A 140,822-nucleotide genomic window follows, 5' to 3' on the forward strand; every position below is an offset into this window, starting at 1 on the left:
AGCTTTAGAGGTGACCCTCTCTTCATACAGATGTTGTAGGTTATTAAAAGGAACACCAGAGATCTTGCAGCACAACTTTCACCACCACTTTTTCCAACTTGTTCTTGTTTTTAAGGCTCAGATTACCAAACCAACAGACAATGTTAAAAGAAAGAGACTCCAAAACTCCTCAGCTTCCTTAAAAAGCATAGGCATTGGTTTGCCTTCTTACAAATGCTGTCAGTGTTCACGTCAAAATTCAACTTGTCATCTAAGACAGCGCCCAAATACTTATACTGCTGCACTACCGCCACCAGCTCCCCTTTGATGACACACTGGTTTACAGCATACAAAATCCCCATTGATTACCAACGGACCATTAGCATTACATCTTTGGATCATTTTTCAGTTTGATTTGTTTTTAATGTTAAAAAAATAAACTTTGTGTGTGTGTGTGTGTGTGTGTGTGTGTGTGTGTGTGTGTGTGTTTATGGGTGGGGGCGGGGTTCAGATGGAGCTCCCTGAAGCACAAACTTATCAGATCGGGACCACGACCATGACCTCATGTGTATCAAATAAGGGGTCCTTCACACAGAAACGGCTGAGAACCAGTTCTACAGCATATTATTGTCATCCTTTTGTGACCTGACTTTCTCATGAAGAGCTTGTCACAGTCCTGCAGGTTAAATCAGCTGAAATATACTCACTGTATTCACCACACGACTGTAGCCTACAAGACAATCTCATCTGGGCATAAAGTCAATGCAAATACTTATGGTGATTCTACACATGCTTTAATTTATCATCAGTGACAGATTTTGGCTCCTGATGGCTTCTTGGATCACCACACTGACTCTCCAGACCCAGTGCTCACCTCATGTAAATATTTTGAATGTATTGCTTAATGGCAGCACACCTGAAGAAGCCGCAGAGCAGGCCTGAATTCCAGTGTTACGACAGACAATGCAACCTTTACAGCGGGGGCAGGTGGGAGCGCGTGTGGCATGTGTCAGACTGGTTTACCCACATTGGGGAGTGGCATAGCATCACTATCGCACCACGCCCAGTCCTGACTAAAAACCCACAAGATAGAGAGATGCTCAACAGAGCTCAACCACCACCGGACCCTCTCCATCCTTTCCAGAGGTGAGATCTCCACCCGGCACCACCATGAGTCTGAGGAGCACGCGCACCATCCGCCAAGGACTACGCGTGAATCCAGGGAGCTTCAGTAGCCTGTCCACCGGGTCCTACTCCATTCCGAGGATCAGCAGCAGGGTTAACCATGCGACCTCAATTACACCTGTGACTGTCAACGAGAGCCTGCTTGCCCCACTGAAGGTAGACATTGACCCCACCGTCCAGCTTGATCGCACCAAGGAGAAAGAGCAGATCAAGACTCTCAACAACCGTTTTGCCTCATTCATTGATAAGGTAAGAGGAAATTTCACTAAAACCCTCCCTGGTGGGTGCTGAGTGTCAGACTCAATTCATTTGAACTGATATTTAATGACTTATTATCTCACACGGTTGGTGCGTCCTTCTCGTGCCACAGGTAAGATTCCTGGAGCAACAGAACAAAATGCTGGAGACCAAGTGGCAGCTGCTGCAGGCACAGACTGCCACCCCATCCAACATTGAAATCATGCTGAAGTCCTACATCACCAACCTGCAGAGGCAGCTGGAGTATCTCAACAATGCCAAACAATCACTTGACGTGGAGAACAATGCCATTCACAAAAATGTGGACGACTTCAAGACAAAGTAAGAAAGAGTTGTGGAAAAAAAACCTGAGCTACTATTAAAGTCTGGGAATGAGAGTGGTGGTTAAGGCATGTGGTAATTAAATGGAAACTGATAAGATCTGTGTGGGTAATCTGATATTTGTGGGGCTGTTTCAGGTATGAGATGGAGATCAGCAAGAGGAATGATATGGAGAATGAGTTTGTTACGCTCAAGAAGGTACGGTATGCACAGATGAATGGTGCGTTCTTTAAAGTAAAGAAAAGCCAGATTAAGATCTTTTGTATAGACACATTATATTTATGCTTGTTGGGCCACAAAACTCTCAAGTGTTGCTACAGTTATGATAAAATAATCTTCAAGCCGCACATTTTGAATGTGTCTGAAAAATGCAGAAGCTTAAACATTGAGAAAAGGTTTGTTTTTTGCTGCCTGCCTGCAGGATGTGGATGCAGGCTATTTGTCCAAGGTGGGTCTTGAGGACAAGGTCGCTGGAATCAGGGATGAATTTACCTTCCTCAAGGCTCTGTATGACGAGGTACATCACCAGACACCAAACATAAGAATAAATACATAGCTTGTGACCTTACATCCTGATTTCTGAATTCTTACTGTTGCTGTATCAAGGAGGTGCGTGAGCTGCAGGAGAGCTTGAAGCAGACCTCTGTGGTGGTGCAGATGGACAACTCCCGTGCCCTGAACATGGACCAGATCGTGGCTGATGTTAAGGCCCAGTATGAGGACATCGCTAGCCGCAGCCGTGAAGACGCCGAAAGCTGCTACAAGAACAAGGTAAAGAACTAAAATAAGAAATAACTAGAGACCATCAAGTCTTTAAACTGCTTTACATCTGCTGTCCCTGCTCGGATCACACCCATCTTGGAACTCGGCCTTCACTGTGATCTCAACTTCACACCTGCTGAGTATCATGACCCTGGGGCGTGAAGTGTGTATGTACAGCGGTGGAAAGAAACTGGCTACATTTACTCAAATACTGTACTTGAGTACAATTTTGAGGTACTTGTGCATGACTTTTGTATCTCCATTTTATGCTACATTATACTTCTACTCAACTACATTTTAGGGGTTAATGTCATAGTTTTTACTTCATAAGATTTATATGACAGCTTTAATTACTAGTTATAATTATATCTATTATTATACGTTAAGGTACCCAGCAGTATATAAAGTAATTCAAATTAGCTCCACCTTTACCGGCTGCAGCATCAATGTAGTCAACACATTAATGCATCAGTGATTACAATCCAGTACTATAATATATATTATTGTGTAACTGGCCATTTCACACAGAGAGCACTTTTACTCTTGGTACTTTAAGTGTATTTTGACACTAATACTTTTGTGCTTTTATTTAAATTAAGCTTTGAATGCAGAACTCATAACAACAGAGTGCGCAATGGCCCCTTTCCTACTTCCCACCCCCCTGCTTCCCACCCCCTTGCTCCAACCGCACACATCTTCAACCTTGGCCTTTATTTTAATCTCAACTACACACCTGTGAAGTGTTGTGACTGTATCTTGCATGGTTGCAACACACAGACAGACAGACAGACAGATAGACAGACATAAACACCTGACGAAATACTCAAAACAGCTTCTGTGGTAGTTCCCCCAACAATTAAGTGCCACCGAGACCACATTCATCCATGATGACACAAACAACAATACCAGCCATACCTATGTTGTTACAGCTGGTGATTACATGTCGCTGTGTATGTGATAAAATCTGTAGTAAAACAAGTTTCTCTTTAAAACTAGAAACATAAATTTACTGCAATACCCCGTCTTTATAACAGGAACCACCCTCGTCAAAGCTGATAACTACTAATCTCACATCTTGGTTTCTCTGTCTGATCTCTGCTGGTACCAGTTTGACCAGATGACTGCTGAGGCCAACCACTATGGCAATGAGCTGCATAGCACCAAGGGGGAAATATCTGAGCTCAACCGAATGATCGCCCGCCTGGAGAATGAGATCCAGGCTGTAAAGGCACAGGTGAGTAAAGTTTATAGAGCAACTGATATGTTGAAAGTTAAAGGTGTGGTTGTGTAAAAAATGTATAATAATTTTTTTTTTTGTTGTAGCGTAACAACCTTGAGAGTCAGATAGCTGAAGCAGAGCAGCGTGGGGAGGGGGCTGTGAACGACGCCAAAGCTCGCCTCAAGGACCTGGAGCTGGCTCTGCAGAGGGCCAAGCAGGACATGGCTCTGCAGCTCAAAGAGTACCAGGAGCTCATGAATGTCAAGCTGGCCTTGGACATAGAGATCTCCACCTACAGGAAACTGCTGGAGGGAGAGGAGCAAAGGTGAGTTGCAATGGTAGATCTTAGCAGTGTTAAGTTTAAATCACAAAACATCTCACTGATCGAAAGAGAATTTAGGCTTTTAAGGTGAAAAAAAGTCCAAGTTAGTCCATTTATTTTGATAATCATCAGTTTAAGGTCACAGCTTCAAACAGTTTCCCACCGGTTTAGCACCACGCTCCTACAACATTATCAGACACAACATGTGCAGTTAAAAAAAAGGTCAATATAGATGCAGCAGAACCACCATCCTCACATTCTTTTAACTTGTTAACCAAGGACACTATAAAAGTTGTAGTGTCCTTGGTTGAAACTTGGTGCCTACATTAACCACAATGCAATTCAGTGCCTGACATCTGGGTCAGAGATTCTGCCAGTTGTAATTGTTTGTAATTGAAAACTACTGAGCATGTGTTTGTAGATTACAATACATGCCCCTTCTTTTTGGTTTTACTTACAGAGGAACCTTTCAAACATTTTGAAAAAGATATCACACTAACAAAGATAGGTATATTATTCAATTTCTCAGCTAACGACAAATACATATTTTACCAAAATATTATAAACATAAAGTGATTTTGCTTAAAAGAGTACTCTTCTTTTATATTTTTAAAGATGCTGATTTTAAAACGTACTTGGCTACTTTTGAAATTAAAAATGTGCAAAAACTATTTAGACATTTCATTCGTTCAGTGGACCTAAAGGTTTTTGTTTTTGTTGTGTTGCTTTCTCGTCCCTGCATTTTTAAACTGTTTTTTATGATGAAAAATATTTTATGCAATGTCTATAATCAAAATCTGAAACACACTTTCTCCATGTAATAATTGCCTGGCCAACACTGATTGGGTATTGCGGAGCAAATTGGTCGCTGATGTTCAGATTTTTCAACTTTCGCGAATAAGCGAATGATGCAAATCGCGCTACTCACTTTATTCAGGCCACTCAATTAGTGCCATTCACATTGTGTCCATCACATCTATAGTGCTGCCCATTGAGAATTTGTGTCTATCCGTAATTTATTAGCGCAAATTGATTTATTTACGCCTGGTGTGAACACAACATAAGTCTTTTCTCTTGTAAAACTTGACATAAAGCAAAAATCTCACCCATTTCACTCATTCAAGTTAGCTCTCTTGTGACGAGTCGTCTTCGCATCAGCGGATGAGATTATATGGACATGAGTAACCAGTTTATGAGGCTAATCCGGTTATGATCATATTCGGGATATGGTACGTGAGCACAGAGAAATCAGGTGATTCACTTTCTGCAGATACATCCTTTCAGAGTACTCTATTCAGGTTTCTCATAAATGGAATACGGTGTTTACATGCTCAATCACATAAACGGGATACTCGAAAAACTGGATCACAAGCGTGTTATTTGTGTCCGTGTAAATGCACTCTTTGTGGGGTGCTGAACTGTAATGGGCTCATTGCTGCCCCCTGAGGCTGAAGGGCGAACAACAGTGTTTTTCCTCCAGCAGCCACAGGGGGCAACAATGAGCCCATTAAACACCACGCTCCACACTCAGGAACAAACATACACAAAGCCTGTGAACAGGCTTTGATGAGTAAAATAATTTGAGATGTTTTAACATTGCTAACACATCAATAATTACACTATCATGTATTTTAAATTAATTTCCTGCTCTCTCACCAACAGAATTGGACAGGACTCTGTTGTCAACATCCAAACAGTGCCCATCAAAAGTAAGTACTTTTAAAACTGAAGATAACCCAGTATTACCACTGGCTTTAGCATTGTTATTACAGCTTATAGTGTGTGTGATTTTTCTACTGTTGTCTCCACAACAGCTGTCCAGGTTCAAGTACAACGGCCACGAAGGCCAAGTGCAGTTCTCATCAAGACAGTGGAGACCCATGACACGTACACCTCTACTCAAAGCAGTGGAGCAACCCTAAAGACAACTGTCCAAAACTAAGCCAGAAAAACCACAGATTCACCTGCTGGATCACTCTGGCCCTTTAGCTTTAACTTTAATATTCATCTCTTTGTAATCTACAATAAGCCTACTGCACTGACAAGCCAAATGTGTGTTATTTGTTTATTTTTTTCTTCCTGTTGGATGTTACATTTATTAACTTCCTGTGTGTACAATAAAGATGTACTCAGCTGCATGATCATGTGTTCCTTTTGCTTGGGTAGTGATTAAGTTGGAACTGATTTCATGGTTCTCTGCTGGAAACTGTTGGATTGCTCCCTCTGGGTTGGGAGGGAGTTACTGCCCCAAGTGAAGGAGTTCAAGTATATCAGGGTGCTGCTCGGCGGTTTGGCGCAGCGTCTGTAGTGATGTGGGCACTGTGCCAGACCAACTAAGCTTTCAATTTACTGGTCCATCTACATCCCAACCCTCACCTATGGTCATGAGCTCTGGGTAGTGACAGAAAGAATGAGGTTTTGGATACATGCAGTTACAATGAGTGTCCTCCCTGGGGTGGCTGGACTCTAGGGTTGGGTACCGAAACTCGGTACTTTTTGTACTTGGTACCGATTCACATCAGTACTACCGAGTACCGATTCACTTAAAATGAATCAGTGCCAAATTTCGGTACCTGTGGTGGAGGCGGAGCGAGAGCGCATGACTCGCACCTCAGACTCAGCAACAATGGCGACAAAAAAAATGTGCAGACAAAAGTTAAAGTGCAGCACTGTTCCTAAATGCTCTCAATAAAATGTTGAAACTGAGAAGTTTAGACTTTAAAAAGTACCGAAATAAGGTACTGTTTGGTACCGGTACCTAATTCCAGATAACGGTACCATATCGGTTCAATTATGAACGGTACCCAACCCTACTGGACTCAACCTTACAGATAGGGTGAGGAGCTTGGACATCTGGAGGGGGCTCAGAGTAGAGCTGCTGCTCCTTTGCGTCGAAAGGGGTCAGTTGAGGTGGTTCAGGCATCTGACCAGGATGCCTCCTGGGCACCTCCCAGGCCATTTGTCACACACGAATTCAGATGTGTGCTATTTTTCTTTCCAGTGGCAGAGGGAGTGGTTAGATATTTTACTAAGGAAGAAGTAGAAATGCTACAGTGTAAAAATACTTCATGTTACAAGTAAAAGTCCTGCATTATCATCAGCTAAATGCACTGGAAAATGGCTCCCATTAGAATCACAATATACTCAAAGTACATATGCCAACCATTTTCTAATTTATAATGGAAAAAAATTAATTAAGTTTTTTTAAAAATGTATATTAGGGAAACATCAAATAGAGCTTGTTTATCCAAAAAAGGAGTGGAAGGGCAGAGAGGCACTCAGAACAGACTTTCTGCCTAGGCCCAAGGAAAGGAAGAGGACCCCAGAACACCGCCATACCTTCAAATATAAAACTGTAAATTGAAATTAAGTTTTGTTTGACTCAAGTGGTCCTAACTGAAGGACTTACCTACTTATGTTTACTGTAGTGAGTAAATGAGGGTGAGGGTCTCTGCACCCTAACCCTAACCCTGTGGATGCTTGTGGGGAGGGGTTCCAAGTAACTGATCACTGATGACTCTCACCTGTGTTCGGGGTGTGCAGAGGGGCACGCTGGCTCAAATGTTCGTGGCTGTAGCAGCAGGGCAGGAGGGTGCTGTTAGCAACTTTTTGCCGACAGCGAAGACAGCTAAGTAGGGGAATCGCTCCTTTGCTAGGGGGGAGGCTGGATGCCTCAGGTAACGAGGGACCGGGGTGTAAACGGTGCCCTTTGCCGGTGCTTTCCGGAGCTTCAACTATCCTGTTACAACACATTGCCTTACGCCGCCACACCCAACCTAAGTCAGATGTTACCTTAGCTTTAGGACTTGAAAATGACCCTTGCTTGTCTGTATTTGTGAAGCTCGATATAGAACAATTAAGAAAAAAGTGTTCCTGTGAGCACTTCCTGACTCCACGGGAAGCTTCCATATTCGCACCCCATAGGAGGTGTCGTCGGCAGGCCGGGCGAGATAAGTTCAAAAACTTTAATTCTTAATGTTATATCTCGTCCTGTAAGAGTTTTTGTTTTAGTCCCTCAGTAACTGATGTTTAAGGTAGCTTTTAATGACCCGACACCCTGCCAGGGGCCAATAAAGAGGCAATACGAGTGACTCGGTTAGCCCTCTGCCTCCCCCTTGTGGTTGGAATGGTTTTGACCCGCCTACAGTTTGGAGCGATCGTAACTGACACGAAAGGCTCCACATTTGCACACCACGATGGATATCGTCCAGACCGGGCGAGATAAGTTAAAAAAAAATAAATTTCATTCTTTGTTATATGTCGTCTTTTGACAGTTTTTGTTCTAGTCCCTCTTTGATTTGTTTTAAGGTAGCTTTTAATGATTCTACATCCTGCCAGGGGAGTAGGGACCATGGGTGCAGATCCCGGGGGGGATGGGGGGGACATGTCCCCCCCAAATTCTGAAAAACACAAATTGTCCCCCCCAATTTTAAATAGCTTAAATGATTGAAACTGAACAAATGTAATACAGTAGTCCTATATACTGGGAGAAAGGGAAGATGATGAGGAGAAATGGGAATCTGTGAGAGGCGAGAGATGAGAACGTGAGTGGACATAACATGCCTGAGACCCTGAAACTAGAAGTAGCATTAACTAACAGCAAAGCAGTGAAAAGGAGGGTGATGGCTGGTTTCATGTACTACTGGCTGTTTAAGAGAAATAAACAGTAAAGGTAAGCATATGATTCTCTTTGTAGTGCTTTTTGAATGACTTGGTGATGGTGATGAGCCTCTATGAAATCGTGAAATATGCTGGCAATCTCAAGCGCTCTGTGGGCATGATTTGCACGTGTGCAATTAAAAAAAAATCACAATCAGATTGTGTCCCCCCCAAACTTGTCATCAGATCTGCACCCATGGTAGGGACCCATAAAGGGGTAATACAAGTGACTCGGTCATTCCCAATGCCTCCCACTAGTGGTCGGAATGGTTCAGACCCACCCAGTGTTGTAGAATGTAACAATACTAATAATAATACCAGTTTGGAGCGGTCCTAACTGACACAGGAGGCTCCATATTCACATCCCATGGGGGATGTCGTCGCCAGGCCGGGCGAGATAAGTACAAAAAAATACTTACATTTTTAATGTTATATGTTGTCTTGGGAGAGTTTTTGTCCTAGTCCCTGTTTGATTTGTTTTATGGTAGCTTTCGACACGCAGCCAGGAGCCCATTACCAGGCATTACTAATGACTCGATAGCCCTCTGCCTCCCCCTAGTGGTTGGAATGGTTTGACCCACCTACAGTTTGGAGCGGTCCTTATTGATTTCTGTGTCTTTTTAGAGTTTTATAGTGATTGACCCTTGTGGGGCTTCTTATGTGGAGGTGTCCTTTAGTTTTTATGAATTTTCAGTAAAGGCTATTTTTGTATTATACACCTCTCTGTGTGGAGTGAATGTTCTCTTGCTTCTGACACCGGATAAGACCAGGTAAAAAGCGGTGGCAGCAGCTCTGAGCTACGATTAATCATTAACAACTACAATTGATTACAGTGGCAAACAATGGAAAAACTCAGGTAATGTTAAGTATAGTATTTCAGTGAATGTACAACTCTGATTTCCCTATCTATATCTTAATTAAGGCGCATATCATAATGGCTGGAAGGGGACATATTCAAACTATTATATTAGCATATTTAAAATCCTCGCGGGACACTTCCTGTCGTCTGTAAGGCAGCGTGCAGGGTTTAAAACCACACTGTACTTCCTGTTTTGTATTGCTCGAGGATTTAATTGGCTGGCTGCTCGTGTGTAGTGTTCACAGTGTAGGCGCCACCCCACCCATTAAAACTACAATCTGCCCGCTCTCTCTAAAGATACTGTTTTGTTTACGACACGTTGTCTAACTTACTTTGTTTTCCAGCAGCGCTGCATTCAAGGTAACAATACTACACTCCTGTTTTGAAAAATTACAATGTGCACTGTTATTGTATCTTGTAAGACATGCTGGTTAACTGCTTTGAAAGTAAAGTACAGTTAATTACTTGCAGACACCAAGGACATGTTGCCAGCAGACAGTCAGCTCTCTGAACTGTACTATATTTTTTGTATTCCCGCTACAGTGATCTTCACAATGGACAAAGGCTCTGTGCTGACTCACATCCTGAAATCAAATGACATGTCGACACTTCTTGGTGGAGAGCTGCCTGTCAGTGTCATCAGCAACAATAAGTACATATCCCCACTGACTGCTGAAGCTCAGGCGGCAGACAGAAATGGGGAAGAGGACCCGCCCTCCCTTGATTGTGCCATCCACACTGCTCTGTCTGGTGAAATCAAATCTGTGATACTGGTCGGTCCTGAAGGATCGGGCAAAACCACAGCTTTGGTGAAGCTTGTTATGGGCTGGGCGAAAGGAGAGCACCTTCAAAAGTTCTCATATGTTTTCCATTTCCGGTTCAGGGAGTTGAATTCTCTTGATGGAGCGCTCTCCTTGGAGACATTATTGCTGCACCATCAGAGCCATGCCCCCCCTGAGTCTGTGCCCCTACTTCTGCAGAAGCCTGAGGATGTGTTGTTTGTTTTTGATGATCTGGATCGGTACAAACACAGCCTGGATCCCTCCGTCCACACCCTCTGCTCTGACCCCACCCGGGCAGCCTCGGTGCCCTGTTTAGTGGCCAGCTTGCTCCATGGGTCGCTGATGAAAGGAGCTGCCTTTGTGGTGGCAACCAGGCCGACAAGTGGTCTGGAATTTCTGAGTGGCACCCGTGTGAAGGTGTTGGGGTTTCTGAAGCCACAAAGAGAGGCCTACTTCAGCGGGTTCTTCACAGACCCGGCTGTTGCCAAAAAAGCACTTATGCACATGGAAAGGACTTTAGGCTTCTATGATGTCTGTGCCTCCCCCAAATTTTGGACATGTCGACACTTCTTGGTGGAGAGCTGCCTGTCAGTGTCATCAGCAACAATAAGTACATATCCCCACTGACTGCTGAAGCTCAGGCGGCAGACAGAAATGGGGAAGAGGACCCTGCCCTGATTGTGCCATCCACACTGCTCTGTCTGGTGAAATCAAATCTGTGATACTGGTCGGTCCTGAAGGATCGGGCAAAACCACAGCTTTGGTGAAGCTTGTTATGGGCTGGGCGAAAGGAGAGCACCTTCAAAAGTTCTCATATGTTTTCCATTTCCGGTTCAGGGAGTTGAATTCTCTTGATGGAGCGCTTCCTTGGAGACATTATTGCTGCACCATCAGAGCCATGCCCCTGAGTCTGTGCTCCTACTTCTGCAGAAGCCTGAGGATGTGTTGTTTGATGATCTGATCGGACAAACACAGCCTGATCCTCCTCAGATTTCTTCATGTGCTCTGACCCCACCGCAGCCTCGTGCCCTGTTTAGTGGGCTATGGGGCTGATGAAAGCAGCTGCCTTTGTGGTGGCAACCAGGCCGACAAGTGGTTTCTGGACAGTTTGCTCTGTTTATAAGTCTCTGATGGATGCTGGAGCAAAACTTCCTGAAACACTATCTCAGCTGTGTGTAGACATCCTGGTCCACCTGATTCAGACGCTCTCGCTGAACAACGCCAGCAGCAGAGATCTAGTGTTGGCCCTCGGCAAGCTGGCATCTCATTGCTTTCTTAACCAGCATTCGAGCTGCACCAAAGAGGAAATGGATTCCTTTGGTTTCCAGCAGTTTCTTACCTCAGTTGGTGTTTTCTTGCATGTAGAAGGCGACCAATCAGATGTCTTCTCTTTCCGCTCCCAACTGATGCAGGAGTTCCTCTTGGCTGCGTCTTTCTTTTTGGATAAGTCACCATCTGAGGGTGTGGAGAAGATGTTGGAGAAGCACAAAGGCTGTGTCAAGTTTCTAGATTTCTTCATGTCAGGGCTCTCAGAGCCACTTCAGCGCCGACCCTTGGAGAACGTGCTGGGAGAGCTGAACTCGGATCGGATTGTGGATTTCAAAAGCTGGTTTAAAAGCAGCTCAGAAAAGACACTGAAAGAGTGCTACAAAGAAAGGCACCACCGCTGCTTCCATCTGCTTCATCAAGCTCAGAGTGAGAGTTTGGTGAAAGAGATCATCACCCCCTCAGCACCATCTGGCTTCAGCTCTCAGCAGAGGACTCACCAAGGAGCTGGATCTCTCTAACAGCCGCCTCGGGGATGAAAAGTTCAAAATTCTCTGTGCTGGACTCAGAGACTGCAAGCTGCACACATTGAAGTAAGATTAAAGCTAAAGGCATTCCTTTAAAGATAGTAGGATTTAGCGGCATCCAGCTGTGAGGTTGCAGAACTGAAACTTCTCCTGTGTGCTAAGCGTGCAATAGAAGAACTACAGCGGCTGATGCAAGGACATGACTGGCGCTTTCTAGAACCAGTAGTTCTTTTTACACAGAGATTGCACTTGTTGTTACTACCTCTGCTGCTGGCTTAAATGCGAGACAACACTGTCTCCCCATCCACGACTGTTATAAAGGACAGCAAGGCCAAGTAATGGCGTGAAATTCCCACCTTGAGCAGGCAGCGTAAAAGTGGCTAATGTTTAGTTAATCTCACGTTTCATATCTTTCTCTTTTAATGCAAATCAATATCCTTTATTATGCTTTACATTTTATTGCTATGTAAAGCACTTTGCGTGACGCTGGTGTATGAAATGTGCTATACAAAAGAAGCTGCCTTGCCTTGTCTGTTCTGGGCTACCGTAGAACAATACGGCAGACTCAACATAGATGCCCCTAAATCCCACGCACTTGACCTTTACATGTGCTTTTACGTCAACACGCATTTCTCTAAGGCGAATTAATAATTGCTTGATATTTTGCTTGTGATTTCCCCAGACTTCTAGTGTGCAGACTGACAGAGGGAATCTGTGAACATCTGGCGTCTGTCCTGACCTCAGCCACCTCTCAGCTGTCTGTGCTAGATATGAGGTGTAATCAGATTGGAGACCAGGGCTTCACCACAATGTGCAAAGCACTGCACAGTCCTCACTGCAAACTACAGGAGCTCATGTATGTACTTTATACAGAGCAGCATTGTATTAATAGGCTTGTTTTTTTGTCCATTTTGTTTGATCAATGAGCTTCTTTTGTTAATTTAAAGGCTACAAAACTGCGAGTTGACTGCAGCATCCATGGAGGCTTTATCAGCAGCTGTGTGTTCTGGCCAATCACAGTTGAGAAAGGTGGACTTGACACATAATGTGATTGGTGATAGAGGAGTGGAGACTTTGTGCAAGTCCCTGCAACACCCACTCTGTAAACTGCAGAGCCTCAAGTAAGTCTGTGTTACAAGATGATAAACTGCATAACAACATGTGAAAAAATTCCTCCCAAAATGCAGAATGTGTCAAAACATAATTTTTTACATTTTTTACCACAGTTTCTTTGACAGTGAGTTGACTGGTGCGTGCTGTCCTCATTTGATGGAGGCCTTGATGTCAGAGCACTGCTCTCTGACAGAGCTGGATCTGTCAGTGAATGATTTGGGCCAGGAGGGGGCGCTGCTGCTTTGCCAAGCCCTCAGTCGACCAGGATGTCCAATGGAAAAACTGGGGTATTGTCACCTTTATTAACACTTTTAACTTTTAAGTGATAAAGTACCACCTTACTCATATATTTGGTGTTTATTCTGTTCCACCCTGCAGCTTGAAACGATGCGAGTTAACCGAGGCAGTCTTTAAGGAGCTGAGCTCTGTGCTGAGGAGTGGCATGTCTCAACTGAAGTCCCTAATCGTTGGTATAAATGCAGTAGGAGACCAAGGGGTTAAACATCTCTGGGATGCTGTTGCACATCCAAACTGCCTGTTAGAGGAGCTGGAGTGAGTTGACAAAATTATTTAAAAAAAAACCCCACTCCATTGCAGTGTGCACTACTATTAAATCTGTCTCTCTTTTACGCCAGTGTTGAGATGACCGGTTTGACGGACGCCTGCGTTGAGGACATGTGTGCTGCAATAAGAGCCAGTAAAACTCTGAAGAGCCTGGAACTGAGGAACAACACTCTGACTGATGTTTCCGTCCCAGCCCTCGTCGAAGTCATGCAGGACAGCCCCAACATGAAGGAGATGAAGTAAGCCTGACTCACTGCAGTTATTTTTAAACTTGAGCCAGTGTATTTCACATTAAGTTTCTAAGCACGGGAAAACATTTCTAAAAAGCACCTCCTGCTTCCTGTCTCTTTCAGCCTGAAGTACAACGAATTCTCTGAGGAAGTTTTCGACATGTTGGACGAGTGTGATACAATAAGATACTAAAGTAGGCTGATCAGTCCATCGATCTCACATACAGTGCTGTGTGGATCAATCCAACTGCCCACACACGGAAAAATAACTTTTTTTGATAATCAGCTGTCATTTATCAAGCAGTTGCTCCATAAAGTTTTCATAGGCGTGGTCAGATGGTGCCACTGAAAATCTTGGGGTGGCACTTAAAAAACAAGAAACAAAGCCATAACTGAATTTCAGGAATCTGCTTATGCTGTGGAAGTATATAGAGTTAAGGAATCACATACCAATCGCATTCTTAATTTACAGCTTTTATTACTAATTATCTGAGCCCAGTTGTTTCAAAAAATTCAGTCTGGAGCAGAATGAACCAGATTCGGAAATGTCCCGTGTGTTGCTGTCCAAGATCAGCTAATCCATCTTACTTTTGTGCAGGTTTAACAAAGCAACATTGGAATGAATCACCTTGATCCAGATAAAAAAGTTTCAGCATGACCACTTTTTGCTGTAGAGGGGATTTTGACAGTTATTTGATAACTGAATGAATTTATTTCATGGGGACAACAACCTTTTTTCCCCTTGTGTTTTATCTAATGTCTGCTTTATCTACTTTACTTACTTTATCTACTTTATTAAATCAAGTGGAAAATACAAGTAATTGTGTGTTTATATTAGACCAATTTAAAAGTTTTATTTTGTTCCCTAAATCCACCCTGAATCCACCCTTGTTCTGATTCAGTCACACTAAAGTTTTGAACATATACTGAATCTTCGATCCAGATAAAAACCAAGACTGGATTATGTGATCTGATCCGAATTCAGAACCCCCTTTTTTCGTTTTTTAATAACCCATTTTCAGGATTTGATCCAATCCGATAGCCGGAATCTGATCAGATTACTTCTGAACAACTGGGCCCAGATGTGCAAAGATGAATAACGTTGCAGTTAACATTTTGAGTTCCATTACAGTCCTGCTTTAATGTGTTATGTATCTATACATATAAGGCAATTCATTGTTCTTCATATAATCTGCCTGTCCTTTTCTTTATGACAACTATACAACAAATATACAGCTTTAATTTAAAAGGAGTAAATTCATTGTAAGGGACAAACATTTACTGGGAACAAGCTTTCTCAAGTTTAGGGAAGACTCGGATACGCATAGAACCCATTTTCATTCAGGTATCTAGAGGTGAGGGTTCTAGGGACCCCTTAAGAAATGGCGATGCCAGTTATTCCTTAGCCAAAATTTGGCCTAAATTGGGAGCATTATTTAGCCCCTTTCCTGACAACCTATGTCGACATAGTTGGTACGATCACGCAATCTTAAAATATGAGCACACCACAGCCTTTAAAAAACAGTAATATAGGCCTTTCCATTAGTTTCAAGCTTTGGGGCACATTCACTGATTCAAGCTTCTCAAATGTGAAATTTTATTTTGGTTTCCCTTCTCCTGTGTGAAAGTAAATTAAGTATCTTAAAGGTTTGGACTGTTGGTCTGACAAAACAAGAAATGTGATCAGTTCACCTGAAGAAAATTGCACTTTATACTATTTGCTAGATCAAGTGATCAATCAAGAAAATTATAAGTGGACTGATCGATAATGCAAAATAATCACCAGATGTGTCCCTTCACATTATACAGTTAAGTGTGCATATATAACACAACACAGATCCTACACATTCATTGCTGAATTTGGTACAATAATGTTTAATTAGGAAATCTTTGGCATTTCAGAGATATTTAACTTACGACAGAGTAAGCAGCATATTCAGTTAGGCAGATTGCAGTGATTTGTTTTACAGCTGTAAAATATATTACCAATTTCACTAATAAAAATGTATTTACAAGTAGAAAATATGTTTTTACAATAGCAGTGTCCACATGCTCTGCAACAACTTCTAACTTGGAGAACACACACACACATATGCCCACACAGACACACACACTCACACAGCGAGGTGCAGACAGACCACACACATTTCTTTGTCTACTCCTTGTAAGCAAAAAGCAGGTGTAAACCTCACACAGTGTAAACCTGACTCAGTAAGACAGTGCTGAGTCTGTACGCCACACACAGAGCTGTATCCAAGTCCGTCCTCCGTTCGAACAGCTCAGCAAGTATTTCAAATAAAAAGTTTAATGTCTTTTCAGGAGGTCAAAGTGACAAGGTGGGTCACACAGGCACGCAGCAGGTGAATAAAAGCCACACTGGAGGTAAACATGCCCTCATGGTGCTCAGTGAGTTTCTCCACTGAGGTTACCATTGTGACTGTTCTCCTTTGGTTTTGGGGTCTGACTGGGATTTTTACCAGAACTGGAGTAAATCTCCTCGTCCGAGCTGCTCTCAATGTCACTGCGGTCATCTTTTGACACCTGTACAATGAAACACAACAAGGAACAACAGTTTTATTAACACTTACAAGTGAGCAAACAAAGTAAAAAGACTTGAGAGACTAAGAGGATATAAGAGTATAAGTTTACAGCCACGCTAGCAGCTCTGCTAACATCCTGATGTCAACCAGTCACCATCTTTGTGTAGCATGTTAGCATGACAACGTTTTCTAATTAGCACTTAACACAAATTTTAGTTCAGTTTGAAGTATCTGAACATAAAACAAAGCACTGGACAACTTAATTTTGACTAGATGATGCTAAATGCAAAGACAGAGGATCACCAAAGGTATTCAAATTTATCCAAAGAGGAACACAAACGTCTGAACCAAATTTAATGGTAATCCGTCTAATACCTGTGGAGTCATAACTAAAAAACACACACACGGGAAAAGGTAGGGGATCCCCAAAGTCAGTACGATTTAACATCTGGGAACAATATATATCTGTAAAAATGTTGTTGTATACAAATAGAGTGCTTTTAAACATTGTATTTCCTTTTATATTGCATCAGTTTTGCCTCAAGTTTAAGCATTGAATCACATTTGATGATCATTAATTGTTGTGGCTAAAAAATCATGTTAAAATCAATTTTTGTTGATGTGTTCAAGGTCTTTCAAAGTCTTTGTGTTTGTTCTTTTTTGTTTGCTTGTTTGTTTGTTTGTTTACTTTGTTGTCTGTTAGGTAGCCTTGTGTAACAGCTTGGCCATGGGACTACAGACGAAAAACAGCCTTTAGGCTAATTCTGGCATTTTTATACCATGTGTTAGAGTTTGCACTGTCCCTTCCTAAATGAGCTAAACTTAAACATATAGAGTGGTGCAGGGGTAACCTTATTTTTCAGGCCAACCCAGAAGTTACAGCCGCCCCGGTTCCCTCAACAAAAGCTGATGGTATTTTGGATTACTGCAGAAAATAAGCTCTGTGGCAAACACTTTGGTACTTACGCTATAATTGATTTACACCATGGTCACATGACTTCAACGTTTCCCCCATGACAAGGCTGTGAAGCCACAATCAACACTCTGTGGTCTCATTTAGCCACTAGCAACCACCTTTCTTAAAGACCTGTAAAAGCTTAAAAATTCTCGAGTGGGGTATTTACTGACTACTTTTATGACGTAAAACAAATGTCAGTCTCTTAAGCTTCTGTTAACCACGGACCTTATTTCAGGCATCTAACTAAAAACCCACTGACTTCAAGACGAAGGAACCAGGCGTGCAGAAATGCTAACTCAGTTCCTGGTTTTAGGACTCCCTCCTGCACCATTGTACTCAGAGCACATCTATGATTCAGAGACTGGATCAGGACACAGCACACAGCTCTCATCACGGAGGTGGCTGAGGTAGCAGCTAGCAGCTAATGGTGTGAGGTGAGACTGTGGTATCAGCTGTAATGTCCGTATGAGCGCAGTGCAGAGCGATGGTGATTAGCTAGCCAGTGAGATACACAGGGACTCACATGGACTAACATGCACCCGCTGCTGGACTGGCTACCACAACAAAGAACAGAGAAGCTCGGTTTACAACACACTATTTGTCACCTCACTTTGTGACAGCTTACCAGCTCCGAACTGTAGTTGAAGCACACTGGCTTATTTGCATTAATTTCACTTGGCTTGTTATTAGCTGGTGACTAGCTTCTAGCTGTCCGGACCACTCTGCTGAGGGAAGGATGGTGAGGCATTTGGGTGCCTTTAATGAACAATGGCTTTATTGCAGTCTTCACCACAAAGCCATAAACATGACCTTCTCATGAGGTTAAACAGTAGCCCTGAGCTTATCTATACACTTCCACTGCTATCATCTCTGTTTGCCACATGCAGCCGCCACCATGACACACCCGAGAAAGCTGCTTCTCTCCATTAGAACAAAGCACACGTAGCACTCACAGGTTACCCACAAGGCCACCATCCTTAATGTTGAAAAAGGGCGAGCTGGTAACATATTACTCCACGATATCTTTACATAGCAAATAGTGGTTTACTGCTATAATAATGCTCCCTATGTTGTATATAGCTCCTTTATGTACGTGTGGAGATAATCCATGTATAAGTGACAATTTTAACAAGTCAAGCTTTGCCCTCTGGGAATCATGAATATCTGCACAAAACATCATGGCTATCCATCCACTAATTGTTGAGACATTTTTTGAAGAAACGTCAACCTCATAGATGCACTAGACCAAACGTCTGAGGATGACCAAAGTCATTAGTAGTCACCATGACTTTCTTGACAATCCATCCAATAGTTGTTGAGGAATTTCAGTCTGGACCAAAATGATGGACCAACTGACATCTATAAAACAGATAGTCAAGACTGACCTTTCCCTTAAATATGGCTTTGATAGCAATGCGAGCAATGAGGTAGAACCAGATGATGTGAAGAGTCTGCAGCACCAACAGCAGGCCATTAAGCAACCACCAGGCCTGATATGGTCCGACGATCTCCCAGCTCTCAACCAGAACACTGTAAATAATCCTGCGACAAAAACACACATACAGAAGTTAGTGGAGTTCTTAATATATTATTTTAGTTCATTAAAGGGTAACTAATGTATTTTTCAACCTAGGCTGTATTTTCCCATGTTTCTTGTGTCTAAGTGACCAATGGGAACAACAATTTTTGTAAGTGGTCCAACATTGACAGAGAACAGCTGAACAGCTGCAACTTCACGTTCGCTGAAAGTTCTTATTTTTGCCACTGATAGGCTCAGATTATTATTTCAAGTGTCTGACAACATTACAGAGATTACAGATCCCTACAGAGATAGACCTTTTGTTAAAGAGTAAGGTTCTTTTTGCTTAACCAGAAACGTCCCCAACATCCCTGTTGGCAAACCCACCAGACTCCATTTGAATAAACAGTAATTTAAGCTTGTATAGAGCCAGCATGTTTTCACATCTAACCAGGTGAATTAAGGGTTTATTCAAACCAAACCAGAGTTGGTGATTGTTGGAACAGTGAAAACACGAACCACGAGGGCTTTTGTGAATTTCAATTTGTTTCTGTTAACTTGTAACAGAGTTTGTTGTATGATAACAAAATAACTGTTTATTTAAATGGAGACTGGTGGGTTTGGCGATGGCGATTTCAGGGCTGTTTCTCATTAAACAAAAAGGATATTAGTGTTTAACAAAAAGGTCCTTGTCTGTAGGGATCCTTTCTAAAATGCCATCAGACACTTATAATAATAATCTGAGCCTGTCAGTGGCAAAAACATGATTGCCATCAACATTACATTGCAGCCGGTTTTGCTATTGCTGCTTCAAGATACTAATTTAGTGTGACAGTGGCTTCTGATAGTTGAACATGTGACAAATAGGCAAAATTATGTAATTTGATTTGTAAATAAGCTCTCATTTGACTCACCAGAAAGGATAAATGACGAGTCGAGTGATGAAAAAGCTTATGCTGAACACGACAAACAGGCCATCACATAGCCTCTGGTACTTGGCATAGTTGGCGAGCTTGGCAGCCTTGGGGAATAAACAAGGCATTAATGATTCACAATATTAAAAAAAAAAAAATCACTTCAGTATCTCAGCAATGACAAGTTGTCAGTGAAACGCTTGTATAAGATGTGTTTTCTTTCTGACATGTAGCTCGGAGCAACTTTAACTACTGTTACGTGTACTGCTGCATTTCAGTGACATCACTTCACCGAAATACTAATAAGAGATGTGTCAGACAGGTAATACAAGTAGTTCACGGCAGAGTGGTTTCATTTCCATGCTCACATTGTTTCCAGCTGTGTTTGCCTACATTCTGTACAACGTGTGGCTTTGCCGAGTCAAACACAAACACAGTTTATCTTCTCAGAGCAGGTGCTGTAAGGAAACTTTACCACTGAGTCCTTTACCTCGAGGAAGATGTCAGACGCATCGTGCACACACATGACCAAGGTGCCAGCTCTTAGCATGTTGTTGGCATAGGAGAATGTGATGAGGAATATGGTGGCCAGGTGGTGGACAAGCATGATGACGAAATCCTGTCATCAGTGACACGATGAGAGACGACAGAAAAAGAGGAAGTGGTAAATGGTGGACGCTCGAACCACCTGAACTGTATTTATACGAGTACATAAAAACACTGCAGGTAATGAGAACAATGAGATGAAGACTGCCTGTCTTTGTGCATCCATCAAAGCCGTCTGCTGTGACACCAACTCAAAGACTTTGTGTAAATACCGGGATGACAGGCTGATGTGAAGCTATACATAAGAAGCAGTGCAGCATCACATTGTCTAACCTGTTCTGCCAGAGCACATTATCACAGTATAGGCTAAGACACTGGTGACATAAAGTGGTGTGACAGTTAAGCTCGCAAACACATGGGTATGATATGACAAACAATTCAGATACAAAGGGTGTGCAGTTTTCAGCACGGGTATCGAGAGGCAGCACAATAGTGCTAGTTAAGCTGTTGATGACTTACCTTACGTTTAATGTCTATGAACTGGGAAAACATCAGAGACCAATAGAAAGCCAACTCAGCTGCGTAGTGGTTGTACTGTTCAGGACTCAGAGGCTTTTGGAGGGAGTCAAACAAAAACACCTTTAACAAATATGTAGCCCCACTCGCCTGCCAACAATATGGTGCTGCACAGATTAGAGTCATAGTAAAGGCAGCTGAATATGAGGATTGTGCAGTTCATACAAAAACTACTAACCTGGAAAGGGTAGTTGTACCAACACTTTCTGGTGTCCCACATCCAAGGCGACTGACAGAAACCAATAAAATGTGCATATTAGAGCAACAAAAACACCTTTCAGTGCAACAGTTTCAGTATTGTGCAACAGCAATCAGCATGCAAATGCAACTCACCACCCACAAATGTCGAATGCCATAGATGAAAATCCCTAAGTAAAATGTAAATCGCCACCTAAAGTGGAAGGAAAGAGAATTGGGAAACAAAAAATGTAACTTGTTCTCTTCTTGAAAAACAGAGGTGTAGAGATATTTTACAGAACAAGTTAAAAACACTTGTTGACTTGTTGGCTGTGCTAGAGGTAAAGATGGGGTCACTGCAGTCAAAGTTTCATCATGAATGTCTGTATAAAATTTCACAGCAATCAATCCAGTAGTTGCTGAGATAGTTCAGCATGGACAGATTAACATTCACAGAGGCATACCACTGGGCAATACATCAATACTATGTTGAGATTGTGTATGAGACTAGATATGATCTTAGATTTTGGATATTGTAAGTGTTGACTTTTCCTGGTTTTAAAGGCTGCATTACAGTAAATAGATGTAATTTTCTGAGCTTACAGACTGTTTTAGCTGTTTTTATTATTTGCCTTTACTCACTTAATCATTATATCCACATTACTGATTACTACTTATCAAATATCTCACTGTGTAAATATTTTGTGAAAGCACCGATAGTCCACCCAGTGATATTGTTACAATATTGATATTGAGGTATTTGCTCATAAATATTGTGATATTTGATTTGCTTCATATTGTCCAACCCTAAAGAAGTGTATTGCATTCACTTGAGAACAAAATATTTGCCTTGTTTTTGTGAATCAACAAGATTACTATCTCAAAATTATGAGAAAAGTTGTAATGAAAAAAAAAGTCTGCTTGTCTTTCTGAATTAAAGGGATACTTTGCTGATTTTCAACCACCTTTGTGTCACAACAGCTGTGAGTAGTATGTGTAAATGAACTGGGGTAAACTTCCCTCTGTCTTACCAGCACTCAGAATTCCCTGCTCATCTCACAGCCTAAGTTTATGCTGGCTCTAGGGCTGTTGTATGAACTACTGATTGTGCTTCCACATTTTTATATGTCCGCCACCATGGACACAAAGAGTATAAAAGCAGATCGAGGGAGAGACCCGCCCCCCTTCTCCAAACTCAGACCAAACTGAGATTAAAACTAGGCAGCACTGATTAAATATGAACCAAGAGTCTGTTACTGTGTCGCCCATTTCTCACCTCAAATTTTCAGAAACACATCCATCTTTGCTTACTGTTAACCAGTAATTCAAGATCGCTTGCTATCAGTCAGCTGCCATATTGTTTCCTGCGTAAAGCTGCATTATGTCACCCATCAGCAAGAGAGCATTTAGAGAGATGATGTTTTTCTGTAGGCCGACACAGACGTTTGCATCACCCTGGTTCCCTTGTCAAAAAGCCAAATGTATTTCTCCACTGGATTTTGGATTATTGCAGAAAATAAGCTCTGTAGCAAACAAACATTTAGGATACTTTGAAGACTGAATGCAATCGCCAGGGGTGAAAAGCTTAAGTTGGGCCTTAAATGAACTACACCACAGTCACATGAATTAACATCCCTACCATGACGAAACTGTAAAGCCGTGTTCGTTGTGAAAACGGACTATAGTCTCATTTAGCAACTTCTTAGCAACCATCTTTTTAAAGATGCACAAAAAGTGTAAAATGACTATAAAAGTCTCAAACGTGAAAGTCTCTTAAACTTGTGTTAACCACAGACCTTACTTCAGGCATCTAATCAAAAATCTATTCAAAAAAATCCATTGACCAGGAGTGCAGAAATGCTGACTCATTCCTGGGTTTTAGGATTCATTCCTGGGACACTCAATTGGTCCGGTGCAGCATATTGCATTCTGGTAGTTGTAGGCTTTCTACCTCTTGAGCAATAGCTAATGCTGCAGCTCTTTTTCTCTGGTGATGTAGCACTAATTTCAAAGTGTTTGCATTGCACCTTTCTACTGCATGGACAGCCCACTTTTATGGAAAGACCACCTTTCCAGCAGTGAAATACTTCTTTAAAACAAAACAATAATCTCGTAAATTATTGTTTTTATTGTCTTGTTAATGCAGTATTTTTTAACGGATACATTCATCATAATTCTGAGATTGAGGTTTCACACTACACAGCAGTTTATTAAGAACATAAGTATGAACTTACATGCTCTCACAGAACTTTTTCTGCATGCTGGGCCTGTCTTGGTTGCGACGGACCCGAAACCATCTCTGTATTTTCCGTTCATCCCAGTCCAGCTGCTTAGTGAGTCCCTCCAGTTGCCTCGTGTCAGGACTCTAAAGTGGACAGCGCAGGATAAACAGAAATCATTTGCTTTTCATTGCAAAAGCACAACAGCAGCAGATATGACTGTCACACTGCTTTAATTATTATATTCCAGTGCAGTAATATTAGTGCTCTAATGTGCAGAGGAACATTTAATGGGACTACAGAACAAACATGGGCCTTATGTACCGTTTTGGACAGATACACCTTCTCCAGGACAGCATTAGGCTGAGCTTGCCGAGGCACTCCCGCCTGAATCTGAAGTATGTGGGCACAGGGTTTGGCCACTAGCCTGTATACACACAGACCGAAGCAAAAAAAGAGAGGGAGAGAGAGAGAGAGAGAGAGAGAGAGAGAGAGAGAGAGAGGAGGGTGCAGGGAGGGGGGGGCAGAGATGGTGAAGGAATAAGAGACACACACAGACACAGAGAGAGTCAGAGAAATAAGTTGAGCACGTTGTACAGGCCTTAGGACACAGATGAACCATTAGCTAGGACTGACTAAGAGCTTCATTCACCGACTTGAACTGTTGAGTTTGCAGTTTGCTCACAAAGTAATGTTTGACTTTGTCTTAGAGGGAGGGTGAGAGGAATAATAAAGGAGACACAGGCGAGCGTTAGGAGGAATCCTGAGGAATGTAGCACCTAGTCTAAACAGAGTGTGATGACCTGTCATGTGAGGGTGGGAGACACAGGGATGTGGAGGGCCGCCTCTAACCAAAACAATGATGTGTGTCACAAGATCATCTGAGTTGAGTTCATGCTCAAACCCAGCAATTTTTTACATCTCAATCTCACAGCACCCCACTTATCTGGAATAGTTTATCCGAACATGGAAGAACAGTGAATGAATAGGAGCACAGACTGGGTTTTGGGCCTGCCCTTTCACTGGAAATTGCTCTCTAAATGATGCAAGGGCTACTTCTACTTTAGCTGTACACTGCTGTAAAAGTTTTGACTTTCTGTTCTATAAAGATTTGGACTGAGGAAGGCTGATATATGCTACACAGACTGGTTTAAAGCCCATAACCCAGGCTCAGTTTCCAGTCATCACTAAAGCAATTCAAACTATCCTTTAAAAACTATCTTGCAAAGCAAACGTGTTTCAAGCCAGTGTAGTAATTTAGCTGTACTTTGCTGTAAAACTTTTGACCCTCTGTTCCATAAAGATTTGGGCTGAGAAAGACTGATACATACTACACAGACTGGTTTTTAAAGCCAGTAACCCAGGCTCAGTTTCCAGTCATCACAAAAGGATTCACACTATATGCCATGCCTGTTTTGTTATACCTAAACTATCCTTCGAAAACTATCTTGCTGAGCAAGGTAAATATGTGTTTCAAGCCAGTGGAGTAATTTGATGTGTCATCAGCTCAAAGGAATGCTAACAGTACTAATAAGAGGCTAAGGTAAAACCAACAACAGGAAAAGAGGCAGCCTGTAATTATGTGTCACATGGAGAGACAGAGACTGAAGCAGTCCCATCTTATGAAGTCAATTTGTTAAAAGAGATCTGTCTAATTTCACAACAACCAACTTTATGAGTGACAGCAACAGCTCAGGATTTTATATTTGCTGCTTCTCTTTGGTTTCCAGTTTGCGTGCATGATGAATGACTCACACGTACAAATTCTTGCAATGATTTTGGTGGGGTTTTTTTTTGTTTTGTTTTCCCCTTTTTTCCAGAGCAACTGCAAGTTGCCACATCGGCTGAAGCACGCAACTGTGCACGCGCACAGAGCACGCACCCACATGAAGAGCTGAAGAGCAGAAATTAACAAACAAGCACAAAGGTGTACTTTACCTTTCAAAAAGCAGTCTAAGTAGAAAAACTCCGACAGCCAGAGGCAGGGCGTATAGTATGTGTCTCATCTTGGGATACTCCGCACCAGGTGGTGGTCGCTCCAGGTCCGCCCATGTAACATTTTCGGGAAGCCAAAATCTCTCACTCCAAATCCAGGCTGAGATCGAGGAAGTCATCGGGGAGCAGAAAAACGCTCGAGATCAACAGCACGGGCGAAAAGATAAACCAGAAACCGTGGAAATCACTTGTCGAACATCTGGTGAGTTAAGTCAGCTAACTGAAAACCTTTGCAGTGATGTTTCCACCTCCTCCCTGAAAGTCTATCACTTTACCCCTATGAGTAAAACCGTACGGACCGCTAGCTTGACACGTAAGTCAGAAAGGCAACACCCACCACTGATTAGGCAACTTTCAGTGATGTTTTCCATTTGGAGCATGAGCACACTGTTGTTGTCCCATAGGTTGCAGCTTTTGAGACTGCCTCTTTAACATTACAATGAGCCATAAAAGTGGGGTTGTATCTTATCTTAAAGGCAGCTAACTAACATAAGTCAACAACTGAAACTAGCTACACCTCCAGCTTCCAATTAGCATGAAACGTCATCTGATTAGTTCCGGCTAAGTTAGCCACCACAGCCAATTAATGCTATCCTGGCCCCATTTTGGGGTTGTTTGATGGTAAGTTACAGCACCTTAAATACTTTTTAACAATGGTTGAGCCACATTTAACTCTCTACCCTAATGTTAAATAAATATAAAGAAAATAGCAGGCCACAATCAAAACAAGGAACTAGCTAAAGTAAAGCTATTAGTTAGCAAACAGAAACTTAAGCTAACTTAAACAAAAGCAACCTAGCAGACGTTAAATAAAGAGTGTAGGTGAATTTAAGATGATATATAACCCTATTAGTTGAATACAGGTGAAATTACCTCATGGATTAAGCCGGTGGTTTTATACTCTGAGTAAAACTGTACGGACTGCTAGCCTTACAGTTAGAAAGGCAACACCCACCACACTGATCAGGCAACTCACAATGATGTTTTCCACTTGAAGCATGAACACACTGTTTCTCAGGTTTTAGCCTGTCAGACTGCCTCTGTAATATTACAATGAGCCTTAAAAGTGGGGGGTTATTTAATTTAAAGGCAGCTAACTAACATAAGTCAACTGAAACTAGCTACAACCCCAACTTGCAATTAGCATGAAACGTTCTTTGATTAGTTCCAACTAAGTTCGCCACCACAGCCAATTAATGCTACCCTGACCGTATTTTGGGTTTGTTTGGTGGTAAGCTACAGAACCTTAAATGCTTTTTAAAAATGGTTTGGCCACATTTAACTCTTTGAATTAATGTTAAGTTAATATTAAGCAAATATCAGGCAACAATCAAAACAAGGAACTAGCTAATTTTAAGCTATTAGTTAGCTAACAATATGCTAACGTTTGCTACTTAAGCAAAGCAAGCTAGATAGCTAGCTAATGTTAAATGAAAAGCAGGCCTCTGATAAGAGTGTAGGTGAATTTAAGATGATGTATATAACCCCAAATTAGTTGATTACAGGTTAAATTACCTCATGGATTAAGCCAGTGTTTTTCAAACTTTTTATGCCCAAATTACACCAAAGCACCAACAACACATTAATTTGGATGACCATCACAATATCGCCTAGTGATTCATTTTATTTTAATCCCTTTCCTAAAATGCACATGTACGTAAATGCACATCCAGTGTTGGGGAGTAATGAGATACATGTAACTAGTTACTAGTTGTGAATAAATTTAAATGTTACTAACCAATTTCAGTTACTGTGTAAAATAAAATATGTAATTACATGTGATTACAAAGGGGCTACATCAAAATATATTCTCTTACTGTAGGTAAAAAGTTTATATGTAGAATGTAACATTTATTCAGCTGCTTTGCATCTTTTTGCCTGTCGCCGAATATTCTTCAGTTTTATTGCCCAGTTTAAAGCACTTATTAGAAAAGTTCAAGAAAAAGTAATCAAATGTAATGTTGTTACATTTAAAAGTTAGCTTCCCAACACTACGACACCCAGTTGCTAGTTGATAATGTTCATCATGTTCATACTAATGCAGTCTTATCCAAATGATCTGCAATAAATCTTGTCTCTATGAGGGTTGTAGTCCTCCAAAGTGATAATGAAGTGAAATCAGCACCTCTATAAAACACTTTCAATAGGTCAAGGTAGGATAAATTGGAGGACTGCATTAGTTTCAGCAAGGTGTGCCTAATAAACTGGCAACTGAGTGTAGATCTATTGTACATCTACTTAGGACAACTACTAGGATGCTCATGATAGGATATATTAAATAACATCAAGACACTGACAGATTTTTTGCTGGGGAAACAAGTGGATTTTTGTGACTAGTTGTAGAACAAACATTTTGTATGAGTCCAGTGTGCTATTAAATGTAAAAGCATATCGGACAAAATCCTTTTAAGGTGGCCTGTAGTGAAGTGTGTGATCAGAGGGCAGTGGTTAAGCAACTTGAGGTATTGATTTTATAGGCTACCGTACATTTTAGTTATTAAGTAGTTCTACTGCAGAGCCTTAAAGCTGGGTGACTCTTACACCATAAAACCGGTTGATGTGGGTTTACCCTTCACTTGTCTGTTTAGACAACACCTTTTGCGTGCTCTCTTCATTGAGAGTCTTAATCCCTTTAACTGAAGATTGGCTATTCAGGGTTCCCTAGAGAAAAATAACACCCTTGTGGGTTGCCAAGACACAGTTTATGAATACTATATATGTCCTGAGAATAAAGTAGAAGGCTGGAATGGTTGATTATTGACAGCCAATATGTGAATGATTTGCAACTTTATATCGTTAACCTTTACTTCAGTACCAGCTTGCTCAACCAACCATTGCTGAGGTGTCATGCTGGAATACGGCCAAACAGCAAAACTCAAACTCATTAAGAGACCTGTTTTTTTAACTAAATTGATAGGATCTTACATTTCACTTTGTGAATCCTAAGGTAACCCCTTATGCTGAGGTTTGTAGAGGCGAGATGAGCCATTGACATGTCCAACAATTGACGGTCTCCTTAAATTTATTGTTACTGTGTGTAAGTGTTGAGGACTTGTATTATAACACTGACTGGTTTGCACATTTTGATTAGGGTGCAGTTTTCTATAATAAAACATTAAAGGAAAATTCTGCAGTGTAATTGGGGCAATTGAGCACCGTCAATGTACATCCACTAAAAGTGCTTGTTTTTTGCCACTGACAGGCTCAGGTTTTTATTAGAAGAGTCTGCAAATATTATTATGTATTATTTATATTTTCCCTTACCTTAAGTCTCACTTAAGGAGAAATCTGATTCTGAAAACTCACAAGCGGGGACTCGTTGCAGGAACACTAAGATGGGACCCTGAGTAAGAGGTGGAAAGAGGATTGCAGGGAAGAGTTTGTTGTGTTGGAGTATAGAGAGAGTGAGTTAGTGTTATTTAAAAGATTTTCCATGCATGGCTGAATATTTAGCTAATTTCAGCAACGTGGAAATGTTGCAAGATTTCATAATGAGACACTTCCTTAAGTGAGACTTGGTTACACACGCTGACACACAGCACGGACCAGTGAAAGGTGCTGAAAAACTTAATTTCTCTGTAGGGTCCTGTTGGCAGACATTTCTAATAACAATCTGAGCCTGTCAGTGGCAAAAGCAAGCACTTAAAATGGATGAAATTGATAGTGCTATTCTAGTTTGCTGCCTTTTATATCTTTATTGTGGATCTGGATTAGATCGTTTGCCTTGATTGTATGCCTTGATTATTTATTACTTAGCCTACCTATTTATATTACCTTGATTATTTATCACTGAGCATTTTATCTATTGCCACTGCAGGGCACTTTACTTGACTTGACAATGCATTCACTGTACTGTTTTCAAACCGTGTCTGGTTCAGTGTGGTAGGAGTATCTTTGTTTTCACTTGAGCTGGAGAATTTTTGTGTTTTGTATTTCCTTCTGATGTGTTTTTTGTGTCTTGATGCCTGCCGCAGATCAAATTTCCTTTGGGATAACTATTAAAGTGAAGTTGTGCACAATTCTAGGATCACATTGCAGCTTGTTTTGCCACTGTGTTTGCAGTAATCTCTCTCAATACTGAACCAATTTTTAAAACTGTTGTCTTTATTAGTCACTTAGACACAAAAACGTGGAAAAATCGGATCTAAGATGCACTTACCTAGACAAAAAATTGACAGGAGAGCTGTTCACACTTGCCCCATTGAGCCCGTGGCATTAATGTTATGATGATGCATAATATCACCATTAATGACATGCAATTGTACAGACTTAAAGGATAACTTCGGTATTTTTCAACCTGGGCCCTATTTCCCCATGTGTATGTGCGCGTATGATTCATAGGTACAACTCGTTTTAAAATTGGTTCAGTATTGAGGGAGGCGGATGCAGCCGGCAGCCGTGAGGTAGATATAGGGGCAAATGCATCCCATGTAAGTTTGCGCATTAAAAGTGCTTTTTTTTTCGCCACTGACCGGTTCAGATTGCCAGTGCTATCTCTGTAAATAGCATACTAAGCGTTTCCCTTACCCTTCACTTGCTCTGGGCTGTGTGTGACGTCATTTCACGAGAGCTTTGCTTGTTGCTGGAAGAAAACAGAGGAGCCATGCTGAGTGCCGCTTAGAGTGGCGCTGATTGTCCCGGAGTACAGTTGAGAGTTTTACTGCATCGATTGAAAACAATGGTTTGTGTTTGTGCTTATCCGAATTGCAAGAACAGGATGGCGCGCAACACGCCGTACAGCTTTCATAGGCTGCTTTTGTCGGACGGCGAGATGCTGAAGTTGTGGCTAGTTGTGCTACAAATGGATGCTAACACTCCTCTCCAGACACTGCGCCTTGCAGACCATCGGGTCTGCAGTGCTCACTTCTCCCAAGATGACTACTGCCAGCCGAAGAAGAGAAGACATCCAATCCCGAAACACCTCTTCCTCAAGAAAATGGCTGTCCCACGAGTAGAGAGAGCTACAGACACAGTGGAGGTAATGTTACATAAACAATGTTCGAAACACTTAGCATGCTATTTACAGAGATAGCACTGGCGATCTGAACCAGTCAGTGGCGGAAAAAAGCACTTTTAATGCGCAAACTTATACGGGACGCATTTGCCCCTATATCTACCTCGCGGCTGCCGGCTGCATCCACCTCCCTCAATACTGAACCAATTTTAAAACAAGTTGTACCTATGAATCACACGCACACATACACATGGGGAAATAGGGCCCAGGTTGAAAAATACCGAAGTTATCCTTTAATTAAGTGAGGCTACACCAGTAAATCTGCTTTTCACTGGGTGCAGACTAACTTAAGTTAGCATGATTGTGCAAGATGGAATTAAGTTAAAAGATTAACTGTCCTCTAAACCATGACCCCCGCTCTCTCTTTTTTTAAACCTGCATCACAACCTGGAGGTCTGTGTGTGGACGTCATACATTATTCAGGGGATTTTTGATGTGACACGATAAGTTATGAAAGCTTTTGACCAGAGGGAAACGTTTATTTGCCTACATGTACAATGAGGTATTTAAATGTTATGTTTTTCAAATTAGGCAGCTGCTGTCTTTCGTTATCTTGATTAAACATTTCCTCAGGCTAAGTGAGGTATTTTATATTCCAATACAATACAATTTATCCCTGTAACAGTCACAGCACAACATCACCCCTCAGGATGACATGCAGATCTAACCATACAGAAGAGTGGCCTGCAGGGCAAAACAACAGAGGAGGAGGATGCAGCACGTCCAGGGCACACACTCTCACACTGGCTGTCCCTATTCTGTGTCATCCTGCAGATTTTCACATCAGTACCAACTGGTCAGAGAGCAGCTCTGCTCCCTAAACAAAACGTCTCTGTGTGTCACTATGCAGCTGCAGCTTCCGACATGCCCTACTCGGATGCATGACCTAGTGTGGAGGGGCTTGGGGACTTCAGCCACAGAACAGGGGGATCATGTTTTTGAGGACGTTCATTTGTCTTGCCTCTAGTGTAGCTTTTTAATCACAGTCAAGATATTTGTACACTTAATTTAACCAGTTTTTTGTTTTCACCAGCTTTAGCCCAACAACAGCAGGGAGGTCTGATACACAGTGTCAATCATCCCCTCAGTGTTTCCCCTCCCCTCACTGCTTGGACTGGTCCATTTCGCATCTGAAAAAATCTGATAGTTGGAGAAGAGTTCTTCATGCCAGTGACGGCTGTAGCCTCAGCACATAGAGTACTGTAGCTCCTGGATCACCCTAAGGTAATATCTCCTACTAAGTTGTATTCTTAACCTTTAATTGGTACTATTTGTGAGACCTAGTCCTCAAAGGAAAAGTCTCAGCATCTATGCAGCTGCCTCTTTAAAAAGTACCTGTTATGTATTGATGGATGAGCATGCATTTTTGTGTTTACCTTTTTGAAAATGCTCAAATTATTGACTATAACAGCAGCAAACATATCTTTATAATGTAGATAAGATATTTATTAAGTGTATTTTATTTGTCAACATTAACTTGTGATTTAACATCTGTTTGTTGGCTTGATATGTAGTTAAACCTTTTCTTTACAGATAACAAATGGATGAGAAAGAGCTGAGTGACCCCCTGAACAACGTGTCTCTCATCAAAGGTAACCTAGCTGTTTTTTTTTGTGAATGACTTGTTTCGATGTTCAAATGGCTCTTAACTGACACAGCATATTTTTACTAACTGACGATGTGAGGAGAGAGAAAAAGCATGAGTCACAGTTAAGAGGAGCGCCTGAGCCGGTAAGGGCAGTCAGTTTGCTTTAGCGAGTGCTTTAGATGGCCTTGTTTAAGAGGCTGATTTCTCTAGTGTCAACAGCTTATTAGAAGATGGAGTCTCTTTGCACAGGGGGCACATCAGCTGACTGTTCGTGCCATTTAGGGAAGCTTATTAAAAGATTGCAAGTGATAGTGCAATACAGAGAGCATAGAAATCAACATGAGAAAATGTGTGAGCATATTACAGAGCGAATCAATTTTGCATGATGAATGAATTTGTAATGCTACACTGCACTTTACATAGGCAGTACAAAGCAAACAGTGTCCTCACAACAACGGCACCTCAGTCCTCTCAGAAATTATGAGGATATTTCTCAGTTTCCGTCAAAGACAGCACATTGTGGGGTTGTAAAATGATATCACTCCTGGCAGTTTTATCAGCAGTTTTATAGAGACCCACTGAATACTGTTAGACATTCAGCGTGAGCCGCGCTAACCCTCCGATTCGGTTTAAGAACGCTGTCACATTCATTGGGAAGGAAACAGACAGCGGGGTAAGATAGACCATGATGGCTTTAGCCTTCAGCACTTGTGCTAAAAAAAGACTTTCCCCTACATTTTTTTCTTCCTATCGTCACTTGAGGCAGTGTGATGCTCAGTATCCCCCAACTAGTCAGCGAGGTATTTTTACATGCAGGCTAATCCCATTATTTGTCAGGTGTCAGCCCGTGACACTAAGTCATAACTGCCGTGATAACTAATGCTACCAAAGATAACACGTTGGACGCCCTCATCTGGAATGCTGTCTCCATCTCGTGCTCCCGGGACGACATTCATCTCTCACATGAACTGAGCATACCCCACGTACAGGAAGCCCACTCACATTCTGACTCTCACTCATGCATATGCATGCATGAGGGGACACACAACCTCATGCACACATACAGGACAGGGCACTGCCCGCCCATCCTTTGTCTGGCACACAGCAGGGTGGTCATGTGCTCAAGTCAGAGGGTGCCACCAGCCTCCAGCAGTCGTTACATACCCTTTCATTTTAGGGACATTTATCAGCGCCATCTGGTAGTGCTGTTAACAATACATGTGTGTATTTCTGCGGTGCGCCACGCGTGCCAGACACAATGAAATCACAGTTTTCATGACAAATGCAGCACTTCATGGCAGTGCTCTGATGTGCCCATATATGGTGCACATGCTTGACCTGTCCTGACTCTTGTTTTTCGCCTCTGCCAAATGCTCACTCCGAGATGAGGTCATCTCTTTTCCTAGCCACGGTAGATTAGGGGATCAAGATATTCACTGGGAATTGCAAAGGCCAAGTATTTGTGGAGCTTGTTTCCACGTCTAGGAAACACAACAGACCCTTGACAACGCTGGCTAGTCCATTCCCTTTGTGTACTGTTTACAATAACCTACTGTTAACAAGCAGTGTAGATGTGCCAGAGACTTGTTTGTTACTGGGTTAATGGACAATTTGGAATAAAAGCTTGGTTAAAAAAATGCAGTTGTGTCTATTTCTGGGTGAGCAATTAGTTTATGTAATGGTCCCATTTTAATATCTTGGGAAATCATCTAGTATGTCAGCCCTGGTTAAGTATTTGGGACTGAGGCAGAATTAAAATGGTGGGACTCTGAGTTATTCTTCTATTTGTATAGCAGCAAATTGCCATCATTACTGCCTGATGTGTCATCATAGTTTGAACTTTACTTTCTAACATCTCTGTGTGCACTCCAGTGACTCTGCAGGCAGATAAGACAATCTTTTTTTAAAGCTAGATACTCTTATGATAGGACAAAGGACCGTCTAATCTGGATAATGATTTCAGTTCTGTGTTTCATTATCAGATGACCTGACCAGGTCAAACATGGGGTCCTCTGGTGAATCAGAGAAAATCATCCAACGCTTGAATGATGAGCTTCGAGAGGCCCAGGAGCAAGCTAATACTGAGAAGCACAAATTCATGGAGCTACAAGGTAACGATACAAATGTTTGATGTTAGATTCCCACAAATCACTTGACCGACAATCACAAATGCATGAAATAAATGCCGTCATGTTTTGTAGGTATTTTGCAGGAAGAGAGAAAAGAAAATAAGAAGCAAGCTGATGAATCTGCAAAACAGATAAAACATCTTCAAGGTACATCTTTGTGTGTTGTGAATTAAAAAAGCTTTATCTATCCTACTTGAAATATCAACATTACTAATCTAAACACCGATCATGGTTTGGACAGCCCAGCTGCGGCAGCTCCAAGATGAAACAGACATTCTCAGAGAGCAGATAGATGTCACCTCCGGTTCACACGACGAGCTACAGAGCGCACATGATGAGGTGAAGGCGCTGAAACGTGCCTTGGAGGCAGCCACTACTGAGCGGGACCGTGATGTCGCCATTATCCAGAACAACCTGGCGACTGTCTCGAAGGATCTGGACAAATGGCGTCAGACTGCCAACAAATATGAGCGTGAGATTGAGAACCTTCAGCGTGACCTTCAACAACAGAGCAAGCAGTGGCAGAAAACTGCAGAGATACAAGGTACCAAATGGTCTAAACACACGTAACGATACATAATGTGATGATAATAGCTGGTTTAAAGTTTCTGTTTGACCTGATTGAAATATGGCTCGTTTGTTTCAAGCATTACCAGACTCAAATGTACAATAGTCTGTTGGAGTTCACAGAAATTATAACCTAGTCTCTAAGGTAATTAAGAAAAGAGCATCTGTTCAGAGAATGTTACATAAAACCTTTTATTTTCACAGCCAGTGAGCTGCAGTCCATGCAGATGGAGTGTAATGGTCTTCAGAAGGAGTGCTCCGTCCTGCGTTCTGAAAAACAAGACACAGTGAATAAGCACCAGAAGGAAAGGAGCAGTTTGCAAAGTGAGTGTGCTTCCCTCAGGGCAGAGAAGGAGGAACTCCTCAAGACTCACCAGAAAGAGAAGGGCAACCTGCAGAGTGAGTGCACAGCTCTGCGCTCTGAGAAAGAGGCCGTGCTGCAGAGACAGCAGCAGCTGGAGAAAGACCTTGCCAGGTCAGTGCACTGAGCTACATCACCACGAGCTCAGCTCCCCCCCCCTTTGTGCTTCCTCAGTCTCATTTGCTTGACTGTATTCCAAGATGTTTCACTGCACAGTTTACTCTTCTCTTCGTGTGATCCTTCACCTTTTGAACTCAGTGTTGTTTTGTTTCTGGTAGTTCGCGTGCCCAGAATTCTGAGCTGAGCAACAGCCTCAAAGCCCTGGAGAGATCCCAGCAGGAGTTGGAGAAGAGGCTGGCGACCCTGCAGCTCCAGCATCAGCAGGACAGCACCAAGCTGCAAACCCAACTGGATGAGGCAGACAGCCGCAGCAAGGCTCTGCAGAGAGAGGTACGTTCTCCAAAGACCAGAAAATTAGCCAAAGTGTCAAGCATCTCAGAATCACTCCCAGGAATTAACAGTAGAGCTAAGAATAAACCTGGCATTTACCCCTTGTGTACAGTTGTTGTTACTCAGTCAGTTTCTAATCCTGTGACTAATTTAACAAATACTGCTCCATTATAACCAGTGCAGCTGTCTACATCGCCTGCACTGGTCACTGCCCAAGCTGGCCAAAGTCTTCAAGTCTATATACAAATAAATTATTGTGTATTGATCTGTGAGATATGTGAAAACAGCCCTGAGTGCACAGCAGCGCCGTGGCAGAATGGATCCAGTGTAGAAACTGCCTGAGGACTGCAGCTGCTGCTGCTGACACGCTGCTTTACAAGGTGTTACAGTATTTATGAAACTTCCTACATGCACACTCAGCGAAGGGTAGAAGTTCTCTGTTGAGAGCAAATAAAATCACACTGTAATGACGCACAGAACTATAAAATTAGATTAAACCCGGCGTCAAGGATCAAGTATGAATAACCAGTAAGTTCTGATATGAAGGCATCTCTCCATGTAGATTTCGTCACCCTTTATGCTGGTAGTAGTGAAACCGTAACACTATTTCTCAATGAGAAAGTTGATAAAAGGGTTAACCCCAGTGCCTAAGACATAGGATCAATCAAACAGACCAATGTGCAACTCCATTTAGGGCTGATTTTCACTTGATAACTACAGGCCCTGATCCTTTATCTGTCTGTCTGGGCCCTTGACTGCTTTTTATCTGGGCATGTAGTGTCTCATGATGTTTAAGTGATTTATTTGCCTGCACACATTATTTGATATTGTATCCTCACTCACTATCAGTTATAATGTAATAAGAGGTTTATCAGACAGTCAGCAGCCTGCAGTCATCTAATCCAAATGTTTTTTACTTGTTCTGGTCATCAGAGAGGATGTTTAAAGGGACAGTTCACCTCAGAATTTTTCTTCTCTTACCCATAGCGCTGTTTGTCAGATTGCTTTGGTGTGAGTTGCCATGTGTTGGAAATATCAGGTGTCGAGATGTCTGCCTTCATTGAATACAGTGGAGTTAGATGGCACTCGGCTTGAGGTACACAAGCCTAGTGTCATCTAGTTCCAATATATTCGTGAGATGGCAGACATCTCCAACACCGGGCAAGCCACACCAAAACCATTTAGATCGATAAAAAGCACTGCAGGCAAGAGGACAAATATTAATTCTTGATTTTGGAAGTAAACTGTCCCTTTAGGACATTAAGACTAGGATGATTTCCTGAGGTCGAAAAGAGATTTCTTTACTCTGCCTAAAAGTAGGACCAAGTATGTGTCCCTGAGAATTTGTGCCCAGTTAGTACTGATCTTTTGCTTTGAGAAAGCTAATAAATACACGTCCTGAACTCATTACCTACTGTGATTTTCATTGATCCCACCCACCCCGGGACACAGACTGCATTAATGGCCTCCTCCACTGGCTCATAGATACTAAGTAAGTCACTAAAGCTGTTTTGAAGTGACTCGCAGCCTCTCTCTTAAAACAAAAGGTTGTGAAACTTAAAGCATCCCACAATCCGAACAGCCCACGGTAAGAGGTTGTTGTTGGAGGTGCCACAATGTTGTATGCTCCCAGTCAGGTTTAACAGGCTGGATGGGGATGGATCAGCCACTGTGACTCTCAGACAGGAGCAGCACTGTTGAATAGCAGAAAGCAGAGATGAAGTCATCCTTAACCACAAGTCATTCATCCCAATGTAGTGTGACTCATTCAGCTTCTAAATAAATGTGGACTAAGTGCTCTCACTGTGCCCTTCGCTCGTCCTGTTAGGCCCTGTTGGAGGACAAAGACTGAAAGAAACTGTCAACACCTTGAATCAATCACTGATACTCACATCAGCAACCTTTGGCCGCAGCATGCTCCTTTGTTAGCCAAATATACCATGAACAAACATCTGAATGAAATGAATTTGTCTTGTCATTACTTTAAAGCAGTACTTCACCTCCCAAATTATAACTTGTATATCAGTTACTCACCGTGCGTTACCTTGAATTCATGAAAAGAAATTTGTTTTTCTCACACACCTTCACAGTAAACGAAGAATCCAAAAAAGCAAACATTCCTTATGAATTAAATCCAATGGGGACCACTTTAACAGCAGCAAAACTATATCAAAACATCCTTTCAAAAACTCATACAACAGTTTTATATTTATAGTGTTTTATTTGGCAAACTTTATTAAATAAAAATGCATGTGTGTGGGAAGTGTTGAGCATATAGCTGGATAAAAGAGACTTTATTATTCTGCACGAGTTGTGGGAGAGTTTTTTAACAAGTGTTTTTGAGATAGTTTGTTGTTGTTAAACGTGGTCCCCATTAGGGATGTTTCTCTGGCAACTAAACGAAAATTTTAATTAAGACTAGTCGACTAGTCTTAAAAAAGGAAAACACTCAGAAAACAGTCAAAATTTAGCACAATTCGTTGTTAAGTATTTATAACATGGTGCTGTCTGACGGCTCTGTAGCTCCCACTAGTGGCGGGCAGCTGCATGACAGTTAAGCGGCCTTGTACGTGAATAAAACACTAATTGGTTTAACCGACTAATATTTCTAGTGTCGACTAGCAAAGGGGCGGATGTTTAATTGTTTAAATGACTAATCGCGTGCATCCCTAGTCCCCAGTGACCAGGTTTTCCTCACTAATTCAAGGTAACACACGGTGGGTAATTGGCACACAAATGGTCGTTTCAGGTGAAGTGTTCCTTTAAGTTGAAAATAATAACTTGCTTTACGCAGTATGAGGAGGCTCAGACGGAGCTGTCAGACCTGAAGGAAAAATACGAGAAGACTGAGCAGGAGAAACAGTCGCTTAGGGAGGAGTTTGAGGAGTGCAAAGCCAACATGAAGGACTTACAGGACAAAGGGACAAAGGTGAGTGCTGGTTATTATACACTAACAAAATCACATATAACTGTTTGACAAATAACATATTAAAATGTGCTTAAAGTGTAGAAATAATGATCTGCAATGAAGTTAAAAAAACAGCACCATAGCTTTGCATAAGAAGCAAACATCTTCAGTTGATTTGGTTTTAGAAGCATGAGCTTTGCTTCAGATTTTGCAACAATACAATGAGCATCTGTTTATTTTGTATACCTCCAGGCATAAAACATGAATCTTTTAAAGGATTCACAAAATATTTTTTATCTCAGCAGCACACCTGCTCCTCTTTACTCATCCGCTGTCTTTCACTGTTGCTTTTAGACATTGACAACCGTGTGTGACTTTGAGATTTGTGTAAACACCAATTACAAACAGAGACTACTGACTGAAGGGGTTTATTAATAAAGCCACGCCCGACTAAAGTATGTCCCATTGCAGTTGATTACTGTAATATCCCTTCCCTTCTGTAGACATCCCTATTGCTGCCTGTTCAAGCCATAGTCATCGGCCTTATCCTGGCTTTGCTGTATTGGTGCTTCGGCGCATTGTGGTAGTAAGGTACACATTACTCCTGTCAAATCGGCCTACATCTTTCATTCCCATCAGCGTCTTTTAGATCATTGCATGACTTAATCAGGTTTTCCTCATCCCCCAGAATGCTTTCCTTGGGGGGGAAACTCCAAAAATTGACTCCTCAGAGACTCTAACCTCTCTAATCATGCAGTTTCAACATCTGACATCTGTTTGTCTTGTCTGGATGGCTAATGCTTAACAACTGTCTCTTTCAGTTGGCTTGGATGAGTTTTATCTTTATCTGAAAGAGCTGTTTTTAACTCGCATTCTCTGTGCACTGCATCGGTTTTGTTGGCAAGCTCCCTCTGTCAAAGCTTTGGCGAGTCCTATGATGATGATGACGATGATGGGCGGTTTCATGTGGTGACGGTCACGTTTCCATTTCTGTGTCACCACTTGTTTCAGAAACCGTGGATGATCTGGGGGCCTGTGGCTGCTGTGGCTCTAACAGCTGTGACGGCTGCCGTGCTCTTCAGGACCTGAGGGCAACGTGCTCAAACACACACGCACACACATACACTCATACAGATGAATCCATATTTGTCATCTCTGCACTGAAACTGAGAAATCTGCCCCCTTATCATATCTGCACTATTAATTAGGAGGGCTCATACTTAACACTGTTTAATTTTTAAGATGCTCTATTTTAGATGAGAGATACATTAATAAAAGAATGTCAGTTTTGTGTGCAAATGAATTAGTTTGTATGCCTATTATTATTTGAAGGAACTCTAGTTGGGTCGTTTCTTTCTGTCTACTCTCATGACTTATAGGATTTTTCATTAATGAATGTAAAGATATGCTACACACGTAATTAGCTCTAAATATATATGATGAGGATGATATTTTAGAGGGATCACCTGGAGTTTGACCCTCCCTAAATGTAACACATCTCTGTAACTGTCAGAATAATAAATATTGTCACAATAATGCAGCCCCTAACTGAGTGCATGATGACTGCCCTAGATACATAATACATCGGTTTATAATTGTGGTGGGCACCAGAACCAATATCAGTGTAAAAATGGGCCATTTTAGGACATTTTAGACACTTCTGAATAACTGCGGGAAAGTATTTGAACAGACAGAGCAGAGTTTCAGAAAGTGTTTTACATTTATGAACATGGACCGTGGGCATATGCACGTGCTTCCTACAGTAACAAAGTGTTTCCCATACACTGATTTATTTAATCCTGTTTTTTATTTGGAGAACTGATTTGTTTATCAAATGAGACAAGGATTAGCTAGCTACCACACCCTGCAGTCCCTCCGCCTTGCTCCTTGTAGCTGTGAACTGCTTCACCAGGGAGAGGGCAGGCAGTGACTACTGGGACGGACCCTCATTCGGTGGCTGTAGCAACTGGAATTCAGCTCTAGCAGTTACAGCAGGCTGGTGGCCAGTCCTAAGCGCTGGCTGAGTTCTAGTTGCTGCAGCTGCTAGCTGAGGGCCCGTCTCTGGAGCTGCTGCCCACTCTCTTCCTGGCCAGGTGGTCTGTAGTGCTGGGGAGCTAGACTGAGGACACAGTGATTCAAGGCTCTAGTTCAGTGGTTCCCAACTGGTGGGTGGCAGATCCATACTTAAATACATTTTAAGTACAGTGACTTTCCGGCACAGAGCTTTACTTTTGAGTGCCGTTTTCTTGCTGTAGAGTGAATGATTTATGGAAAAGTACTTGACAAACTAGCTCAATGACAAAGCCATAGGCAAGTATGACACTGAAAATACTAAACTGTGTGGACCTTGAACCAAGGAGTGAGGAGAAATCTAGACCTCGTTGCTGGACCAGTTGGGAACCATTGCTCTAGCTAATGTTAGCTTCAGAAACACAAACTTAAAGCTGCAGCTATGAGTCTTTAGCTCTAGTTAGCAGAAGCTAAACTATTCGAAAAATTTCCTCTCCATCTCTTAAACACTGAGTTTTATTTTGTTCATTGTCAGACTCTCTTTTTGACAAGTCCATCTTTCTTTTTTGGGTTGCCTTCCAGTGTAGGCAGTTGTTGCCGATGTTGGAATAGCAACTTTCTCTGTGGGCCATTGAATCAGGCTTTCACTGAAGGGATGTGCCGTAGAACAGCCACTAGAAACAGTCTTTCATCAGTCTAGACTTTCTAAAGCCCGAGCATGAGAACAGAGCCAAATGGAGATGCAGCAGTCTAGTTTTCTCTCAGTCCACTTAAATTACAATAAGCTCAGTATTTATTATGGGGATTTTTTTGCCCAGTGACACCAAAATGAAAGTGCCTACCCTGCTTTAAGTATCCAACTCCTGTCTGTTTGCCTCTGCTTTCCATTTTAGATACAGTTGCTTCCATAGACAGTGAAGGTGATGATGATCAGATATCAATTTTGTTTTTATTTCTGCACCAGCTGCTGTTTATTGTGTTATTGTTTTATGAGCCACTCAGATTCAGTATTGCACAGCATTGTTGTGTCAGTGAAACCACATACAAGGTTAAGTTAGGTGCAGCCATAGACTGTACATCACCTGTTTACATAAGGGAAGTCAGTATTACATAATAACACAGTATAATTTAAATGCATGCTTTTTAGTGTATTGTATCCCATCTTACCAGTAGCCACCACAAGAAACTGTTGTCATATTTAATGTCATGTTTTTGGAAACTTGCATAACACAAATCTGAATATGTAAATACGCCCAAACCTAAATTTGGCATCCATTCAGAGTTTAATCATGTTTATATATTTGCATGCATATGATGTTATGGAAAAATCTCAGACTTGATCAGTAGATATTAACCTGCTTTATGAAGGTTTGCTCATCTCCCTGTAAATAAGTACAAAGTCTGTGTTTTGTAAAGAGATGGAAAGATATAGTTTCTTGGGTTTAAAGTTTATGAAAAGCTGCTCCAAAATGTAAGCGTGACCTTAATTAAAGATCTTAACCACATAATTGCACCTTTTATAGTCATTACATAAGCGGGCAGTCACTGAAGCCACCAGGTTTTATGGAGATGAGGTCAGACCTCCTGCTGCTGTAGGCTTTGTTTCTTCTGAGCTCCATCCCGCTGAGCTCACTGCAGACTTGTAGGAGAGAACACTGGGTGCATACAGTGCGTCTGAGGTAAGCTGTTCTTGTGTGTGCAGTCCATTCATACAAGGGGAAGAGAATTATATTTTTGCATTTACCTTCCAGCAAGATAATTTGTTAGGTCAGATCTTATCTCATATTTCCTGTTTCACCCCCTTCTAATATCTCCCTGAACTGCAGATGGCATTTAAAGAATCTCAGGTGAGCTCAGTTTATGCGTCAGCTGATTGATAACGCACTCTGGAAAAATAACAGTATACATAGTGGTACAATGCAATGTGTGCAAAGACTTAATCATGATCTACAGTTTGACCTGTGTGACAGAATGACCCTTTTATTGTCATCTGGAGGTGCTAAACCACAGTAAGATGACCAGGAGGTAATTCACACATGTGGACAGATGAGGCTGGACAGTTGGTAGAAGGTTCTGGACTTTGTGGAGGAAGAGAAGCTCAGGATGTCGACATGTGAGTCAAAGAAATCATGTTAACCGTCACCTGCTCCAGAAAATGCCCCAAATCTACAATATTTACACCTTGTCATGGTTGTATGGTTCAGCCAGGTTTGGTGCACAGCAGGAATCACACCATAGATGTTTAGAGGGTTGAACCATTTTTCTCAGCTTTGAATATAGTGGTATATAATGTCCTCTGTGGCTCTGAAAGGAGCTTTCAGAGTTTGAAAAAATACCCCTCATGATGGCATGGTGATATCATCAGGGTTATCTCGTTCAGACTGACTGGAGCCCTGTACGAAAACAAAAATCAAAACAAAACCAAGAAACCCACAGCCCTCCTTAATTTAAATAGAGCCTTTTCGGGTGGGGGTGGTAACGCAGGGGGGAGGGTCAAGGTTGGCTGCAATGTCATCTGACAAGGTGCTGTCCTGGCCAATTATATACATGTAAGAGCACACATTTGGCAGGTACTACTACTAGTTACTATAGTACCCAGCGGTGCAGTATATAAAACAGTCAGATATTCAACAATATTATATTATGATTATATTATGATATTCAACGCAATATTAAAAACTGGAATAAAAGACAAATAAAACCAAGTGGATTTAAAAAGAAATGTATAAAAATGCTACCCTTTATAAGTGGGTCTTTCAAGTTTTTTAAAAATGTGGCACAGACTCAGCTGACCTGACAGTGAGAGGAGGAATTCCATAGTGTCTGAGCTAAAACTGTAGTAGGAGCTTGGTCCGCCTTTGTTTTAAAGCCTGGACTGTGAATAATTTGAGAGTATTGGATTATAAATTTGGAAATAAAAGAGGGTGCCATGCCATGGAGGGCTTTAAATGTGATTAGGAGGATGTTGAAATCTTGATTACTCTGTAAAGTGAACTCTGTGTTTCTACTGACTACCTCACATTTGATGCAATGAAAGATAAATAGTTGCTGCCCTGTTTTGGCATCTGATAAGCCTTCAAACGCATCATGGTAGAGATACAGTGCATCTCTTGACATATGTGAAGTTGATGGATCCCATTCCTTTTCTGTAAAGAGCAAGAGATCCAGCCGTGCCTTGCATGATGGATACAGCACAGCAATTTGCATAATCGTGACTTGACCTCAACTTGATGTGAATGAGATCAAAAACTGTCAAACTAGGCAGCCCTGATCAAATATAAATCAAGATTCTAGTACCGCATTGGCTATTTTTTTGCCTCAAATGTTTTCAGAAACATATTTTAGTGACTGTTTAGCTGTAAAATGAGAAAGTTTGTGACCCAGCTGCCATGTCAAGTCAAACAGCAATCAAGCATTGCTTATCGGCTGGAGAAAGCTTGCCTGATTAAGGTTAAGACACGTCTTTCCTTGAATTTGCCTGATTTGGTGTATCCCCGCCATAAATCTAACTGGACTTCCGAGAACATATTTCATTGTTTCACCTGTACCTTAAACAAAATGCTCCTACTGACACGTCCCCCTGCAAGGTTTTAACACACGGGTGTTTCAGTCTGCCAGACTACAAATTGACAGCAGGATGACTGGATGTGTGGGGCCTGAAAAAGGTGGGCATTTAGGAGACATAGAAGTGCTAAAGCAGCTGAGTTGCATTACAGGGAATGTAGAAGTGACACATCCTAGGGATTAAAAGTCAGGATATCTCCAGCTCTGCTGCTTTGATTTTCCCCTTTTCGTGATTTTTAATTTGTCCCTTATGAAGTCTACTTCATGGATTTGCAGCATAACATCACAGAAGTTTTATGATCTGAGTTAATGTGACGACTGACTGTGGTGGCCTTCACTCCTGCTGGAAGATTACAGGGTGAAGCACTCCAGTGCAGTTACGCCCTTTGAGCAGGCAGACCACACTGGTGGTAGGTCTGTGGAAGAGGATGCAGTGTATTTCTCAACAGGATGAGAAGCTTGTTGCTAAATTTCAAATTTCACAACGTCCATGAGGTCATAGCTGTGGAGAAAATCCCTGACCGCATGTGGACATCCCATCATGGCCCACCTGGTCCTCATTTTTGCTTTTGTTAGGCCGGCTCCATTGTTTCTGTTGGCCAGGCTTTGCTGTGTCAAGGCTCCCTCTCAGGATGCAATGTGACGACCAGGATGATGCGGCTAATGTGACGTGAGGCTCAAACAACCTGGGGAACACACTGTGGATGTGACATGTGAGCAGATTGGAGGACGGCCTCTTCGCCCTATATAAACCCAAATATGAGAGTCATTCCCACGCAAGGCGAGCCTCTCAGCAGAGTTGCCGTGTCCATTTTGTTCTGCTCTACTTTGTATGTAGGTCATCTGTAGTGGACCAGAGATGCAGTAGAATGGCAGCTCCACATTAGATGGTATTTTTATGCTGTGATCTTGGGTCCCATATAGCTTCAGCTCACATTGTTGGTGATAAATGATGAAGTCCTTTTTACACAGTATGAAAATCTTCAGGATTAAATCTGGATACATGCAGACAAATCATACAAATATTTCCCTCATTGTTCAGGAAATGCAACTTATGTGCTCATGGTTGTTATACACAACATGTTTTCATGTATAAATATCTGTATCAAATAAATAGGACAGCATATGCAAAAACGGTTGTATGGACTGAAAACCTCAGGGCTCTGATATCTAAGTCAATATCACCTCTGGAGGGCGGTGTGTTTAATTATCAGTTCTGTGTCTTGGCTTCAGTCAAGGAAACCTCCTCTAAATGCCTGTGAACAAAATCTTGGCCTGATTCCCTCACAGCTTCACTGTCAGCTGCAGCAGTGTTGATGACACCTCACACATTGCGGATATCATGACACCCAGTGGTCTGTGCAAAAAACAGCCCTCAGATCTTCACTGTCGACTTCAAACGGGGATGCTCCACAGTCTGCCTCTATCATGACACCCAGTGGTATGTTTATGACTTGCCTCAAACAAACAGTGGAGACAGGAAACAGCATCCAGTGACTTACGATGCTGCTTTGTTAAAGTCTGACTGTCAAACACGGTGTGAAATAAGTGAAACGCAAAGACCCCGGCAAGTAATGCACTTTAATTTGGAACTACATATATAGGTCAAGTCAGTTCTATATTTATAGCCCAATATCAGACAATTTGTCTCATGGGACTTTACAATCTGTACAGCATTCTCTGTCATGAGACCAGAATGCTGAGGTTGGCAAGAGCCAGAACCAGATTTGGCCCAAAAAAAAAATCAGTGTGTAAATGAAGGCTACTCTGCAGTGGGCTAATTATGATCATGAAAGCAAACAAATCTGTCCACACACTATTAAATTCTCTATTTTCCTTCGAGACATATCCTTTTTTGATTTGGAACCTTTAGCTAGTCTAGTTAAGGAAATTCAAGACTATTTTGGCCACTGCAATTAAATGTTTTATGTACTTATTTATATTTTATTTAACCAGAAAAACCCCACGAGATTAAAAATCTCTTTATCAAGAGTGCCCTGGCCGAGACAGACAGCAACAAGAGTTACAAACACAGAACAAAACACTAAATAAAAATGTAAAGCTCTAAAACAAGAAATCTCAAACACAAAATAAGATTACTAGAAAGAAAAGCCAAAAAGTGTGAACCACAAAAATGCAAAAAAACATTAACTACACATGATTACAAAGACCAGCTAATACACACTGTGACATTGACATATAGAAGACTGTGCACAAAAATCCTGCAACAGTGCTTTGAAACGACCGAGAGGAACCAGTGAGTGCAACTTTAAGTCCCTCTGCAGAATATTGCACATATAAGGAGCTGCATACATAAATGCTCGCTAATGATTTAGAGGAAAGGTTCCAGACTGTAGTCGTTTTAAATGCATTTTAGTTGCTGTAATGTTAAAACATTTTTTTAATCCGTTTATACAGCGGTAGGATGTAAGAATCACTTTAGGCCTACAACAAGAAGAGAGTCAAAACTATTATTTACTATATTTGCTCTGATAGCATCCAACATCAGACACTGACAATAAGTAAAACCTGATACCAAAACATGGCCAAAGCATGTAGACCATATTTATAAAGATGAACTTAATACAAAAAAAATCTCATGGAAGCATGTGCTGAAAGAAATATCAGTCTTTTGGTATCTGAATCTTGACAAGCTATGGAATTATGAAAAGTAAATGTAATTTTGCCACTCTAATTATTCTAATTATATAATCAAACCTCCTCTTGGATATGACCATCACTTGTAGACTGTTAATACTGTGTTAATGCTTGAGGAGACATTTATTTCCACTGCAACTTGGCCACTGATCCTATCTTCAATGCTCATTTGTTAGACACTGGTATAATCCTTTACTGTTTGGCTTATTCTGTTCATTTTACTGTCTATAGCTACTCTCATGGTGTTAACCGCTGCTGTTTATATTTTGTTTAATTCACAGACGTTATCCCATAAATGGGTATGTTTGTTGACCATGCACTGCCTTGACTCAGTCACAAGCAAAGTCTGGCCTGTTGTACGTTCACTTTAAAAGATTGACCGAATAATGTAGTGGCCCGGTTTCCCCAATGATGAGTAATAATCAATGAGTTTATCCAGAGCAAACATAATCTGCTGGGACTAACTGCACTCCACAGGGATTGTTTTTTAATTTAAAGTATCAGAGATATTTGTACTTTCAACACTTCAACAGCACCTTTAAATAAAGTATCTACATGCTGAGAAACTAATCATCGGAGTTACAGCACTCACGTGAGACAGGAGACAAGGAGGGAGCAAGCATCTGAAAAGTAAGTTTTTTACTATTTTAAAAGGCTTGTTGTTACATGGAGAGATGTTTCATGTGTTATTTTGGCGAGTGTTTATTCAACAAAACACTGTACGGACACTGACCCCTACCCCTACATGTTATGCTCATGAGATGCTGCATGTGTGTCGCATGTGTGTTGGTGTGTTTTTGTAGGTAAAATGGCAGCTGAGCTGGACGTGCTGAATCTGATCGTCATTGCAGGAGGAACGTTGGCGATTCCCATCCTGGCCTTTTTTGCGTCCTTCCTCCTCTGGCCCTCAGCACTCATTAAAGTGTATTACTGGTGAGGTCGATAATTGTGCTGTCCTGCTTTTCACTTTATATGATGTAGATTCCCTCTTATGAGCCAGAAATAATAATTCTACCACAACTATTTTACAATAAAGTGCTGGTGACAAAACATATTTCAAATCCAAGTGCATATCATTTTTAACTGCTTAATATCCAGTTTCTTTTCTTTATTTTTCTATATGAGCTTTTTTCCACACCTTCATTGAAGCTATATGACGTTTATTTTATTTTATTTTATTTGTTATGGCTGCAACATTCCTTCAAATAGAATTATTCTTTAGTTTGTGCAATATTTTATCCTCCTATCCCCCAAATATCAGCCTGGCTTTGGACTTGAATCTGTTTGGCTGCACAGGTTGTTTTAAAACACTCACACGCCCATATGTTCATTGAAACATGTTGATGTGAACTTTAATTTTGCCCAGACATGTGACTATTGTATGGGATAAAAAGTGAGCCAATCTTATAAAGGGATTAATATGACCTTTATGAACACATACTTTATGAGAGGGCATGTCAAGTAATTTTATATAAAGCTCAAAATCCCAGATTTGCCTCAACATGAAGCCCTTTAGTGTATCCGAGTCCTAACATAAAGAAAACAGGCAGCATGTGCTCATCACATTTGCATCCATCACTTAGCCCAAATTTGAATTCCAGTGCCGTCATGTCTGTGTGTATATCAGCTCAGATGTACCTGCTCCTCTACAGGTACTGGAGGAGGACTCTGGGCTTGCAGCTGCGCTACGCAGACTGCGGTGGTTATCGCTTCTGTTACGCCTACAGAGGAAAGCCCGGGATGAGACCCTCCATTTTAATGCTGCACGGCTTCTCTGCTCACAAAGACACGTGGCTCACTGTGGTCAAGGTCAGGTGGTCTGCAACACTGAACACAACTGTGTGTCATTGTGAACTCATGAGACAGATTTCAAACCTGCCATTTAACATGAAACACAGCTAGATCACAGGTTGTTAAATCTTAATTAATAATTAATTAAAAAGAATTTAATGCTATAAATTCAGTTGCTTATAACATTATAATTGTTATGGCCTGTCTTTGCTCGCAGGCATACATTAATGGTATTTTAATGTATACCTTTCTCTCCTCTGCTGTTACAGTATCTACCAAAACATCTGCACATTGTGTGTGTGGACATGCCTGGTCATGAGGGAACGACACGCACCAACGCAGAGGATTACTCCATCGAGGGGCAGGTCAGAAGGATCCATCAGGTACACTGAAGAGAGAGAAATGAAATGTATCTGGGTGTATTTCTAGGACTTGTCTGGTGCCTAAAATAACTCCACTGATGCTCTGTTCTTGTCTCTATTTCTTCTCAGTTTGTGGAAACCATTCGCTTAAACAAGAAACCTTTCCATGTGGTTGGGACCTCCATGGGGGGAAATGTAGCCGGGGTTTATGCAGCCTGCTACCCATCAGAGATCTGTAGTATGACTCTCATTTGTCCAGATGGTCAGTCACTGTGTGTGTGTATGACATAAGCAACGACCACTTAAATGTTATGTCAGACGCAGAAACCAGTCAATATTTGTCACTTAAAGAGGCTAACTCACGTCAGCTGTGGCTCTGCAGGGAAAAAAACCCTGATGATCATAGCAATGTCATCTGGGTTATCTCTGTTAGGACCTGTGTTACAAACTGGGTGCGTAAAGCAGACCTACGATCAGGCCCCCCCCCAAAAAATCAAGCCTGATCCTACATGAACCTGCATAGTTTCTGTCCAGGCTTGACCTGAGCCCGAACTATGGCAGCAGTTTTGGGTCTGAGCCCGATTTAAAAACACAAATTTCCACTGAAATTAAATATTAAAACTTTTTTTTTTTTGAGCTATAGTTAACTTAAAGTCTTTTGAGTGTGATAACCAACATGTGCCCTCTCCTACCGAATGTTCAGCACAGCCACAAAACTGTCAAATGTCACATACATTAAATACAGATAGTATAACTTTTCTCCTCATCAGTGAGAGGCAGGAGTCAGGATGTGTTGATGGCAACACAGCCCATACATTATTCATGACATTACACAGACTATGAGGTCTGCATTAACAAAATGCTCACAGTGTGAAGCGAATCTGATCTGATTCAAGCCCAAGGCAGTTTTTAGAAATTACAGCTTGGCCCGATCCAGTGGGTCAGATTGGGCTCAATTGGGTCCAGGCTGACAATCGAAGCTTTAGCAAAGACGTGGGCATTTACCCAAGATGGTCCAACTGCAGACCTCACCCAGGTCAGAGGTCACATCCATAAGCTGTATCTGCTTGGGACTTTAAGTAGCATTAAAGGGGAAGTATGCTCATTTTAAATATTCATACATTACTCCTACGACCTAATACACTCAAAAAATATTAGCAAACAGGAACAACTCTCTCCCAAATCCATGAACTAGAGCGCTTAAGCTTAAATTTGTGATGTCATAGCGTATGAAGTCTGGAGCTTTTCCATAGACAATGAATTGGGAAAGACATTATATATGACACTGTGCACCCAGGGGAGTATCCTGAGTGTATAGGTACATTTTTGTTTCAGCACTGATAACATTACAACAGAATAAAGCTCATTTGGGTGTAAAATAGAGACAAAATCAGTCTCCCATTTATTGTCTATGGAGCAGCTCCAGACTTTATACTTGATGACATCACAAGTTTGAGACTTACTTCTCTGGTTTCTGGCTTTTGGGAGAAAGTAGCTCATGTTCACAAATATTATTTGAGCTTTCCCAGGCCATGGAAATAACATATTGGAATTTTTAAATCAAGGTGATTATACCCTTTAATGAAAACTGAAAACATTTTACTCTGTGTGTCTTTTATGGATGTTTTTTTTTCACAGAAGATACTGTTATTCTCTCAGTCTGAGCAAACGAGTATAGAAGTATATTTGCCTCTCAAGTCTGGGGACCTGACTCTTTGCCATTGGCTCACAGATCTTATGTTCCCAGATGTGAAGTCCACAGTTGGACCCCTTCTTCATTTACCAAGCTGGAAGGATGTAATTAAAGATGCTGTTCAGTTGCATTATGGGAAGTGTAGGATTCAAACTGTTAAAAGTCCAAGTACCTCAACTTCTGCTGCTTCTATTCTGACCTTCCTTTTTTAAATGCGTCTCCTCAGATTCCCCTAACTTTATGGAGGAGAAATCCTGATTAGCTGGAGTGCCCATTTAATGGATATATTTCCTGCCTACAGTCTGTTGTTTCTGACATTTTGTTTGATCACCAGTTTGTCTTTAAAAGTTGTCACATAATACTGTATTATAAAGAATTACAAGACATGACCTGACACGATCATGATAACACACACACCCTGTTTTACTTCCTTTGCAGCTTGCTCTGTTTGACATTCCAGAAAAAATGTGAGCGTGCATCATCACTTTCTAATCAGAAAACATTTATTTTATCCTGCAGGGATAAGACACCCATGTGAGACCAAATTTGACAATCATCTGCAGGACCTGGAACACAGCAATTACACTTTAAACATCCCGCTGATCCCCACTACACCGGAGGAGATGGAGAACATGTTCAGACTTTGCTCTCATGTTCGCTTTAAAATCCCTCAGCAGGTCAGGCCCACACTTGAAAATCAAAGCTTTGTGGATTTCACTTTGTGTGCAGGCACAGTGGGTGATAATATTTATTACACTATAGTATTAAATGTGTTATTTTGCTGTTGTTTATTCACATGCTGTCGTTGTTAGATTCTCCAAGGGTTGGTTGATGTTCGAGAGCCTCACAATTCATTTTACGAAGAAGGTTAGTTCACTTTGGTCTGAATTTTTTTTAAGATTTATCATGTGAGGGGACAGTATGGTAAAAATGTTTCTTTTTTTAATCAGTATTTATGGAGATTGTCGGAGAGAAATCAAGATATGCCTTACAGGAGCACTTACATCTGATCACTGCACCTTTACAAGTGATATGGGGCAAACAAGACCAGGTAATGTGTGATGTTCCACTGATACAGTGACTCAACAAAGCCCGTATGAATACATAAGTGATTACCTGACAGCTTTTGCTTCTAAACTAATCCTTAAATTCATGTGGCTGTGTACAAACTTGTAACATGAACATGGTGGCTCACCTTTCTTTGGTCGCTTGGGTCTGAATAGAGAAACTTGAGTCACACACTTACACAGACATGATGACTATCCTGTATTTGTCCAGGTGGTGGATGTCTCTGGAGCTACAGTCATTAAAGAGGTGTTACCTGGGTGCAGAGTGGACCTGCTGGATAACTGTGGACACGCTGTGGCGATGGAGAGGCCTTGTCGGACAGCCAAACTCATCCTGGAGTTCATCATCTTGCAGCAAGATGCCAGGGGTGGCACGAAGAAATCCTCCTGAACTAAAGACTTTGATCTTTTCTTACCACTGCAGTGCTTCACGTGTTCCCTGTACGTGACATTCATGTGTAAACAGATGTCTCAGCTTTAAAAAATGTGCACTAATAGGACAGAGAGCAAGGTTTATAGTGTTCCAGCATTACTTAGATTAACATAACTTGCATTTGATTTGTAAGCTGCATCATGATAATAAAACTCCCAGTATGTGACTGTGATGTGTGAATGTATTCATGCAGAGGTGCCTGTGGTTGCAGCAGGACCTCCTCCCCTCCTTCACCCTCCTTGTGTGCGCAGTTTTGCTGCAGCCCGGAGCAGAGCACAGCTGCCCGGTACGACCAGCGGCAAACATCACTGACTGCCCGGCTACACCGTGAAAGACCGACTGCAAGCTGCTGTTTCTGAGCGAAAAAAGGGAGGTAGACAAGAAAGTGAGCCGGTAAGGCTTTGTTTTAACGTGTGTGTTACTTCCCGGTTGTCTAATTAAGGTCCCGGCGTCAACCGTAGTAGTAGCGGCAGTCAACGTCAACGGCTCGTGCACTGCTAGCTGCGTTAGCTCGCTAGTTAGCAGTTAGCTAGCAGGCTATACGATAAATCTTTTCAGTGTTGTACTCGCAGTGTGTTTAACGCAACATACCTCAGGGCATCCGAGATGGATTCACAACTTTATAGCGTCATTCGTCTTTTAAAGTATATTTAGTTTGCTTGCGACACCAGCTCGTTTGTCAGCTTCCTTCATTTTCAACGCACAGAGTGAAATGCATTGAGGTCGGACGGCTACTTTTAACTCTAACGTTAGCTATCAAACAAACATTAATGTTAGCTTGCTTCGTTAGCATTCACCTTTTGATGAGGTAGTTAATCGCACTGTTGTTAAAGAGCGTACAAACTGTAAATTAGTGGGTTTACGTCCATTCATCGGCGCCAGGTTTCTCTTTCAATTAAAGTGGAGTGGTGATTTATGTTATTATACGTGGTTACAGACACATGAGGTTCAAAGTTCATTTTGACATTTTACAGCCTAATTTACCAGCTGTTCTGGAGCTTTCTATCATGTCTCATTGTCTTCAACAGCAGATTGAGTTTGCCAATTTCCAAGGAAATGCAGATCCTCAGATTTACCGTTTTTTTCTGAGGATTTCATGACCATGTTGGTTCACTTCCTCCTTTCTCCCTTCAGTGTTAAAGGGGTAGTTTTTTTTTTAAGTGGGGTTGTATGGGTTACTTATCCTTAGCTGGTGTATTGCCTACAGTAGATGGTGTTGGCATGCTCCCAGTTTGGAGAAGCAGGCTGCAGTCTGACATGGAGGCTAAGGTCTTTGGAAGCAATGTACTGCTGTGGATGTGGGTCAGCAGCAAAATGTATTTCAGCAACCGTAAAAAAGCCCCACTGGGTGAGAAGCAGGGTACACCCTGGACAGGTTAGCAGGCAGACTTTCGCAGGGCTAACACACATATATATATATATATATACAGCCAATTTAGAGTCACCAATTAACCTGCATCTCTTTGGACTGTGGGAGGAAGCTGGAGCACCTGGAGAAAACTCACGCTGACACAGGGAGAACATGCAAACTCTGCACAGAGGGACTCCTCCACCCCTGGGTTCGAACCAGCAACCCTCTTGTTGTGAGGCGACAATGCTAACTACTGTCTACTGCCTAAAAATAATCAACATCATTCATAGTGTTCGCTATATTGAGAGTATTTTCATGGCACTACCTTGCTATCAAGACAGCCTGTTCGATCTGGGAAGCCCTTAACGGCATCTGTTCTCCTTGCATCCTTTCGTCAAAGACACCAGACTCCATTAGTAGCTTTAGCTTGTTGAACACAGGAGCTGCTTTGATCAGTTAGCTTATGTTATTGTGTAATTTTGGTGAATCAGAACTAATCCTTTTCATGTCAGAGTCACATAATACAAATAAAATAACCATTCGAGGGAGTGGTAGTCCAGCAGCTCCTGTGTTCAGCAGTGTTAACTTTTTCCCTTACTGAAGTGTGGCTCTGAAGAGCGCGATAACAGTTTAATTTCCCTGCTGGAAATCACTGCCAACGGCAAGGTCAAGCAGTGAAAGTATTCTAAATAAAGTACACTTAAATTGATATAGATTTTTTTTTTTTCTTTGTGGGACTTTTTAGGATGGTATAAGAGGTTTTGTTGGTGATCCATTCACAGCAGTAGATTGCTTAGCTTTCATGTCAGACTCTAGCCTGCCTGGATGCCTGGGGGCGTATTGGCCAACATCTACTGCATGTAATAGACTGTCTAAGGATAAGCACACCATACTACTTACTTACTATCATTGTATCTGGCAGTGTCCCTTTGTATCAATGTACTGGAAAAATATTGCCAAGTAACTTAGCTCAATTTTCCATAAAACAGTTAAGACAGAACCAGGCTTGTTTCTCCTGAATAAAGTAATGGAGCAGCTCTTTTTATCTGCTGGACTGCTGACTTTAATGGGTAAGCGTCTGCCTCTAGTGAGGCTGGGGATCAAACCTAACACAATCAAACCAGATCAAACCAGTCACACAGTGGTACAGAGAAACATTTAAGGTTTTTGATTTGGAAAGCTTCAGTGCTACATTAAAGGGTAATGACAACCTCTTTTATAATATTTGGCAACCCTTCCTTAATCATCTTCATGGTGAACTTGTTGGCCTACAGCAGAAAGGGCATCCATGCTTTGATTTTACAAATCCGTCATCATTTTTTCATTTTCTTTGACATGGTATCAATGTATACAAAAATGTGTATATTGTAATTTACATGCATACTAATTTAACTTGTGCATGGTGTCCTAATGTATTTATTCTTGTGTAATTTGGCAAAAGCTGTGCTGTTTGGATGTTTGTGTAATAAGAACACATCTCAGGAGAAGATAATGTAAAGCTCCTGAACATCTACTGAAATGATCCTTGCAGTGAGGCTGTTTTGTCAACCTAATAATTTAACTGACCTTATGCGACGGAAAATGACTTAACACACACATGCTTGGATACAGTAAACTCATTTAATCCACAAAGCGAACACCTCCTTCTAAGTAAACAGGTAGAACACTACTTGGGTAATCCAACAAACACACAGGTACAGACTGCAGGCTCTCGTCTGCACTGGGAACACACGTGATTTGACTGAGTCTACATGATTGTGTCAATCTACCTATCTTTGTTACAGCTCATGTTAATGTGACTGTTTTTTCCGCAGGTGAATTTGAATAAGCCAAACCGTATCTGTTCCCTCTCTATTTTGGTTCTGACCAAGTGGGTATTGTTCTACAAATGGATAATGGAGACTGGGGCCATAGGGTAAGAGATGCATAGAAGTCAGACTAGAATAAGAGCAATGTCAGATGTTTGTTTGTGATGGAGAAATGTTAAATTCACTCTGTTGCAGTTTTTTTTTTTTTTTGACATCTAGCATTTAAAACGAATGCAGTCCAATAACTTCACTGCAGTATTTTTATATTTTTACATACATTACATACTCAGCACAATACAGATATTTTTATATTTTTAGATATATTAATACTAGTGTTAAACACTGTATCATAATACAAATATTTTTTATATTTTATATACTTATTGCCATGATTCTTATGTCTACTTTCTTATAAATCTCCAGAGTCCAGATTTCTCCTTAGACATTAGTTCAAGGTCCACACATTCAGCATCATACTTGCATTTGGCTTTACTGTCAAGCTAGTTTTTTGCTCTCTCTGCCAAGTAGCTGTCTGTTTGGTTCGGTTCAATCAAACTCAGATTTGTTTGCCCCCTAAGTGCAGTTCGTTTGGGCAGGTTTGAACACAGCAATCACGCTCAGGTACGCATCAAGACAACTGGACTGAGACCTTCTTGAAGAGGTGGTCTCGGTCCAGTTAGAAACGAACTCTGGTGCGTTTCGTTTGGGGTGAGAAAGTGTTCCGACCTTGATCCAAACCAGCTGCAGTCACATGACACATTGTTTGGGTTAATCTAGTCTCACCACCAGACAATCAGAGATCTCCACCTTCTGATAGTCTGGGGACACTCCTTTCTAAAGTGTGTTTAACACACCGGAGAAAACGACCAGCAACAAAGCAATGCCTGTTGCATTTTTGAAAAGGACACGCCCTCCTGGAAATGTGCGCTCCCCCTTTTCTCGTCCGCAAGGAAACAAACACACAGAGAGCTTGAAAATGGATGCCGAGAGATTTAACTCACTTTTATCAAACGTGTGCTCAGTCCACAAGATTGTGGAAATGAAGGACTTAAGCGACTTTGTTTAAAACTTTTAACGCAGTTGGACTATGTTTACAAGCACAAGAGTTCAGCGAGCCACCGAAGGACCGCCTTGCAGATTTACTATTGGTTCTGCAGCATAGGGTGTTTTTTTTTTAAACTCTGAAATTGTATCCGCCCATCTAAACACAAAATCAGGGAGAAAGACATCAGTCTTTAGTTAAGCAAAGCGTCTAAAGACTGACTTGTGAGTCTAGGGTGAAACATGAGCATGTTACAGTCCTGGAGGATTATTAATATGCACCTCCTCCTGTACTGCCTTAATATGCACACACATTCAGCACATCCAATGCATCAAAACATTGTTTTCTAGTTGGAGCCGCGCCTCGTTTTCAAACTGTATGGTTTGACTAAAATGAACAATGACAGCAATATACTCCACAATGAGCAGCGCTAAAATCAACCTGCGTAGTTGTCCCTCCATGGTGACATTAGAAAGTGTCACATTTATCTTGCAAGTGTACTCTTCTTCAACGTTTTGTTTACTTCCTGGATTTTTTCCCACATGGAAATTCTGACTAATCAAGAGCAGCTTCTTCGCGCAAAGCATTTGATCTAGTCCGCTTGTAAATGCTGCTGTGAGAACGCGAACCGAATCTAGGCAAATATGCAACTTTCCAACAAAATTAGTCCCTGATTCAGACCAAAGCAAGACAACTCTAGGTCTGAAAGCACCCTTACTCTATAGCAGGAAACGGCACTTAAGAATTAAAACTCTGTGCCAGAAATTCACTGTACGTAAAAATATAGTGTGAATTTTTTAAAACGACAGGTTCATGAGTAACTTGTGGTCCATTTAGAATTGACCTGCGACCAACTTTGGGACCACGACCCACCAGTTGGGAACTACTGCTCTATTCTATACATCAAAGTGACTGTAACATGTCACAGATTCAACCTGGGGATCAATGAAGTATTTTTGATTCTGATAATCAACACAGCACCACAAACTACATGATTCAGTGCAGGGCCTCTGTATTAGACTCCATTTATTTTAATTAGGTTGAAAGCTGAAATTCACACTACTATCACCTATAGCTGCAGGATGCAAATGCTTATGTGCTTTACATTCACAAAAACATGATTCTTATCGTGTTCTCTGTTCCTTTTTGCCCATAGATGAGTACTCCTGTTACCTTAAACGTGGGAGGCCACCTGTACACCACCAGTTTATCCACCCTGCAGCGCTATCCAGATTCCATGCTGGGTGCCATGTTCCGGGGAGATTTCCCCACAACTCGCGATTCCCAAGGGAATTATTTCATCGATCGCGACGGGACACTTTTCCGCTACATCTTGAACTTCCTGCGGACGTCCGAGCTTACCCTCCCCTTGGACTTCACGGAGACAGACCTCCTGAGGAAAGAGGCAGACTTCTACCAGATCGAACCTTTGATCCAGTGCCTTAATGACCCCAAGCCGCTGTACCCACCTGACATCTTCGAGCAGGTCGTGGAGCTCTCCAGCACCCGGAAACTGTCAAAATATTCAAACCCAGTTGCCGTGATCATCACACAGCTAACCATAACCACAAAGGTCCACGGCCTGCTGGAGGGTATTTCTAACAACTTCACCAAGTGGAACAAACACATGATGGACACTAGAGACTGCCAGGTGTCGTTCACCTTCGGACCATGTGACTATCACCAAGAGGTGTCCCTAAGGGTTCACCTCATGGACTACATCATGAAACAAGGCTTCACCATCCGCAACACGCGTGTGCATCACATGAGTGAGCGTGCAAATGAGAACACAGTGGAGCATCACTGGACTTTCTGTAGACCGGCTCACAAAGTCGAAGACTGAGTTACAGCACAGTCGTCGTGGGTGACATCACTGTTTGTCTTCATATTACACAAGTCGTGATCAAAAGCGAACAAGTCTGACCTCTTTTTCAGGAACATGTCACTAATGATGGTTTAGTTTTCTTATTTAGATCAATGTGGTACAGTGGCACAAGGCTCAAAGTCCAGACAGACTGCATAAAAACAATGAATATGTGAACTCTTGAATTAATTCACCTGTTTGAGTGCAAGAACACTTTCATATCTTTGCTATCACTACAGACATCTCTACTACATCTCTCCTTTTAAGGCAGAAATACCCTATAGCAATGATTTTATTACAGTTTTATTTATGGAGGGACAAAGTTATACCCCAATGATACTAAAAATGTGGGTACATGGAATTTTATAGGAACAATTGTGATTTAATGTGGTTCAGATACCTGCATCTGTTTATTCCAAAGTCAGTAATAAAATGATTGTAAACAGGTAGCAATGACTTGAGACGATGCCTACATATGGCATCAAGTCTGTCTTAATGCATTTATTTACATTTAGATCACAACTTGAGGGGGAAAAAGGAGATTGTAAAAAGTTTGCACCCCTACACAAGCTGTCTCGGTCATGTTGTGGACTGAGACACTTAACAAAGACCTTCTTTGGATCCCGAGTTGTCAGGAGGGAACCTTTTTTTAATAATAATAATAAATTATGATTATCTTTAGCCCAATTTATAGTAGATCTTAAAACTAGTCTTAGCTCTCGTATCTCCTTGTATGGTACTATCTCTGAAGACCATAGTCGTCGTTGCATGTGTCTGAGTGTCTTGTGTTTGTATATGTATCTGTGCGCTTTGCCGTATTACATCATACTGTTAGAGTTTAGAGCTCATATCAACAGTGATGTGTTTGGTCATTCCAGCCAAAATAAACCCATTTGTGCATTTCTCAGTCATCAGTTTTGCTTTATGGTTGAACCCTTCACCTCAACTTGATGCTTTGCACTGCAGCTACTATTGTATGCCAAACAATTAGCGATTAGTATTTGAGCAATGTAACATCATTTTTTAGTTTTTAGATACTTTTTTATGAAAAGTTGCATTCACAATGGTGATGCAAGTTGAGAGCTACATTATAGGCCTTTTTATACGCCAAGCTGCCAGTTGGACCTCATGCTTTCACTCATTTCCTTTTTTAAAGCACAATTTAAAAAGTCCCTCCTTCTAGAAAACACATTTCTCAGAGTAAATTAAATGCTAGGAGCAAAATGTCATATTGCAGCTCTCATCATTCATTGGTTGATAAGTAATTGTTAGAAACTTGTCACATTAATTTATTTTTTTGATTTTCTTTTGTATGCCAGTGCAAGCCTGTGGCATTATTGGATCTCCATCCAGTGACCTATTTAGTTGATTATTTATTGAATCCCAATAGAAAAGGCATTAGAAAAATAAAACTATGCTTAAACATCCATAAATACATCAAGATTTAACAACCACACCAGGATGGGTTCATTTAAATTCATGATACTACACGATATGAATTTTCATAGACGTGCTAAACCAGTTTGTAAATGTAAACACATCTCTTTTATTCCTGTTATGTTACTTGTGCAAAAAAGGGCAGAATGTCTCCATAAACCTTTTTATGTAAATGTCTGTGTTCATTAATATATTCAAAGTTCCTTCCGCTCTATATCGTTTTTTATCATTTGAACACAGATTGCTGAAATAGATAGACTATTTGCATTGATCTCAGCCTGTGGACATTTTGTGGTTTTCCTGGCGTCCATTATTCAAAAACCCTTTAAAATGCAAATATTTCACACAGGGAAATATGTTCTAAACTATTAATGTTATGTGACCTTTAAATCGTTTTTTGCAGTTTATGTTTTGTATGTTTTATGTATGTTTAATTTTTTGTGTGCTTTAATGACACTGGGTCCGCTCCATTTTAGTACACCGGTGCACCGCTTAGCGTGTAACAGTAAGGGGCGGGAAAGCTGTTAAAATATAAAATAAAAAAATATCTGTCAGGCAGCGGCGGCAACCACTAACTGTCAGCTGACAAAACAAACAATAATGTCGGCCTACAGGCCAAAATTCACGGTAGCCTTCCTCGTTAACGAATAATTTCCTGCTTGGATAGTAATATAACCGTCAAATGGTGTTCAGACGCCACCTACTCGGCGCATCGCAGGTGTACGCCGGCGTCGTAATGGTGCGGACCCACTAATAACGCATAACCCAACCGGAAGTTACGACTCTTCCTCGGTGCGTTCGTTTTATACTCCACCGTCGAGCTGTCGGGCATTCCTCTTTTAAGATTCTACGCAGCTTCTCTCGTTTGCTTTACGCCAGGTCATAAAACGAGCGCCTCATGTCCGTTGCTCTCATAACGTGTTCAAAGGACATGTAGAAGTAACATGCTTGCCCTGTCTGTCTAACAGCAGAGTTTACCCGTTTGTCCATCGAGAAAACAGCTGTCAGCTCGCCAGGATGTTTAACAGAAGTAACAATAACATCAGATATATACTGAGCCTTGTCCCGGGCAAACGGCGTCTTGGGACGTACCGGTTTCTTCCCATCTTCTTTTGCATCGGAGGCGTCATGGAGTGGATCATGATCAACGTCAGGATAGGAAAGGAGACTTTCTGTGAGTGTAAAATCATAAATCGAGTTCAGACTTCAACAGTAAAGCCTTGTGTTTTCTAGGCATGTAAGCTAGCTGACCATAGCTGTAGCATGACAGGGGGTATGCTAGCTTGTTAGCACAGTGCCTGCGTATAGTGTTAACGGCTGTTAAAAACAAATGAACCCAAACTTGCTGTTAGCATTAAGTAGCATTAACTAAATAATGACTTGATGGAGTTTAGTGAGTACATTTTGTGTAACAAGCTACTTTAATTAATTTTGAACGTTATGACAATACAAAAATAGCCATGTTAAATGTTTCATTTACCATATAGTGCGTTTAAAGACTTTACATTGGCCCACTGTGAGGAATGTGTTGATATACAGGACTCATGCCTTTGTTGACCTTTTAAACAGGCCCTAAAACCTTCCTCTCTGCTGCTCCTCTGTCAACAAGAAATATGGAAAAACAGTCACTGTACAGTACACCCACACATACTACAGGCAGTTAGGTAGGTCAAACCAATGGAGGACACTCTGTATGTACCGCTGCTAACCCAAAGGAATAAACATTACAATATATCTTGACTCAGTGTTGATATAATTGTGTAACAGTATGAGATTGCCATTATGCTTAAACTTTAAACAGCTGATATTGTCTCAAACAAATAATCACTGGGCATTCCTATCTTTAAACCCTGATGGAGACTTTAAGGAGAAGACAACATACAGTATGTTATGATAATATGAAAATTAAAAGGGACCCACATCATCATCATCACCACCACTCAAACTACTTAATATACATAAAATATTAAAAGTGAAAGTAATCATTATGTAGAATGGTCCCTTTCAACACATTTCATTGTTATGCATGCATGCTTTATATATATATATATATCTGCATTGATGAATTAAAGCTCAGGTAGACGGTTTAATTTTGGCTTCACTGGGCAAATATACTTTGAGCATATTGTAACTGAAGTGGTCTGAGAGAACACTAGACCTCTGGACCTCCGCTTGGCTCTGTTTTCAGACCTTAAAATCTAGCCTGTGATGGGAGACTTTGGACAATCACGGGCCATTTAAAGAGAAAACAAATATCAATCATGACAAACTGTCAAACTAGGCAGTGCTGATCAAATATGAATCAAGGTTGTGTTACTGCATTGCCTATTTCTCACCACAAATGTTTTCAGAAACATATTTTATTGCACTGTTCAACTGTAAAATGAGGAAGTTTGTGACCCAGTCAACACAAAGAACTGCCTAGAGCAAACTTTCTCATTTTACAGTTAAACAGTGTACTATAATATGTTTTAGAAAACATTTGAGGCTATAAAATGACTGCAGTAACAGAATCTTGATTCATATGTGATCAGCGCTGCCTAGTTTAACAGCTTGACTGCAGTTTGATGAGCAGTGATTGACATGACTGACAGATATGTTAGAGACTCCTTGGTTTTGATTGGTTGCTCTTGTGATTCTTGCAAATACCATTAGGTGCACTATGAGGAGGAGGCAGAGGAGCATGGTTTCTTTCACAGATCATCTGCCTCATGTATTAATGTCAGGGTATAGTGACATATCTACAGAAAAACATACCTGTCATATTTGCAGAAAACATTACCTAAATAACATTGAATCTATAAAACGGCAGAAAAGACTGGGAAATGAAAAGAAAAACTTACAATGTTATAACAGAGAAAAGCAGCAAATCCTCACATTTGAGAAACTGGAACTAGATATTGTTGGCATTTTTGCTTAATAAAAATTAAAACAATCATCAAAATTGCTGCTGACTGATTTATTTTGATGGGCTAACCAATTCATTAATAATTGCTTAAACTCTAACATGCTGTTGGATTTTAAGTCTTGATGCACTCATGTGTAAATATCATTTAAGTACCTTGTACAGGTGGAGCCAGCTAATTTATACTGCTAAATACTTAACAGTTTATCACATTTTATAAACTGATAGCATGCTTTGTATGTAATAATGTATGAGTCTTCAAAACAACTTACTATATATGTCCAATAATTACAATACAATATTACCCACTGAAATGTGGAGGAGTAGAAGTACTGTAAAGCAGCATAAAAAGATAAAGAAAAAAAAAAGTAAAGTATAAATACCTCAAACTTAGTACTTTCTGACAGTACTTGAGTAAATGTATTTTCAACCACTGCATATCACATTGTTGATAAAGCATTCCTATGTCTGCAGCGACACCTGTAGTGAGTTTATATGCTACTGGATCACTCTGAAGATTTAAAAAAAGAACCCTGATGTGTTTCTACTTTCACTGGTCCCACATCCATTTATTCCAGATGTGCTCGAATGTGCCATTTCAGGAGAACTAAAAGAAGCCAAAATCCTCTCATGTAAAAAAAAAAAAAAAAAAAAGAAAGAAAAAAACAGCTGCCCTGCATATTTGATCCTGTACTATTCTGAGGCCATTTAGGGATACAGAGAATTGTTTTCCTCCATGGAGGACAGACTCATACCTCTTTTCATCCCTCAGCCTGTAAGTAGTTTCCTTCTTGTGTATCTGTTGTAGTTGCAAACTCTCTTTATCCTGCAGGATAACTTTTAACAGATGAAATTTTGACATGTCAAGACAAGCACAAGTGGAAATGATTTTAAAAAATGAAAACTGCATTCCAGCTGTTTTGGTTTCAGTGACGTGGTATAGACCTTTTTCAACCATGTGTCCCCTTTTAACTGACTGCAGCTTGAACTGTATCACACAGCCTCTGTTACAGGTGTCTCACTTCAGTCTCTTATTTCTGTTTTTCCAGACGATGTCTACCGCAGAAAACAATCAGAACGGGAGTACCAGCGGAAGATAGCAGATGGTTTGGTAGTTCGTAATGAGCCTGCAGCGAAGTGAACGATGCTCTGTTTCAATGTGGACTTCACATGTGTCGTCTGGGGACACATTCTTGGACATTCGCTCCCTTATTTGTTTTCCAAAGGCTGGAATGGACTTCATAGCATGTTACTGGGTTACACAACCGTACCGCAGTTATGAAGGAGTCGAGGCTGATGGAAAAACATGCAAGTTTTATTGTTAATATGATCTCAAGGTTAGAAAACAGTAGCAGTAATAAAACCACTGGTGTGAGATCAAATGTAACGATGTAATCTCAACAATGGCCTTATATTGATTTGACAACAAGTTAATGTTGATGTGTTACAATAAAAACATTTCAGAGCACCTGCCAAGACAAAACCGTCTCAACCAAAGTGTAACAAAAGAAAAAAATACAGGAATAGTCTTTATATTTATCTTACATAAATGTTTTTAATACTGGCAGATACGATGCATTCCATTTGCACTGGAAAGTCGGAATTTCTGAGTTCCTAGTTAGGCAACTTCAACTGGAACTCCCCTTAAAGTCGGATTTCCTACTCGAAAAGTCAGAGCAACTCACCAACCTTCATCTTAAAATCCAATATGGCTTCTCCGTGCATCAACAGTAGTAAAAGTTGTAGTAATATAAAGTTAATTAACCCTTCTGTTTTATTGTGACTCATTAAAACAGACGACATACAGTCCTGTCCAACTTGTATCCGTGGACATGTTACTACAGTGTAAAGTGCATAAATTGTCATCAACTGGTATTGCTAACAATGTCAAACCTGGCTTGAAGTAGTATCGCTAAGCTAACAACATCTTGGTCTCCCGACTTGTTGTAGCTACTGGAACGCAACCAACTCAAGCGTGACGTCATTCCGAGCTCTGACTTCCGACTTCCGAGGTAAATGGAACGCAGCAATAGCACTTGATAATAAATGAAACTCCACCAGCTCCTTCTTTCACTTCTACTTGCTCTTCTGTAATTATACAATTTCTGTTAAAGAGGTCTTGAACTGTACGGTAGATTTGAGTATATAAAATGTAATTTATGAACTGCATTTTGCAAATGGTATTTTCACTGTCTGTCTATCCGCATTTTTTAGTTGTACCATCCGATAGGGAGAGTCTCCAGACAGATGAAGCTGTTAGGGTGCATGGACAGCTGGATGGGGTTCCCGTCCAGTCTCACCTCGTTCATGTTGGTACGGATGTAGTAACTGGTGTTACCTTTGCAGAACGTCTCGTCCGTTATCGTTGAGATCTTGTTGTTCTGCAGAACGGACACAAAGAGATCAATCCAGTGACACACCATTTGCCCAGCATGTAACTACTGGCTTTGCAGACCGAAAAAAAAAAAAAGAATAGCTTCTCTGATAACTTGCAGTGAATTACAGTTGAACATACATGGAGGTGCACAACGTGAAGAGACTCAGGAAGTTGGGGCACCGCTGTCAGTTCGTTGTTTCCAAGGTAAAGATATGCCAGTTTCGTGAGTTTCTGCAACAATAAAAGACCCACATTTTAAATTTGGTTGCTTTCTGTATCAAACATCTAAACACATAAGAAGTACATAATGTCTGCAACATTTTAACACATTTAAAGATCCAGTGTGTAGGACTTAGGGGGATATACAGTAGCCCAGAACAGACAAATCAAACAAAAAGCACCATTTGCATTTTTGCGTCAGCCACCGTAATTATTCTACATGCTTGGCACAAGTTTCAGCTCTGCAGCCTCACTGTTAGACGTCACTTAATCCTACACACTGGACCTTTAAGATCAGTGGGCTCTCTTACTTTAAAGGCAGTTGCCTTCACACCCTGGGTTTTCAGCTGGTTGAAATTGGCGTTGAATGATACCAGCTTGGTGGGCAGCATGGGAAGTTTAGTTAGTCTGTTTTCTGCAAGATTGAGCTCCTCAAGATTGAGAAGTTTTGAAAACGCTCCGTCTTCTATCTCAGCGATGAGATTCCCACTGAGGTCAATTCTTTTTAACGTGGCTGTGGAGAAAAACAACAGACTGGGAGGGAGAGAGCTTGAAAGATGACATTCACTGAAGAGTTAACTATCACAGTGACTTGTATTTACCCATGTCTGCAAAATCTTTGTTTTTTATTTTTGTGATTTTGTTGAAACGTGCATAGAGATATGCTGTTTCCTTTGGCAGTGATGGGACGGTTGACAATTCAGGGGACACCTCCTCACAGTAAACAGATCCACTCAGGCAAACACACAGCAGACATGTTGGCATCTCTGAAAAAAACCACAATGTTTTTTCCATCATTTTTGTTATTTGTCTTATGAACAAGGCGACTAATTGGTCTCAGCGATGCAACTGTGCAGCTTAAAAAGCACTACACACGGTTTAGATGAGGACACTCGATCGGCCCCGTTATTACATAATACGGGCTTTAGCTACATTCACAAAAATGTGGAAGAATGCCTCAGTTAGTGTTGCATAATCGGCTTTGAAACAGTTGTTGAAAAGTATATATCTGTTTAGACAAACCTTACCATCAGCTCTTGGAGCTGGTGGGTCAGCGTCCGCCTCTTGAAGGGCATAGTCTGGAAAGGCTACAACGTCTTTCTGCAAAAAGGAGACATCTTCAAAATAGCTATACTTGTCCTCCTAACTCATGACTATTAACATGCATTTCTTCCACCCACTCAGTGACCAAAAAATATTTTTTTACCTTAGGTTTTCTGACTTCCATGTATCCATCCCTTGCTGCAGAAGACAGCATCCATGGGAGTATTACGGATGTAAAAATTAAAGTCCTTAATTGCATCATTGTGTCCGAGTTGCTGGTGAGAGAAGAGAGTGTCTGTCTGCTAGACTGGGATCTGAGGTACATGTGAGCAGGAAAATTTTCCGTCCAGCTTTTTCATTAAGCTGCCAGTGTACTGCTGAGAAAGAAAAGGAAAACAAATTTTAACTCAATACATGCTGTGTTTGTGTCGCTCTCTGTGGTCAGGGTGATTATAAAGACTAGATATTCTAATTTTTGTGCAGCAAACAGGAAAAGAGTTAGTTAATATTGAGCACAAAGCAATGACAAAAATATCTGTGGTCCAATCATTAAGTAACCCTAATGAACGCTGCTTTTGTATTTTACTTTCACTTACAAAAGAATGTTGTTACTGGAAAAACAGAGTGGGCCGGAGTGCCAGTAATTGATGGGAAAAAAATTAAGACCTGAATTGCCAAGTCAAGCACTGAACTGGAGAGAGAAAACTATTTTGAATATGTCCCTTTTTCAACTTAATACCTCAGTTCAACTAACAACTCAAAAACAGCAGTTAATACTCAGTCTCTTTGGGAGAGGGCTGTTCCCCCTTTCAAAAGTGAATCTATTACTGAAGAAACATCCGTTTTTGTGAAGCTGTAACCCTTACTTGTATTATAATGAACATTTTAACATTCAAGTAGAAACCCAGTTTTCCATCATGCGATATATCTGTTTCTTAAATCATAATTGAATCCAGGTACCATTTTTTTCTCCAACAGGCGTGGCTTAAAAACATTGTATGTGAAGTGTCCAACTTCACACCCCTGGAAAAAATGAATTCTTCTCTGCAGAGAGATAATACAACCACTCTGCATACAGTGAATGGTCACTCATCACCATGCACTCTGAAAATTTAGAAAATAGTCAATTAGTGCAGAAGTACTTAGTTGATTAACAGCATAGCTGATTGGCAGGAAATTAATTGACGACAACTTTAATTAACACACTAAGTCTTTTATTGTAAAAATATCTCTGGTTCCAGCTTCTTAAATTAGAGATGTTGCTGTTTTTCCTTGTTATATTTATTGTGAATTTAATAGCTTTGGGTTTTGGACTATTGTTCAAACAAGACAAGCATTTAATGTCTCCTCTTAATCAAAGGGGAACCTGCTTTGACACTATATGGCACCCATCTTTTACAGATTTTATACAGCACCTTTGTGTCATAGTGCTATATAACATCATTAGAGGTGCTATGTAGCACTATATTGTTTTAAAATTTGCTAACTTTGTCTCCTCATATGAGTTTACTTGATCTTATACTTCACTCTACTTAAATTAGACCTGTTGTCCTCACTCATGGACACTTTTTTGGTCCCGGAGCACTGAGAAGACAATCAAACGTGACTATCTAGAGCAAGTAAAAGTGGTAACAAGGTTTCTGTCGGTGAACACGCAGAAGGATAATTTGCACAATACACTAATTCATGTGAAAACAAGATGGCAGCCATCTCTGCCCAGTCAGTCTGCAGCTGATCCTGACACAAAAGTGGACAAGGTCCAAAACCTGATCACATTTTATGGTTGAAACTTGTTTATTTATGATTAATAATGTCTGTAGTTTGATATGGAATACAAATGTGACTAATTTTAGTAACAGTGACCAGCTAAGACACTGTTAATTAGGAAGTACTTGTTTGAAGACATTGGGACTTAATTATCATTGACAATGATTAGTTTTTATACTTATTGGGTCCTACTGATCCCAAATAGTTAGGAGATATTAAAAATGCATAACAAACAAAAGCTGGAGTCTCCGGAGGATTTGTTTTTAAAATACACTTTTACTAAAAATGAAAAGATTATAAATCATTTCTTACAAAATGACAGCTTAAAAATATTCATAACAACATACTAAATGTGTACTGAGAAACACAATATGTTACCTTTTCAAATCTGGAGTATTTCCATGCACGTGCAAAAATGCTGCTTTAATGTGTTATCCTCTAGAAATACACAGTTTGTAGCCTTTTTAAATGTAGCATTTTTATTTTTTCTCCCCTAGTACCCTAGTAAGCTAAACTAAACCAGTAGAGAGCCTCTAAAGAACATTAAAGGGGATTAAAATGTCCTCTACTTGTTGTTCAGCTTTGTTTAGTTCACTGGGGAAAGAACCAGTCAAGAACCTCTAAAGAACCGTACAGAGGCCTAAGAATGTCATTGTGTGGCAGCAGTGCTAGATGCAGGCAAAGATCAGACAGGAAGATGTTTTAATTAAGTGCTATTTTGCTATCTCTTGTGTTTCAGGAATGTTTATCAGGTTCAGGCCCCTGCACTGATAAATATCTGAACTGAATTAGTGTCCTTGAGCAAAACACAGAAGCCCTGCTGGCTGCAGAGGTCAAACTTTGTGACTGACCTTTACCTATGACCTTGCTGTGCAGGATAGAGAGAAAGGGAGCTTTCGTTTTCCTTGTGTTCATACAATCACACCCAGTAAGAGTCTGCCAATTCCCTGAGCACAATTGTTTATACAGTGATGTAACATGTTTGAATGCTGCAGACAGCTCTAATGTTAAAGCACAAATGGGTTGTCCACTACTGGTGTGCCCAGTCTGGGTCGATGTTAATTTTGTCTGAGGAATATAATAGGAGGAGGTTGCCAGGCACCAGCGTTAATAAGAATTATATGCTTGAGTCAAATTTGAATTAATAAAAATGCTCGTGTAACCATCTCAATGCGAGGAGACCACCGATCGTGACAGTGATGCTACTAAAGCCCGTTAGATTATGAAAAGGTGACGTAAGCGCACATGATAAGTGTGTTTTTGGAAATCTCTGTTTAAATTTTGGACGTATTAATTATCTTATTTCGCTTGTGTGAGCAGTGGTTGCATTACATAAGGCAGATGTGTGGTGAGAAAAGAGGAAACAGAAGTGGCAGTGTAGCGGAAGTGGTACTGCCCTGAACGATACGCTGAGCGAGACGGAGGACGGAGGCTGAATTGTCCAGAGAGAGAAAAAAAGCAGGACTAAAAGTCGCCAATATTGTAAGTGTAAAAACAGCGCACGTATGTATAGCGCTTTGAAATGCTGTATTTTCATTCGTAGCTCAATGGTAGAATGGCTGTTTCATCGTGTCCCGCTGAATCCCGTTGAGAAGCCATCATGATGGCAAGCTAGCGGTTTTTGTGAAAGGCTAGCAGGTTTGCTCGCTGGCTAGCAGCTAATGCTAACCATCGAGCTAACCGACGGTCGGATTCCGTGACACTTTGTTCTGACAGGCTCGTCAGCCTGGGCGGGCCGTGATACAGCTGTTGAAAATGAATTAAACGCGAAAGTAATGCATTACAGTACCAGATTTTGTTCTCTGTCGATTATAAAAAATGGCAGATGTGGATTGCCAACACCCCGATCGTGTTTTTTTAAACGAAAGCCAATCGTTGCTTTTGCTGGCCTAGCTAACCAACGTTACCGTTAAATAACGGTACCGCTACATTAGACGACGGCAGCTAGCTAACTGTTAGCCACTCCACTCGCTGTGCGTAATCACGAATACGACAGATTAGCTACAGTAACGTTATCTAATCCAGTTAGATCGCCAACGTAAATAGGAACAAAACAAACGATGAATCAGATCGGTCGCATTTAACAAGCTCACGTTGACATCAGTTAGCGGAATGTATCGTCCCGCTAGCGTTGCTAGCAACATAAGGGGAGGGCATTAAAACCTGACCCGGGAAGGCTTCGGCTGGTGTAGCAAGTGTCGATTGAAACACCCTGAAAGGAGCCTATAAACCCGTTATGTGTATTAAATTTTACATTAGTGTAGTTTCTAAGACTGCTAATGACGTCGATTCAGTCGTATTCTGTCAAAATTGGGTTGAGAACGATAAAGAAGAGAAAGGATAGGCGAGCGCTATCTACTAAAGCTAGCTTGCAGCTAACGGTTAACCTTAGCTAGTGATGTGTATGGTTGACCCACTTGCCAAGGGGCCCAGCTCGCAATGCTTATCCTCACTTTCCATTGAAGACAATGGTTTCCTTGCCTAAAATACAAGTTTTTCCATAGCAAAATAAAATCAGTCCAAAAAACAAAATTAATGACGCCAGAAATGTGTCATGAATGGACAATGTGAGGGCTTTTGTGAAACATCCTTTGTTGTTATTTTAAAATTAATTACACATAACAACTTCTAATACTGTGTTTTATTTTCCCCCAGTCTAGAAAATGGATAAGAACGACCTGGTACAGAAGGCCAAGCTTGCTGAGCAGGCTGAGCGCTACGATGACATGGCTGCAGCCATGAAGTCGGTGACAGAGCAAGGTACAGAGCTGTCAAATGAGGAGCGTAACCTTCTCTCTGTTGCCTACAAGAATGTGGTAGGAGCACGCCGCTCATCCTGGCGTGTCATCTCCAGCATTGAGCAGAAGACTGAGGGCAATGACAAAAAACAGCAGATGGCACGTGAATACCGGGAGAAGATTGAAGCTGAGCTGCAGGAAATCTGCAATGATGTGCTCGTAAGGGTTTCTCATTTCATTGGCATTCTAAATAAAGTCATATTTCATACACTGGTGAAGACAGTGCTTGTGTATAAATTGGCCTGATTATAACAAAACTGATCTATTTCACTTATTTTTCAGGGGCTACTGGACAGCTTTCTCATTAGCAATGCATCTGCTGCTGAGAGCAAGGTGTTCTATCTGAAAATGAAAGGCGACTATTATAGATACCTGTCTGAGGTTGCATCTGGGGATGCTAAGAAGGGTAAGAGAGGACATGATTAACATTTTAAATTTGTGTTGTAACAATATGCTTAAAGCATCATTAACAAATATGTTATAACAACTATTGGTTTGAAGAACTGTGTGAAAGGGGCCACTGGTAGATATGGGTCCACAGAGCATTATCACCCAGCACTGTGTAATGTCTTCCATCTATTTTATTTTTGAGGCCTTTATATTTATTTTGATTAATTTTCTAAGCTCACACCATCGACTTTGTTTCCTGAAAGAGAATACTGCATTTTTTTAGGTAGACACAAATATTTCTGCATGTCTGCTCAATATGTAACAGGCAGCTGTTTGCAGACACTTTTGCCGTTTGAATTTAAGGAAGCAATACAGTTTGCCATTGTTGTTTCCATTCACTGCCCCCAGGTGGCCGAAAAAAAAAATTAACCATGCTTTAAAATGTGTTGAAAATAGTGAAAGTTAATTTCTTCATCTTTTTCTGCCTACAGACACAGTGGAAAACTCCCAGCAGGCGTACCAGCAAGCTTTTGACATTAGCAAGGGGGAGATGCAGCCAACACACCCTATCCGGCTGGGCCTGGCCCTCAACTTCTCAGTCTTCTACTATGAAATCCTCAACAACCCGGACAAGGCCTGCAGCCTGGCTAAGGCGGTATGAAGCCTTATGTTATAGTTTTTAAACATTTAACATGTCAGCTGTAGATTTTTAAGATTTCAAGTCAACAAACATAAAAAAAGCCATAAACCTTGGGTACATGTAATTAGAGGGTGAGGGAATTTTGGGCTATTTATTTTCGTTGCAAACTAGCTCAAAGAATTTTTCAGTTTTGGACAGTCACAGCCAATCAGTAGTTAGAGGATGCTGCTGGATTATTCAGGCTTTAATAATGAGTGTAATCTTTGTATTTCAGGCATTTGATGACGCCATTGCTGAACTTGACACTTTGAACGAGGATTCTTACAAAGACAGCACCCTGATCATGCAACTACTAAGGGACAACCTGACTGTGAGTTTTAAGCCCCATGCTGTTTTGCCTCTGATTGATCATAACGTGTCACTCACAATGAAATAATAACGCTTTTCTTTCTCTGTTCCCAGCTGTGGACATCAGAAAACCAGGCAGATGAGGGAGAGGCCGGAGACGGGGAAAACTAATGGAATTGCACTGTTAATCCACCTACACTCTTATCTTAAACACAGACAGCTTATATACATCCCCCTCCACTCCATCAGCTCCTCCCACTTCTGTATGACAAGCAGCCTGAATTGCTCCTGACCAACTAGTTTACCCCTCTCAGTTCACTGTGAGGTGACAGGGTAATTTTCAGTTAGCAGATTCAGTCACTTTGTGGAAACATGTATTGATTAGTGAGTCCATGTTGCTGTTGTTTTTGTCGGCTTTGTGTGTATGTCTGTATGTAGTGAGAGAGCAAGTGTGAAAGGATGTGTAAGAGTGTGTGTGTGTGTGTGTGTGAGTGTGAGTGTGAGAGTGAGTGTGTGGTCTGGGGGGGAGGGGGGTGTTGTGAATTCTAATCGTCCTTCCAAATCCCTTTGTCCCAGCTAGTTTGTTGTGCATTTTTCATCCCTTTTTTTGTTACTTTCTTATTTGTGATTCCTCATGATATTTACAGGTTTTATTGTATGGTAATGAAACTGGCAGTTGATTTCCACCAAACACTGTGATGGTAGGCGTTCCATTTGCTTCACAACCCCCAAAACAGTTTTTGTGTTCAAAATTTTCCAGACACATGTACAATCCTGTATTAACAACTAAATGCAATTCTGCTGTGGGCTCATACAGAAAGGAGGCAGGCTGTATTGTGACACTGACATCTTGGTGTAATGCTCTTTGATCTTGTTCACAAATTCACAGTTTCAAAAGTTTTAAGGGACCCCTTAAATTGTCATGTTAGATTTGTTCAGACATTCCACATTATTAGGCTTTTGGAAAGGCAGTGCATATTCTTTTATTTTATTTTTTAAACTAAGTATGGATTATCATTGTAGTTTTACTCACTGTTAAGGTGCTGCTTGATCTCAGTACAATGGAAATTGTATGTGCGTAAATGTGGTTCCATGTATTTTGCAAGATTGACTATCATCTGTATGTAAAACCTAAAGTAACCTTTTATTGATGTTAATTGAAAATGTCTTACCACACTGTATCAACCCTGCTTGCAAAATATTCCTCTTAAAGCGGTTGTTTTTCCCCCAAAAAATCTGTGCCTGGCTTTCTCTTGTAGCCTCCGTGGCTGCATCTGCTTGTTGTTTTTAGAAATCTTAAAGGGAACGAGTTAGACGGGACAAAAATTGCTAAATCTTGACATCAGTTTATATCCAGGTGCATCTCTGCTGTTAAAGATAGCTGGTGTGAATGATCACCTCAAGAAAAAAAGAAATCAGGTCTATTTTGAAGGTGCAATTTGAAGAAGCCCAATCCATCACTTTGGAAAGAAGCTCAGTGTCACAATACCATTTATCACCACTACATTCCACATATTGTAGTTGAAGACACCATTCCACATTATAGCTGACAGTCTGTTTACTCTGACAATGCTCTGATGAATTGAAATAATCTTCTGTTGAAAAAAAAACCCATCATGTCAGTTTATTATTATGCTTGATGAAAATGCAGTTAGTGAATGTGGAACGAAGCCTGTCTGTATATCAGGTATCTACTTGCTTTGTTTTTACTGACAAGTCTTATGGCTAAAAATTTGCTTCTGTAACTCTATTACCCAGTGCACACACGTGGTTGTGAAAATTTAGAATAGCTCTAAAAAGCAATGACGAAATGGAGATAAACAATGGTTGGTGTAATTCTAGCTTTGTGTTTATGTATCTTAAAACCATTCTAGTTTCACTATACATGTAAGAAATAGGAAAGTGTCAAAGACCATTCAGTGAAATAAAGTTTCGTTTAAGATAACAGGCAAATTACGTCTTCATTTTTGTTCACGGGAAACATTAACATGATTTAGTCATTTATTAAGATAGTTCAGAGGCTGTGTGTGGGCTGTGGCTTCAGACAAGGCCTAGCAAGCGTCCACAAGAGGGCGAAATCAATAACATACTGTTAAACATAACATACATAGAAATATAACCTATAACATTACATTTAACCTTTGGTTTGCGAGAACTAGTTCTTATCGCGGAGTGTCACGTCAGTTAACCTCTGCCCTCTCCCAGCTTAATTGGAACGACGGCAGGCGGAGGAAGAGAGCTGCAGGTGTTCCACGGTCATAATTAAATGAAAACAAGCTCGCGCCCATGTGGAGAGAGGTGAACGCTGCACTTCAAATCACATCAGTGTTCCGACATTTTGACTATTTAAAAGCCGTAAGTAACGTTATTTAATTAATTAATTAAGTTCTTTCACTTCGTTTAATTTACAGTTGGAGGCATCACCTGCCATCGCTATCAGCTAATTTTGATGTGGAGTGCTCGAGTTAGCGGTTCAAATTTAGCTAACTTTAATTTTAGCTAACGTTAGCTTCTTAGTGTCCTTGGTAACAATTCAATTAATATTTTTAAAATTTTTAAACTCACTTCACTGTTGACCTAGCTTAAAACTCTATTATAATTAAAAATGAGATGATAAAACTTCGGTAAATGTTAATATGTGTCACCCCAGCGTCAAGCTAGTTGAATTACACCCTTTTGTCTTGGCATGATTATCAACATACATTATTTTTACATCAATATTCTCCATAACAACACATGCACTCAGTTGCCAGTTTGGTAGGTACATCTAGCTTGTTAAAATCAATAAAGTACTAGTGAAATACTACTTTAATTAAGGTTATAAAATCTAGGCTTTTGTTGCAACAGTTTTTGAGGTATTTATTTTGATGAGATTTTACTTTCCTGGTGTGATTGAACTATTTTGCATTATACAGAGAGGTGTTTATAACATTTGGTCTTGCTTACCCTCATTGATATTTCGGGAGTGACTTAATAAACAAATCAAATAGTACATCAAGTACAAATCAAAGAATCAAAAGCCACATTTTATGACATTTTATTGTGTCTATACTGTCACAACCAGCCAAAAGTATATTATAAATAATTTTAGGAACTAACTATTTTTTATATGAGTATTTTTTTTCTTCTTCTGGTGTTTATAACTGGATGAATACCAGATAATTCAGTGATACTGTAGTTTAGTAATGCAGTTTGCTGCAATAAATCCTCTCTTCATCCCACAGAGGAACCTTTTGCTGCTCTAAAAGTCTTTTTCTTTGTCTTGTCAGAAAAAATCAGCTTTTTATTTGGAGATGACTAAATTATGATGTGTTTAAAACTGTATTAAAGATGTGTTGATTCAACTTTGTGGTCCTTTTGGAAGCTGCAGCTTGTGCCATTAAAGAGTGTTGCGTTATATTTAAAGGAGTTTGTTGTACATTAATTATGTGTGTTTTTATGTTATTGTGATACTTATCTCACACTGCCATTTTGTCCAGGCCTCTCTTATAAGAGATAATGTGTCTCAAGAGACTTTTGTAGTTAAATACAAAATAAAATAAAAGGGGGAAAATGGGGTGGACACAACATTAGACCTAAACCTGTGAGTGTAACTAACCTGTTCAGGTAGTACCCCATCTCTCACCCAAATGTGCATGTATAAATAGGCTGCAGCCCCCTGGCAGCCTGCACAGGTTAAACGCATTTAAAAAAATGGACAGCTGAATTTGTTGACGGGTGTTTCTAATATTACTGTGGCCTCATAAATGATTATGGAGCTGAACCAACACTTTGGTCAATGAAAACAATATGATAACCTTCAGAAAGGTAGAAATTGTTGCAAAGCGGTTAAATAGGTTTGCATGGGATGTGACTTGGTATAATAAACTGGCAACACAGTCCACATTTTGCCTTATTTCTTGCTGTTTAAGATAATTGAGTTGGAACTCCCAAAAAAAGTGCAATAAATTATACTTTTTCTTTCTTGAACTAGCTGTCACCCAAGATGAACACCAGCGGTCCAACGTATCCCCTCGCCTCTCTGTATGTAGGCGACCTGCATCCAGATGTTACAGAGGCCATGCTCTACCAGAAGTTTTCTCCTGCAGGACCCATCATGTCAATCCGTGTGTGTCGTGACATCATCACCCGAAGATCTCTGGGATATGCCTACATAAACTTCCAGCAACCAGCTGATGGTAAACTACCGTTTTTGACCAGTCCACCCAAATTAAAACTTTAAAACTGTTATTTTTATCACTAGAAGATGCACTTACATGTTTCAGTGAAGTTAACAGGGACCAAAGCTTTTCCCATAGTAACAAAACTATACATTACAATAGCCACTGTGCAACATACTGTTACCTATTATGGATCTACAGTAATCTCAGGGTTGATTTGAAGCCACACTGGAATTCACCTGATATCCTCAAGTATTTCTGAATTTATCCTATGAGAAGTTTATTTAATTAACACTTTTAATCAAGCAAACAAATGAAATGAATATGAAATACATTCTTAATCAATGTCGTTCAACCAACCTGAGTATTTTATCTTGGTCAAAGGAAGTTTAATTCCCCACAGACAGAGCCATGACTTAGTCTTGCATGATGAGTGATGATGCTTTATGATATGCTTTTTTTTTTTTTTTTAGCGGAGTGCGCCCTGGACACAATGAACTACGATGTTATCAAGGGCAGGCCTATCAGAATAATGTGGTCTCAGCGTGACCCGGGACTCAGGAAGTCTGGTGTGGGAAACATCTTCATCAAGAACATGGATGAGTCGATTGACAACAAGGCGCTGTATGATACCTTCTCCGCCTTTGGCAATATTTTGTCCTGCAAGGTAAGTGGGGTGGATCATCCTACAAATATAAGCAAAATCATGTGAATAAAACAATGATCTGTACAATGAACCCTTTACAAAAACATTATATTTATATCACTCTGGATAGATCAGTAGATAATGTATACAACTGAGTATTGCCCAGAACAAGAGTACATATTTTAAATCTCAAATGCAAAGTGCTTTTTTTTGCAGCAAACTCTTTGTAACTTGCATGATTTAAAGCCTTTGCTTTTGTAGGTTGTTTGTGACGAGAAAGGATCCAAAGGCTATGGATTTGTTCACTTTGAGACTCACGAGGCTGCAAACCGGGCCATCACCACCATGAATGGGATGCTGCTAAATGATAGGAAAGTGTGAGTAAACTAAATACAATCTAAAAAGGTGGCAAAAGTGCAATCTAAAAGAGTAACTAAACCCCAGACCACTTTTTTTCCAGTTGAAAACCAATATATATGTTTATTTAGTAGTGTTAATCGATTCAGAGCTAAAGCTTGAAATTTTAGTGCAATGTATTTAAATTTTACATGTTGTCATTAATATAGATAGTGAACTGAGTGATGTATTTTGGACGCAGCTTTCGTGATTAACCAAAGTGCGGAGAATCAAACCAAGCTAATGATGTGTGGAGCATGTTGACAAAAGTTTCAACATTTATATTTGTATGCGCAATCAAAGCAGCTAACTAACGTTAGCCCAAGAGCGTAGCAGATGACTCGGCTACCTGCAACTCTCTAGCTGTTTGCTGTCTATCTCTCCTTCACGCCACTGAGCTCCCATGTGCTGAGCCCCATCCGTGGCAAAACACCATAAACAGAAACGCAGCATAAGACAGTTTGAATTATTTCCCGAAGTTACAAGCACTTGTTTCAGTTCAGCTCAGTGTGAGTCTGTCTTGCGCTTTCTGTGGCGTTTCACAGCGGTCCATAACTCTCACCATGTAAATGCAACAAAAGCCCGTCATCATTAATGTATCCTAATCCACACAAAAGATGTACAGACAACTAAAAGAAACACTCAGTGGAATACAATTCATTCAGGTGGGCTAGCTCAGGTGAGGCTGCACTGAAGCAACACTGGACAATCGTCTCTTAAAGGGACGGAGAAATCCCCTTGAGACAGCAGCAAGGCCAAAAGATTACAGAGAGGGTCTGTTACTTTACTTTGTCCAAAAAAAACTAAAAACACTAAGGAACGGCTTGGATAAAGGGAAATGTTCTCTAAGTATTGCAGAGGGGGAGTTGCTGTGGATTGGGAAGTGGCGTGATGGCGTGACTGGGTGTCTCTTAAGTCCCCCTCCCAGCCACGCTCATTTTCATGTTGCAGGGAGGAGACACTTCGGCCAAAAGTCAGGGGTTTAGTTACTCTTTAAAACAGTAGGTTGAGGCAAAGAGTAGTGTAGAATATATAAGCATGTTAACTATGTAAACTGTAAATTCATGCTGGATGACTTTTCCATGTGTTTTTTTTTTTTTTTTTTTTTGCTCAGTGGAAAGACAGGTAAACAATTGGAATCTGGCATTGTCAACCCAATGGCCCATTTGCTGGGGAGAACATTTCAGTTGTCCCTGCTTAGGTCAGTGAATAAGTAGGATCTGTGTTGAGGTTTGTTGTCTGTGTGTGTATTGTGATTTTTAGGACTAAACAGGCAAAGCAGGATCATCAAAGTGATCATGTCAATACAGTGTAGGTTTGTCTTTCATGATGGAAGGAGGAAGATTCATATGTGTTCTTACATGTGATCTGCTGTGTGAACAGTTTTTACATAGATAATAAATAAACCATGCTACAGTTAAACATTACAGTTACAGCTGGAAATGACAATGGAAATCAACAAGTTTGCAGATTTCACACATCTCCACAACTGTAATCAGTTGCCAGTTTTCTACCCGACAGTGATTGTTGCTGTTAGCACGACATCACAGTAATTTAACCTATTTGTAACTTAGCTATGGTGCATGGATCTGCCGTTAGTTGCTTCATAGCTGATAAAGTAATTTGCAAACAAGCCCCAGGTCTGGATGAATTAGCTGACAGTACCCACTCAGTACAGTGTTTTGCTAGCGAGCAATTTGTCTGTGTTGGAAAGCAAGCCAACATTAGCTAACATTAGACGCTAAAATTCCAATATCACAATATATTTCACTTGAAGAATTTAGTGTTTATTAGACCACAAATGAGACAAGAATTAGCTACTAGCACTACCAGCTGCACTTCGGCTTCCCTCACAGCGGGTGAGAGATTCACTTTACTTTACTCTGGAGACGGAGCCTCGGACAGTGGCTGTAACGGCTCTAATTCAGGCAGCGCAAACCTCAGCTGTAAGTCAAGGGCCATCTCCGGGCTGCGGCTGCTAAATGTATACAACGGAAACACAACACGTGTTGACTCTGTGTTGTGGGGTAGGTGCTGGTCGTTTGTTGACGTTACCAGACTCCTTTTCTAAGCTAAATTTAGCTACTGTTGCACGCTGTAGTGGAGCTGAAGAGAGGTGCAGCACACTGTTGCAAGAAGTTTGCCTGATGGGCTTTCTGCCAGAGAAGGATTTCTTTCATGTTCATCACGTCGTTTCGATTTTCATGGAAAATTCAGCCCGAGCCTTTTAGATAGACGTCAGTCCACAGGCTGTTACAGGCAACGGAGGAAGTAGGGGAAGTTCTTATTTTTTTAACTTATGTTACAGTCAGTTCACCCATTGGCAATGAAAATGGTTAATGCATTTTAAAAGTTACAAACAGTACCTTTAAACAAATACATTCTTTGTGTCTTAAAGTTGTCTAAAGGTTAGGTCTGTTAATGTTGTGTCCTTCATGTTTGTCCTCATTAACTGTCTTGTGGTGTTTTTGATGCTGTGTGCTGAAGCTTTCACACTGTGAACAATCAAGTTTTCAACTATCTAACTTTCTGTGCTTCCTTTATGTCCCTGGTAATGGGTTTGATCCTGTCTGCAGTTTCGTTGGCCACTTTAAGTCCCGCAAGGAAAGAGAGGTGGAGTTTGGCACCAAAGCTCTGAAGTTCACCAACGTTTACATCAAAAACTTTGGTGAAGACTACACTGATGAGAAACTGAAGGAACTCTTTTCTGCATTTGGTAAGAAAGCATAACTTTTAATTCTTGTGTTGCTCTCCTACTGTGGGGCCTTTCTGTAATAAATTTATTGCACGGTTGATCTTAAATCTGTATAACTACCACTTTGTATATCAGATAGTTACAGACCAGTTTGTGCTCAAACTCTCAGGGAGGACTCTCAGTGTACGGGTGATGAAGGATGAGAGGGGCCGTTCACGGGGATTTGGCTTTGTAAACTACGCTAACCATGAGGATGCTCAGAAGGTAGAGTGTGCCAAGTTTTCCTGTCCACCCAGATGGGATACCTGCCAACAGTAGCAGTGCATTATGGTGACCCTAAAACCTGCAAAAATAAATATATTATGAGTTTGTCACACCACAGAAATATCTGGTGATAGGTCAACCAGTAGTATTAATGTCGGTGCTTGCACACAAACACTGACTGTGCTAGGGACAAAAACAGTCCAGTGAAAAAAAGAAGGAATAAAGGTAAGTAAAACAAATATTTAAAAAAAACACAGGACAAAACCTGCCCCATTTCAAATGGGAACACCTCACTCTGTTCTTAAGTCTTTATGACAGGTCCTCCAGCAAGGCTTATCTACCTAAATGATTATGCCAGATTTACAGGGGCGAGGGCGGCAGAGGCGGCCTTTCCTCTCAGAAATAATGACTTTACACCCCAGCGTCAGTGCAGTCTGCACCCATTCTGCATCAGGGGATGGGACATCTGCGAGGAGCGACGGGTCCCCAAGGATAAACAGACTGCGGGAGAAAGGCACATCAGGCCCTGTGAGCTGTGTAGCATGTCTGAATCTCAAATTTAAACTCCTGCATTTTACTGCAGCTAGGGTTGGGTACCGAAACTCGGTACTTTTTGTACTTGGTACTGATTCACATCGGTACTACCGAGTACCGATTCACTTAAAATGAAACTGTGCCAAATTTCGGTACCTGAGGTAGAGGTGGAGCGAGAGCGCATGACTCGCACCTCAGACTCAGCAACAATGGCGACAAAAACAATGTGCAGACAGAAGTTAACGTGCAGCACTGTTCCTAAATGTTCTCAATAAAATGTTGAAACTGAGAAGTTTAGACTATGGGCCCGAACGACGCATAGTGCATCCAAATTCACACCCGTTCTTCTCTGTGGATTTTCTCCGCGACCATGCATCATAGCGAGAAGCCACGCATATCAGCGGAAACAGCAGAATTGTAGCTTTCCGACAAGTTCAAGCACTTGTCAGTAATCCAATGTTTTCACAGCGAAAAATTACAATAAATTGATGTATAACAGAGCTTTCATACAGCTTTGCACACACATTACTCTTGGATGGATTACTCATGAACGCAGGCTCGCACAGAAATGCCACGCACATCACATGAAAGCACGGGACCACACACATCATTGTGCTGTCATCCCATCACGCTCTAAATCCAGATCAGTTGTCTACAAAATAAAAACTTGACGAATTTCTTTACAATCCATTATACAGATCTTGTTATCAGTCACTTTATATATTGAGGAATATCGTATCTTACCACGTATAGGCTTGCGTGTGTTTCTCCCTGTCTATCCACATTTGTAGTCCGGCTTTCAAGATGCAAATATCTCCATATTGTCCAGTTGACACTCCATCAGATTTTGTATGAGAAGACCAGCCATTTCACCTTTGCGCACCCAGACAACTGCAGCCTAATTATGCATGCTGACAGGGCCGTAGTCACCATATACATTGAGGGGGACACGTGCCCCCCCCCATGCCCAAAATGTCTCCCCAATATATAACTGAAACTGAAAAACAACAACAAACTTTGTTTACTGCAAACAAAGTGGCAAATATTATCTTGGAGGACATCATTGTACTTGGTTGACTATTTTTCTATTATCTTAGATGTAAATATTGCATGTTTCTTTCAGATAAAACACATTTTTGACTTGTGAATGAGTCAATGGAATTTCTTGCAATAATGAAAAAATACTGGCAAACATGTCCGCCTGGCACAAACCACATGTTTTGGACAGCTGTGAAGTGACAGAATGTCCCACCATCATGGTTCTTATATTGCCAGATTCCAGAGAGTCGCCCCTTTTTATATATGGTAGAATGTGTCTTTTTTCCAACTTGCTATGCTGAGATACATGTAAAAATGTAAGAATTTAGGCACACAGATTTGTTTTTTTATTGATATAAAAATTAATATAAAATACAGGCACATAGAAGAACATGAAATGATGGCAAATCTGGTTAGCCCAGATTGTCCTGAAAAAAACAAGATATAGCATGTGTATATGTAGACTTTATAATGACTGTGATATGAGCTTAAAAGTAAAGGCAGTAAAAATACCCCAAAAAGGCCTAGGGCCCATGGGTTAAAAAGTACCAAAATAAGGTACCGTTTGGTACCGGTACCGAATTCCAGATACCGGTACTAGTACCATATCGGTTCAATTATGAACAGTACCCAACCCTAACAGCAGCGCCACAACATACAAATCAACATACCTTCTACCTTCCTTCTTACTCAAAAGCATTGCAATGACACGTACATTAATTTAATAAATCATAACAACCCTTTCCAGCCTTTTGCCTGAACTGGAGAATCAGTTTTCATCACTGGATTAGCTTGGCAAATGTTTGGGCATTACATCAATTTGAAAACTGAAAATAAAGGATTCACACACTGTCAGAACAGTCTAACAATACCTGAAGCAATTTCCTCACTTGTACATGGCGGTTAAAGTGAACAGAAAATATAAAATGGCCGAATATCCGTTAGGTGATCCGTGGTGTAACTTTAGCAGTGATGAACAATGTTAAAGTGACTTCTCCTATCAGGAACATGCTCCACTGAAAATCCTAACATATCATTCTTGGTTGGGGACAAAAGTAAACAGGATGGTGCTGTTTGCTGCCCTCTGGACACAGTGCTCCAGGGTGCTTTCACCTCAAGTGTCCACGCATAGCAGTTGTACTTGTCATTTACAATTTGTGGACACATTTTTTTTAGCTGCAGCTTGTTCTACGGAGGATTCCATACTTTGCCTGGGCGCAGCTTTCTTGCTAGGAGAGCTGCGGGCCGGAGGAGAGGCCCGAGCTCTCATAGTGTGGACACGAATATCAGCTGGCGGGTCCTCCCCCGTTGCGATATATGCATTATCATAATTTACAAACAAAATGTAACTCCTCAATATCTAGAAAAATACAAATATTAAATAAAAAAGTCAAGTCCTTTCAAGTTAACTTTCTCAAGTCAAAGTCAAGTCTTTCATCAGTTTTAGTCAAGCTAGTCTCAAGTCCTCACAACTTTACTCATCCAGAGCCTTATTATACATCTGTAGAAGGGTGCTCTGAACAGTGTTGCTAAATCACTCCTTAATTAGGAGACTTAGACATTATTAGAGTAAGTTAGGAGCTCTGACTATTCTCAGAATATTTGTGAATATGTCTTCTTGTTTTTCAGGCAGTCAATGAAATGAATGGGAAAGAGATCAATGGGAAGATCATCTACGCCGGTCGGGCTCAGAAGCGGCTGGAGCGCCAGGGAGAGCTCAAGCGCAAGTTTGACCAGATCAAACAGGACCGCATCCAGCGCTATCAGGTGCTGCTGCATTGTATGCATATATGGACGTTGTCATTTTTACAACAGTGTTAATAGCGTTTCTTTTACCTATATTTGATACTGTCCCTATTCCCAGCTGAGTAAGTGTCAGATTCAGCTGTCCCCACCTCACATGCTGATATTTATCTGATAAATACATCTGGAATTAGTAACACACGTACCTTGTGTTGATACATCTGTGAGTGCAGAAGGACACTGTTTACCTTACTCTAAGTGTTAGAATAGGGTTAGACATAGGATATGCGAGGTAGCCAACATGCACACATGAACGTATAGTTAAAAGGAGGTATATCTCGAGCCTTAAGGTAATAAAATTCAACTATGAAAACCTCTTAAGGCGAGATGTAACAGGTTATATCCAGTTGTCTTGTCATCACTGTCAAGCTACCAGGCAACCAGTGGGAATTTACTGAGAGTAACTGCACCTGGCCAAGAAATATTCCGACACATATCTGTAAAACTGAGAATCATTTTTATGTTTTGAGGTTTGTTTTTAAACAAGCTGGTGCTGATAGGTGGATTTTTTCACCTTCAGACTGAGGTTCACTGTTTCCCACTGTTTACGGTCTTTATGCTAAGCTAAGCTAACTGACTGTAGCTTCCTATTTAATTGACAGATATGAGGGTGATAACTATCTTCAAATCTAATAACCTTGGTAAGAAAGCCAGAAAGTGTATTTTACAAAATGTCAACCTTTTTTTCTTTTTAATCATTCAAAACAGAGATTTGTACTGTATGATTTCCAAATCAATTGATGTGTACTGTACTGGTTTCAGCTGACTGACTTTCAACAAGCAGGACAACTTAGACATAGGATGATACGACATCACTGCAATGTAGGCATTTTTTACAAGTGGTGCAGAAAGAAATAATTCTTCTCCTTCTGATTCCAGGGGGTGAATCTGTATGTGAAGAACTTGGACGATAGCATAGATGACGAGAGACTCCGGAAGGAGTTTGCCCCCTACGGCACCATCACCAGTGCCAAGGTAATGAGATAAGACCTTGGGCCTTCTTCACTAAAATTTGCAGCTACACACGTTACAATCCTTGTATCTTTTTCTTGATGTATCCGAGGTAGGAATGAAACTACAGCACAGTAAAAGCCTGGAACTCACAGCCTCGTAGATGTAAGCTGGACACACACTGTGCTGATTTAGTCCTTTTTCATGGCAACTGTGGTTAACTTGAACTTTGATTAATTTTATTTCAAATGTACTTAAACAGTACAACATTTTCACAGTGGAGGATAAAATCATCTTCTGAACAAAGTCCACATTCATTTGTTTGCTCAGTGTGTATGTTGTCTACACTGGACAAATAAAAACAGTATTGGACAAAAAAGGAACAGGAGCTCTAAAAGCAGGAATGACCACATAAGTGATTTCTGCATCAGGATCATTTTCACGGCTGCTGGAAGGAAAACAGGCGACATGCTAGAGAGGAGGCGTGACTACTGAGCTACTTGTGCTCAGACTAATTATTTTACAATAAAAGGCTAATTTCCCTGTCATTTCTCTAAGTTTTAGTGTTCATTAGGTTATGCAGATGTTGTGCCATCCTGATTTTGTTATCAATAATTCATGTCACAGTTTTGGCAGAGCTCCAAAAGGCACCACTACATTCAGTTTTCAATATCTATGGGTCAACATTCAGTTTTCAATATCTATGGGTCAACAAGTCTCCTCAGGTTTTTGCCTTCAGGTCTCAAATCAAGTTGCGTCTTCAGGTATTAAAGTTTCATGTAAGTTGGGTCTCATAGCAGATGACCCAAAGTAGACTGGAAAGTCCTCATTTTTGTGACGCCTGTCTCAGGTCTACGGTGCCATCGTTAAGTTTCTTATGCGTGCCTTTGTTTCCTGCAGGTCATGACAGATGGCTCCCAAAGCAAAGGCTTTGGCTTTGTCTGTTTCTCTTCACCGGAGGAAGCAACAAAAGCAGTGACTGAAATGAACGGGAGAATTGTTGCGACCAAGCCGCTGTACGTGGCTCTGGCTCAGCGGAGGGAGGAACGTAAAGCAATCCTGACCAATAAGTACATGCAGAGACTTGCTACCTTGAGGACCATGACGAGTCCGATCATTGACTCGTACCAACAGGCTGGATACTACATGACTGTACCACAGGTAAGCATGTTCGAATAGTGAGAACAGAGAGGCAAGTGATATTAATAATTTGGGGAAAAAAAGTTTTTGATTACTTTTTAGTAAATGCCATACACTAAAAGAAAGAAAACACGTTTTATCAATTGCAGCGTTATGATTTGTACATAAACATAAATGCCTTTTAGTCTCACGAATGGAAGTCTGAATGTAAGACTTCTGCGTGGCTAACAAGTGGAGTCTATAAAAAGCAAATTTAACCAAACAAACAAAAATGTGGTAGCAAAACCAAACTCTCAAAAACCAACAAGTCATTATTATGTACAGTACTCTTTACCCCATAAAGGTGAGGGGAAAAATAGTCATTGTGCTCCTCTTTTAATTTAACTCATTGTTCAGGATGGCATTTTAACCATCAGGATGTTATAGGATGTGGTCTGTAAGAGACATAAACATTCAGCAAGACTAGCCAATAGAAAATTTCACCATCAGAATTTCTAAATACCATCTTAGGCTACATACCACTGGCTGACAACATGTCCATTTGTTGAGATTTCACTTGTTCTTCTTGCACGTGGCTTAAATTTTTCTGTCATAGTTGCATTTGTTTGTGTGGGCGAAAACATTTTAACCTCACACATTTTCACACAAAAGTCAGATTTCACACTGGATTCATAAAATGCATTAAAAGGGTAAGCAGCTCTTCCTGCAGACAACAAATTGAACAGAATTTTAAATTACAGGAGAACTGGCGAGTGTGCCAAAAAACAGTAGGTTATGGTGGCTGTAATTATTACTGGGGTTGTGGTGAAAAATTGCTTACATATGCTGGCTGGATTAAAAACTAGGGCAGGTAATATTAAAAGCCCCCCACCTCCCCTGGAGAAATACATCCAGTCCGAATGGGGCTACAGACATATTTCACTGGACTTAAAAGTTAATGTGGGATCCTGCTTGAATGATGAGTGTCCATATCGGTTTAATTCTCATCAAAAACCAATAATTACAAAACCTCCAACTAATTGGGATTCACAGGTTGACCTGCAGTATGTTTTTTAATTAATGAATATGTATCACGCAGCCTCCGACTCGCTCCTTCTACAACCACAATGCTGTCAGCAACATGAGACCAGTGCCTCGCTGGACAGGACAACCACCAAGACTACAGGGTGAGGGGGTCGTATGTTCTAGATTTATATTATACACAGATACATGTATATATGTGATGTGTACTAATGTCTCCACTGTTTTTAGGTGCCCACTCAACCCAGTTTGTTGGTACCACCGTTCATCGACGTGGATCAGCCCCCATCGCTACAGTCAGACAGGCCTCCACCCAGGCTCCACGCGTCATAAGCTCCTCACAAAAGACAAGTAAGAACCAGAGTTATGATGACATGATAAACTCCATCTTTCTAGAATATGCTGTTTACGTGGATGGTAGAATCTGACTTGTGTAACATCTTTATTTAGATAACATTGGCACCCAGACTGTAGGAGGGCGTACTGATGTGCCTGGTATGACCAGAGGCGGCCAGTACAAGTACTCATCTGCAGTGAGAAATGTCCAGCAGGTGATCACGGCACCTGCACCCATGCCAAGACTACAGGTACTGCAGTCTGTACTGAACTGTAATGTGAAACTGTTATCACGTGTTTGGGTTTCATGGTTGTTTCTGGTGCCTTGTACCCAAAGTTATGTTCACGACTAGTTTTTCTTACCGAGACATGATCGCAGTAATGCTGTGTCACACTCAATGTCTTTAGGCTGTTCCTGCACCCCTGATGGAGCCACCAGTGCACATTCAAGGCCACGAGCCACTCACCGCCTCCATGTTGGCTGCAGCTCCACTCATGGATCAGAAGCAGCTCCTCGGTATGGCATCATTCAGTTCGGCTTTTTTCTTCCTCTTTTCTGTAGATTGAAGTAACTCGTGTATTTGGTTGTTAATCCTCTCCCTCTGATGTGACACACAGGGGAGCGATTGTACCCAGTGATTCATGCCCTTCATCCAAACCTGGCTGGAAAAATCACTGGCATGCTGCTGGAGATCGACAACTCGGAGCTGCTGCACATGCTGGAGACGCCAGAGTCCCTGCACTCTAAGGTTTAACTAACTAACCATTACACAGTTGCTTTTGTTAGGATTTGCATGTCTAATACAATTTTTTTAGATTTAGAAAAAAGCAGTATCCAACGAGTCGCTGCAAAGTTGAGTGTACAAGTGTTTGTTTGACCTTGGAAATAGTCATTTTACACATACACAAAAGGTTTACACATGGTCCCTGACTATTTTTTTTTACTGCATCTCAAAGTCTTCAACCACAGAGAAAGTGACATCTATAAAGCCTAAAAAATGAGGATTGTTTGCAGTGTTTCCTGGATGTTGATTATAATTATGTGTAGTTACTCCCAGGGGAAAGTAGGAATCAACCAAGAAAATGAAAATTGTTTGTTTTAAGATTTAGCAAAAGCTGGCTTTTGTTATTAATTAAAGGAATAGTTTATTATTTTGGAACATTTTGCGCACTCCCTGTACTCTCAGCAAGAAACCAATATCAACCCATAGACTAATTGGTTTGTGGACTCTGGTTTTGACACCTCAAGTACAGCAGTTTGGCCGATGCCACTTTAGGTTTTTGGAGCCAGAAGGGATCATATTTGGACGAGAGGCTGGAGCTGTGGGAGAGCGAGGGGTGGATCTGACTCAGACTGGTGACGCCTCACAGACGGCCTGTCATTCAAAGCAACCACGCCCTTACTCGTGTATTTTAAGCTTTAATAAAATGTAAATGGGTTAGTTACATAAAAATCAAGCGTCAGCCTCCAAGGCTAAAAAAAATGAATCCAATGCGTGAGTGTCAAAAACTGCAGTTCATCAAACGGCCACTTGAGGCTGACTCCAAAATGGAGTCAGACCCCCGTGTTAAAATGCCCGACTTTACAGCAGAAGTAAACATGTTGACAGCCTGGTACAAAAAAAGGCTCTGGTCTCTATAGCTAATTTCAACATTCAAGACAACTGTACTCACTTATTTACATTTTATCAAGGCTTTAAGTTACATATAATGATGTGCAGGGCTGCTGGAGTTAGACTGTCAGCAAGGCATGGCTACAGTCTGAGTCAGATTCACCCCTCGCTCCACCACAGATCCAACCTCTCCTCCAAATATGGTCAATGCTTAACTTCTGGCTTCAAAACAGGAGTCAACTAAAGGTTGATGTCACAGTAGCTGTGTTCATTATTTTATACGGTCTGTGACACAAAGTTACCCCCAGTACAGTTGAAATGAATGTTGTATTAACTGTAGAGACCAAGTATATAGACCTATATCATGCTGTAAACACTAAGTCTGCTGTTAAATCAGGCATCTTACCATGGAGGTCTATGAGGATTGACTGGCTTCTGAAGCCAGCCTCACGTAGCCTTTAGAGGAACTGCAGTTTTTGGCACTTACTGTGTTTGGCTTTATTTTTCATCTCTGGAGGCTGCTGCTTATACCAACCTCACTTGCCTGGTCAAGAAAGTCTGGCACATTACAACTCATAAAACCAAAATGTGTTGTTTGTCTACAAATTAAGTGAGATATAGAGTGTTACCTTAGTGAGCTTTAGAGATGTTGGTAGATGGATTGTGTTGCCTTTGGACAGAGCCAGGCTAGCTGTTTCCCCCGTTTCCAGTCTTCATACTAACCTAAGCGAACCTGACTGGAGCTTTATATTTACCATCTTCTTTTTCCTCTCCTTCGGTCAGGTGGACGAGGCGATCGCTGTCCTGCAGGCTCACCAAGCGAAGGAATGCTCTCCTAAGAAGTGAAGAGCCCTTTCAGGTCAGCAATAACTTCCTCTTCCTGTGTTGAGACTTCAGCAGTAAATGGATCCTTACAGCACCCGACTGTTTACAGCACACGCAGCGCTCAGTGTTTACAGTTACTACAAGTTTGAAGTATCTGTTGGAAGTATGGCTCATGTTGACTTAAGGCGAGTGTTTGTACAGATTTGTTCAGGTGTTTACAACAGAACTGAAGTGAATGTTAGGTGTAAATTAATGTCCTGTGTGGAAAACTCCCCCGTCCTAAATGGTTTTGCCTTAAGTTACAGTATTTGCTTATTTGGTAAAATGATATTTGATCGTAACATTGGGAAGTCAGGACTTTGGTTGCCTCTGTGACAATCACAGTCTGACAGCTCAGAATGAATCCTGCACAGCTGTGTTTTATAGAAAAAGCGTTTCACAAATTAAGACTTTGACCATGTCATTTTTTCCAGATGTCAACGACTTTCTGGAGGAGGGAAAAATAATAATAAAAAAGAGTAAAATTTTGAAAAAAAAAAAAAAAAGAAAAATGTAAATTGACAGTAAAGAGATTTGTAAAGTTGAAGATATTTTGTTGTTGCAGTACCTTTTGTTAGAAGATAAAGTTCACAGTATATGCATGAAACCTGTCTTGTGTCATTTGTTTAACACAAAGAGAGATGCTGCAGTACATCATCTTTAGGATTAATATTGTAGTCATCCACGTTCAAATGCATTGGATAAGACGGTCCCAGATGGTTCCTCAGAAAGGTTCATGGAAGGGACTATGCGCTGCTCTTAAATGTAGGTGCGGTGGTTAATCAGATGTACATTTATCAAGCAAACCAGTATGTCTTCATCCTTAAGTCTTTTTTCTTTTAAAACCAAGACATACTGTTTGAAAACACATCTGATGATGCAAAAATCTCAACTTTCTGTTGCTAGCTTTCTCATGCTGTGTCTTTTTCAGCTTAGTCTCGCTCACCAGACCTTTCTCAAGAAAAGAAAGGTCTGGCTGCGCCGACTCTCACTTTAAGATTAAAAAGAAAAAAACGCCCCGGCTTTTTTTTATTTCTTTCAACCAATCACAATCGTTCTTGGCGGTGCCAGCAACGGTGCGCTTGCAAAAATATTGCCGGGGGGGAACAGGTTTTGGTGTAACATGCCCACAAAAATATGGCCTACAGGACGTGAACCATGGCAGAAAAATGGCTACATCCCCGCAAGATCAAACATCACAAAAGTTAGTAAAGGACGTGTTGAAAACTGCTACACAACTGGAGGTGGTAGGGCGGGACTTCAGCGGGTGGCTCGTTCCTCCCAATGAGAGGCTGATCTATGCAGCTAACTTCCCGCCCACTCAGACTATCTTCAAGTCATTGTGGTGATTTTAGTCATAATGGGCTCATTACTGCCCCTTGAGGTTGAAGAGCAGTTAACACTCACTGGTGTTTGATGGTTGGTGAGAGCAAAGCAGCACCCTCCGCAGCTGAAAAACGAAGCCATTGCAGAAAAGCTTTAGGTTTTGTAGTTAATTTTCAGCATTCATGACAACCCATTTACATTTTATAAAGGCCCAAAGTTACTCATCTTTAAGGGCTGCTTGAGTGACAGGCTGTCTGTAAAGCCTCACTTCAGACTACGAGTCAGATTCACTCCTCACCCCACCATGCCGCCACCCCCTGCTCCAAATATGGTCACCTCTGATAGCCATGGTTGAAATGCCCAACACTAAGTGTGTCAGATTTGCGAAATAGAAGACTTCATGGAGTAAGATGAACTAGTTGGTTCTGTAGTACAGAAATAGTCATAAAGCTGGCAAACTTACTGAGTAGTGTCAGTTACATTGCAATATCTTAAGTTAGCTAACATTAGCCACTGTAAGCTGTATGGCTCATGCTGTACCAGACTGAGGGAGGCTGTAGCAGCAAAACCTCTGAGTATATTGGCTCAGGAAGGGTGTGTTCTTGTTTGTGGCTTATAGTTTATTTGTAGTAGGAAGTGAGTCATTTCAGCTGTAGTCGGTAACGTATATATATGTGACTGTCATATTTGCAAAACCTGCCACTATATTCACACAGCACTAAATGAGACAGATGTGGGGGGGGGGGGGAGTGACATTGCTTTGCCTCCTTGTATTTCTTACAATGGTCTTATTGCATGTGAGCGATGACCAATCAGAGCTGGAGTCCCACACAGCTGTTGATCACTGCTTGTGAAGTGAGATCAAACTAGGCACAATGATCAAAGATTCTGTTACTGAATTAACTCTCTCTCCTCAAATGTTTTCATGTACTGTAGTGTATTATTATGCTGTAGTGGGTGTTGGTCTGGCTGGTGAGTGGCGCTTGATGTGTTGTTCAACTGTATTTAACATGGCCGCCAGGTCACAAATTCTCATTTTGCAGCTTAGTTTCTGAAAACCTTTCCAGGTGAGTAACAGGCAATGTAGTAACATCTTACTTTATATTTGATAAGCGCTGCCTAGTGTGACTGCAGCTGTCAGTCATGTCAATCACTCACTCACGCTGGTTCTAATGGGCTGTCTTTGGTGTGCCGTTGTCAGTTCTAGCTGGTGGCAATAGGAGGGACAGGATTTTTTTTTTTTTTCCCAGACTACCTGCTCATATACATTGTGGATGTAGTAAGCTCTAGTGAATGAGTTATTTTCTTTAGTTACCAACTGTCATCTTTATTAGAGAAACAGGATCCAATGCTGTAATTAAAAGTCCCAAAAAAGGGGCACAAAAACATAAAATGAATCGTCAAATTTGCCAAAGTTTATTGGGAGCCTTCATACAAAAAATGAAATTATGGCTGTAAAAAGTTACAAAGGATTATTGTTGACATTGATATACTTTTGGCATTTAAGGCCTATTATCCCAACACAGTTTTTGTAACTCTTTGCAATTTACTTTAAATCTAAAACTGTTGATTTAAACAAGCAGATAAGACAGGAATATTTAAAAACATACGGACCAATAGATACCTGCAGATTACTTCTCAGTGGTAGTTTACAACACAAACCCACAAAAAATTGAAAAGCAACTCAAAAGAAAAAAAACTGCCTAGTCTTCAATGGTGAACACATGAACTTGAGGCAACTTTTATTACACACAGCCAACTAATTTCAATGCGTCTGTTTCCATGACTGCAAACAAATGTATTTACACTGACTTTAATGAGCATGTCTCAGACTATCGACGAGCTGGCATTAGGAGCTGCTTCGCCGTTACTGAATCAGGGAAAAGGTTGTGGTAGGTCGGTAGGGGGACGTAGGCAGCTGTTATCATTTTGCCTGAAAGAGAGAATAAAGAGGACATGTTAAAACCTTGAAAAAGTGTTTTTTTTTTTTTACTGTCATTTAAAGATTCAAAAGCAAACACATACCTGCAAACCAGCGTCCATGAAGTGCATTTACAGTTGCCATCGCTGCTGGTATTGAGGGACACTTCACATACACATTACCCTGAGTGAAAGAGAGGACAAAAGATTTTCTATCAAACTAGTTTTTAACCATTCTGTCCACAGTGACGTCTGTGGATCAACTTGAACATGGATACTATTTCCCCTTCAATACCCCAGGGATCAGTTGAATTTTTTTTTTATTTGTGTTAACAGATAAAACATCCACAATCATCAACTTACTTGGGCAGAGTTCTTATCAACATAAATGTGAACGATCCCTCCGTGTTTGTTGCACTCTTCAATAACATCGTCTTGGATCTCGATGGCCCAGCTGGGATCATTTTCACTAAATAAAAAAGAAACATAATGGTTATGTTAAATCTAGTGGCTTCAGAAGCTTCAATTGTTAGTATTCCTGACGCAAGAATTTTAAAGGAATAGTTCATACATTGCAGAGTCACTGATCATTGATTGGTGTAATAGTTTCCAAAACATCCATCTTTTTAATTTCTCTCAAAATGAATCAAGCTCTTCTGTGTGAGGTCCAAATGTCTGATGTTACAAATCTTCAAACCTACCACTGAACCATATACTGTCTTTACTTTATGCATGCACTTACATGCTTGCAAAATGTAGATTAACCCAACTATATTCCTTGAATAAGAAAGAATTTGTCTAAAAATGATGTTGAAAGGCATTAAATTAAAGAGTCAGATACCTGTGGACACCCTGTCCTGTCCATACTGGCCTTAAAGACCACTTCTTAAAAGGGCTGTCAGAGTAAGAGATGAGAACAAAAATCCAGTCTTTGTTCTGTGTAAAGAACTGGAGGTAATATGAGGCCTCTACTCTTTAATGTATCTTTTAGTAAGAGACACCCACTTGGTTTGTCTAACTCTTCTGCTACAGCCTCAGATCAGCTTTAGTTGAACTTTGGGAATCATTTCTACTCTGAACAGTTCACATCATTTACACTGTAACTGTTTTAATTCCTTCACATTTGCAAACAGGAGGAACAGTTACAAAGATTCATTGTACGTTTGGGCATTTAACTAATGTTTCAAGACAAACTTTAAAAAGTAGCTAAAACAAAAATGTCCTTACGCTTGTGGGTTGAACAGGTTGGACAGCTGAAGGCAGTGTGTGGCCAGCGGCTGTGAGGGGAGGTTCAAGGCTTGGCTTGGAGCTGGAGTAGGAACAGCTGAAACAGAGAATTATTATTTGTCACTGAATTTTCTATTAAATCAATGAATACACAAACACAAAAAGCTTTCAATCATCTCACCTGGTGGAGCAGCGATGTTTCCAAACGGTATGGACCCGGTCATCTGTAGAGCCTGCTGTGCAGCAGGAGGGATCTTCAGTCCAGTTCCTGTGGAGAAGGAGAAATGACAATATTTTAATGTGTGACACTAAATCTAAAGACTGTTTAGTGACACTGATAGACTTATCAAAGACATGTTCTATGAAAAGTCAAAACGGAGCCCTGCGGGTGAGTTCTGCAATGAATTAAGACCGGTAACATAAAAATAATTGACACTTTGACAAGTCAGAACCACAAAGCCACTACAAAGTATGAAAAGATTGAGCCAATAGCCAGCGTTTTTTCCCTATGGCCGGCGTATTTTAATTCTTTGCAAGGGCAGTGCTGTGTATTTACCCTATGCAAAAAATGTCGGCAATATGAAGAGGCCCTAGGTGTGCATGTTTGCCGTTTTTTCTGGGCATCAAGAATTTAAAAATATTTAACTTTGTAAAATGCTGCACTCTTCATTGTCAAGTTTTATCCCAGCCATCCAAACATAATGGAGAGGGGCAGGACATATAGCCAACCACAAACACCAACTGTCACATCTAACTTAATCAGGTGCTCGACAACAACAATGGAGAAGAAATATGTTGATATCAGGGTATACGGTATATGACTCCATTTTGTGAGCAGCACTACTCCCCTGTAATGCCATGATACTGCCTAAGCCCACTGTAGTTGTATATCAACATATATATGGTATAGTTTACAGTGTTTTTGCACAGTAAAAAATGCATTGAGAAAAATGTTTGAAATAATGTTCGCCTGTGACAAAACGCCTGAAGTTGAATTTTCTTTGTATATGTTGATGTAAAATGATGTAAGTTATAACAAACCTTCTGCTAGTCGAGCCATAAGCTGCAGACGCCCTGTGGTGCCGAGGTCGATGCCAGTCCTTTCAAGTTCGTCGTTGTCTAGGAACGAGCTGGCTGTCGATGAGTCTGAGCGCTCTGTAACATGTCCCACTTTCATTGGACGTCCGGCCAGCTCAAAGCCGTTAAGCTGCTCCAGGGCCTTTTTTGCACATTCTGCATCTGCAAACTTTAAGAAGCGAAGAAGTTACAATCAAACTAGCTGCAAACACTAAAGCACTATTAAATAAAGGTGCTTAAATTACCGATATGAAGCCGTATCCTTTGGATCGCCCGGTCTCGCTGTCCATCATCAGCTGGATTCCCTCAATCTTTGGAAACAAACAGCAGACAGGAGGACTTTAATGAAAGCATCTACAAAACCATTTTAATTTACAATTTATACGTGAAACTTGTTCCTGACCTTTCCGAAAGGCTCAAAGATCCCTCGAAGCATTTCTTCAGTAATGTTGAAGTGCAGAGAGCCCACATACAGCCTCATTGGACCCGAGCTGCCCTTCTGTAGATTGTTGGCAGCAGCTGCAGCTCTATTTTTCTCTGCCTGTAATTAAACATGGAAAGAAATGTAATTAAATTAATTCAGTGTATCAACACAGAATTATTGAATCTGCCAAAGCCACAAAGCAGTCTGGGTTACACTTGTTTCTATTTAAAAAATATGTTTAATAGGATGTATTGGTGGAAATAATGCAGCTGTAGACTGTATTCAGATTACCATCACCTGAGAGGCCTGGACGATAATGGGCACTCCCAAAAGCCTCTGACCAGTCAATCCAATAGCCAGTGGAACAGACGAAGCCTCCACAAACTCTATGTATGCGATGCCCTTTGATCTCCTGGAGTTTCTGTCCGAGATCATTCTCACGTCTCTTACCTGCAGAGAGAAAACAGTCAAGATTTAAGAGATAATGTCTACATGCAGACCTGCTGGATTATTTGTGACGACAGCTTGAAAATCAACTTACTTTTCCGACAGCTGAGAAGAAATCCTCCAGGTCTCGAGCTCTGATTCTCGCAGCCAGCTGCATGCAGAAAACTGTGCGGGCGTCCCTCTCCTCTGGTGTTAGATTGTCAATTGGTTGCCTTAAAAAAAAAAGAGGGAAAAAAAATACCCAAAATTTTCAAAAGGGTGTCTTTGGAAACACTGAAACAAACCATGTAATAAACAGGTGAAATGATCAATACATATGGTAAATCAAACACAAAAGTAGTACTGTGAAGATTGATCTCACCTGATGGGACTCTTCTCTTTTTTGAAGGGGGGGCTCCGACTTTTGGAACGTTTCCGGCTAAAATATGAAGAAGAATTGCTTTTAAAATTTTAAATAAAGCTGAAACAAAAACAGCTGGGCTGGTATTTGACACGCTGGCTCGCTGTCACTGCTTCATGTGACACCTAAATAGAGCCCTCATTAATGTTATTAATAAACACTTGTGCTTCTACTATGACAAGTCAAAATGTCTGCTGTGAAGAGGCAGCTGATGATACTGTCTGATGACAAACTTTGCATACGTGCCTATTTCAGCTCCAGAATTTTCCTACACAAATAAATTTAAATATTTCCTGAACATCTTTGTGTCTCAGTCAAAGCAGGAAGTATTTTGTCTTGGCTAAAATTACAACAAAGGAACCAGACAGACAAAACAGCTATTGGTAACTACTTAAACTCAGTGTCCACTTCATTAGGTACACCCGTAAATTCTGTTTAATAATTAAGTCCTCTTTTATGATGCCTATAATGTTGGTGCACTGGCGTGTTGCAATGAGGTAAACTGCTGCACCCAGTCAAAGCACAGATTGCTCTGGAGGACAAGCTGCAGCTATAAATGCTTGCCCACAAATTTGAAACTAAAATTGCAATGCACAGACACTTTCAAGTAAAAGCACCCTGAAGTGCTTTGTGAGACACGCACCGCCATCTTATTTACTTTTTATCCCTACCCAAGCATGATATCTTTCAATGAGTGGAATGTGTTAGTGGTAATAACTTAAGATTAATTTTTTTAGTTTCTCTTTCTATTGCCCATATTAAAAGTAATTTCTGCACCACTGATAAGGTTACGCTACACAGTTACTCATCTTGTGGTTTTTCGGTTGTTTTACATTTTCCTGTTCCTGTTTAATCAGCACCAATTAAGTAATAAAAAAATCAGTCTTTACAAACATCTCAAACAGTATCGTTAAAATTGATAGATGAAAGTATGACAGTTAGGCACAGCCCTACCAAAAAGTGGGTGCTATAAGCTTCATAAAGATAGATGTTACAGCAGTACACTTGTGGACACTGAGTATTAATGTCATCAAGAATAAAAAGGTCACATACACTGGGCTCTTGCGTGCTCTGTACCGCCCGGAACGCTCTTTGCTTCTGGACTTGCTGCGATGGCGTTCTCTGCTGCGGCTTCGTTTTCTTTCTCGGCTCCTGCTCCTCTTCTTACCCTTCTTTCTGTCTCTGCTCTTGCTTCTCCTCTTCCGGGAGCCTGGGCTTCGGCTCCTGCTTCGGCTCCTCCTTTTCCTGAAACATTGTTAACACACTGCTATCGTCGTGCGAGGTAAAAGAGATTTTTAATAAAATGAAATGACATTGTGTAATTCAGAACCACAATACGAAGATGCGTTATATTCAAAACTTACTTCTTGTTTTGGTCTTCATGTCCATTTGCATGAGAGGACTTGATCTCATCCTAAGCAAGGTTGATAGAAGAACATCATGAGGACGTAGATGAAACATTTCAAGTCGTCAAGGTAAAGGGGATGGGGTGGGACAAGAGAAAATGCAGAATATATTCAATTAATAATAATACTTCAAAACTTCCTACTGTCATGTCTGGACAGTGTCCTTCCACCACCCCAATAGCTTCCCATCCCTCTCCTGTTTTTTACAAGGCTGCTCAGTACTTAATGCAACAAAGCAAAGTTAAAGGGAGATTGTCCAACATATTAGCTGAGTTCAGGAAGCTTTGACAGAAGTCAGATCATCTCCACCATTCCCCTTCTTATAGGTCGTACCAATGCCACTATTTGTGCCTAATCATGTGACCACGCATGGCCCATGACCACTAAAAGAGATCCTGTGTGGTTGGTGTCAGTCCAGTGATCTTCACCCATTTTCGTTCTTGGACTGTAAGAGCTCGATGCCACCTCTGTCACACATCTTGCCCTGAAGCAAACAGGGATTCACACTTCTTAGTAATATTGACGCCCAAGAAAATAAATGAATAAATAAAAAAATAAAATAAATTAATAAATAAATCCATCAAATCAGCCACGTGTTACACTGCCATTATCTTTAGTCTGCATGTTATCAGTAATATTTCCAACCTTTTTGACTTAAGAAGGAAATTATGAACTACTGAAAAGTAACTCACTTTAAAATACAAAGATGCTAGATAGAAGTATCTATTTTTACAGTCATTCTAGTAAATATATTATCAATATCTGTGGTATCGTGTAGCATGCAAAATCAAGATGCTGATTCACATTACAGTTGACTATGGCAAGGAGGCAGTATTCATATTTACTAGCAAGAGAAATTAATTACTCGCCTATATATTTAGCCATGAAATCATGACATCATGCTCATGTGGTTGCACAATGAAGCTCCACGAATGCAGTATCTGCATTTTCAAGCATACTGATGTCAAACTACAACTGAAGAATAGTTGTAGACTGACACAAACACAATCTACTATCCTTTATTATTATGGGCAAATTATATTTCCAAACACAACTTCATCTGTGATTCTACCTAAAGAGCAATTTCGTCAAAGTTGAATTACTTTGAGGTGACTGAATAATACATTTTTGGTCAAAGCCACACAGTGGACTTTTTTTCTTCCCATTTCTGGGATTTAAAGCTGATTACATAAAACTGCACATTCAGAAGCGGTGATGGCATGCAGATTGTAAATCTGAATACTGCCTCCTTTGCTGGACAGGTAAAGATGGGCTTATCAACCATTGGCATTCACCTTGTTGAAACCGAATAGGGATTGGATGTTCTAGGTTGAATCTCTTTTAGTCCTAAGGTGAACCACAGTACATCAGTATATGCACAATAACTACCTTCCTTTTTTTCACAGTTCACAGTGGAATCAAAGATGAATTCATGGGAGTAGAGGTGAGATATCATTAGGGAAGTCTATAAAGAGAGATAGATGTGGATTTATTTATAATTCTGTATTGCGTTTTAAATACTCAATCACACCACACAACATTCAAGTAAACTTTGTCACAGTAGCAATTATAACAAGGACTCAAGAGTAAATCATAACAGTGAAACAGGCCTCATATCTCTGTAATCTGCAACCCACCTTTCTGAATGGAGCCTCCAGCATGGCCTCTACGTCAAAATCATCAGCCATGATGATCCTGTGGAGGAGAAATAATTATTAAACTCATGAAAATGGATCATCCGTTTTGTTCCATAACTACACTGTTACTTGATCTGTCTTGGATCTTTGTGTAAAGTGCATACAAGTAGATTTAAGAGAAATTTACGCAGCTACACAATGTTAAATTTTTCACTTGGAAGTACCGAGTGATTCCAATATTTTCAATTGAAAGACAAGCTAGAGAATAAATAGACGTAAACAATGACGGCTTTGCTAATTTAGATGTACGTAGACGCAGTCGATGACAGCTAGATGGACGTTGCTAAAAATAAGTTACGGTTGGTTAGATGGCAGCGATGCGACATGTTGTCTGTCTGAACTTCCTCAAGATTTCCCTCAATTTAACAAATGTAATCTTTAATTAGATCAATTTGAAACCTCATTATCTGACTTACTAAACGTTTAGTAAGTGATCATGTTTGATTCAACAGAGTTCAAACATGATCAGTATTAGGTTAACACATGTAGGATAAACACGCGTTGCGCTCAACACGAAGCTAACTCCAACTAGCCACCTCGAAATGCTACATCTCCGTCGTTTCAACGTTAGCTTCCGTTAGCTTGTTTCAATGACCCTTATTATTAATTTAGAGCTGCGTTTGGATAGTCTGCTTATAAGAATATCAAAAAACACATTAACTGCGTCACCAAGAACCCATTTTAAACCTTATTAGCTTTGGATGTTTACAGCAGTCCTCGTAATGTTTACGCTGGAAAAACAAGCGCTAAGTTAACAGCCAATATGGCTAACGGCGTTTCCGCGGCAGCGAGCTAGGTTAATTAGCAAACATTGACGTTACCGTTTGAATTTGATGAAATGGTGCGCCAAAGTCAAAATATCACGGGAAATGGGCCGCTGAAGAGACTCGTCTCGACGTCTCCCTCGACGCAGGTCACAGAAAGCTAGGATGAAATCACAACTGTCGAAGTTATATAACCTTTTTTTCAGTTAGCAACTCTCCGTGGCAGGTCGTGGCCTGGTATCAAAATGCTCGCCTTCCTTCTTCTTCGTCTTTTTCCTCTGCTTTGAGCTTTTGCTGCAGCGGCGGTGTTTGGTGTGTCCTTACCGCCACCTACTGGAGCTCAGCAGTACTTCACCGCTCTCTTACTGAAACAGAGGCCTTAAAAAACTACCTCAAACACATTTTTTTAGGTTCCTAAGTTAGAAGTTTTATCCAGACTTAAACTGTGCAGCAATTTAAATTAGAGGTGTCACCAACTGAGCAATTATTTTATATAATACATAGCATTAAGTTGTAAGTAGTATGACAATGATATGACGCCCTAGACAGGTCCTGTAAAGTGAATTTTGCAATCTTGCAAATGTGGGCTCAAGACCTCGGGGTGCAGATAGATAAAGCTACAGGGACAGATAAATGGGAACATGCTACATCACCTTTAGATATCACCTACACTTAAAAATATGATTAACAGCATGAAGTCAGGTCCGTGTATTCAGTGTCGGTACTTTTATACACACTATATGGAAGATTGTACATATTCAGGATTTCTGGATAAAAGTTGTTTCAAAGTTAAATTTGGTTTCAATAAAGAATTAGAGTTTGCAAATTAGGAAAGGTGATTTACAGGAGAAAATTGCTGAGTGTTAACATATGCTGCATGTAAAAGTATATTATTGTGTGGATTTCAAATAAACCACCAACACTCCTAGACTGGCATAAGGCAGTATTTGTCCTTTATGGAATATTTAACATGTTGATCTGGGGGTGAAACTGCCACATGTCATTATGTATGGACGCCTTCCCTTGATTATGTCAAACATTTTCTGTAAGGCACTTCTTAGACCATGAAATGATGGTTGAGTGCTGAGTGGAGGCTTTGCTGTCTATAAAATTATTTTTAAAATTTATTTTACTTTATTTTTTTTTTCCCTTTTACAATATGCCACCATGTTTGTGAACTAAGACTGTGCCGTGTTACGTGTATCATTTTGGAGGAACTGTGTTAGGGGAGGGGAGTTTAGAGAGGGATTTGGGGTGTTTGTGTGGAGGGAGGTTGATAAATATAAAATATGTGTATATGTGAAACTGATATAGTGGATGCATAATTAATCATAAAAATATGTTCAAAACAAACAAACAAAAACAAGCAGAATATGCCAGAATCAAGCCTTCACAAAATACTACTACTACTACTACTAATAATAATAATAATAAATAAATAAATACAATAATAATGAATAAAATCCAGATAAGGATTTTAGCCTCCATATTATATTAGTGCTACATACATATGGTGAAATACTGCAAGAGCAACGATACTTAACTTGATGCAGGTTATTACTAACAACTTGTGTCATTAATATTATTTGCAGTTGCCACAGATGATCGCTAAATCTGCTCATTTTTGCTCTGTTGGTCTGGAAGCTGATTCATAAATACGAATTAAAATTTTCACCCAGCCAGCTGGGTGTAGACAGGAAGTTAAAATACAAATTTACAGATTAGGATAATGTCTTAATGCATATAACCAATAAAGTCTCGTATTTCAGACGATTGATATCTTAGCCTTTGTTTGAGACGAGAGGCTACCTTCATGTTTTTCCTGTAAAACAGAACTGAGGGCACAAACACCAAGAGACTTTGGAATCGCGCATTTTCTCGCGGGAACACAGTAACGTTTGCTTCACGGCTCTGTGCCGCCATCTAGTGATTATAAAAATACATGTCAACCAAGGAAAGCTCAAGGAAACTATTCACTTTTATAGTTTCCTTGTTATAGATTAAGATAACATCATACACCAGAACACCTCTGCTGCCCAAATTAACCATTTGAATTTAGTTTTAAATAATATTTGACGATTAGTTTGTGTCATTTTCCTACACGTCATTGTTGCATGCAGGCCTATAACATGTCTCTTAACTCTGATGCATTTACTTCGTATTTCAAACACTTTTTAGATCCATTTAGATCATACATATGTCACACACTTTATTTTCTGTGCCTTAAGTTTCTGATTAATTTGCTTTTAACTTCAAAGCCCCATCAGACTGGAATAATTTACCCCTCTCATGAAGACCAAGCACTTCTTCTCATGACTGCAACACTTCTTGGCCTGTTCACCTTCTTTGTTTTTGAAGCTATTTACCTCCGTCTTTCATAACTTCTTTTGTTTTTAACTTTACTTTACATTTTGTAGTTCAGTGGGGTAAGGTAGTTACAATGGTTCCCTGTGCACGCTATCATTGAATATCTATGTATAACAAAAAACACTAAAGAAAATAAGAAATTATTTAATTTGACAATTTTAATAATTGAGTTATAGTTATAGAATAAGCATATAATTTTGTTAAAGATACTGTTATACAAAAAAAGAAAAATTAACGTGACAGAGATGAGTTTGCAAATGGTACTGCTTTTAATTTGATGAGAGCTCTTCTTTGAACACAGGCATATTTCCAAGGTGGCCCATTCTCCACCCAACACATTTTTGGAGGCCCCACTCTCTCTATGGGCCTCCTCAACTTTCGGGCCCCAGTGCAACCACACCGCCTGCACTGTCTATATTTACACCCCTGGTAGGTTTCATTTCTCAGTACTATTCACATAACTTTGTTTGGTCTGACAGTTGTGAATTTATTTCATTTTTCATTAGTTTCATATAGATGTTGCTTGTAATAGAGGGTTCCATTTTATTGTTTTTAGTTCTTTTAAAATTGTTTGTTAATGTCCCTTGAAACAAGATGCTGCATGTTGAGGATGAAGAAATTATCTGAGCTTTAGTTGACTGTTCTTGCTCTTCACAGCTTGAATTTACTGACACCATTACTAGTAAAAGAAAGAAAGCACACAGGTTAAAAAAGTATTTATTTCACATCAAAAACTTATGATAAATTGGCACTCAATCTCCTTTAATGTTCGCAGGTGGGATTATAAAAACCATCATTTCTAGTTCTACTAGACAGTGTTGAATAGTGTCACTGCAGTGGCATGATTATTTATGATGTAATGGATATGAACATTTAATTAAAAGTTACTGTAAGACACATGTGAGTGATGGTTTCCCATTACATATAAAGACACAAAAAGGCTTATTTACATTTTGTTCCTCGGTCAAATGCATTGATCTCACATGGCGGCTGCACATCAGGCAGTAGAATCCTCTGTAGTGACTGTGGTGCTGAATTTAAGTGGTGAATCATAGTCCGGAGGAACATCAAAAAACAGCTCATCATCAAAGCAGAAGTCATCGGATGGTGCTGCGAGGAATGGCAGCTTCAACACGAGGCCTGTGAGGACGCCTCCCAGTGCTGACGCTCCTATAGTGGAGAACAGAGCTGCGACCTGGAAGAGAGCCTGTTCTCGAGCAGTCCTCCCCAACCCTGGCTGCAAACCAGGGATCAACAACTGGAGCTCTTGCAGCTTAGGGTCACCCTCCACTGGTGCTCTGTGGGTAAAGATCTCATACAAACTGGGGCCGTACTTCTCCTCATTAGCCATCAGTATAGCACATATCCCTGCAGCACAGGATATCAGTCCTGTTAGACCGTGCAAATTATGTATTCCACACTGATCCTGGATCCTGAGACGCCGCGCCAGGAAGGGGCTCAAGTACTTGTAACCCAGCATGCATGCAGTGCAGCCCATCATACCCAGAGCATACGCAGCTGCAGGCGTTATCATCATATCCACAGATGCTCCCACTGTCACTCCTCCGGCCAGCGTCACGTTCTGAATATCAGCCATGGTGATCTTACCGTTCTTGTTCAGCATGGCGGAGAGAGCGACGGCTGTGAGCGTGGAGGCGCTGAGGCCAATGAAGGTGTGGAGGATGGCTCTGTGCTGGTCGTCTCCTTTCAGCGTTAACGCTGAGTTGAATGAGGGCCAAAACACCCAGAGGAACAAGGTCCCCATCAGAGCCAAGATGTCAGACTGGTAGCTGGTGTTCTCCTTTGCATGGCCTTCATTTAGTCGAGGCCTGTACAGTACAAAAGTGACGCCCAAGCCGAAATAACTAGCAAAGATGTGAATGAGGATGGAGCCCCCTGCGTCGTTGATCCTCAGATACTTGAGCACGGCCCATTCTGTGACTGCAAACACTGGCACCTCCAGCAGAGCCATGACCAGCAGCTGCAGCGGACTCGTCTTCCCCAGCACTGCCCCAAAAGATATCAGCACCACAGCACAGGCAAACTCTGCATTGATGATGTTGATCACCCCGAGGTGGATCTTACCATCATGACTGAACTGGAAGTACCCCTGCACCAGAATGGCCCACTGGGTGGCAAAAGTAGCCGTGAGGAAGTTAAAAACCATCCCGCTAAAGCCATAGAGCCGGAAAAATGCCAACAGGCACCCAAAGCCGAGAAATATCATGACCTGTACGTCTGTAAAAATAGGGTAGTCCCTGTACAAGGCATTGTCCATGGGGTTAGTCCTGTTGGTCTGAAATCTGGCGTCCGCATGCTCATCGTATGTGACAAAGGCAGCATACAAGCCAACTATAACCACCTGTGTGACAAACACAAACACAGGTAACTTCACTCGAAGGCTGGTCGATTGCGTCTTCATCCTAACACCTCCTTGGGACAAATGACAGTCATTTCTTTTGCGGCCTGCATTATCTCTGACTAGATAAGACAGCTCAAAGGCATTCGTCATTCCTGCTCTCTCTCAGACAAACACAGCATTCCCTCACAGAGAGACACTGCTGCGTGGACTTTGACCGTTGTAATAAGACATGTATTGGTTTTAATACACGAGCCTTTTTTGTGGTTACTTTATAGCACAACACTGCAGGACTTTGCGTCTATACATCCACAGTAGTTTGCCTAATGAAGCGTACATGCACCTGACGTCAAAATACATTTTTTATCAGATGGATTAAAACCATTAACAATGCATTTAACACAATCATGTATCCTCTGACAAAATTCTGACACTAAAAATATGCTTTATAAGAATTTAAACATAAAGTATCATTGTTTTGTTGCCATGTGAGTTTCTGATTTGCACTATAATTTTCTCTGCCTGCTGTGACTGCAACTGGCCGATTTCCATTCGGAAACATTGTGAAACAGAGATTGCTGACCTGTGAACCTCCGAGTCGAACAGTTAGGGCATAGTGTCTGTTATAAAGTTAGTGGTATTTGCTTCAGCTTGCACATCATAATCAGTGCAGTTCAGCATGTTTCTAGATCAAACACTTTGTCCGCAACATTTCCCCCTGAAGTAGGTTAAAGTGAGAGCAGAGGGCTGACTTAACAGTAGGTGTCCTACAAAAAAACTATACAACTTTTCTGTTAATTCTTCCTGCACACTGACAGTCCTCTTACTATACCATGTAGTATAAATTGAAATGATTTCCCCAAAATTTTAAAAAGTTGCTCCTGTCTTATTTTGTCTTCAGTGGTGCAAGTCACGATAAATCAGAGTACAGAGACAAGTAACGACAGAAAAGTGTATACAGAGAAGCTAATCTCATGAATGTGAATGTTTTTATTTGTGCCTTCTAATAGTGGCAGAATTAACAAGTATCTGTTGTCAGCTCTGCACCTGATTTCATCTGGCCATAAAGGTTTGCTCCTGTCTAAAGTGCAGTGGAAAAATCACCAGTCTCAGCCTGAACTGTGCTGACATTCATGGCTCCCAGAGGATGAATCCTAATGACTTTGGTGAATCCTTGACATTTCATGTGGCAACATCACCAGATCAGAATTTTGATTCGTTCAATACTTTATGACGTTATATCTGCAAAACAAAAACACTTCTATCAGCCTCTGCTGTTTCTTGTGTTTCGTGCGCGCAACAACCTCTGGGGCTGAAACATGAGGCCAATGCTTAAGTGCCAAACCTGCAGTTCCTTAAACGGCCACTTGAGGCTGGCTTCAAAAGTCAATCACTCCCCATACACCCCCATGTTACAATGCCTGACTTTACACTTTACAGTACAAATGAACATGTTTACAGTCCGGTACAAAGATGGTTTTCATGTCTAAAGGTAACTCACCAGAGAGAGCGCTCTGCCACTGTACTGTATTGTGCATTCAGATAGTGCTCCGAATTTATAAATGGTCCAGGTTGTGTCAGATTGTGCTCCAGCACTCAGAATGAGTATTTCTCACGCCTCGTTTCCACTTACGTATGTGACTGGTATCCGTAGATCTATAAATTTACACAGATGATGCCTCTAGTGTCCAACACCAGGAAGTGCATTTCTTTACAGATGGATAGAAACTTGATAGAAACTACCTGTAGCCATGGGGGAGAGGCTAATTTTGTATGTTTTCGCCATCCAGTAGTTTGGAATATGCACTTGGAACATTACCGGGACAAAACAGGACCAACGTTGCATGGCAACAAATAAATGACTATGTTGGCCTGCAAGGTACGTGGCATGTTTTGTGAAATATTTAATTAAAAAGACATATGAATGGCTGAACAAGTCATAATGACAATCTGACTATATATGATGTATAAGCATATTTTAGCAGAGTAACATTACTCAGATTCACAATGTGTTAAAACTAGATAAACAAGTTCTTTAATCACACAAACTCACTTGACAACAGGCAACTGAACTGAAGAAAACAGTCTTACAGCTTAGCTAGCATACTGGAGCTGGTTTCGCAGGCACATCTGATATCATGGAGATTCCCATAGGAATGAATGGACCTCCAGTTGACTTGTCTCTGTACACATATGTAGGTAGAAATGAGGCCTTAATGCACCACTCACATCGTCTTCCTCCCTTGTCAAAAACAAGCCACCAAAAATGTGGTACTGTTTACTAATGGTGAAAGAGTCTATAAGCAGACACTGTAAGAATAAAATCACAGACACACGAACTGTCTCTGTTGTATTAAAATGATTTTAATTTATTGCATTTTGTGCCGACATATAAAATGGTTCCATTAAACCATTACTAGAACATTAAACAAAGTTTATCATTTTAAAAGACAATACAAACTGCCTATTTTACATCTACAAAACTTGTATTAACACACATTACACGTGTTATCTCTACGCCTAAAATCACACATTTATTTACAAACTTCCCATCTTCACTCTATCTTGTTGTTCTATCACAAACACACAGCATACAGGCATGTAGTCACAGCACACACACACTCTCTCTGTTTCTGGGTGAGGGAGTTTAAAAATATTGACTCTAAACATGCGCAGACAAGCGTCCAGTATATCAACCTGTAGAGCTACACCATCTTCTCATAAATCAGTAATAGAGTTGTTGTTGTTGCTATTGTTACGCACCCACACTTTGCAGAGTTGTTAGGGAAACACTGAGGGCTGCACAGACATTCACCAAAAAGAGGACGTATCAATATGTGTATGATGAGGTGAGGTTCTGTAAATGCTACAGCAGTAAAAACAGTACATATAGACAGTAAATCTGAAGGATATAAGAATACTTACAAGTCTTATGATTTCCTGGAAAAGATGCTGAATGCTTTTGTGCTACAACATGATACAGAATGTTCTAAGTAAAATACTTAGAGCACTAATAGGCCGAGGGGAAGAGGGGAATAAACTCAAACTACTGCGTGCATACATGTCGGACAAAAACCTTCCATATGAACTATAGCCTAATACTAAGTGTTTTGATTTCATACTGATATCATAAACTGTGCACGTTCTGAGGCAAGATAATGTACACTGGCCCGACTCTTACTGATCATATCCATATACTGTATAAAATGGTGATATCCAATGAAATATTTGCAGAATCAGTAGATTTTGTGAATAATACCTATGACAAAACAGCAAACGCATGAATGAAGTATGTCCAAAAATAACTACACCATACACAAACAGAAACTAGACATCCATTGTGTACACACTCTGGCACAGACACACAAAAAACAACCAAAAAAAACCAAACAAAAACAGCACTGAAATGTCCGAGAGGTACTCTGCAGGATCAGTCATCCTAAAACAGTTTAATATTAACCGCCTGAGATTCATCTAAAATTCTCTCATTATTCACATTTTAAAATGGCGTGCATTAGTTTAGCAGCAAAAAAAAACCCAAAACATTTTAAGTAGTTCAATATTTTGGGAAATACACTTATTTGCTTTCTTGTCAAGAGTTGTATGAGAAGTCTAAGGTGGAATTTATACATCTGCGTTGAATCAACGCTGTAGCTCTACAGACCTGTCTACTTTTGTGAGCTGAAATTTACAGTGTAAAATGCCATAGGCGTGTGCTAATAACGTTAGCATGTTATATTTGTTTGGAAAACGTCTTCAGTATAAGACAGTTGTTTTGTCGGTGAACTTTGTGAGGTGTAAAGGAGTCGAATTTCGTAACGTTACCTTTGTTAAATGTTGCTGCTGTCCCTGGTTTCATATGAGAAGAGGGAAAGTTCGCTGGTTGCTAGGCTAATTTATGCAATGTAAAATGCCATAGGCCTGTGCTAATAACGTTAGCATGTTGTATTTGTGGGGAAAATGTGTCCAGATAAAGAAAAGCGTTTGTCTGTGAATGCTGCGAGTTATAGTGAAGCTGATTTGTCTGTTTGTGTTTGATATTGTCTCTATTAATCCATGTTTGATGTGTGTTTAAGGTGTGTTTTGAGTTAACTAAACTTAACAGCACTTCACAGAAACTGCAGAGTGACACACCACCACACATGATAAATATGTAAGTATAAATGCTCACAACGGTGTAAGAGACGTGTGTAGGCTACAGCGTAGGGTCTGCCACACAAGTATAAACCCCGCTTAAGACTCACATCTGTAGCCTACAGTAAATATGAAGTTACAGCTAGTAGCCTTTTAGCTTAGCTTAGCTTAGCTTAGCATAAAGACTTGAAACAGGAGGAGACAGCTGGCCTAGCTGTGATCAAAGATAAAACAAATTGCCTACCAACAGCTTTAAAGCTCCCAAAATAGCAAGTTTTATGTTGTAAATTAAACTGAACAAAACATTTAGAAGTTAAAGCAACATTTTGTCATTTTACGGAGGTGAGTGTGTGCTGTTGCTGGGCAACAGGCTGAGACTCCAGGAAGTTACTGCTCTCACTCATGAGATACTTTGGCTCACAAACTCCACGTAAAGGGCTAACTGCCACTTTTACACCTTTTTTTTTTTATGGATTGAACAAATGAGATATAACATTAATTACTGAGCTTCAGAGGTGCTGGTAGGCAGATTTTGTTGCCTGTGGACAGAGGTATTATGCTAAGCTAAGCTAAACATCTCCTGGCTGCTGCTGAGAGTGCTATCTCTCTATCAGCAAGAAATCAAGTGAGCAAACTACTCCTTAAATACTGTGCTCTTACATACATAAAATATAGAATATATAATTTGTTCTTAATAAATTGTATTTCTAAACCTTTTTCTGAACCACACCATTAAAAAATAAATTCTCTGAGATAAGATTTATTATATAATGTTGACGTGTATTTATGAACATTTTACATTGACTTAATGTTGTAAAATTTCTTTTTGCAAACATATAATAACTACATACGTTCACTTTCACCTTGAAGCTTTACACGATATTTAATAAAAGTTTGGAGAGATGCCTGGTCTTAAATCTGTTGATTTTTTTTACATTTAAATTCCACCTAAAATATTACATTTAAATAATATATTGGCACATTTTGTTGATAAGTAATCAGGAAGGACCGTTTATTTATTAAAGAGTTGTGAGGAGGATTCCTATGAACCTAATTTTTTGGATAAAGATAAAATGAAGGTTTCATATTCCCATTGAATCATGTACCAAAATCTACTTGATCGTTTATATGTTAGTATCGTAAAATGAAAACAACAGAGGGATAAAAACTCAGTGCACCCTGATCAACCAGCATGACATCTATCACAGGAGACACCAGAGATAATACATATCAGACAATTAGTGAATGTGCAGTATTTAAAGCGGCTGTCACTGAACTCAGAGGCTTTGTATTACTGCATGTCACTGAGTCAATTCAGTATATATGATCCCTTTCCAACAGTGAGGATAATGAAGTCAAACAATCAGGTTTGGGATCACAATAATCTGGATCAAATCATTTTCTTTTCATTTTAATTTCTGCTGTAAGCAATGAGACAACATGGACAATCAAGTGTTTAACAGCATTTTCACAACTGACTAAAGTGAGTGCAAACTAGAGGTCAGTATATTTCATCCAGCTGGTCTGTTTTGAGAATTAATTAATATAAATATATCGCATGAACATAGAAAGGTCCTCAACCAATGTTCTTTCCTCTATCAATAAATACCATTACCACTTATATAAATACTCGTGTGCTTCCAACCATACAACGAAAGACAAAAACAGACCAGGACAAAGACAGACATGATTAGATGAATAAATAAATAAATAATATTAATAAATAAATAAATAACAGAAAGTAAGAAAAAAACGATAAAGAAAAACATTCCTCTTTTACAAACAACCAGGAACAAAAGCAAAGGGAAATAAAGTTGACTTAACGTATCAGAAAAGGGAAATAAAACCTTCCATTTTCTGAGATCAAGTGAAGCTTTCACAGTCGTTTGTTTTGCAATAAACTGTCGGAAGTAACCATAAAAGGGATCTGCTGATATCAGCAGACGAGTCGAGAACAGAGACGTGACTGTTGCATAACTCTGCAGGTGGACTAACGGTCAAAAGGTTAAATGAGTTAATGGCATGTGAGGATTTTCCTGGAACAATACAGAAGGGGGAAAGAGGGCAGAGTCTGTGTAGGTGCCGTTAAAAGACCTTAAAGCCCTTCAAGAGTAGATGGTGATGACCTCACGTCCACCGCCACGCACCAGCAGGACCCGATTGAGGCCTTCAGTGAGCACCTCCAGGAACTCCATGTCTGAGAGACAATAACAGTGAAGGAATGTCGTTTTCTTAAATCACATAACGGTGTTAGCCAGTGATTTCAATCATTTATTCATCACTTTATTTATTTTGAAGGTATACTTTGGAGATTAAGATTTTATATTCAAAATCTTAAACCATTAGGTCCAAGCCTGTTTGGCTTGTGGAGCGCCTACAAAAAAGGTGTGTCTATTTCTGGTCCCCTGTCACATGTTTTAGTCGTCTATGAGAGAGTGATTTCCCCTCTGAACTCAGTGTTTCGTATAAATAACTGCTCGAGGCCCAAAGACTTATGTCCAAAAACCTAAAACAAATGTTTGCAACAGAACTGTTTTCTTTTTTCCTGTCCCATTAATCATCTTGTGATCCCTCAGGTTTATTTTGTGACCTTTAGAAGGGCGGCCCAAAAATATTAGACTGAAATATCTGTACATAAAGTATTTAAAGGTCTAGTGTGGAGGATTTAGTGACATCTAGTAGTGAAGTTGTCCCATGTGACAAGGGTGCTCGAGAACTACAGAAACTGATGCAAAAAGGGGCCTATCTAAAGCCAGTGTTTGATTTATTCATTCTGAGTTATAGTAGAAACAACATGGTGAACTCTATGGGAGAGGACCCGCTCTCGGACATATGATGATATATGTGGCTCATTCAAAGATGGCAAAAACATAATACTTATTTTCAGGTGATTATAAACGAATAAAATCATAATAATGAATATTATATGACACTATATCCAAAAGATTTCACTAAATCCTACACACTGGACCTTTAAAACTAGCCCCACTAGACTAGCTACAACAGGAACCATCTTCTTGCACATTATTATATAATATACAGTATTTATATATATATAATAATATAGCATATATCAGTTACAGGGGCCTTTTGTCTTTGAAAGTTTTAGCTGGCAAATCACACAAAAAGAGTTGCACCTAGTGCCTGACCTCATTTTTTTCCAGGCAGTTAAAGACACGGCATGTTTACGGCCCATAATTTACAGGGCTGGTACCTGCAATTATTCCACAGGCTAGTTAATAAAGCCTGTCAGACAGGAAATCCAAAGTGTGGGATCATTTTGAGAAGGTGAAGGACGAACCTAAGGTGATATGTAAACTCATCTTCATTGGTCAACTACAAATTCTTAGTCGGAGGCAGCCCTAATACTGTTGTTAAAATAGCATTACATTTGGCGAAGAGTGCATTAGAACTTGTTTAGGACTTGGGACTTAACTGTTGTGACTTTGGACTTGACTTTGTAATATATGATGAACTACAGAATTTCTGTTCTTATTGTTGCAGTTTTTCTTTGCTTTTATCACCTGAACCTGTCTTGCACATGTAGTATCAGCACTTTCTGCACAATTACTTTCCCCTTGTGGGACAGTCAGGATCTGAACTGAACTGAGCAAAGTACACAAAGATAGTAGAATACAGTATGTCATGTTTATGATGTAGGATACAGTTCTCATTGCCCACGCGGTTCTTGGGCGGTCCAGGCATGTTGAGCAGAACAAGTTTTGCTTCCTTGGACTTCTTTGTGATGACCTCATTGAGCCGCATGGCTGTGTGCATGCGCCTCACGTCGACCTGGCTCCTGATGCAGGAAACAAAAAGGCCACATTAGGTTTACAAATCACTCTATCAGCTGACAGTGTGCCTCCCTACAAAGTGAAAATACTTACAAGTTCTCCCATTCCCTACAGCAGCATGTTAGGAAGGAAATAATTACGGAGAATTACAACAGGACATTTCTGTGTGTGTGTGAAGTTGTGTAAGTTCAAAGTTTTATTTGTCACATCTGCAGGAAAAAAACTGATCTCTTCAAACCCCAGAACATGGATCAGTATACTCAAATATTTACCATTGACCAATGTGTACAGAGCCAATTTTTTTTTTTTTTTGTAGGATAGTGAAGGCATGACCCACCATACCCATACCCTCCCTCTGACTGGCTAGGACTGGTTACCTTTGTTGGTTGGATTGGTTAGGTTTAGGCACGAGGAGCGAGATTGGTTAGGTTTAGGGTAAGAATGTTGGGATAAACCAGTCAGAGTAATGCAGAATTTATACTTTTGCGTTGAATCAACGCTATAGTGTAGGCTCCGTGCACCTCCCCAGAAATGTAACTATACGTCGCGGCAACACAGACCTCCTGTCTATTTTTGTAAGCTGAAAACATTTCCCTCAGTGGAAACGAAGCTTTTATTTACTTTTATTTCACAGAAAGAATAAGAAACAATAAATTGTGAAGACAATAAAGCCTCCACAAAAATTACATTTTAAGTCGTGTGTGTGATTTATCCTGGCTTCATATGAGCAGAGGAAATCTTTGCTCATCGCTAGGCTAATTTATATAATGTAAAATGCCATAGGCTTGTGCTAATAACGTTAACATGTTGTATTTTTTTTGAAAGTATAAGACAGTTGTTTTGTCGGTGAACCTTGTGAGCTGTAATGGAGCCAAATTATGTACTGTTACCTTTGTTAAATGTTGCTGTTGTCCATGGCCTCATATGAGGAGAGGAAAAGATTGCTAGCTGCTAGGCTAATTTATACAATGTAAAATACCATAGGCTTCAGCTAAAAACATTAGCATGTTGTATTTGTGGGGAAAATGTGTCCAGATAAAGACAAGTGTGTGTCTGTGAATGCTGTGAGTTATAGTGAAGCTGATTTGTGTACTTGTGTTTGAAAATGTCTCTATTAAGCCATGTTTAATGTGTGTTTTGAATCAACGAAACTTTACAGCACTTCACAGAAACCTCTGCGCACCAACTAGTGTTTTAAAGGCGTAACTGCAGAGTGACACAGACACTTCACTGCACAAGTAGAAATGCTCACAACGGCGTAGGCAACGTGCGTAGGCTGTGGGGTAGGGTCTGCCGCACGAGTATATCCCGCTTAATGCAGACTAGGGTGGGCCATTCCCCTCATCATTCTAAAAAAAAATAAACTGGTGCCCCCGTGTGCATGTCATGTGTCAAATCTGCTTCCTGTGCTGGAAGCTGAGTAAAACTGGCAGGTCACTCACGGCTTCATGTTGAAGACGTCTTTGCCCGGCTCTGGTGTTGCTACTGAAAGGGTCTTCGCCTTGTCTGCACCCTTGTTGTCCGTCCGGGTCGCAGCACCCCCTGCAGGTGCAGTTGGAGACGTGGGGCTTGTTGGGCTGGTTGGCGTGGAGGCGTTCTTACTGTGGATCAGCTGTACCTGTTTTGGGTTGGAGACAGCACCAGACTGAGAGACAGACACCGCGACGTGACAGTGAAGGAGAGAAAGGAGACACCTGTCAGTGTCTGTGAAACTCTGGAAGCCAGTGGGAAATCAGTGGGCAGTGAGTGAAAAGAATAAAACATTGTTGATCAAACATTACAGCACAAAAAGAAGATTCTTCCCGAGCTGGAACAGAGAGAGACAGTAGGGGTGAACAGAACAAAGACAGAGTCACTACAGATAAACAAGTTATTCCTGCTAAAAGGGCCGTGGCAGCATTACCTCATCTTCAGGTTGTTCTGCTACGCTGGCTCCTTCATCAACGCTGTGCTGAGAGTGCAAGCCAGGTGGGTTTTTACGCCGAATGGACCCGCGGGATGAATCCGTAATACTCTGGATCTATAGTTATAAAAAAGTGAGGAAATAAATTAGAATCAATTTGTAATTTCCCTCCAGAACTCACTCTCTCTTCCCTCAGATCAGTGAAAACAAGTCCAGACAACAACAGCTTATTAAATACCAATTCCCTGCCCCAGAGCTGATATTTGAAGCACACAGAGTGATAATGAAAATGCCAACATTAATGTCGTGTTCTTCAGGGGCCAACACTGACTAAAATTCAGGTTTATCCACTCTGTTTAAATTGTTTAAAATAATACAAGTCTTGTGTTTCTGTCAAATTTGACAGAAACACAAATGAAACAAAACAAAAAAACCCAACAAAGTTCCCCTTACGATTTCTCCAGTTATGTGTAGTAGACACTTTGATGGTTTACCTCTCTCTCCATCTCATTCTTGGTCAGATGCATCTGTTTGAGGATCTGGGATCGTTGCTCCATTATCAGTGTCTTCTCATAGGTGTAGGCTGAGATGTCACCATCATGCTTTAAAGTAAAAAAACACATTATTCATTTATTATACAAGTACAATACTGAAAAAGAAGTTGAGTTATAAAAGAAAGATTAGAGTAAAAAAAACAACACTCTGGGTTCATCTCAGAACACACAGCTGCTTTATGAGTTCTGAAACATAAATCGGCTCCTGGCAGAGATTGTTTGTGAACTCAGATTAAGTGTCAGACAAGTCTCTCACCATCTCCACCACCTCCACGGCAGCGTCGATGCGCAGGTGATAGAGGAAGGTGATGAGGTCTTTCTTCATCTGGATACTATTGTCATCCATCTGAGCTACAGTGAAAATACGCATCTTGCACTTCCTCCACACCTGCGGGACAAAACAGGAACATTCACAGGTGATGAAACGTCATCAGTGTTATTTTTAACCCTCTTCACTTGTGCTCATTAATTAGTTCAGTTATCAGAGTCATATTAAAACTTCTCAGATGTGAAGAATAATTCATGGTGTCATGTTTCTCACCTTATGTTGCCGCAACAGGAAGGGCAGGAGCATCAACATGCCTCCGTCATGGACAATCCACCACACGTCTATGTGGCCTTCAGTGAAGCGCTCTCCATTAGACGGGTAGCTGGAAATATTTTTAGGAACCAACAAGGCCATGCTGGCTACAGTCGTCTCTCTAACCACCTCTGCAGAGGGACGGAATGGATTTGATATAAAATATAATGAAGGGTCTGAGAAAGGGTTGCCCCCCTATTGTTTGCTTAAGTCAGCCCGTTAGACAGGAAGGGGCGATGCTTAGTAAGACAAACATTTTTCTGGTGATGATGTTAATTACATATAAATAAAAACATCCATAAGGTCTAGAGCCTAAAATCATACTAGATTATTGAGGCGAATACTGATGTCAACATTTAAAAGTTAAGAAATCGATAAAGATGTATCAGTTAAGACATCTATTATTTTATCAGTGACTTCAGACTTACCAATAAAGTTCCTAAATTGCTGGTGGTACTCTGGCTGTTTCCAGTTTCGGGGCCAGCTGACCATCACAGTGTTGTGTTTCAGACCTCCCAGTCCTCCAACCTGGATCAGGTGGGACGTCCCATCTCTCAGATTGGAGGAGATGACCACTTGAGAGAAGCCCTTCACCTTCTCTGTCTCCATTAACTTACGCAGAGACTACAAATACACAGAGAGAGGAACACGGCTGTTGGATGTGGTTCATCCACTGAGTTTATATCACAAGTCAAAGTGAATGTGTTAAAGAGGACAGACCTGATCTGCCCGCTGCGCCTCAGTGTAGTTGTCGAGGAAGGTTCCTTGAACTGAGGTGCCGACGATGGTCAGACCCTTCCCTGCTTTCAGCTGATTGGTCAGAGAGAGCAGACGAGGCTGCTCTACGTTCTGCTCGGCATCCACGCTCACCAGAACCAGAATCTGAGGCCTGACAAAAAACAAAGCACCAAGTCACTGACTCATCTCATTAAGATTAAGACACTGTCACAGTTTAAGAGTTGAAGATGTGTGGACTGACCTCCAGTTCTTGGTGTGTGGCGGTCCTTCCTCCAGCCTCATGAGGGCGAAGCGCGCAGCACTGAGAGAGATACCACGTATCCCATCACCCCACTCCTTCTCCGCTCTGTGACACAGCACATTAATGGGTTGGCACAGGATTTATAAGTATATGCTCAATAGAATGTATGGTAAATAAAAACAAGCTCAATCCAGCACTGTCGTTAACCTACAACAGTAACCACTGGCAGAGTAACTGGATGTACTGCATGATGTCATGATGATTACTTACCCACAGAACTCAATGTATTTGTATATGCAGGTGGCGATGCCCATGGCGACGATGGCGTAATACCAGGAACAGATGAACATGAGCGACAGGCACAGGCTCATACCCAGAAAAGACAGAGCCCTGCAGGAGACAGGACATCATGTGTTTGGTCTGAGAATTTCTGCCAGCTTCACACAACTGGCTGGAGCACAGCAATGACCGCAGCTTGTAAATTAATTTGTAATTAGTCTGTTGCTGCTGTGGATTCACAGGCTTTAGCTTTCCATGGTAGTTCAGGTGCACACAACGCTGGTTATTATCATCATCTCACAGGTGCAGAATTTGGGTCAAATTCAGAAATTGCAGCACGGGATATGCATGTTACATTTAACACCGACTCACCAGTGGTAGAACTTAAAGCGCGGCCTCCAGTTTGGTGTCCTCAGCAAAGTCTGCAGGGCACAGGCAAGATTGACAAACATGTAGCACATCAAGAAAAACCTGAGGAGAGAAAGAGAGAAGAGAGGAAGAGAAATACAGAATAAAAAGTTAGACCGACAGGATTGTAGTAACTACATTAGGCCTGCACAGCAATGGCCGTTAAGTGTGTGTGTGAGGTCACAATGTACTCACATGGAGAGGATTGGTGCGACTGCATCCAGGGAGGCAATAATGATGCCAATCTCACAGATGCTAGCTGTGAGCAGAAGGGCCCAGGTGGGCTCCCCGTTGGCTTTGCCATGCCCAAACACCTGCAGCAACATACAAGAAGGCAGATTAGGGCTGGGCAACATGAAGATATTATTTCGTTATCGAGACATGAGGCTATATATCATCTTCAGTTTTGGATATTGTTATACTGTGATATGGCATAAATGATGTTTGCCCACTCATTTTAAAGCCTGCATTACAGTAAAATGATGTAAATTTATCAACGAACCAGACTTTTCTGTTTGTTTTAACGCTTGTCTTAACCCACTTAGTTGTTATATCCACATTATTGATGATTATTAATCAAAAATCTCATTGTGTTACTGGAAAAAAAGTGAAAAGGTCAATAGCTGACCCTTGAATGGGATCAAGCACAACAATTTACTTACTGACTTGTATCACTGACAAAACAAGTTATATGTTTACATGATAAATAAATGTATTTTTATCACTAAAACATATCTCAGTGCCATCTGATACTCCCACCCCCCTGCAGGTAATGTGAAATGGTGGGTCCATCAACAGCAGGGATCATACGCCGATGCCCAGAGCTCACAAGTGCCACCATTTTTGTGCAGAATAAGTACAACAAAGTTCATTCAACCATTTTCCCGAGATAAGAGCTCATAAAAATCCAAGGTCCATCATCTCCATGGTCGTATTTACAAAGATCTGAAGCTGCCCGTTCCATTGATAATATATTCATAAGGTCTTTTAACCAGTGATCTATATTAAAACTATTTGATTTGTGTGATTTCCAATTCATCATAATGATACCCTTAACTGACATAAAAGCTGGAGCAATAGTGCCATGTGTAAGCTTCGACTTCGGGCCAAATAACACTCCAAAGTATTCAGTATTTGTGCACACTGGGGTCCCTGAACAATCCTGAAATTACTTAAATTTGGTATAACTGTAAAACTGAGAGTTGACAGCCATACACTCTTTACACTGTTTAAGTTCTGCACACAAGATGACCAATATTTGATTGAAGTAGCCTCGAGATTAAATGAATAAATGAAGAAAAAAATGATTTGTTCACTCATGAATTGATCTTATGATTTAATACCTTGCAGTAATGTCTTCTGTGTTAGATTTTACTGCTCTCTAATCATTCATTGGAGGGCATTTTTTCAGCCCAGGAAACATATGCAATGTGATGACCTCTGCTTTTCAAAATGAGGTCTTAACATACAGTTGATATGGAACACGTGGAAATATGATAAATTGGATTATATTCAAAGGACGTATGAAACAAATAAAAACATCATAATATTACACTAAATTGTTACGAGAATTTTTTTTTTTATCTTTGCAAATATTTCCTAATGGCTGGCCTGCACACAATGAGTAAATTCAATTACATTTCATTGCAGCTTCTTGGATAATAAGTGCTTTACAAATATATTATGAGATTTTTATAATGGAATAAAGTGTTTCATGTTTATTTCTGCAGCCTCAAGCGACAGAAAATACACAGGCCTCCACAAAAGTTCTCGCCCTCTGAGAAGTTTGAAAAACTTTTTCTGCTTTCATGATAGAGAGGTATTTTAATACTACGTGTGTGCTCACTCTCAGAAATGGGATGATGCCGTCTCGGGAGATGGCCTGTAAGAGACGTGGAGCTCCCGTCAGACTCTGGAGTCCCGCTCCGCAAGTGGAAAAGAAGGAGCCGAACACAATGACCCACGGAGATGGCCACGCCAGAGTCCCAATCACAAGGTTACCGTTGACCCCTTCACCAAACCTGAGGACAGAGGCGAAGACAAAACATTCAGAAGCTGTGATAACACATATTTACTCTTTCACCATTTATTCAAATAAACTAATACCTACGTAATGTTTTTAAACTGATATAAAATATATGATATATAAGCCACATTCACTTTAGTTATTGTAGCTATGGCATGTCAAGCTTCCATTGGCACACAGTTAATGATATGCAGTTTACAGAAGGAAGGGTGGATAAACCATTTGAAATTAGTTGGCTAACTTTGTAATTTTTTGGAACAATGGGTCTTTTATTCCAGATAGAGTCACACAAAAGCAGACCTCTCATTTCCTGCTGGCGATAGTGAATTTGGGTGCTTGCACAGCAGACATTTTGTGTACCAAAAGCACAGGTGAAACTGGGAACATTAATGATGGCTCAGTTCCATTAAATGTCGTAGTAAGCTTTTCTAATGAGCCTGCATGCACAATGCCAGGACCTCCTCTAAGTGGAATGCAGCCATCATTAATGTTAATTAAATACACCTGTGTTGTTCCGCTAATGTCAAGACAAAATGGCTGCCGTGAAAAAGGTCTGTTTTTTTTTTAGCATTTAACGTTAGCTAAATATGAGCCATAGCTAGCAAGCTAACCTTAAGCTAACATTAGCTTCAGGCGTTGATTGAAAACAGGCTGGTTTTGTGGATTTGGAGCTAAATGTTGTGCCTGGGGCACGTCATGTGTTAATGATACTCGTTACCTGGAGAGGTTGGAAAAAGATATACGTCTCTTCCCTGTTCCAAAACCAAAATCAAACCCTGAAAAGTGTAGGGTTAGCTAGCTAGCTACTGAAGATATAGCCTACTGAATGTATGCACATGCTGCTTTTGCTTATTAATGATTATAACAGTGAAAAAAAGACCGACCCTGCTGTACAGGAACCAGTGAAATTGACACCAGTCATCCTTACTTACTTGTCCCTCAGGACTACTCCTTCTATACAGGCACCAAACAGCACCACACACGACATGTCTGGGGAAAAGCTGTTAAGAAATGTCTTGTTGGAAAAGTTTGATCCAAATATAGGCTTTGCAACCAATATCTAAAAGTCATCATTAGCACTTTCAGATCCCCACAGTTTCTGTAGGGTGACCTATTTTGATTTCCAAAAAAGAGGACGCTCACCCTGACCACGAGATAGCCTACTTAAATGATACTCGCAGTTTACTCAAAGATGCCTTTTAATTTTAATATATTTAAAGTTTATACGTATGGATAGAAAATTCAGTTATGTTACAAAATAATATCTCTCAAAGACAGAAATTTAGATAGGCTTCTCAGAGGTTACTCAACTTGCTTTTATTATGCCTAAAATAATAATCTTTTTACAAGTTTCAATTGTACAAAAATAAATATAAATGTAAAATAAATGTAAAATCTCTGGAATGAAATAATGATAGAAATAATGTCTCTTCTGTATTAGAAAAATCAGCTTGTAAATTAATATCTATCTTTTCAAGTCTTACTGGACAAATAAATAAATAAATAATATGAAATAATGTTCTAAATAATACCTCTTCTGTATTAGAAAATCCAACTTTGAGCTCCCCGGCACCTTTATTAGACACAGAATCATATGTGCCAGCTTTGCATACGGTGCACTCAGCCTCCCATATATCCCGACCGAGTCGGGACGGTAAGTTGGGAATTTTTTCTGCAGTTCATCTGTGAAGCTGCACTTGCACTTTTGCATCTTGGAAGCTTAGAATAATGCTGTGTCGCCGGTGTCTGCTGCTTTCTCGTTGTGAGTGCTGGAGATCCGCCGATAAGGCAGCCTCTCAGGGATTACGCACACACACACACAAGGAAAACCGGACATTATCATCAATTTATAAACACCCCCCAGACGCCCCGGACAGGACGTGAAAAGTGGACATGTCCGGGCAAAAGAGGACATTTGGCCAGCCTAGTTTCTGTTGAATCGACCTTAGCCTCAGTGAAGGATACACACAGTAGATGTGGTGGTGATGGCTGCAATTGTGCCAATGGGGATTGACTTCTGTGCGTCACGCAGGTCTCCAGAGCGGTTGGAGCCCGCCATGATACCTGTAAGTGGAGCACAATGAAATAATTAGGAGTGTTGTGCTTTCATACCTGCTCGGGGATTTACTTATTTCTTTAGGCCTATGTACACTGGAATAAAATCACCTGTCAGTACGTTTACATGTGCAGTTAAGTCGAGCTAGGGTTACAGCTCGACTAGGCCATTTAATGGACTATTGTCCTTGTCCCTGTACACAACCACAGGAGGGAAATCGATTTATGTATAGTCCGACTCCGCTATGATAGGTGGCAATATGCCCCCTTTTGGCTTGTTAGTCTTGGACCTGTTTCTAGTTGACATATTACATCACAGACCAAACAATCGACAAACAAGTTAGCTACAGTTAGTGAGCGGCAAACTGCAACCATGGTGGATATCTTATAGCTCTGTACATGTTGTTGTCCAAAAATGCACAGCTCTGGACATAGATTTCGCCATGTTGTTACCAGCTGCATAACTTTAATCAGACTAACATGTTAACATGTATTTTAAAAGTCTGGTTTTAGTTGGACTAACACAATAAATTGATCTTCTCTCATTACTATCACTGTCACATTACATGCAGTCATTTGATCTGTTGTATAAAAATATAGATTAGGGCAGCTTTGAAGATCGTTTTAATAAGCATAATATCCTCTCTTCCCTCCAGACTTCTCTTCTGCTGCTCACCTGTGACAGATGGGAAGTATATTCCAACCAGCAGCGTGAAGAAGCTTGTGATGTCAGCCAGGACGTAGCGGTTGGAGTTGGATGTGGGAGTGTCTGGATCTGCGTCTGATGCGATCCCACGCTTCTCCAGGAACATCCCCTTCTCCAGGTAGTTACCAAACAGGTTCTCTAGAAGACAGAGGAACATTTATGTGAAGCATGTGATCAATCCTGATGACTGACAGAAGGTATTATATAAGGCATCTCTTACCTGCCAGGATGCCACTAGTGACCCCTGGGATACCCTGTATCTCTGTGACGTTGTTGTTTGTAAAGTATTCGTCACACGTGGCATTGAGGTTGTCAGAATCACAGAAGGACCTCCACAGTTTGGTGGTGACGGTTTCATTGTCTATTTCGATGACCTTTGCACAGACGTCATACGACCTAGAAAACAACGTTCGGTTTCCCAGGAGGCAGACGCTGTAAAGAAAGCCAACACATCGTCGTCACACACTTGGATCATCACCAGAGACTCTGACCAGTGAATCAAAGAGTCACTTACGGGAACACAGGGGGCTCGATGGCGGTCTTGATGACTCCGGCATAAACAGCCACAATGGAGAGGATGACACAGGCCAGAAAGACCAGCGCCAGCTTGTTGACATATTTGACCCCCACGAACACCACCAGAGCCATGAAGCTCAGCACGAGGGTGCCGTACACCCGCATGTTGTTGAGGAGAGCTGCCTCTGCCTCAGGCCCCTCCAGACCCTCGATCTTAAAGATGGCTGCCTGGGGAACAATATAAATCTGAAAGAATGGAAAGATGGAGGGAGGCAGAGGAAGCAGAGAGAGGTGAACACGGTAAGGTGTAGTGGAGTATGGTGAAGAAAGGTAATGCAACAGTCGGCCGGTTAAGTGTTTTCAGGCCTTTAGAAACTACATTGACTGAAGGTTGGAGAGGGAGAAAAAGAATAAACGATAACATCTGGTGTGACATCTTCTAAATCAAACCAGTGAGCCACCAGTCTGCACAATACTAGCATTAAGCGATTAGTTCTGCGTGTGCTTCTCCTGTCATGGCATGTTAAAATGTGTGAGGTGATAAAGGACTCTATATAAGGCTGTAAAGACGATATATAAAACAACAGACATGAGTTATCTGATCATTGAGGAAACTTACCAGCAGGATCTCAATACAGCCCAGAATGTACATGGCGCCTGCAAAAGTGGTGCCTAAGTAGAAGCAGATCCCCACAGCTCCACCAAACTCGGGCCCCAGAGAGCGAGAGATCATGTAATATGAGCCTCCAGCTGTGAGACACAAACAAACAGAAGAGTCAGAGGCATGCTCCTGTCACAAACACACACAAACAAACACTAATACATCCCCTTGGATATCCTCTCACCTGGCACGACTCCGTTTGTTGCGATGGCACTCATGGAGATGGCTGTGAGCATTGTCTGAGAAAAAAAGAACCACAGCAACAGAGGAGGGTTACTGGTCTGTGAGAGGCAGCAGGTGGGCACCTCAACTTTAATATGGCCAACAGCAAGGCCATTAATGAACTGAGGGAGTGAGCAGAGGAAACATCCAGCAGCATGAGAGTCTGACTCATCTGGTCATGTTGAATTGTTGATGACTACATGGCTGGTTAGGCACAATACTGTCACTTCAGTCATACTCTCTGCTGCAGCCAAGAGGCAGAGGGGAACTGATAACATTTACTAAATACAAATACTCTTGTAAAGTACACAAGTAAGGTACCTGTACACTCATTAGAAAATTTCATTCAACAGATGATTTCATATAACCAGTTTTCACATTTCTACGTTGTAGTCTGTTCATATAGACTAACGTTTTGTATTTTAGAGTGCAGGATTTAGTGGCATCTAGCAGTGAGGTTGCAGAACTCAAACCTCTCTCATGTACCATGCATGTAGGAGACCTACAGTGACCAGCGTAAAAATGCAAATGGCCCTATCTAGAGCCAGCATTTGGTTTGCTCCCTCTGGGCTGCTGTACAAACAACATGGTGGACTCTGTGAAAGAGGACCTGAGCTATATGTCAACACATGATATATGTATACATATACATATTGATATATGATGAGGTCAGGTCTCACTTGACGTTTGGTCATGGACCTTCCACGTCCATATGAGACGTGGAATGTACCCTGGGTGCGTTGGTTGTTGACGTTCTGGGACGCCGTGTCAAGTTCTGCCTGTTACATGCATTGTCTTCTTTCAAAATATACTTCTGTTTTCACAGGAAATTAAACGTTTACATACAGTCTCTTTCAAAATGAAAGCATTATGTCGATACAACAGGAACTGACGTTTTTTCCTTCAACAACTAATGCGCATGGTTTAGTTTAGGAAAAAAGAACAGGGTATGGCTTTAGAATCTTACAGGACACGAACACTGTTCTCCAAAGTTGGTGTTTGTTTGACCCATTCAGCACAACTCCCACTCGCCCTACTCAGACTTACCCCGCCTTAACTTTTGTTCTTGTGCCGCCACGTTTCCCCCTGATGCCGCCGAGCGCTGTTAAACTATAATGGTGACCAGTCGCATATCATGCCAGTGTTAAAGAACAGCTTTTTCATCAGTGTCTGATGTCTCATGTCACTGCCCAAGCGCCGGATTTTGACAACTTTGGAGTGCGACTGGGTCGTATATGTAGATATAAACGGTTCATTCTAAGGTAGCACAAACACAACAATTCTTATCATGAGGTGATTGTAAATTACTGAAAACATTGTGAATACTTAATACCTTATCTATTGGAAGATGCTGTTAAATCCTGCACATTGTACCTTTAGTGGGAGACACTACGGGGTCATGGGATAAAACTTTTAACTAACAGATATCACCGTGAAATTCCCCAGTTGAATAACTGGACCATCACATCATGAGAACCCACGACCACTCATATTCATATCTCTTGAACTTTTGTAAACTCTAAATGGCCACTTTGGTCTGTTACTGTGTCAATCACCTCTTGTATCACCTGAAAATCTAATGTAGGACTGTTTTTTTGTTTCCACACTTGTGCTAATGTTTGTGCTGCAGTGTCAGACAAATGTTTGTAAATGCTGGTGTACCCACTTGTCCTGCTTTAATACAAAATCGTATATATATATTAATATATGGGCAGCCTGTCTGTCTCAGAAAATAGTATCATCCAAGCTTTGGCCAAACCTGAGCTGAGCTCAGTCAGGTTTTCATGGAGAATGTGGGGCCACTGGCTCTCCAGCTTGTTTGTGGGTGCAGTTAATTGAATTTTGTCTTTTTTATATGAACCTGCATAATGTAGAGTTAGGTATTTCTTGTCTTTTTTTATATGCATATATTTTATTTTTGTACATAGACGATTGTCTGTTTTTATGTGGTACGGTATGGACCTTCTTCTGTGTCCTTAATAAAGCCATTATTATAATAATTAGGCTATTATTATTGCTTAAGAAAATATTTTTTGTATAATAAGTGTTCAGGAATAAAAAAGTTTAGATATGCAAATTTATGCATTATCTAATGAGATATGGACAAATTTACATTTCCAGAACTAAAATAAAAATCAAAACAATAAATCTAAATGTATATCTTGGGTGTTTTTTCCCTGCTCTAGTCTGAAAGAAGACATGCAATGGAAGCGAAATATCCCTAAATCACATAATTGACCGGTGCATGACCTGTTAGCTCCTGACTGTACTATTAACCTGATTACCCCAAATGAGGTGGTTGTCGACGAAGCAGTAAAATGACAGGCTCCAGCAGGGATGAGGTGGCTGAGATGTTAGGGTGTTAGTGGGTTTACTGGCAGACCACCTTATGCCAGTATATATGATGTCACCCTCAGTATCTGTGTAATGGAAATTATAATTATTTACCCTGCTATATATTGTAACAGCCTGTCGTTTAATCGTATAGCACCTAAATTGGGTTCATGTGTTCTGAGGAACCACTTTAGATTGGCATAATCTTGTGGGTGGATGTTTACAGCTCTTTTGTTGTCCTGCATTAGATTAAGCATGTATATTTTAATGTTACATCTGTTTTGTGAGTGGACCACACAGCAGTCAAGTTACAGAAAGCGGTCATAGTGCACAGGAAATACATGACAGCAGTTTCACTCACTGTGGAGCAGCACATGAAGACGATTATAAAGGAGCCAAAAACGCCTCCGATCCCAACCATCCAGGTCATCCGCAGGAATAGGATAACCCCAAAAATGTTCTGGATGCATGGCAAGTACACACCCATCAGAGTGCCCAGCTGTGGAGCCTGAGAAACACAAACACGATGAATGATTAGTCAAAGTCCTTGTGTCTTCACTCCCACTGCATCTTACTTTCCATTTGAATGGATTAAAATGGGAGTCATAATCTGTCAGTGGTGCACTTTGTTGTTCAGTGTCTGTCTCCTTAAATCTGTTCTGCCTTTTAAATTCATGAAATAAGGTCCAGCTCCTCCATTAGAAAGACAGGGGTTTATTGTTTTCAAACACAAAGAGACGGTAACCCTGCGGAGAAAAGGAAGACAAGCTCTTTGTTTAGCTGAAATTGATCTGTTTCCTCAAAGAAACCTCTCTGCAGTGAAGTGGGAAGATAAATGTTTATTCTCCTTTTTTCCTCCTTATTTCTGTCAGTGAATCTGTCTGGCTCGCGGCAACAAATTCAACAGCTCAGTCATCAAAAGGGGAAAAAGACATTGTACCTTTCAGCAAACCACGAATACATATGTATGCTTCATATGCATCATATTCATGTTTCTAAAGTAAATAATTCAGATTTACATGTATATGAGCTGAGTTTGTCATCAGGAGGTGGAGGGGATGGTGGATGGCGTGATGCCTTGGCGAGAAGAAGGCTGCCAAGCTGCACACCACTATTCAAGACCAGTTGTGATTTTAACTACAGGGGTATTTTTTAAGGCGACGTCGACACATTTCCAGTGGCAGTTGCGGTGACAAATCTGGGTATTTTAAGCCAGAACATGACTTTTTCCCAACCATAACCAAGTGTTTTTTATGCCTAAATCTAACCACATGTTAACCACAGTAATATTACAACATAAAATTGAAAATTAAAATACAAACAGAGGTTATTTTTAAACACATATGAAATGTAAAAATGTAACATATCTGTGGTTGGTTTAAAGTGCCAAGATTTAATCTGGGCTGAATTCAAACAGTTTGCATACATCTCTCCATAGATTGCTATTTTGCTGCATGAATATCTGACAAAGTGTAGAAGAAAATATAAATACCCACAACAAAATGAGGATGAAGCAGTGCATCTTTGGTGCCCTAGGTGAGCCTCCACCCCCTCAGTCATTCAGTTCTTACACTACCTTTGAACACAAATTCAATGATATACAGACCTGTGATTTAGTGAATGAACAAACATGACTGTCCCATTTTACCTGAACATGTCATCGGAATTAGGTAGCGTACTCCATGTGTTTGGAGGTCCAAAGTGTCAAAAATATTTTACTTAGCAACATATTTTCTTTATAGAAATATAGTAGAGATACATAACAAGTTATAAAAGTAACACTTAAGGTAGTCTTAGGAATTTTAGGACGTTTTCCTTCAAAATTATCTCCACTTTCACCCTTAAATTACACATTTCTTTACTTAAGTATCCGGTAACACTTCCCACTGGGAGGTAAAGGACAGAATATTTACATTTTTAACACCAGAAAACAAAATAATGTATCACATTAAGTCTTTTCTCGTCCCTCTAACATCTGAAGTGTCCAGGAGTCCTTGTTTTAAATTCAGAGCACTCTGTGAGCAGATGTGTGTGACGAGAAGGAGCTGAAAGATGAACGGACAGATCAAAGTCACTGCTTGTGTTTTGTCCACGGGGCGGAAAAACCGGTGAGAGTCGGCTTGTGATGCTCTTGACTGCCCGTGCTGCAGGATCCTTCGGGTGACTCAGTCTGAGTAGCGTCTTCATAATTTGCTGACCCTCAGCTCCTCTGTCTGTGTCTTTCCCTGCAGACTTCATGTCTCAAATGAGTGCAAACGTGTATCAAGGTCCTGTGCTGTTGTTTAATAAATCCTCCATATTAACATTTATCAGCAGCATAAAAATATGATATATAGATTATAACACACTAAAATGCAGTTGAATGCACCCATAAGGACATGTGTGTGTTTATTAAAGTCTCTACCTGCTATGAAGACATATTTTATATTCTTATCTGTGATTAACATGGCCTGTATTCTATATTATCTACAGCCTCCACTTATGGCTGGCCATAGTGTTCTAGTTAATGAGCACTGACTCTACATCTGCCTACAACTACATTTTAATTAAACCATTTATTACGTGTTAATACACTTCCCATAAATTCTAAGTAGAATGACATAAAGTGAGGTGTTATCCTGATGGGGATAAAACTGTCCCGTAAACAGGTACAAAATATGATGGAACAGCTGCTCTCTATGTAGCATGAATAGTTTCTACCAGTTGCATCATATATCCAGTGTTGGAAACCTGAAGTGGACGAGTGATTCAACTTCAGAGCTGGCACGAAGGAGACAAACAGCTTCACTGAAATAAGCTGGAAGCTGAATAGTTCAAACATCCAGAATCCATTATTACAACCAGTCAGTCACTGAGGGCAGCGGTGTTGGCTGAGCCTCAACTAATGAGCTCATCACTTGCAGGTGTCTGATCTCAGGTCACTGCCTGCAGCGCTCCTTATGTGGGAACACAGCAACTCTCAGCCGTGAGACTGCTACCCTGTACATTTGAAGGTTGTAAAATAAAAAGAACACAAAATATAAAACACATGAAAATGTCTGCTGCATCCCCTGCCGCACAGACCGCGACAGATTGTGATGGATGTGGCCTGTTGTACCGTAATTACCTCCACTGAGGTGGTTTTGTTTTGGCTTCAGTTTGTTTGTTGGTTTGTGAGTAGGATAATGGAAAAACTTTTCATGAGGCTTGGTGGGAAGGTGAAGAACCCATTAAGTTTTGGAGCAGATCCTAATCACAGGGTGGATACACAAATTATTGTTCACTCTTGTTAACACTGCAACATGAAACATCTGGCCTTAGCGGAATAAATGCCATACATCTTAAAATCCAGTAGATGGTAGTAAAGTTCAACAGTGACCAGACCCGACTGTAGAATGACTCAATGATGACTCCCAAACAAAATCCACATTCATGACCCTCTGGGGCAGCCTAAACATGTAATTGCTTAAACTTCATACAGAAAGCAGGTGTTATGAGCATTCAGGGACAAACAGTGGTTTCATAGGAGATATTGAGGAAAAATGTTTGAACTTTACACTTCATGAGAAAAAACAATAACACTGACCATTAAGTCTGTGCTTATGGATTTCAACCATGTGTTATTGTGATCTACTAATAGTTATGGAAATATATCTTGACATATATAGTGGTTGCATTTGCAAATTTGCATTTTATAGAAGACTGAAATGTTGGCCTTGGCAGAGGTCTGTGCTCTTCTAGTCAGAAATGGGATTCAGCTTGTTAAGAATCTTTGTATTGATGGCTTTACTGAGCACTCATAAAAAACAACAACGTACTGTCATTAATTTCCCTGTCTATTTATATTTTGAATGTATTGTTTGGAGGGATTTTATTGAGAAAGGGAGATGGATTTAAAAGAACAGAAATACTCTGTTTCCTGTCTGCTGTGATACTTTTTTGACAATTTTACATACAGTATTAACAAACAATAAGCAAGATGTATTTTGGGGTCTGGTAGTATCAGTTTTCATTTGGCTCACTGGAAGTCAACAGTTGTTGAGGAGTAAAACACAGAGAGGATTCAGGTTATTGTCTTTTGATCCACTGAACGAATGCAGAAATAACAGACCCAACATAAACCCTGATGAGCGCCACTAGGAGGAGGAAACAAAAGTGAAGTGGCAGGTGTCAAAAACACAATTTGAAGGCCTTGAAATTAAAACCAGCAACTATAGGTTAAAGAAGGCAAAATTCACAAATCACAAAATTCAAACTTGGCCCCTCCTCCTCGGCTCAGCGGGACCAAGAGGCGCTAAGGAGTGAATGAATAGAGGGTGGAGTGTTTACGAGGACAAAGCAGTGAATTGGAGAAATAAAACATTATTTTCTGATTGCGTCATGGTGGAAACGTTGTAAAGTGCAAATTAACACACTCACACCTTCGCACAACCCTGCAGGAAGGTGCTGCATTACTGGATTCTGTGTGAACAGCATGCTTCATCCTGTCCGCTTGGCTTCTCTGCTGTGTGTGCGTGCTTGTGTGTTTGTCTTAACCTCGCCCCTGATCAAACAGACACCCAGACCTACATTTTGCATCTACAGAGCAGAGGAGAGAGACCGAGACAGCGATGTAACCTGGTTGCTACATCTGTATAGAGTCCTGACCTCGTGCTGCGGTTGGCTGGGGACTACACACCCAGAAATGAACAAACCAGGACAGGTTCTCTGCAGATACAGACACTGCTAGTCATTCATAAGAAATGACTGAGAGGGATTACTTTTGGGTGGGTCTATATATGTTGTGTTTAAGGGAAATCCTGCATAGTCTTTAATACAGGCTAAATTCCCCATATCAAATTCTCTCTGGAGATCAGGATTGTTCTCTGAAAACAAGCATCAGAAAGTACCGAGTTTAATCCATCAATAACGTGAGTGCGCCACAGTAAACGTCCTGTGAAAACACCATGTAGTCCTCAAGGTTTGCTTCGTCAAAAGTTTGTCAATGTTCTTTGTGCTGGTTTTCATTTCAGCCGCTGACAGATCTCTTCCTCCCCAGAGGCTGGCTGATATGCGTCTAATCAAAAGCTGCATTCTGGCGAAGTCTAATATGTTCTGAATGCTAGCAGTGCAAATGACAGGATGCATACCAAAACAACAATGGAGGAAATTGAATTAAAATAATAATAAACAAAAAAACAGTGACAGCTCACAAAACAAAGACAAAGCAATTCATCATTTGCAGTTTTTTTTTTTTTGTTTGTTTTTTTTGGGAAGTAGTCAAACTGACAGTAGGTTCAGTGGTGGAGTGATGCGTGCAGCTGTTGTTTTCCTTTTGACAAAAAACACATTTTAAACAATAATTGAAAGCATATAATTTATACTGCTTATACTATGCGTAGAGTGTATTGATTTGGAATAAACGGACCTTTCACACATAAATATCAAAGAATACGCATAAGCTTTTGCTCTCTAGTGTCTAGTAGTTGTTTCATTTTTCTACTCTTGTGGCTCAGATAGCTGCAGGGCAGATATGGACGGATCAAACACAGTGCAGTTCTCTACCTTGACAGGTTTCTTTGACGGACGTGCTCCCTCCTCGTTATTCTCGGCCTCTTCATGCTCTTTGCTGCCCGTCGGCAGGTTGGAGTAGTTGGCCAGACTGCTGAGCAGAGAGGAAACCATTGGGCTGGTATCCATCTCCTCCTGCAACACACAGGCAGAAACCCCCAAGACACATTAGAGATCTATTGCTGATATGAATTCCTGTTTGGGGTTGTGCAAACTGTCTTCACCTCAAACAGAGCCATATTCTTGCCGTCATACTGCTGGCTCTTGTCCGCGATGCTGGCTGCACTGCTGTTGATGAAAGGACTGCTCTCTTTGGGGTTCCCATCACCTGAAACACAGAGAATCAGCAGATTTAACGCTGAATGGTCTTCACCGCTTCACACAGACTTTATGTAATTAGGTTGACAGCTAAATTAATAGCAGATTGCTAATAAATCAAAATAGTGTGTTGACAGTTTCCAGCATTTGGGATTTACTGAATACTGTACAGAGTTGTAAAATCTTTACTGGAGCAGGAAAAACTCAAATTAGATGGACCAGTGGAGGATTTCATTTGGTTTTCTGCAGGCTGCCAATTTCTAAGGTCAAGACTTAAAACACAATATTGGGAAATGGTAAAAGGACTCGCGTTTGTCCATACAAGGTGCCACCTGCTAGTCAGTTAAACATTTATACAGATTCAGTTTCTTGCCCAAGGACATTTAAGCATGTGGGCCGAAGGAGCTGGGGATTGAACCAGAGATCTTTCAGTTGGTGGATGATCCACTCTACCTCCTAAGCCACAGTTGGAAAAATATTTAAGGGCCAGAGGTTTTGGTATGAAACCAATTTGTTTTCCAGTTATGTTTTATGGAATGTGGATATTGTGGGAAAAAAAGAAATTAAGTTGTCAGTGAACATTTAGCAGAAACTTTTAGTGTGCAACTTGACAAATGTGTTGATTAATAACCTTTCCACGTTTGTGAATAAACACCCTTTCAGGTAACATATCAGCAACGCTTGCAGGACTAACTTTTGTCCCATTTCTTTAAAAAAAAAAAAAAAAAAAAAAAAGCCCACAACTAAGCACTTGCACTTTATCGCTTTGGACAAAGGTGTCTGCCAAGTGAATGTCACAGAATATAAATGACCTAGAGTTGTCTTGCTTTGGTCCGAGTCAGGAACTACTTGGCAGCATTTACAAGCAGACCAGATTAAATGCCTTGCATAAGAAAGTTGCTCTTGATTGGTCAGAATTAAACAAAACGTTGAAGAAGAGTACACCTGTAAGATAAATGTGACACTTTCTAATGTCACAATGGAGGGACAACTACGCAGGTTGATTTTAGCGCTGGTCATCGTGGACTATATTGCTGTCATTGTTCATTTTAGTCAAACCATACAGTTTGAAAACAAGGCGCGGCTCCAACTAGAAAACAATGTTTTGATGCATTGGATGTGCTGAATGTGCATATTAAGGCAATACAGGAGGAGGTGCACATTAATAATCCTCTGGGACTGTAACATGCTCGTGTTTAACCCAAACAATGTGTCATGGGACCACCTTTTCAAGGAGGTCTCAGTCCGGTTGTTTTGGTGCGCACCTGAGTGCCACTGCTGTGTTCACACCTGCCCAAATGAACCGCACTAAGGGGGCAAACGAACTGTTGAATGAATATTGTTGATCTTTCCATCATCATAGAAATTCATGCAAGATTAAGAGTAAAGTGCTGAATTTCAGGACCTAAACTGACCCTTCACTAAGCTCCACCTCTTTGTCATTAGCCTCAGATACCAAAGAGAGTGGATAAACCAAGACAGTCCACTGCGAGTCAGTTTCCTGTATCAGTGTCACGTGGGGTTTGCGACCACCATGCCCCTTTAGGAGACTAACAGCAGGTCCTGAGTCCATTGACTTCAGTGGGAGAAATGAACGTGATTACAGATTATGGCTGATTCTTTCGCCCCATAGTCATGGAAGCAGATATTGGACCCATTTATCACAAGCCACATATCTTCAGAACATTCCGACACCAAAATGGCAAATTTCAGACGGACAAATCAGGAGAAAATTTACTTTGTTCAAGACCTGTCTCTGTCTCAACAACACACTCTCGCGAGATCTGTCAACAGATATCTCCTCTCTGGTGCGGAAATCAGTGCAGTTTCACCAAAGATACTGGATTAAAAAAATATTTTTTTCCAGCGGATATCTTAGTTACAACATGATTGAGCTAGCAAAGCAGTTTTGTGTTGCCAGGGCTTGACGCTAACTTTTTTCCCAAGGAACACACGTGCTCCTAAGTTGAAAAAGAAAGGAGCACACAAAGAACTTCAGGGGCACAATATAAAATGATCAAATAATGTGTTTTCCGTAATAAACGTGATGCAAATAGACATTTACAAGCAAAATTATTTAATGAATTTCTATACAAAATGTACAGAAAGGTAAAATCATCAAGTTTTGAAAAGGTATTGCAATTTAATTTTGTCTTTAATGTTATTATCTTATATATATTATCTTTGCAATATGATCGTTCAGGAGCTACAGCTCCATGGTGACCGCTTCCGGGTCTACTTCAGGCTCTTCTCTGCTATTGGACGCGCCGAGGTGGTGTCACAGCGTGTTGCAGTGAAATTAAAAAAAATTTCAATTCGAGCCAGGCTGGCGGCGTGCAGACTTCTCGCGTGCCGCTCTACCGCCAAGCTGAGCGGCGCGAATGGTCCCTAACTGCAGGGAGAACGAAGCAGGCTTCTCCTCCAGACTTTGACTTATTTCCACGCTGCCGACAGTGGGACTTATATTCATTGTGCTGACAGTGGCTTGGAAAACCGCCCATAACCGTGTCACACGGGGAAGAGGGAAGAGGGAAGGCGGCTGGAGTTCCTCCATTTGCGGTTAGATTATCATATTTTTTTATTGACAAAAATATAGGTTGCTTCGGCTGTTTTTTTATGCGCACATGTGCCCCTAAATATTTTTTACAGTTCGCACACACCTATTTTTAGTCGCAAATGCGAGTGAAACACTCACACCATCGAGCCCTGGTTGCTATGTGTAGTATTTATTCAGTTTTGGGAAATCACAATGTCGAGAAAGCATCAGTGGCTGCAGCTGACAGGGACAGCTAACAGCAGCAGCAAAGCTAACATCAGAACGTCATCTGTTAAAAGCCTCCCGTTGTCGGATACGACACAAAACTACTCCAGTTAGCTCAATCATGTTGTAACTAAGACATCCGCTGGAAAAAATGTTTTTTCACGGACCGTTTATTTATCTATTTAGCTTGCGGCCAGTAAGGGTACACACATGTTAATAGAAGCAAGGTTGGGGATACTCGTCTTTGATTGGCGGTTCTCCATCGTCTTTGATTGGAGTACGGGGGACAACGCCCACTTAGGAGACCGGAAATGTATACCATTTCATACAATGGGAGTATATTGTAGGTGGGCCATCTTGTAGTAATCCAGTATCTTTGCTGATACTCAGAGCCAACATGGAGCCCACTTTTATTAACTGCACCTTGACAGACAAACTGCTTCAGCCAATCAGTGTAACAAAACACTGGGTCAACAATGGAGCCAGATGACAAATCAAGCTTTTGCCAAATGTAGTCAGAAGAAACTCTTGTTTAATTACTTTTATTGACCCTATTTATGCAATAGCTTCACTTACTATATATTTCCCTCCAAACTTTTCAGGTAACAAGTATCACTATTACATGTGCCTCAGACACAATGTTTAGCTCAACATCCACAAAACCAGCCTAAAAAAGGATGAAAATCTGAAATGATTGCATTTCATCCTAACAGGAATCAATGGAGCACAGCCTTGTTGTTGTCGGACCCTGACTTACCAGTCTGCGCTAAATGGCGGGACTTAACTAAGAGTCAACAACAAGATCAACAGCGCTAATATAAATAAATAAATCACTGATACAAATGAAGCTCTGGCAAAAGTTCAGTCAGGAAGATAATACTGCTCATGCTCTGGCTGTAAGTTTCTTTCTCACCCTGCCATTCACACTTACTCACTATCTCTGCGTCTGGGGCTGTCAAGTGAGTCATTAGCTGTTCTTCAGCTGATTCACAATCAACCAATAGCACAATGACACACCATTTTAAATATGGTTCCTGCTGCAGTCTTGCACACCCTTCACCTCCCCATCACCACCTAGTCTATAGGGAATCATTAGCCTCATCTGCCTCAGCAGTCAGCAGCCTCAGAGTCATCAGCCACCACCACCACCACCACCACCACCAGTGTCTAGACTTGTGTGTGGGACACAATATCACTGTAAAAAAACAAAATCAATATGTCAGCAAACAAAAATTGTTTTAGTTTGCCAGCATCTTAAAAGCAACAGCATTTAAAAGTCTGCACAAGTTGTGAAAAGAGCCACACTCTGCAGCTCCTGGTCAGAGAGAGCAACACAATCAAGTCGTCTCTTTCCGTCCCCCAAGCCGCAGCAGTATTATACACTAATCTTTAGAGCAGAGAGGAGAGTCAAATGCCTGCCAAACTGCTCTCACGCAGCACATAAGCCTTTGAACGATGGACTGCTGTCCCAAAGACGCGCTGCCGGTCAAACTGGATTAGACAGCATTTCAGTTCATGCCATTTTTGAGTTTGCATGAAGGATTAGAGCTTTTATCAGCTTTCTATCAATACCTGAGCAAAACACACTCAAAACACCCCGACGCTGTACACCACTCACCTCTGGACGTTCTCATTAGTGATGTGAGAAGACCAATAAAATTCAAAAAGACAAATGTGATCTTCATTTTTTTTGTCGAAGCACCGTAAAAACAAGACAGTGATGAAGACCTGACCACTCAAACTGCATTTTATAATATATAAGACTGACAGCAGGTATTTTATTTCTACTCTCAGTTGCAGTTCAGATGATGTCGAAGCCAACCACCTGAATATTCTGTAATCCACCCAGATTTTTAAATCTGCATTTAAAGCTCATTTTAGCTCTTGGCTTAGAGTGAAATCAGCTTTAAAAACCATGTTTTACCAAATGCCTTTGTGTGTGTGTGCGTGTGTGTGTGTGTGTGTGTGTGTGTGTGTGTGTGTGTGTGTGAGGACTTTTCTCTATGCATCTAAGTATTGTATGTATTCCTGACATATTTTGCACAGTATAACTTATTTAGATTCCTGAGAATATTGATGAGAGTTTTGTCTTGCTTTGGTGGAACCCATGTGTACATGATCAATGCTATTGTAATAAAGGCTAAATTCCATATCCATACATGTAAACTCACAGGTAAGAAACCATGCTGTGTTGCCTTTACCATGACAATACAATCACTCAATTCAATATTCTCCCAAGAGACCCACCAGTGGTTTCTTACTGGTGGGTCACGGTCCAAAAGTGGGTTGCGGGTCCATTCTGAATGGATCACAAGTGAGTTGGGAATGTGTCAAGTTTGTGAAAAACATACTTTATTTTGAAGTACAGTGGACAGCTACTTAACAGAGACAGTAAACTAGCTCAGCAACATGGCCAAGTATGATGCTGAATATTTTAAACTGTGTGGACCTTGTACTAATGACCAAGGACAAATCTGGACCCCGTAGCGAGCCACACTCACTCTGAAGTCATCAAAATCAGGTGCTTGGCCAGTGGTTTGTGGCATCAGAAACCACAGAAAAAAGGCGTCCTTTAACATTGGCATGAAACATGGCTGGTTGCTGGTATAGTGTAACAGCGCCCAATGGCATCAGGGGGAAACGCGGCTGGACAAGGACGAAAGTTAAGGCGGCAAAAGTCCGACTGGTGAGGTCGGAGTGAGAATGTATTGGTATAGGTGGACCAGTTTGGAACCATTACTCCAAAACAAAAGCATTAAAACTGTACCAGCCTGTACTGTGTTAAAACATGGACATGTTTTGTACTCGTATGATGTCTTCAGAGAGATAAATCAAGGGCCTATCTCTTAAAATGGGTTTGCTGGTACACACACTTAAAAATCTAACATGCTGGATTATAAGAAAGACAGGTTTGGAAAAAATGGTTGGGCATTACCAGGTTACGTACTTCACATAATGTAGTGATGTACCTCAAACCTCAAACCAGTGGTTCCCAACTGGTCCAGTCACAGGGTCCAGATTTCTCTTTAGTCATTAATTCAAGTTCCACACAGGGTAATACATTCTATGTCATACTTGCATTTGAACATGTCAAGCTTGTTTGCTGTCTCTGTTAAGTACCTGTCTGTTAGTCACTCACTCTGCAGCAGGAAACAGCACTTCAGAGTAAAAGCTTTGTGCCAGAAATTCACTGTACTTAAAAAAAAAAAAGTGTGTTTTTTACAAACTTGACATATCCGCGCGTCACTTGCGGTCCATTCAGAATAGACTTCTGGCCCACTTTTGGACCGAGACCCACCAGCTGGGAGCCACTGCTTTAAACTAACTCAAAGTTCACTTGGTTTTACATGGGACACAAACAAGTCCTGTGTTTGTTTGACCCATCCACCACCCCCACCATCCTTGCTGAACAGACTTTTGCTTTTTATACTGCTTCCTTCTTTACTCCTGTTAGAACATTTCTCACATGATTGCAGCCTTCATGATTACATGGGTTATTATACATATTGTGGTGTTATAAAGTTATGAAGAATCATTATGTAACCTTTTAAAGCAATGAGGTCTAGTTTTAACAATAATTTTGTTTGTTAATTTATATATTTTACACACTTATTCACATGATATTCTATCTCATAATGTCTTTTTTATTTATAGTATGTTGAACCAAACACTTCACAGTCTGGTTCCGACCTCTGTTTTCTGCCTCCTGACCCTCAATGAGCTTCTAAAACATTTTCATGTCTCTCACACATCGAAGCTGCGTGTCAGAGTCAACAAATAAGCAGTGATGGATTCTTGCTGGCGGCTCTGAGATGTTACCCCTGGGATGTGTGTGTGTGTGTATGTGTGTTGTTTAATAAAATGTGAGAACAGAAAAACACTGTTGTGTTTTTCTGTTCTCACATTAGAAACTGCATCCTTCACTACAATCAGTGAGTGACCTTGGAGTGTAACTGACGTCACTACAGTAAAGGGTCATGCTGCAACATGGTGATGTTTATGTTTATGTTTGATAAGAACTCCATATTTCTTTGAGAACACATACTGTTCTGCTTTCACAGAGCGTGGTCCAAGATAATTTATGAAATAACTCTAGCCTCTCTGGGTGTCAGCTAGAGACACACACAATGCACCCTTTAGCGTCTGCATGAGACGGGCTATCAGTCAACTCCAATGTTAACCAGTACGCAATATTATTAGACAATCAGAGCAATGGACGTGGTGTAAACAACAAGAGAGTCTGCTCAGGGAAGGTGGGAAGAGAGGTGGATGGGTCCAACAAGAACAGGACTTTGACCCAGGAGACTGGTGTCCGTGTCTCATATGAAACTAAAAGTCAGTGCTGAGTTATTTTGTCACATCAGTCATTAGTCACATGGGTCAAGCCAACAACCATGATCTTTTCCAAACCCTCACCAAGGAGTTTTGTTGCCTAAACCTAACTGCTGACCACCTGCATCAAGATACAAAGCAAAAGGCCCTGACATGGCTATAATGATGCTGTGGGCTTCTGCCTAAGCATCAAAATATGATGAGTAGGGATGAGATTATGTTTAACACTTGATGGTGTCACAGCTCAGGGTTCTTAGGTTATGTTTTTATTTCATTTATTCATGTTGTTTCCTGTTTTTGAATGTGAATGACATCAGCTGACAGGAAGTGAACATGGACCCAAGCTGTTTCCCAGCGATGCAATTCCAGTGTGGCGGTCTATAGACTGACTCGCCGTGATGTCACGCTAACAACAACAAACACTGCTTTTATTTAATTCATTCATGCTGTTTCCTGTTTTACTTTGAAACTCACATCTCCTCTCGTCTCAGATCACTTCACTTCCTGCCCCTGTGTGTTTTCCCTCCCTTTTGATGACTCCACCTGTGTCTGATTGTCTCTCCCGCACTGATAAGCCTCACCTGTGTCTCGTTATCTTTCCACTCACCAGACTGTTGAGTGTGTGACTTGTTTTCTATCAATGCCAGATCATCTTAGCTCCTTGTGTGTCTAGTGTTCCAGCCTTTTGTTTCCCTGTGTTCTTTGCTTTTTTTTTTTTTGGATTCAGCATGTTGATTGACTCTGCCTCTGCCTCATCCCTGTTGGATTTGTTTGTCTCCACTGATTGTCCTTCTTTTGACCAGTGAAGACTGTATTTTAGGTGAAACTGTCTCCAGAGTCGTGTGTTTGAATCCACCCTCACCTGGTTCAACCACATGTCAAAGTATTCTCGGGCAAGATACTGAACCCCAAATTGCCCCTGATGGCTGTTCCACCGGTGTGTGAATGGTTACTGAGTAGCAGGTGGAACCATGTATGGTAGCCTCAGCCACCAGTGTGACTGTATGTGTGAATGGGTGAGTGTGACATGTAGTGCAAAAAGTGCTTTGATTGGTCAGAAGACTAGAAAAGCGCTATATTACCATTTAACATTCTTTCTTGATAGTGAGCAACTGAAATTCATGATATATCTCCCAAGAAGTGGCTAAATGAGACAACAAAACGTCATTACACTGACTTTATAGCCTCGTTATTGTGGCGACGTTAAGTCATCCGGCCGTGATGTAGCTCATTTAAAGCCTATTAGCTTTCCATCTCTGGTGATTGCATTTAAATTATAAAAGTGGTGTTCATTTGTGAAGAATATCATGTTGAACAAAACGTAAAAGTATCATAAATGTTTATTTATCACAGAGCTTATATTCTGCAATAATCCAGAATCAGATGGAAAAATCCCATAGGTTCTTTCACAAGGGAACCAGGGTGATGCTAACTTCTGCCTTCAGAAAAATGTCATCCCTGGAGCACTCTGTACATAAATATATTAGCACTGTCAATGTGAACATGATAGCATGCGGATGTTAGCATTTAGCTCAAGTACCATAGAGCTTATAGCCTCACAGAGCTGCTAACGTGCTGTTGTCTTTTAGTCTTGTTTATCCGTAACAATAAACAACAAAAAGGCCTCTTATGGCTGACGATGCACATACACAGAGATCCACATACACAGCAGATGCCCAGACAATAAATTCAGATCATAGGAATCCCTGTTTGCACAATGTTAATCCTGCACAGGTAAAATACTGTCTGTGTCTACTGTCTCATCCTATATAAACCTGCTGT

At 40.7% G+C, this 140,822-nt stretch overlaps 13 protein-coding genes across 19 annotated transcripts in view; 8 read left to right on the top strand and 5 right to left on the bottom strand.

Moving 5' to 3' along the window:
* Positions 1-499: 499 nt before the first annotated feature.
* Positions 500-6,184, top strand: LOC125891300 (keratin, type II cytoskeletal 8-like). Its single transcript, XM_049580447.1, has 9 exons — positions 500-1,413; positions 1,535-1,743; positions 1,881-1,941; positions 2,165-2,260; positions 2,350-2,514; positions 3,614-3,739; positions 3,829-4,049; positions 5,709-5,755; positions 5,861-6,184. Exons 1-9 carry the CDS (start codon positions 1,150-1,152, stop codon positions 5,986-5,988), a joined length of 1,317 nt encoding a protein of 438 aa, XP_049436404.1. The 5' UTR covers positions 500-1,149; the 3' UTR covers positions 5,989-6,184.
* Positions 6,185-9,769: 3,585 nt separating this feature from the next.
* Positions 9,770-15,757, top strand: si:ch73-233m11.2 (NACHT, LRR and PYD domains-containing protein 3). Its single transcript, XM_049580460.1, is given in 10 exon segments — positions 9,770-9,924; positions 10,108-10,900; positions 11,446-12,077; positions 12,079-12,205; positions 12,822-12,995; positions 13,087-13,260; positions 13,366-13,539; positions 13,631-13,804; positions 13,888-14,055; positions 14,170-15,757. Coding segments are annotated over 9 exon segments (2,475 nt in total). The 5' UTR covers positions 9,770-9,924; positions 10,108-10,118; the 3' UTR covers positions 14,240-15,757.
* Positions 15,758-15,901: 144 nt separating this feature from the next.
* Positions 15,902-25,780, bottom strand: LOC125891306 (ceramide synthase 5-like). Its single transcript, XM_049580459.1, has 10 exons — positions 25,434-25,780; positions 23,820-23,922; positions 23,511-23,641; positions 21,433-21,490; positions 21,278-21,328; positions 21,043-21,135; positions 20,468-20,596; positions 19,978-20,084; positions 18,930-19,086; positions 15,902-16,587 (listed from the first exon to the last, which is right to left on the bottom strand). The coding sequence occupies exons 1-10, from the start codon at positions 25,607-25,609 to the stop codon at positions 16,450-16,452; spliced, it is 1,143 nt and encodes a 380-aa protein (XP_049436416.1). The 5' UTR covers positions 25,610-25,780; the 3' UTR covers positions 15,902-16,449.
* Positions 25,557-42,025, top strand: slmapb (sarcolemma associated protein b). 3 transcript variants are annotated; one of them, XM_049580457.1, is made up of 11 exons: positions 25,557-25,692; positions 31,538-31,728; positions 32,038-32,096; positions 34,075-34,203; positions 34,294-34,368; positions 34,463-34,765; positions 34,993-35,263; positions 35,428-35,599; positions 38,394-38,528; positions 39,011-39,098; positions 39,519-42,025. In XM_049580457.1, exons 3-10 carry the CDS (start codon positions 32,045-32,047, stop codon positions 39,092-39,094), a joined length of 1,221 nt encoding a protein of 406 aa, XP_049436414.1. In that variant the 5' UTR covers positions 25,557-25,692; positions 31,538-31,728; positions 32,038-32,044; the 3' UTR covers positions 39,095-39,098; positions 39,519-42,025. The 3 variants fall into 3 exon arrangements, with proteins under 3 accessions (XP_049436414.1, XP_049436413.1, XP_049436415.1); XM_049580456.1 differs by lacking the exon at positions 25,557-25,692 and adding an exon at positions 25,972-26,111; XM_049580458.1 differs by lacking the exons at positions 25,557-25,692; positions 39,011-39,098 and adding an exon at positions 25,972-26,111.
* A 5,183-nt stretch (positions 42,026-47,208) lies between these two features.
* On the top strand, positions 47,209-52,238 carry abhd6b (abhydrolase domain containing 6, acylglycerol lipase b). Its single transcript, XM_049581817.1, has 8 exons — positions 47,209-47,672; positions 48,392-48,548; positions 48,800-48,913; positions 49,022-49,154; positions 51,105-51,262; positions 51,398-51,452; positions 51,536-51,636; positions 51,864-52,238. Exons 1-8 carry the CDS (start codon positions 47,548-47,550, stop codon positions 52,041-52,043), a joined length of 1,023 nt encoding a protein of 340 aa, XP_049437774.1. The 5' UTR covers positions 47,209-47,547; the 3' UTR covers positions 52,044-52,238.
* A 94-nt stretch (positions 52,239-52,332) lies between these two features.
* kctd6b (potassium channel tetramerization domain containing 6b) lies at positions 52,333-59,061 on the top strand. 2 transcript variants are annotated; one of them, XM_049581818.1, is made up of 3 exons: positions 52,333-52,478; positions 55,251-55,351; positions 57,443-59,061. In XM_049581818.1, the coding sequence occupies exons 2-3, from the start codon at positions 55,325-55,327 to the stop codon at positions 58,127-58,129; spliced, it is 714 nt and encodes a 237-aa protein (XP_049437775.1). In that variant the 5' UTR covers positions 52,333-52,478; positions 55,251-55,324; the 3' UTR covers positions 58,130-59,061. The 2 variants fall into 2 exon arrangements, with proteins under 2 accessions (XP_049437775.1, XP_049437776.1); XM_049581819.1 differs by lacking the exon at positions 55,251-55,351 and having other exon boundaries at positions 52,359-52,478.
* Positions 59,062-60,459: 1,398 nt separating this feature from the next.
* LOC125891196 (small integral membrane protein 4) lies at positions 60,460-64,422 on the top strand. Its single transcript, XM_049580247.1, has 2 exons — positions 60,460-60,761; positions 63,542-64,422. Exons 1-2 carry the CDS (start codon positions 60,605-60,607, stop codon positions 63,631-63,633), a joined length of 249 nt encoding a protein of 82 aa, XP_049436204.1. The 5' UTR covers positions 60,460-60,604; the 3' UTR covers positions 63,634-64,422.
* On the bottom strand, positions 63,787-66,729 carry ognb (osteoglycin, paralog b). Its single transcript, XM_049580245.1, has 6 exons — positions 66,296-66,729; positions 66,117-66,189; positions 65,691-65,855; positions 65,400-65,602; positions 65,008-65,100; positions 63,787-64,873 (listed from the first exon to the last, which is right to left on the bottom strand). The coding sequence occupies exons 1-6, from the start codon at positions 66,455-66,457 to the stop codon at positions 64,703-64,705; spliced, it is 867 nt and encodes a 288-aa protein (XP_049436202.1). The 5' UTR covers positions 66,458-66,729; the 3' UTR covers positions 63,787-64,702.
* Positions 66,730-69,231: 2,502 nt separating this feature from the next.
* LOC125891195 (14-3-3 protein beta/alpha-1-like) lies at positions 69,232-73,688 on the top strand. The gene is made up of 6 exons (XM_049580246.1): positions 69,232-69,381; positions 70,555-70,856; positions 70,980-71,103; positions 71,579-71,742; positions 72,002-72,097; positions 72,190-73,688. The coding sequence occupies exons 2-6, from the start codon at positions 70,563-70,565 to the stop codon at positions 72,244-72,246; spliced, it is 735 nt and encodes a 244-aa protein (XP_049436203.1). The 5' UTR covers positions 69,232-69,381; positions 70,555-70,562; the 3' UTR covers positions 72,247-73,688.
* Positions 73,689-74,166: 478 nt separating this feature from the next.
* On the top strand, positions 74,167-90,100 carry LOC125891193 (embryonic polyadenylate-binding protein A-like). Of its 3 annotated transcripts, XM_049580242.1 has the most exons (17): positions 74,167-74,430; positions 76,049-76,253; positions 76,709-76,902; positions 77,143-77,258; positions 78,392-78,478; positions 79,854-79,993; positions 80,142-80,236; positions 83,438-83,575; positions 84,491-84,586; positions 85,463-85,723; positions 86,781-86,868; positions 86,954-87,073; positions 87,173-87,309; positions 87,467-87,575; positions 87,677-87,807; positions 89,455-89,530; positions 89,970-90,100. In XM_049580242.1, exons 1-16 carry the CDS (start codon positions 74,362-74,364, stop codon positions 89,515-89,517), a joined length of 2,049 nt encoding a protein of 682 aa, XP_049436199.1. In that variant the 5' UTR covers positions 74,167-74,361; the 3' UTR covers positions 89,518-89,530; positions 89,970-90,100. The 3 variants fall into 3 exon arrangements, with proteins under 3 accessions (XP_049436199.1, XP_049436198.1, XP_049436200.1); XM_049580241.1 differs by lacking the exon at positions 89,970-90,100 and having other exon boundaries at positions 89,455-89,950; XM_049580243.1 differs by lacking the exons at positions 78,392-78,478; positions 89,970-90,100 and having other exon boundaries at positions 89,455-89,950.
* A 2,161-nt stretch (positions 90,101-92,261) lies between these two features.
* rbm39b (RNA binding motif protein 39b) lies at positions 92,262-100,495 on the bottom strand. 2 transcript variants are annotated; one of them, XM_049580818.1, is made up of 15 exons: positions 100,281-100,495; positions 99,400-99,457; positions 97,721-97,770; positions 97,410-97,601; positions 96,318-96,374; positions 96,051-96,168; positions 95,807-95,959; positions 95,489-95,626; positions 95,331-95,396; positions 95,050-95,254; positions 94,190-94,276; positions 94,009-94,105; positions 93,145-93,250; positions 92,887-92,965; positions 92,262-92,794 (listed from the first exon to the last, which is right to left on the bottom strand). In XM_049580818.1, the coding sequence occupies exons 2-15, from the start codon at positions 99,448-99,450 to the stop codon at positions 92,694-92,696; spliced, it is 1,500 nt and encodes a 499-aa protein (XP_049436775.1). In that variant the 5' UTR covers positions 99,451-99,457; positions 100,281-100,495; the 3' UTR covers positions 92,262-92,693. The 2 variants fall into 2 exon arrangements, with proteins under 2 accessions (XP_049436775.1, XP_049436774.1); XM_049580817.1 differs by having other exon boundaries at positions 95,801-95,959.
* Positions 100,496-102,914: 2,419 nt separating this feature from the next.
* Positions 102,915-105,108, bottom strand: LOC125892190 (ammonium transporter Rh type B-A-like). The gene has a single exon (XM_049582010.1). It carries the CDS (start codon positions 105,100-105,102, stop codon positions 103,588-103,590), a length of 1,515 nt encoding a protein of 504 aa, XP_049437967.1. The 5' UTR covers positions 105,103-105,108; the 3' UTR covers positions 102,915-103,587.
* A 5,885-nt stretch (positions 105,109-110,993) lies between these two features.
* The window catches only part of slc12a5b (solute carrier family 12 member 5b), a 54,799-nt gene continuing 24,970 nt past the window's right edge, over positions 110,994-140,822 (bottom strand). The window contains exons 2-26 of the mRNA XM_049582012.1: positions 131,854-131,957; positions 131,624-131,764; positions 126,462-126,608; positions 123,729-123,783; positions 123,503-123,633; positions 122,882-123,129; positions 122,588-122,799; positions 122,338-122,505; positions 121,572-121,670; positions 120,539-120,596; positions 119,427-119,601; positions 117,776-117,894; positions 117,545-117,643; positions 117,164-117,283; positions 116,894-116,998; positions 116,635-116,803; positions 116,343-116,538; positions 115,876-116,045; positions 115,591-115,722; positions 115,275-115,382; positions 114,781-114,897; positions 114,320-114,522; positions 112,971-112,985; positions 112,749-112,882; positions 110,994-111,280 (exon numbers count right to left, since the gene is read on the bottom strand). Coding sequence (XP_049437969.1) covers positions 111,189-111,280; positions 112,749-112,882; positions 112,971-112,985; positions 114,320-114,522; positions 114,781-114,897; positions 115,275-115,382; positions 115,591-115,722; positions 115,876-116,045; positions 116,343-116,538; positions 116,635-116,803; positions 116,894-116,998; positions 117,164-117,283; positions 117,545-117,643; positions 117,776-117,894; positions 119,427-119,601; positions 120,539-120,596; positions 121,572-121,670; positions 122,338-122,505; positions 122,588-122,799; positions 122,882-123,129; positions 123,503-123,633; positions 123,729-123,783; positions 126,462-126,608; positions 131,624-131,764; positions 131,854-131,957 — 3,317 coding nt within the window. The 3' untranslated portion in view covers positions 110,994-111,188. The remainder of the gene's footprint in view (positions 111,281-112,748; positions 112,883-112,970; positions 112,986-114,319; positions 114,523-114,780; positions 114,898-115,274; positions 115,383-115,590; positions 115,723-115,875; positions 116,046-116,342; positions 116,539-116,634; positions 116,804-116,893; positions 116,999-117,163; positions 117,284-117,544; positions 117,644-117,775; positions 117,895-119,426; positions 119,602-120,538; positions 120,597-121,571; positions 121,671-122,337; positions 122,506-122,587; positions 122,800-122,881; positions 123,130-123,502; positions 123,634-123,728; positions 123,784-126,461; positions 126,609-131,623; positions 131,765-131,853; positions 131,958-140,822) is intronic.

This window comes from Epinephelus fuscoguttatus, linkage group LG7, assembly GCF_011397635.1.
Source record: "Epinephelus fuscoguttatus linkage group LG7, E.fuscoguttatus.final_Chr_v1".
NCBI lineage: Eukaryota > Metazoa > Chordata > Actinopteri > Perciformes > Serranidae > Epinephelus > Epinephelus fuscoguttatus.

Coding starts and splice junctions, on each gene's coding strand:
- LOC125891195 (XM_049580246.1), top strand. CDS start 70,563: ATGGATAAGAACGACCTGGTACAGAAGGCCAAGCTTGCTGAGCAGGCT. Junction 70,857..70,979: donor AAATCTGCAATGATGTGCTC/GTAAGGGTTTCT, acceptor CTTATTTTTCAG/GGGCTACTGGACAGCTTTCT. Junction 72,098..72,189: donor TACTAAGGGACAACCTGACT/GTGAGTTTTAAG, acceptor CTCTGTTCCCAG/CTGTGGACATCAGAAAACCA.
- LOC125891196 (XM_049580247.1), top strand. CDS start 60,605: ATGTTTAACAGAAGTAACAATAACATCAGATATATACTGAGCCTTGTC. Junction 60,762..63,541: donor GATAGGAAAGGAGACTTTCT/GTGAGTGTAAAA, acceptor CTGTTTTTCCAG/ACGATGTCTACCGCAGAAAA.
- rbm39b (XM_049580817.1), bottom strand. CDS start 99,450: ATGGCTGATGATTTTGACGTAGAGGCCATGCTGGAGGCTCCATTCAGA. Junction 97,602..97,720: donor CATGAAGACCAAAACAAGAA/GTAAGTTTTGAA, acceptor ACAATGTTTCAG/GAAAAGGAGGAGCCGAAGCA. Junction 93,251..94,008: donor AACCTGTTCAACCCACAAGC/GTAAGGACATTT, acceptor TTTTTTATTTAG/TGAAAATGATCCCAGCTGGG.
- LOC125891306 (XM_049580459.1), bottom strand. CDS start 25,609: ATGACTTCCTCGATCTCAGCCTGGATTTGGAGTGAGAGATTTTGGCTT. Junction 23,923..25,433: donor CTTAGACTGCTTTTTGAAAG/GTAAAGTACACC, acceptor GTGTGTATACAG/GCTAGTGGCCAAACCCTGTG. Junction 20,085..20,467: donor CGTCTGACATCTTCCTCGAG/GTAAAGGACTCA, acceptor TTATTCCCCAAG/GCTGCCAAGCTCGCCAACTA.
- kctd6b (XM_049581818.1), top strand. CDS start 55,325: ATGGATAATGGAGACTGGGGCCATAGG. Junction 55,352..57,442: donor ATGGAGACTGGGGCCATAGG/GTAAGAGATGCA, acceptor TTTTGCCCATAG/ATGAGTACTCCTGTTACCTT.
- LOC125892190 (XM_049582010.1), bottom strand. CDS start 105,102: ATGACGAATGCCTTTGAGCTGTCTTATCTAGTCAGAGATAATGCAGGC.
- slmapb (XM_049580457.1), top strand. CDS start 32,045: ATGGATGAGAAAGAGCTGAGTGACCCCCTGAACAACGTGTCTCTCATC. Junction 34,204..34,293: donor CAAATTCATGGAGCTACAAG/GTAACGATACAA, acceptor CATGTTTTGTAG/GTATTTTGCAGGAAGAGAGA. Junction 34,766..34,992: donor GAAAACTGCAGAGATACAAG/GTACCAAATGGT, acceptor TTATTTTCACAG/CCAGTGAGCTGCAGTCCATG.
- LOC125891300 (XM_049580447.1), top strand. CDS start 1,150: ATGAGTCTGAGGAGCACGCGCACCATCCGCCAAGGACTACGCGTGAAT. Junction 1,414..1,534: donor TTGCCTCATTCATTGATAAG/GTAAGAGGAAAT, acceptor CTCGTGCCACAG/GTAAGATTCCTGGAGCAACA. Junction 2,261..2,349: donor TCAAGGCTCTGTATGACGAG/GTACATCACCAG, acceptor TGCTGTATCAAG/GAGGTGCGTGAGCTGCAGGA.
- abhd6b (XM_049581817.1), top strand. CDS start 47,548: ATGGCAGCTGAGCTGGACGTGCTGAATCTGATCGTCATTGCAGGAGGA. Junction 47,673..48,391: donor CTCATTAAAGTGTATTACTG/GTGAGGTCGATA, acceptor GCTCCTCTACAG/GTACTGGAGGAGGACTCTGG. Junction 51,263..51,397: donor GCTTTAAAATCCCTCAGCAG/GTCAGGCCCACA, acceptor TGTCGTTGTTAG/ATTCTCCAAGGGTTGGTTGA.
- LOC125891193 (XM_049580242.1), top strand. CDS start 74,362: ATGTGGAGAGAGGTGAACGCTGCACTTCAAATCACATCAGTGTTCCGA. Junction 74,431..76,048: donor ATTTTGACTATTTAAAAGCC/GTAAGTAACGTT, acceptor TTCTTGAACTAG/CTGTCACCCAAGATGAACAC. Junction 86,869..86,953: donor ACAACCACCAAGACTACAGG/GTGAGGGGGTCG, acceptor CACTGTTTTTAG/GTGCCCACTCAACCCAGTTT.
- ognb (XM_049580245.1), bottom strand. CDS start 66,457: ATGTACCTCAGATCCCAGTCTAGCAGACAGACACTCTCTTCTCTCACC. Junction 66,190..66,295: donor TGGAAGTCAGAAAACCTAAG/GTAAAAAAATAT, acceptor TCCTTTTTGCAG/AAAGACGTTGTAGCCTTTCC. Junction 65,603..65,690: donor CAAAGATTTTGCAGACATGG/GTAAATACAAGT, acceptor TTTTCTCCACAG/CCACGTTAAAAAGAATTGAC.